The 144,179-nt window shown below is 36.6% G+C and overlaps 1 protein-coding gene across 1 annotated transcript; it reads right to left on the bottom strand.

The window, feature by feature from the left end:
- Positions 1-34,778: 34,778 nt before the first annotated feature.
- Positions 34,779-131,886, bottom strand: LOC131057063 (uncharacterized). Its single transcript, XM_057991258.2, has 6 exons — positions 131,458-131,886; positions 131,287-131,378; positions 117,258-117,357; positions 86,283-87,159; positions 85,767-85,900; positions 34,779-35,980 (listed from the first exon to the last, which is right to left on the bottom strand). Exons 1-6 carry the CDS (start codon positions 131,547-131,549, stop codon positions 35,020-35,022), a joined length of 2,256 nt encoding a protein of 751 aa, XP_057847241.2. The 5' UTR covers positions 131,550-131,886; the 3' UTR covers positions 34,779-35,019.
- Between the last annotated feature and the right edge of the window lie 12,293 nt (positions 131,887-144,179).

Below are 144,179 nucleotides of genomic sequence, written 5' to 3'. Positions count from 1 at the left end.
TGATATTGATCATTTGATTGAAAACAACATTTTGAGCTTTCATTGTACTTTCACTAGTGCAAAGAATTATCATTGAGCATTTTTATTTTGCAAATGTATTGCAGCAAGGTATGTTAAGACTAAGGTGAGGACTATTCCTTTGGCTTGACTCATAATAGTGACCATGGATCACTGCCAGAACATGCAAGGAAGTATCCACAAAGCATGTTTCAATCCTTATGCAAGAAAAACATTAGATGAAATTTGACTTCCACAAGATGTTTTAATTATGCCACATAGAACCCCAACCAAACACAATGAACTTACTTGCCCCAACAATATTATTAAGACAGACCACAAACAACAATCAAATGATAAAAATCGTGATCCATCCTCCCTCCTCTAATCACTTGTGGATATCCTTGAGTAGCATAGAAACATAATTTAAAGACAAATAGAATAAAATAAGACAGACTAGACCAAGTGTGTCAACAACCATTGAGATATTCTTGCAAGAGATATGTTTCTTAATGGGATGATGTTTGATAGGATGCTAGGGTCAATTTATGATTAGGTATATGAAATATCTCATATAAGATGTCGAGTCTCATTTTGATGATGCAATGATCTATTATAGCACAAAGTATAGGTACTTTGTGTATATCGTGTTGATTAGAAAATTTGACCTTATTAATTGTCAGCTAGATAGGTTGTTTGTTTGTTAATGTGTGATTTGTTAATCTCAATGTTGGGTATGATTATTTGTTTGTGTCAAGTCAAATTATCAACCTTTGCAAGTGACATTTTATTATGGATGATGGATTATAATGGGTGAGAGTTTATTATGGTATGTCAAAAGTTTATTATGTAAAATGGATTGTGAGTGTGAAAGTGAAAGTGGAATGTTGTGTATCCTCCAAAGTGATGTCAAAGATCCCACTAAAAAGTAGGTTGAGGATTGCCCCCAATCAAGCATAGGAGGATTTACTATGAAACAAGTCAGGTGGATTGACTTATTATGGAAATGGATGAAAGGGTTTTGATGCTAACCATCAATCAGTCCTAGGCCATGACAGGCGTGCCAAGGATTTATTATGGAGGGTGGATGCGAGGAAGTTTTAATACCAAGAAGTGTGTATTAAAGTTATTATGGATTTTTTTGAAAACTAGATACAGTGACAATAGATGGAAGAGAAATAAACTACTACACATGGCACCTATAATAGATTTTCACCATGGCACTTACCCAAGGTGCCACTGAAGTGGTTTTCACCATAGTGCATATTATTTCTCTTAATTTCTATTTTTTTGGTGTCACACAAGACTCTTATTTGCTAGGTTTTCATTAAGGTAATGATTTTTTTGTGTCTTTTTTAAGGGGACTCCTGAGGGTTATGTATAGAACTTGCGAAGGTACATGCTATTTATCGGCTCTAGAAGTGGTTCACCTTTAGGAGGAGCAATTTGGTAGCGTCGGATCCATATGTTGCTGTGATAATATAGTGAACCAACCAATTTGGTTCAAACTTATCTAGCTTCTCTCTATCTATTAGATTCTTTTGATTTTCTTTTAATACCAAGTCACCAACCTCAAATGTCAAAATTTGACTCTTTTGTTGTAACTATGAGGCATACATTTTTGATATGCTTGCCAATGGTTTAGTGTAGTTTGATGTCTCTCATCTAGTAACTCTGACTCATGTAATCTAGATACTCGATATTGTTCATCATCTATGAAACATAGCATGGAAACCCTCAACTATGGTAATTCGACCTCTATAGGAGAGATGAATTCTAATCCAAAGGTGAGTAAATAAGATGTTGCACATGTGGTATCATGGATATTGGGTCGATAAGCCCATAGGATGGGGTTAAATTGGATGTGCCAATCATTACCAACGTCATGAATAGTCTTTTTGAGCATTCTTAGGATAATTTTGTTAGATGCCTCAACTTAACCATTACTCTAAGGGTAACATGGTGTGGTAAAATGGTGTTAGATGTCAAACTTGTCACAAAGCTTATGAACATGTTGATTTTTAATGGGAGAACCCTTGTCAATGAGAATACATAGGGGAATACCATATTGACATATGAGTTAAGTAAGGATAAACTTTGCAATTTTCTTACCAGTAACATGGGTGATGGGAATGGCTTCAATCCACTTCATGAAATACTCAGTGGTATTAAGGATGAAATTTTGGCCATTGGCAAATATAGGGTGTATCTTTCCTCCAAGGTCAAGTCCCCACTAAGAGAAGGGCCAAGGAGATGTCAAAGGTTAAAATCCCTACACTGGTGTGATAATTAGATCTCCATGAATCTGATGCTAGAAACATTTCTTAACAAATATACATGCATCACATTCCATAATGGGCCATTAGCATCTAGTTCTCATGAGCATTTCAGCTAAGATAGGACCCCTAGAAAGGGCTATACATATACCATAGTGTACCTTGCGTAAAGCCATTTGTTCTTCATTAGTATCAAGACATCTAAGATGCATACTATCCAAACTCTTTCGATATAGGGAATCACTGATGATAACGTAGTGAGAGGTGTTGGAGTACAATGAACACTAAGAGGGGGGGCGAATCAGTGTTCATACACAATTTTAACTTTTAAAATCTTTTCAAACTTTGACAAACTTTGAGCAATGCAAATCAAATAAAATAGACACAAGAATAAGAAAAAGCACACACAAGAATACAACACAATGATATCTCTTGAGTGCAAACCCTCCTGGGAATAAAACCACTCAAAATTGCCTCACTGGATTTTCTAAAACATTCTCTCTTACAATGCCTCACTAGCTATTTTATATGTCTCACTGACAATGCTATCTCACTGATAGACTTTTCAATTCTTCACTGGACTTTAAATGCCTCATTGGCCTTTTATCATTTACACAAACATTTCATTTTTCAAATACAAAGTGTCATCTTTGTTTCATTCAATTACAACCCCTGATCTTGCATCACTTAAGATTCAAAGGGAAAGTTCAAATGAAACATGATAGTATGTATTTTTCAGATACATAATACCACGAGGTATTTATTCAATTGTAGCTTATCACAGAGCATTGAATGTGCTTATAAAATATGAATCAATACAATGCCTCAATCTCAGAAAGATATTTCTTTTATGTATATCACATAAGAGATGGAATACAATGAAGTACATATAGTGTTCTTCTTTTTTAAACTGAAACTTAACTTCCATCTCTAACTTTTTCTTAATAAGTAACAGTTACAACCTGATATTCTTTTGGTTTCTCTTTAACAAATAACAGAAAGATTTGTTCAATGCTTTAACAAAATAATCCTCCATTGTTTTGTCTTAACAATATCATGCTATGTTGTTCACATTATGAGATTTGAATGGTAATTTAATCAATGTTAACAAATCCTTGATAAAAAATTGGGTTCAACAAAACAATGCTTTACAAACCCTTAATACATTTTCATAGTCTGAATAAGGGTAAACAAAACTTAAAACAAACTGAAACAAACTTAATCCCTTTCACAAATGCTCTATGCACAAATGCATAAATATAAACAATCTAATACAAATAACCGTTTTTCTCAGCAAACAAAATTCTTAATAAAAGATAAAGCAAAACTGAACTTGAGACCCATTTAATTCTTTTCATATTTTTCTTTTTCAAGAAACATAAGAACTGAAAATGAAGAACATGTAGTAAGCTTCTTAAAAAAAATTGTCATTGTCGTGTTTGAAACTCACTTTCTCTTGCCACCGAAATCACATATCTTTGTACCAGTATCAAACCTTCAAACATTGTCTCAGGTTGTGCCCTTGTAGTACCTCTTCTCAATCAGGCTCTTTTTGGACTTATGTTTGACTTTAGTTGACTGTTCAGTGGATACATTGTTGTTATATTTGATTCAGACCTTATGCGATGTTATTACATGCTTTAACTGGATTTGTAGTGTATACTTTCATGCAGTATTTCTTTACTTATGTTAAATGAGATTTTTATGGATTACTGACATGGACTAACATTTACTTTATATGTGCGATATGCTATTTACATGTTTCTTGTTTGCAAGTGTATGGGATGCGAGGGGATGATTTTCCTTCACTCACTTTGGTGAGATAGGGAAGGTCACGATTCTCCTTCATCGGTGTACGTGTCGTGTTTGTTTATATATTTGTCTATATGCATGTGTGGTTCATTGATGCAGGACATTGCAGGTACAATAAACTAGGTAGGTACGAGGTATCAACTCCACCAGGTTTCACAAGTCTGAGCGTGCCTTATTTGTCCGATGGGAGTGGAGGAGATAGTTGTTGGACCCTAACTTGACCCGCAGTTACACTCATGTGAGTGTTGTTAGTCGGTCGTCTTTCCCGTTTGATCGGTATGCAATTCATAGGGCTTTGGTATTTTTATTTTGTGAGTCATCGTTTGATCATTCATCGTTTTGCGTGCTTCAAATTATTTGAATAGTTATTAAAATTGAGTGAATGATGTTATTATGCTGGCGTAATTAGATATTTAATATGCTCTTGAGTTTATCAATTGAATTAAATAAATGAAATTGCTAGATTTAAATGGTTAAATTTACTTAATATATTGTGTTATAGTTGTATTAAATTATTAGAAAAAAGAAATAAGTAAATGCTTTTCTATTTAAATTTTAAATGCTAATGTTGAGCTAAAGTCTCATGGGAAAAGAAAATGAAAAATAAAGGCATTTCCTTTTACCCTTTTTATTTAACTTTTAGATTTTATTTTGTTTAAAAAAAGGGATTGTGGCATGAAAAAGAAAATCAGATTTTTTTTACTTTTTAAATAGTTTATTTTTATTGGTTAGAAAAACTTTTTAACCTAAAAGTTTAGGTTGAAATATTTTTGGCTTTATTGCCTGTGAGTTCACGGGAAGAGAGGGAGATTATTTTTTAATGCAAAAATTTGGAAATCCATTTGGAAGGAGGAACCTGGATTTTGAATTTGTATGCAAGGTTGAAGCTCTTCCACAAATTTGCTTCCTGGATTGCTTTGCAGGTTGGGTAGTTTTCTTGTTATGTTTCAATAAAAATTTGAATGTTTGATCTTTCTTCCTATGTGTTTGATTTAAATTGTGAAATCTTGTTGGAGATTCTTGTTGGAAGCTTGTTTTGGAAAATGGAGTAGTCTGCTATTGGATTCAATTAAATTCCATTTCAATATGTTTTGTTGAAGAGATTTTTTTCCAATTTTCTGTTGGTTGTGTTTTCAAGTTCTTGCAAAATTTAGTTGTTTGATTATTTCCTCTATTTGTGTTGTAAGGAATAGATTTTGTTTTCTGTATGATTGCAAGTTTCTATTTGTCCATGATTTGGGGGTTATGCTGGCAAAATTTTGTTAAATTTGCCTCTTTGCTTGATGCAAAACAATTCTTCCCTTGTGTGAAGAAATGGAGAAATAAATCAAATCCCCTCTTAACTCTTCAAATTCTTTGGAGTTTTGCCCAAGATCTTTGTATTTGGGTCTTTTATACTTTACTGGTTTGACGGAATTCATTATTGAAAGATTTCATTTCAAGTTTTGTGTTCACTATATTCTGTTCATTACCAATGGTTTTGTAGGAATGGTTTAAGTTTTGATTAATTTTTTTTTTAAATAATATAATTGTACCCACGTGGCAGGCTAATCCCACCACGTGGGACAGTAGCTGCTACCACCGCGTGACTGCTACCGTGATGTAGCAGCACTACCGACGGTAGTGACTGCAACCGGTTGGTAGTGTCTACTACCTTTCGGTAGAAGCACTACCTGCGGGTAGGCTTAGGCCACCGCCCTTGCTATATTTTCCCTCTTTGGGGTGTTTTAAGAATAGTGTTCGCTATTATAATAGCATGATCAAATTTATAGGTCAGTTTAAATTTTATTTTATTATATATATATATATATATATATATAATTTATTTATTTCATTTTCTTGTCAAATGAAGGCTTTAGTTATGTGATCTAATTGTTAAATTAGATTTAATTTGGAAATAGATAGCATATTTTAATATAATTCATATTTTAATTGTTAAATATTTAATATGGATTTTATTATTTTGTTTGGAATATTGTATTGGAAATAAATAGAATTGAATGACGTTTTAGGATGATGTATTAAATGTAGGGTGTTTTATTTAATTTTCAATTGATGAAATTGCAAGTGTATATGATGTTGTTATTCTCAAAGATTGACTGAGCTCGGACTTAGTAAATTTAGCTTTTCTTGCAAGGGGTTTATTTGGTTGTTAACTTCTCGTCTTTGTTAGTCGTCCTGTAGTGGTGTATTTTGTATCTATTGACCAAGTGATGTATCATGACCTCGTTGTCTTGACCATGTTGTGCCTATTCCTTATGGTTAACCAAGGGTTAGTGAGTCTATGTTTTTGGTCACTTGTATTTTGATAGTGGTGTTATGGCTATCTGTTTCGCCATAGGGTTGTCGTGGAGTGACCTTGTTTGTTTTAGTGTCCTTTGAGAGAGTGGCTTTTGAGTGGGGGCCGCACCCGAAGTGGTTGGCAGGATAACCCCTCGAAAGTTAGATAATAAGTGATAACTTAATAATTGATTAGGGGGTGGGTAGTTTATAACATTATATAAGATATTGTACCTCGTGCATGGTTGAGCGCTCGTATAGGCTCAAGATGTAGTGGGAAGGCCTGGAATGGCAAACCAACCACCTTGTCTTTACGAAGGGTCGGTAGGGTCTGCATGAGACTTAGTTGAAACCGGAGGTTCGGGAAAGGTTATCACGATAACCCGGGATGGGGGTTGGGACCTATGGAGGCCTACCTAGGGTAACCATCATAAGTTATGCAATGACACTCTCTCTTTAGGGTCACTTGTGTATTGTGATGTCAAGTTCACCTGGAGTATTGTGGAGTCGTATTGTACTGTCGTCCATATCTTTCTTTTGCTTGCTTGAGGGTCCTCTACTATCTCCTAGCACAGTGGGGTGATTCTGTTTTGGGATCACATGGTCGGGTGGTAGTGCCACTTCCAATCGGATGTTCTTGTTCATACCTTCATGCGAGGATTGGCTTCACAGGTGTTCCTGTGGTTCGTGACTCATGCATTATCTAATGTTGGAGATTATTGTACTTTTGGAGACCTATGTGGTCATTTGTATCTATGAATTTATGTAACCTTGTAATTGGTAATGATGTAAGTTGTTCATGTATTATTGAGAGCCATGTGTTTGATGGACAATGTAATCTTAAGTTATGGATGTCATTTATCAGTTACCCTTATGCTTAGTGCAAATGCTTTATTGAAGAGAAAATTACGTTGTTATCCTTTCAATCTTTAAATGGTGTAATTTGTTTATGTATATGGTTTATTATGCTCAATGAGTAAATTCAGATGGATAATTGGATTAATCATAATAATGGAATTTAACCTTTCGTTTAATTCTTCGTTGGTAACCGTTTGGGAACTCTTGTGTTAGTCTTCCGCTTGTGTTATTTTGTGCAATGTAGTAATTAGTGTGATTAATGTGATTTATACTTTTAAATTTTTTTTATTTCACCCTTAGTTGTTGGTTTTCCTTTGGGGTTCCTAGCGGGGCATTACATTTGGTATTAGAGCCAAGTTTCAACACTGGGTATTTTGGTTTTGTAGTGAGCCCATTCAGCTTGACCTTTTGATTAGGTCTTAGTGTTTGTGTTTTCCTTGTTTGTATCCTTGTCGTAGATCTAAACCTTTTTCTCTTGTGTAGTGTTAGGTCGTGGATAACAAAGCCAAGGGAAGTGTCCATGTCAGTGGCCGCAATAGAGGCAGAGGTGGAGGACGTGGTTGGGGTTTTGACCGCCATAGTCCTTCGCCACCACCCACTCATGTAAGTGTGGATCAGGATCAGTCTATTCATCAGGATGAGCAATACGTAGGAGAGTAGTTTCCCGAAAGGGAAGAGTTGAAGCAGATGTTTCAGGAGGTACTAGCTAGACTAGGCCCTAGACTTGAGGATGATCAGCCCATCCATGCTTAGGTAGGAGAGTCACATCAACAGATTCTGGAGGAGAGAGAGAGATCTCCCAGAAGGAGAGAGGTCCCAGTAGACCAGGACTCAGCTACCATGGGACACGTGAGGGACTTGATGAGGTCCCATCCTCCTTACTTTAACAGTAAAGGTATCGGTCTCGAAGCAGAGACCTAGTTGATTAGTCTAGATCGGTGTTTTGCCATGCATCTGTATGGCAGTAACACTAAGGCAAGATGCACCATCATTTGTCTTGAGAGTTTTGCATCTATCTAGTGGTGGTTAGAGGAGAGGATCGATGTGAGAATTAGCACTGTGTCATGGGAGATCTTTCTGGAGAGATTCAGGGCACGATTTCTATCACCTCAGCGGAGACAGTCGTGAGTAGATGAGTTCTATGCTTTGCGCCAGTTTGGTATGTTATTAGATCAGTTTGAGCATAGGTTTTATGAGCTCAAACAATATGCTGGTATTGGCAACGATGAGGCGATGCTAGTTCAATACTTCTTGAGGGGTCTGAATGACCACATTAGTGGAGGAGTGAGAGTTTTTGAGCCTGCTTCAGTAGAGGTAGTTGTGGTGAAAGCCAGGCTGGTGGAGCAGATACTTAGCCATTCTCATGGTGGTCAGTCTAGAGTGCAAATCGGGAGTGTGCCTTTTAGTGGGTCTAGAGTTAGAGGGAATCAGTCCCAGACTGCTACACCTTTTAGGGGTTCTCAGGCAACCGCTAAGGGTGGGCAGCAACAGCAGCAACAAAGTTTTCAGCCACTGAGGCCGAAACAGTTTCAGGGCCAACAGGGTGGCAACCCTGAGCATAAGAAGAATAGGAACTGGCAGAGGAGTAGGTAGAGTTTCCCAGGGCAGTCCTCTCAAGGTGCATCTTAGGGCCCTAGTAGGGGAAGCTTCCAGCAATCCATTGGGTCATCTGGAGGTAGAGGACTTGGCAGGGGAGCTTGCTTCTCCTATGGTCAATTTGGCCACATAGCCACTCGGTGCCCTCAACATCGTCACCAGACGAGTAGTCAGAGGCTAGCAGCATCAGAGCCAATAGTGGGGGATGCAAGTAGATCCCATATAGTTTTTTCAGCGGTTGATGACCACCAGGCTGAGCACCAGGGTACAGTGATCGAGACTGTAGGTGTGTTGGGTGGTATTCCTATCTCTATACTTTTTGACTCCGATGCTTTTGATTCTTTCATTTCTTCATCCATTGTGGAGCGGTGCGGGCTCATTTCTGGTAAGCAAGCAGATATGTGGCAGGTAGAGTTGGCTATTGATGTGCGTGTGTCCGTAGATGCCTTCATTCCCAGTTGTGAGTTGGACCTAGGACCCTTTGTTACTTCAGTTTACCTTCGAGTCACTCCTTTGGGGTCTTATGGTGTTGTGTTGGGGATGGATTGGCTATCATCTCACAACACTCATGTAGATTCTCGTCAGAAGACATTAGAGTGTTTAGATGATTATGGAAGGAAAGTGGAAATCATTGGAGTTCAGAGGTTGATATCCTTACGTATGATTTCTACTATGCAACTTAAGCGGTGTATGCGTCGAGGGTGTTGTCTTTTTGTAGTTTCCTCTTGAGGATGTGTATGAGGAAGAGAGTCGAGAAATCACTCTTGATGATCACCCTATTCTTCGAGAGTGTGCTGATGTGTTTCCTTTGGATATTCCTAGTATGCCTCTGAAGCGAGACATAGACTTTTGCATTGTCTTGGTTCCCAATGCAGAACCTATTTCGAGAGATCCATATCGGATGACTACTCAGGATTTGAGTGATTTGAAGTTGCATATGGAGAAATTGTTGGCCAAGGGGTTCATTCATCCTAGAGTTTCTCCTTGGGGTGCGCCTGTTATCTTCGTTAAGAAGAAGGATGGTTCTCTTCGGTTATGCATTGATTACCAACAACTAAATAAGGTAACCATCAGGAATCGATATACATTGTCTTGTATAGATGATCTTTTTTATCAAGTAAAGGGAGCCAAGGTGTTCTATAAGATTGATATGAAATCTGGGTATCATCAGTTGTGCATTCATGATGTAGACATTCATAGAACGATGTTTCGTACTCATTAAGGTCACTATGAGTTCACAGTGGTGCCATTTGGGTTGACAAACGCGCCTTCAGTTTTGATGAGCCTCATGAATGGGGTTTTCCGCACCTACCTTGATCATTTTTTCCTTATGTTCTTGGATGACATATTGATTTATTCTACATCTATGGAAGAGCAGGAGGGCCACTTGCGACAGGTATTGGAGTGCTCGAGGGAGAATCAACTTTATGCCAACTTGGTGAAGTGTGATTTCTTCCAGTCAGAGGTGAACTATCTTGGTCATATAGTTTCGAGAGAAGGTGTATCCGTGGATCCTTCTAAGATCCAAGAGACATTGTAGATTGGCTAGTGCCGACCAATGTTTCAGATGTTCGAATTTTTATGGGTTTGGCAGGATATTATTGTCGCTTTGTTGAGAATATTTCCCAGATAGGTCACCTGATCACTTCTGTTCAGAGGAAAGGGAAGAATTTTGTTTGGTCAGAGCAGTGTGAGTCATCTTTTCATACCTTGAAGGAACTCCTTGTTATTGCTTTGATTTTGGCAGTTCTTGATCCATCCAAAGATTTTATGGTATGCACAGATGCCTCTTTAGAAGGCATAGGAGTAGTGCTTATGCAGGATGGTTGTTTGGTTGCCTATGAGTCTCGCAAACTCAAGGACCATGAGCTGAACTATCCACTTCATGACTTGGAGTTGGCAGCTATAGTGCATGCGTTGGTTAGATGGCGACATTTTTTGTTGGGGCGTCGGTTTGAGCTACATAGTGATCACCGTAGTTTGTAGTATATTTTCACGCAGCCGAACTTGGATGCTCAACATCGAAGATGGATGGAATTCCTCTATGAGTATGATTTTGAGGTTCGATATATTCAGGGGAAAGAGAATGTAGTGGCATATGCTTTGAGTCGTAGGCAGCACGAGGTTGCAGCATTGTCCCTTGGAGTGGACTTGAGAGAGATAATTCTTGGATTTCTTCCTTAGGACACCTAGTATCGGGATGTTAGAGCCATGATGGATTCTGAAAGGCCATTAGAGGGTATATATTCTTGATATAATCTTGAGGCAGATGGTCTTCTTCGACATCTTGGACGGATCTATGTACCTCCTTTGGAGGGTCTTCACATTTTGATCATGATCGAGGCCCATTGTGCACCTTATTCAACACACCCTGGTGTCAAGAAGATGCACATAGATCTTAGATAGATATATCATTGGGTTGATATAAAACGTGACATTGCTGATTTTGTATCGAAGTGTTTATAATGTCAGCGGGCGAAGGCGAAGAATCACCACCCTGCAGGGCTTTTACAACCTAATTTGGTACCAGATTGGAAATGGGACATCATTTCCATGGATTTCATAGTGGGGTTGCCTTTTTCTTCGCATCGTCATGATGCCATCATGGTTATTGTTGATAGATTGACCAAAATTGGTCATTTTGTTCCTATTCGATCTTCTTATACAACAACAGTGGTGGCACGAGTTTTCTTGGAAGATGTGGTGAGGTTGCATGGGATTCCTAGGCAGATCATTTCTGATAGAGATCTTGTCTTTACTTCAGCATTGTGGACCTCACTTCAGCATGCTTTCGGGACCCAGTTGAACTTCAGTTCATCTTATCACCTAGAGACCGACGGTCAGACTGAGCATGTGAATTAGGTCTTGGAGGACATGCTTCGCATGTATGTTATGGACCAATAGTCGCGCTAGGAGGAATATCTCTGCCTTGTGGAGTTTGCTTATAACAATGGATATCACAACTCCATAGGCATGTCCCCCTTCCAGGCGTTGTATGGTCATCCTTGCCGTACTCCTTTGAGTTGGGATCGGTTAGAGGATAGGGTGCGTTTAGGACCGGATATGCTTCGAGAGATGGAGCAGCAGGTTGAGAAGATTTGTGGGCATTTAGTTACTGCTCAGGATAGGCAAAAGAAGTATGTCGATGCTCATAGAGTGGATCGTCAGTTTTTAGTTGGCGACCGTGTGTTCTTGAGAGTGCGTCCGTGAAAGAGTCTGATCCGTTATGGAAAGGGTTCTAAGTTGGCGCCTCATTTTGTTGGCCCTTTTGAGATCCTTGAGAGGATAGGACCTGTTGCCTACTGTCTTGCCTTGCCACCGAGTCTATCCTGCATCCATGAAGTCTTTCATGTTTCAGTTCTTCGACCTTATCATCCTGATGTGAATCATGTTCTTAATTGGAACGCTTTGTAGGTTGGAGACAAGCAGGTTTCCATGGAGTCACTGCGCATTCTTTAGCGTTGGGATTTGACCCTCAGGGGTCGTACCATCAACCAGGTAAGGGTCCTATGGGACCCAAATGATGAGACCTCAGCGACATGGGAGGATGCAACGAAGATGAGAGAGCTTTATTCTTATCTATTTTAGGCTTCCAGGAGTAAGCCTAGTTTTGGGGGGGAGAATGTAGTACCCCTTCTCGATCAAACTCTTTTTGGACTTATGTTTGACTTCAGTTGACTGTTCAGTGGATACATTGTTATATTTGATTCAGACCTTATACGATGCTATTAAATGCTTTAACTGGATTTGTAGTGTATGCTTTCATGTAGTATTTCATTACTTATGTTAAATGAGATTTTTATGGATTACTAACATGGACTGACATTTACTTTATATGTGCGATGCATTATTTATATGTTTCATGTTTGCAAGTGTATGGGATGCGAGGGGATGATTTTCTTTCACTCACTCTAGTGAGACAGGAAACGTCACAATTCTCCTTCATCGGTGTGCATGTTGTATCTGTTTATATATTTGTCTATATGCACGTGTGGTTCGTTGATGTAGGACATTGCAAGTACAAGTATCAGGTAGGTACGAGGTATCAACTCCACCTAGTTTCACAAGTCTGAGTGTGCCTTATTTGTCCGATGGGAGTGGAGGAGATAGTTGTTGGACCCTAATTTGACCTGCAGTTACACTCATGTGAGTGTTGTCAGTCGATTGTCTTTCCCGTTTGATCGGTATGCAATTCATAGGGCTTTGGTATTTTCATTTTGTGAGTCATCGTTTGATCATTCATCATTTTGCGTGCTTCAGATTATTTGAATAGTTATTAAAATTGAGTGAATGATGTTATTATGCTAGCGTAATTAGTTATTTAATATGCTCTTGAGTTTATCAATTTAATTAAATAAATGAAATTGCTAGAATTAAATGGTTAAATTTACTTAATATATTGTGTTATAGTTGTATTAAATTATTAGAAAAAGAAATAAGTAAATGCTTTGCTATTTAAATTTTAAATGCTAATGTTGAGTTAAAGTCTCATGGGAAAAGAAAATGAAAAATAAATAAAGGCATTCCCTTTTACCCTTTTTATTTAACTTTTAGATTTTATTTTGTTTAAAAAAAGGGATTGTGGCATGAAAAAGAAAATCAGATACATGAAAAGGGGGTTGTGGCATTTCAGCTAAGATAGGACCCCTAGAAAGGGCTATACATATACCATAGTGTACCTTGCGTAAAGCCATTTGTGCTTCATTAGTATCAAGACATCTAAGATGCAAACTCTTTCGATATAGGGAATCACTGATGATAACATAGTGAGAGGTGTTGGAGTACAATGAACACTGAGAGGGGGGGCGAATCAGTGTTCATACACAATTTTAACTTTTAAAATCTTTTTAAACTTTGACAAACTTTGAGCAATGCAAATCAAATAAAATAGACACAAGAATAAGAAAAACCATACACAAGAATACGACACAATGATATCTCTTGAGTGGAAACCCTCCTGGGAATAAAACCACTCAAAATTGCCTCACTGGCTTATCTGAAACATTCTCTCTTACAATGCCTCACTAGCTATTTTATATGTCTCACTGACAATGCTATCTCACTAATAGACTTTTCAATTCCTCACTGGACTTTAAATGCCTCATTGGCCTTTTATCATTTACACAAACATTTCATTTTTCAAATACAAAGTATCATCTCTGTTTCATTCAATTACAACCCCTGATCTTGCATCACTTAAGATTCAAAGGAAAAGTTCAAATGCAACATGATAGTATGTATTTTTCAGATACATAATACCACGAGGTATTTATACAATTGTAGATTATCACACAGCATTGAATGTGCTTATAAAATATGAATCAATACAATGCCTCAATCTCAGAAAGATATTTCATTTATGTATATCACATAAGAGATGGAATAGAATGAAGTACATATAGTGTTCTTCTTTTTTAAACTAAAACTTAACTTCCATCTCTAACTTTTTCTTAATAAGTAACAGTTACAACCTGATATTCTTTTGGTTTCTCTTTAACAAATAACAGAAAGATTTGTTCAATGCTTTAACAAAAAAATCCTCCATTGTTCTGTCTTAAAAATATCATGCTATGTTGCTCACATTATGAGATTTGAATGGTAATTTAATCAATGTTAACAAACCCTTTATAAAAAATTAGGTTCAACAAAACAATGCTTTACAAACCCTTAATACATTTTCATAGTCCGAATAAGGGTAAACAAAACTTAAAACAAACTTAAACAAACTTAATCCCTTTCACAAATGCTCGATGTACAAATGCATAAATATAAACAATCTAATACAAGTAACCGTTTTGCTCAGCAAACAAAATTCTTAACAAAAGATAAAGCAAAACTGAACTTGAAACCCATTTAATTCTTTTCATATTTTCTTTTTCAAGAAACATAAGAACTGAAAATGAAGAACATGTAGTAAGCTTATTAAAAAACACTGTCATTGTTGTGTTTGAAACTCACTTTCTCTTGCCATCGAAATCACATATCTTTGTAACAGTCTCAAACCTTCAAACATTGTCTCAGGTTGTGCCCTTGTAGTACCTCTTCTCAATCAGGCTCTTTTTGGACTTATGTTTGACTTTAGTTGACTGTTCAGTGGATACATTGTTGTTATATTTGATTCAGACTTTATGCGATGTTATTACATGCTTTAACTGGATTTGTAGTGTATGCTTTCATGCAGTATTTCTTTACTTATGTTAAATGAGATTTTTATGGATTACTGACATGGACTAACATTTACTTTATATGTGTGATACGCTATTTATATGTTTCTTGTTTGCAAGTGTATGGGATGCGAGGGGATAATTTTCCTTTACTCACTCCGGTGAGACAGGGAAGGTCACGATTCTCCTTCATCGGTGTGTGTGTGTGTTTGTCGTGTTTGTTTATATATTTGTCTATATTCATGTGTGGTTCGTTGATGCAGGGCATTGTAGGTACAAGTACCAGGTTTCACAAGTCTGAGCGTGCCTTATTTGTCCGATGGGAGTGGAGGAGATAGTTGTTGGACCCTAACTTGACCCACAGTTACACTCATGTGAGTGTTGTCAGTAGGTCATCTTTCCCGTTTGATCAGTATGTGATTCATAGAGCTTTGGTATTTTCATTTTGTGAGTCGTCGTTTGATCATTCATCGTTTTGCATGCTTCAGATTATTTGAATAGTTATTAAAATTGAGTGAATGATGTTATTATGCTGGCATAATTAGTTATTTAATATGCTCTTGAGTTTATCAATTTAATTAAATAAATGAAATTGCTAGATTTAAATGGTTAAATTTACTTAATATATTTTGTTATAGTTGTATTAAATTATTAGAATAATATATTGTGTTATAGTTCTATTAAATTATTAGAAAAAGAAATAAGTAAATGCTTTTCTATTTAAATTTTAAATGCTAATGTTGAGTTAAAGTCTCACGGGAAAAGAAAATTAAAAATAAATAAAGGCATTTTCTTTTACCCTTTTTATTTAACTTTTGGATTTTATTTTGTTTAAAAAAAGGGATTGTGACATGAAAAAGAAAATCAGATTTCTTTTACTTTTTAAATAGTTTATTTTTATTGGTTAGAAAAACTTTTTAACCTAAAAGTTTAGGTTGAAATATTTTTGGCTTTATTGCTTACGAGTTCACGGGAAGAGAGGGGGATTATTTTTTAATGCAAAAATTTGGAAATCCATTTGGAAGGAGGAACCTAGATTTTGAATTTGTATGCAAGGTTGAAGCTCTTCCACAAATTTGCTTCCTGGATTGCTTTGCAGGTTGGGTAGTTTTTTTCTTATGTTTCAATAAAAATTTGAATGTTTGATCTTTCTTCCTGTGTGTTTGATTTAAATTGTGAAATCTTGTTGGAGATTCTTGTTGGAAGCTTGTTTTGGAAAATGGAATAGTTTGCTATTGGATTCAATCAAATTCCATTTCAATATGTTTTGTTGAAGAGTTTTTTTTCCAATTTTCAGTTGGCTATGTGTTTTCAAGTTCTTGCAAAATTTAGTTGTTTGATTATTTCCTCTATTTGTGTTGTAAGGAATAGATTTTATTTTCTATATGATTGCAAGTTTCTATTTGTCCATGATTTGGGGGTTATGCTGGCAAAATTTTGTTAAATTTGCTTCTTTGCTTGATGCAAAAAAATTCTTCCCTTGTGTGAAGAAATGGAGAAATAAATCAAATCCCCTCTTGCCTCTTCAAATTCTTTGGAGTTTTGCCCAAGATCTTTGTATTTGGGTCTTTTATACTTTACCGGTTTGACAGAATTCATTATTGAAAGATTTCATTTCAAGTTTGTTGTTCATTGTATTATGTTCATTACCAGTGGTTTTGTAGGAATGGTTTAAGTTTTAATTAAATTTTAAAAAAATAAAAAAATATATAATTGTACCCACGTGGCAGGCTAATCCCACTACGTGGGACGGTAGCAGCACTACCGGTCAGTAGCAGCACTACCGGTCGGTAGCAGCACTACCGGTTGGTAGTGTCTGCTACCTTTCGGTAGCAGCACTACCCGCATGTAGGCTTAGGCCACCGCCCTTGCTATATTTTTCCTCTTCGTAGTGTTTTAAGAATAGTGTTCGCTATTATAATAGCGTGATCGAATTTATATTTTAGTTTAAATTTTCTTTGTATATATATATATATATATCATTTTCTTGTCAAATCAAGGCTTTAGTTATGTGATCTAATTGTTAAATTAGATTTAATTTGGAAATAGATAGCATATTTTAATTGTTAAATATTTAATATGGATTTTATTGTTTTGTTTGGAATATTTTATTGGAAATAAATAGAATTGAATGACGTTTTAGAATGATGTATTAAATGTAGGGTGTTTTATTTAATTTTCAATTGATGAAATTGCAAATGTATATGATGATGTTATTCTCAAAGATTGACTGAGCTCAGACTTAGTAAATTTAGCTTTTCTTGCAAGGGGTTTATTTGGTTGTTAACTTCTCGTCTTTGTTAGTCGTCATGTTGTGGTGTATTTTGCATCTATTGACCAAGTGATGTATCATGACCTCGTTGTCTTGACCATGTTGTACCTATTCCTTATGGTTAACGAAGGGTTAGCGAGTCTGTGTTTTTGGTCACTTGTATTTTGATAGTGGTGTTATGGCTGTTTGTTTCACCATAGGGTTGTCGTGGAGTGACCTTGTTTGTTTTAGTGTCATTTGAAAGAGTGGCTTTCGAGTGGGGGTCGCACCCGAAGTGGTTGGCAGGATAACCCCTCAAAATTTAGATAATAAGTGATAACCTAATAATTGATTAGGGGTGGGTAGTTTATAACATTATATAAGATATTGTACCTCGTGCATGGTTGAGTGCTCGTATAGGCTCAAGATGTAGTGGGAAGGCCTGGAATGGAAAACCAACCACCTTGTCTTCATGAAGGGTTGGTAGGGTTTGCATGAGACTTAGTTGGAACCAGAGGTTCGGGAAAGGTTACTGGGATAACCCAGGATGGGGGCCGAGACCTATGAAGGCCTACCTAGGGTAACCATCATAAGCTATGCGATGACACTCTCTCTTTAGGTTCACTTGTGTATTGTGATGTCGAGTTCACCTGGAGTATTGTGGAGTCATATTGTACTGTCGTCCATATCTTGTTTTTGATTGCTTGAGGGTCCTCTGCTATCTCCTAGCATGGTGGGGTGATTTCATTTTGGGATCACATGGTCGGGTGGTAGTGCCACTTCCAATCGGATGTTCTTGTTCGTACCTTCATGCGAGGATTGGCTTCGTAGGTGTTCCTGTGGTTCGTGACTCATGCATTATCTCATGTTGGAGATTATTGTCCTTTTGGAGACCTATGTGGTTATTTGTATCTATGAATTTATGTAACCTTGTAATTGGTAATGATGTAAGTTGTTCATGTATTATCGAGAGCCATGTATTTGATGGACAATGTAATCTTAAGTTTTGGATGTTATTTCTTAGTTACCCTTATGCTTAGTGCAAATGCTTTATTGAAGAGAAAATTACGTTGTTATCCTTTCAATATTTAAATGGTGTAATTTGTTTATGTATATGGTTTATTATGCTCAATGAGTAAATGATGGATAATTGGATTAATTGTAATTATGGAATTTAACCTTTCGTTTAATTCTTTGTTGGTAACCCTTTAGGAACTCTTGTCTTAGTCTTTCGCTTGTGTTATTCTGTGAAATGTAGTAATTAGTGCACTTAATGTGATTTGTACTTTTAAAAAAAAAAAATTTCACCCTTAGTAGTTGATTTTCCTTTGGGGTTCCTGGCGGAGCATTACAAAATGAAATATGAATTGGCTTCAAGAAGCCTTTTTCATCTTTTATCCCTTTATTCACCTTAGAACATGTCAATGGGAATAAAGTCCCAACCTTTTAGTTTTAGCTTTTACAAAATAATGCCATGGGGAACAAAAGATGTACACCTCCTTGTATTTGCATTAGAACTTTCTCAAAACAATTTTTTCAACCAATGCAACCAATATGACCATGGGGTGAAATAAACATATTCATCTTTACCCTTGCATAGAGTTATTTTTGAAAGATCAAACATGATAGTGCCAATGTATATCAAAGCATGACAACAATGTCAATATTCCCAAATGTCAAAGTAATATCAATGTTCTCACAAGTATATGAACCAATCTGAATATGTTAATCATTTCATGACAAAACACATATTGTCCCAAAATGAGAATTATATAAATATAATGTGATCAAGATGAATGCAACTTGATATGCAAGAAATATTGTTTAAGAATAAGATCACATGGGAAACATAATCATATATGCATTTCATCTATGCCAAGGAGAATTATCAAACATTGTCAAACATTTGAAATTAATGCCAAAAATGCCTTAGGGGTTCAACAAATTACCCCTTTGGCATTGATGTCAAGTCTAAAAGGATGAGATCAATATAACCAATGTAAATTGAAGACAATATACCTATTTTGCACATATCACTACTTTCAGCATATACTCATGTCTTGTCACCTCAAAGAAGAAATGTCAGATACCAAAATGACATACAATCAATCCAACTAAAAGCCGTAAGGGATCAAGATTTCACACCAAACATAAATGAACCTGAAAGATGAATGTTGTCATCACAAAAAACCTGTTAATGCTCAACAAAATGCAGTCAAATCACTGAAACTGTTGAAAAGCTCAAATCACATTTCTCCCCCTTTTGACAACAATGCCAAAGGAGAGGTTTTTCTAAGAGATTGCAAGAAACATAAAAGGGTGCATAAGAATACAAGGTATAATCATGCATTATAGATTTCCTTTATGGAACCAATAATGCCAACAAATACCTTAAGGGGTAATAATAGACATGAGATGCTCCCCTTAACTCCTTGAATTGAAGTAAGATATTGATTATTAAAGGTATGAAATGTCTCAATGAAACCCATGAACATCATAAAAGATTGGAAGATAGTTCAATTTGTAATTGAATAGACATGTTCATATATTGCTTGCACTATCTTATATCTTGTATGACTAATAAGACATGAGTATTATACCAATCATCACTACCAAGTTATTGGCAATAAGATGCAACATAACCAAAAAGAATACACACATACCAAATGTTGAATGTTACTCTAATCATTTTAACAACTGCAGTATCCCTGATGGTGCCATCTAAATGTTCTATTCAGATGTTATTAAGCTTCAAGGTATCACCAAATAATATATGGGTGGCTGCAAGAAGTTGAGTCCCACTTTTGGGCAAAAAGTGGAAGTGTTTTATCTGTTTTTCAAATTTTCTGTTGATTGATGTCAAAATTTGATGCACTTAGAGATTGGATCTCAAAAAAATTTAGTAATATAAAATGTAGTGCTCGGAGTCTACTTTTCAAATATGTAATTTATTTTAATACTCACATGCTAGAAATCTTTTTTTAGTAGGCATGTTTAAAAACCAGTTTTTCAAAATGCTTGTTTTAGGACCATACTGCACATGTGTACGAGCACCCTTTTTTGATGCAAATAAATTAATTTTTGCAAATCCTTCTGGGAAATGATACCTAAGACACCAAATATTGATGAGAATATTTTTACTTATTTTTTTATTAATTTTAAACTGATAATAAAGTATATTTTCAAAACATCGAGTGTAAAACCACCATAATTTGATGAAAATTTCATATTTTTTAGAAAAAAAAATTAATATTCAAAAGAATTGTATGTAGATCGATGTCATATAAATTTTTTTTCTAAAATCCTAAAAACAAAAAAGTTATTAAAGTTTTAGTGAACCTTGGTATTTTAGGTTTAGGTTCCACTTTTGATTAATAAATAATACAAAAATAGTAAAAATAATCTTATCACTATGAAATTTACATTTCTGAAATCAAGACGCTAAAAACTCTAATGGGTTTTCATTTCATCAAAAAATTCAATCAGAAAGGCCCTCAAAAAATTAGGCCAAGGTAGAAATCTGATGTCGTTTTACCTTGGTCATTTTTTTGGAGGTCCAAGCATAGGCTTGGTGGGACCAAGCCTATCCCGAAGAAAAAAACAATGCTAAGGGTTGTTTCCCGCCCCTAATTTTAACAAACGAGCGCTCATTTTTTAAATTCAAAAAATGGGCGCCCGTTTTTAAAAACAAAACGGGCACCCATTTAATTAAATAATGGGTGCCTATTTCTGAAAAGATCCGTTGGGCCATAATCTGGCCCACAAGCACAAATCCCAATGATTTAATGATTTTTCAATCATTGCCTGACAAGTACGATCTACAAAGAGAATCTTTTGATTAATCATTCTCTTTTTTTGTCTTATTGTCGTTTTGGTAAGGAGATCGATTCGAATTCAAAATTTGGTGTAGCCATGAGATCAAATCAACGTAGGAAGAGGCAAAGGAAGGTTTTGACAACTGAGGAGATTGCAGCAAATAGGGAGAAGGAGGCAATACATCAACGAGAGAGAAGATCAAGAATGAGACAAGGAGCTTCAAGTTTCACAATCGTTTCAGAAGAGGAGAACATCAATGAGACTATAAATGCTGACGAAAGAAACACAATAGAACCATTTAATTCAGGTGCATCTTCTAATCCATTATTGGATATACATGTATGTTTTCACAGCCCTATGTTTTTTCTCATGAAGAAATTGGTGATTTAGTAGAAGCAGGTTACTTATTAAATCAAACGCCAATCGAAAATCAAACCCCAAATGAAATTAGAACTCAGGTTGAAACTAAAATTGAAATCCAAATTGAAACCCCAAATGAAACTAGATCTCAACTTGAAACTGAAATTGAAACCGAATTTGAAACTCCAAATGAAATTGAAAATCCACCTACAACTAAAACTAATAATGTGTATGTAGACATGGAAACACCAATTGAAAATGAAACATGTTTGAATGATAATCAAACGAATGAAAATTTGAAATTAAAAGTGATGTACTAGACAACCTTCCTGGCTTGGTTTCATGGAGACAGATTAGGACACATGCAAATAGATTGTTTAGACATTTTTTTATAATAAGAAATTTGGGTTTCAATGTCAATTAATGGTACAACTAATTAAAATGACTAAAATATGAAAAGTGATGAAGAAGTTAGGCTTTTATGTCAAACCCAAGAAGGACGAGTCTTTATAACAAGTTGTATCGACTGTTGCTAGTGCCTTTGATACAATCGGAAAGAAAAGTCGTTCTAAAGATAAAAATGCGGCACAACGGGCAATAACAATAGCTTTAGTAAGCCAAACAACTTCTAATAAAAGAATGATGAGTAACATAAGTGGATATCTTAATATTCATCGTAAAACTTTGTCAAGAGCTGTAAAAAGAAGAGTTAATTTTTGAAAGTGATCCGACAAACAAATTGTGGACTTTTAGTGGTAGACTACCAAGGTCTGATATGAAACTTACTGGTGAAGTCAAAAATTTGATCAAAAAATTCTGGCACGATAATACGAGAGTATCACCTAATGTTAGAGATGTTCTTAAATTAAGAGTTGGGTCAAAAATTCGTGATCCACATCCAAAACACCTATTGGACATTACTCAAACTAAATTGTACAAAAAAAATTTGGATGATAAGGTGTTGACTATTAGAATTTGTCAAAGGTCTTTTGAAAAGTGTAAACCTTGGTATGTTCGAATTAACAAGGAAAGAGTCACATGTTGTTGCAAAACTCATGTTCAATGCATGTGTTTCCAGTGTATGTGATATATGTGGCAATCTTGCATTGTTGGATGAATGTTTGCATGAAAATCTTTCAAATGATTTTGGACAACAATTAGTTGATGTTAAAAGATTTAAATATGTTGAGTATCCACTGAAGGATGGAAAGGTTGGAAGACGATGCGATCTAATCACTGAAAAAGTTAGTGTTCATGCATTTATGAATGAATTTAAGAGTAACATCGTACCTAAATATGTTAAACACACTCAAAATGCTAGATGGCTCGATGGTCAATTTCGAATATGTAAGGATACATTTCCTGTTGGTAGTATACTTTCGGTTGTTGACTTTGCAGAGAACTACATGCTTGCACCACAAGATAAGGTCCAATCACAATACTACAATTTAGTGCAAGTATCGATTTTTATCCATATTGTCTATAGGCATGCACCAGATAGTACAAAAGAGGATCACAAAATTTTGAGAGAGTACCATTTCTATATGAGTGATAATAAATTACACTCATCTGAGTTTGTCCAATATTGCTTCAAGACCTTTTTTTCAGAATTTGGGGAAGGGAGAAATTCAGATGTCACAACATCTAATATGGTTTGATAATTGCATAGGGCAATTCAAGAATGCTAGAATGTTTTATTGGTTGAGTAGGATTCATAAGAAAACTAATATCGAACACGTGGAGTTTTTTTTAGGCTGAACATAGGAAAGGAGAACATGACGGTGCCGGTGCATGTGTTAAGAGAGCCCTTTGCAAAGAGCAACTCAAATTTGAGGGAAAAGCTAAATTTAAAAATGCAAGTGCAATTGTGGATTGGTGTAGTGCAACTTTATCCACAGGATCAAGTTAGAACTCTACAATTAGGCGTTTCTTTTGGCTAGTTAAAGAGGAAACTATCCTTCCAAGATATGATTGTGATACAATCAATGGGTCAGCTAGATGTCATTCATTTAAGAGTTCTAATTCTAACAATTGGACTATATGGACTAGAGAGCTTACATGTTTTTGTCAATTTTGTGTTGCAAGTGAATGGGAAGAATGCGAGAATACGGAATGGGTTGAAGAATGGCAACACAAATCCTTAACACCTAGTGAGACACAATATCAAGATGTTAGAAGAAATGAAGACCCAGATCTTGCATTTGCATCAGAAGATTATGATCGTGTTTCAGACCTCATACAACCTGGTAATTTAATTCAATTTCTTGTTTATAACTTTAAATTATATATTTTTATGTATTGTCATATAATTTATGATTGTATTTGAATTATAAATTCTAACAAGTTTTTTTTTTTTTTAATGGTAAGAGCTATCTTTAAAGGGGATAGCGCCCTTATATTAACTATCATAAATTCTAACAAGTTTTATTTCTACATGTACTTAAATTTGTTTTCTAGGACATGTGTATGTTGTTGTTGCACCTGAGGATAATGATGAGCAGGTTGAGTATTGGCTAGCTAGATGTGTAGAACCTAAAATAAATTTGATATGTGATCAAGTAGATGATGATGGTTTTCAGTATCCAGTTGGGTCTGTTGTGGTGGTTGGCACATGGCTACACAAATACTTAACAAGAAGGAATGGCTTACCAGCTTATGAAGACTACCAATCAGAAAAGAAGATTATACACTATTCTCATTTGGTGGTGGCAACAAACATCAAATTAGAAAGATACAAAGGTAGACCTGCTAATAAGGTATTGTGGACACTTTAAGTGGAAGAGCATGAGGCAATCATAGATGCATTGCAGAAGAGAGAGGATGCAGATGGTACATTAGGTTGAATCAAATTTATATGCATGTAAGTTTGTGTTACTTGTGTGAACTCTTTTATATTTAATCATGATAATTGTTTTTCTTTGTCCCTTTAACATTGTATTTGTCTACATTTGATACAATTTTGGTTTCATAAACAACATTGTATTAGGTATCTTTTTCTTAATGTTATTTTGTGCACATTGTAATTGTGTTACAATCATTCTATTTTTTTATGATATATATATATTTTATCGTAATCTCTTCATAGATTAATTGTAAGTTCTTGATTTTAATATTATTTTAAGAATAGGATGTTATTGTAAATTGGGATAATTATTTTATTGAATTATAAACTGTTGCACTATAAGATGATCAATCACAATGTTAAAATATAAAGTCATAAATAGATCATATATAATCACTAGAGGGCACCAAATCACAAAACAACATCACATATATATAATCACTAGAGGGCACGAAATCACACAACCAGACCTGATATCATAATAGCAATGAAATGACATAATAATAAGTCCTATATATAATCACATAACAATTCCTGATGACATAATAACAAGGCTTGAAAAAATAATAATAAGGAAATAACATTAAAACAAGTCCAAATAACATAATAACAAAACAACATCACATATATAATCACTAGAGTGCGCCAAATCACATAACACGACCCAATATCATAATAGCAACAAAATGACATAATAAAAAGTCCTATATATAATCACATAACAACAAGTCCTATATATAATCACATAATAACAAGTCCCAGGATAACATAACAAGTGTCATCATAAAAAGTCCATAATACAATAACATGACATGATCTAAAATATATAATCTAAGAACTCGCGTGCATCTCATCTGCAGTCCTCTTCACTCCACGTGAAGGTGGTTGAGATGAGTCACCCTGCTGCACGTGGTCCTGAGATGCACCATCCTGTGTGTGTGCAATATCAGTGTCTCCACCCTCCTGTACATTATTAAAAGATTTTACATGAGAAGAAGATTTAACATGAGAAGAAGTTACTTGCATAATTCACTTATAAAGTAATTAAATACTAAAAATTTAAAATAAACTACCATACGACCGTGCTCTACAATGCCCTCACTGGTACGTGGAGGTCCACTATCATGAACAAGAAAAGTAGTTGTAGTCAAGTCCTACAAAAAAAAACATTGTACATCAATTTTGATAATCCCTATAAAAGCCAAGTACACAGTATAAACAAATTAGAAATTATTTTTCTAATCATCACCGCAAATGACATTGTCAACGGTTGCATCTGGCTCAATCCCATAGCCATACCAATACTGGTAGTGGTATTGACCTGAACAACATATATAAAGCATGAATCAAACTTGTATATATACATAAATTATAAAGTATATATATATATAGACTACAAGTTTATCGCAGAAAAGCATACATGTGATGTAGGCAAAGTAACTGATGGGCGAAGGTGTACATGTGATGCACCATCAAACAATCCAAAAGCCTACAATTGCAAAAAATAACGAACATGAATCAAAGTTGTACATAAATTAGTAAGCATATAAACACTTAAAATTAATGGATGAAAAACATACTAGTGGTATATGAGGCTGAGCCTCAGCGATCCACGAGTCATGTGAAGAACTACCCACCTCGGTGCTACACGAAGCACCCTACAAAATTGAAAAAACATATCATACACATCATTACATTAAAAAATTTATTGTTTATTTTAAATGTACATATGAATACAATGCATCTAGATGAAAGTGCATACCATAAATGGGCACCGACATCTCTAGGTGTCGAGGTAACATGATGTCGGTTCTTCAATGACGTGGTATGATCCATCCTCTATTCAGAAAAAATTGACTCATGTTATGGTTCATATGTGTATATATAAAGAATTTAATGTTGCACTGTAAATTATATAAATAAATTTGTACCTCTGTAGGCTGATCATCGTCTGCCCATAGGAGATCAACATATGAAGAGATGGCATCAGCATGTGCAGCCTCCTCGGCATCATCATAACCACCATGGGCAACATTAGCATCATCAAAATCACCATCTCCTCTAAGGGCAACCTCACTCTGTGGACCCGTACATACATCCCCACAACTCGCGCAAACATGTGCTAAGTTGGGGGTAGCCCTCACCTCGCGCAACTGTTGTACCAAATTGCCCGATAGGGCACTCAATGACCCAAGAGAAGAATCCACTGCTCGATGATGGGCAGGTGTTGGAACAACTGGTGATGGAAGAGGAACCAATGGATCATTGTGCACACGGTTTCTAACCCTGTTGCTCAATTTGGCTCCCGACCTATCCTGGGGCATGCCTCTCCTGACACCCTGAAATGATCTAATATCAAAGTAATTGGGCTTTTTACCCAATTCAAATTCGGCCCACAATTTCTTCAAAAAATACATCGAGACCTCATGATTGGAGTGTGGTCAATGGTCAAAGGCCATCCACCACCGCTCCCAAAAGTGTCTAGCTATGCCTGGGTGCCTACACCATTGAATTGAGATCTGTGGCTTCTTCGGATCTATCTCTTCACCTGTCTTAAGGTTCACAAAATATTGTTTCAAATCCATTTTTTTAATTTTTAATTTATTGACTTGTTTGTATGTTAGGCCATCAGCGTAAAATGTACGCAATCCCTCCCGCCAACTATGATAGCTATCCAGCTCACTATCTAAAGCATGTACAGACTGTACAATCCCTTGCATACTATCTGCAAGGCATAACAACTGCGGAGGTGGATGAGGCTCACGTCTGATGGTATGGATATCTCTAATCAAAGAATCAATATTCGTCCTAATGGTCTGCCTCAACTGATCGGGTGGAGGTGGAGGTGGAGGTGGCGCTAGACCTAATAGCTCATCTATCTCAAACTCATCCATTATGTGAAAATAATCTACATATATATACAAACATGAAAATTTACAATTACTTTTTAATTTACATTTCACCTTCCAAAAAAACTTATAATTAAATATAATTTACCAACTTAAATATAAAAAAAGGAAACTCACGTAGATCTATAATATTATTAATAGGTGGGTCTATTTTAATAATAAGCATCATTTAAGAAATATTATCCACTTAAATCAAAGTATAAGAAATATTCTACAAAATAAAACATCATAATGCCCATGCAACTCAAACAATACTTTTTAACATCTAAAGATGCATTAGTATAAGTTCCATCAAAATCATAAAAATAATCATGTGAGAGAGAGAGAGAGAAAGAATAGATAATGAATAAAATGACTCCACTGATTTAGATAATGAAGAATCATCTCCTCTAGACTCCACTGAGGGCTCATTCTCGATTAAATTTTTTTTTTAATTGGCATTTTGGGCCATCATGGTGCATTTGTATGTTCGTTATAGAGAGATGGATGATTACAATACCTATGATAGTTGTACTTTGGGACCCATAATAGTTGACCATCTTGTCATGAGAGGCTTCTAATCATAGTTTAATGGTAGCGTTGTGTAGTTCATCTTTTCAAAGAAGGTAACTTCCATGGAATTACAATTTAGTACCCTTGCAATATTTAACCATTATCGTCAATTAGGCTACCACTTTATATTTTCAACTTGATAGGATTCAATTCAACTACTCTCTTTTGGTTTTAACTAAATTCATTAAAGTCATAAGTTGTATCTATGAACTTGTCAATACATGTACTACTTTGTTGTGTTCTTTGCTAGAATCATGGGATGATTTAGTGATCGCAACTAGTAGTACTACACTAAGTTGAAGCTTGAATAAATAGTAGGTTCTCTACTCTTGGAGGAGTTAAAACAAAAACAAAAAACTATTTTTTTTAATATTCAATTTTATATTGGTATTTTCTTGTTCAAAGTCGCAACTCACAAAATGTGATTCCAATATTGATCTATATTTAATTCTTATTTTTATTAAATCTGCCAGTAGTGTGATTTATTGTCCTCTTAACTTAAATCAAGCTATGTAAATTTCAAGCCTCGTAACTTTTGATAGAGAGCATATTTTTTCATGCTTCATGTGGCATTGAAAAGGTGGTTCATACATTTTCATAGATCACACAATTATTTTCGAGAATTTTCCCTCGTATTTTATATTTTATTTTTTGTAATTTCACATTCTAGTCATTTACTTGGACATCTTGGTACTTGAAAATGACCGTCTTACATGAGATGAATTTATTTGATATGTTTTATATGTATTGATTTTATTGATCTTTTAATTTTTTATTTGAGGAGGTATCATAGGTTTCTCTATTCATCCTTTTGTGGTAAAATTAGAAAGGGATAACTATGATTCTTTTGTAAAATGATATCTTGATAAGTTTTAGGTGGTGTAATCATTTTCCTTTTATGTATGGACTCATACCTAAACTAGAAACATTAGAAATTATATAATCTTGGTGTAATATCATTGACCATGTAGGAGTGATTTGATCTAGTATCAAGATCATGGTTCTATGTGTATTGCATTGGATATTGATTTCCCCCACACACTTTGGAATAGACTTTAGGAGATCCATGGAGACCCTCATATCTCTCCATTCCTAGAGGATCCTATTGTAGATTGTTTCATTCCCTTTGTAGATGAAGATCACATACCCTTCGATGGTGATACTTAAGAGGAAATTTATTACATCATAGGTCTTGCATGTTTTGACAATTTAGAGACTTGTCTCATTCTTCAAGTACTCATCCTATCAAGACCTAATATCCATCTTAAATGTTTTTAATTATTTTAGGTTATTTCACCAATTCCATAAACCCAATTGATTTAGTATAGCATGGCATTAATCACCTTCTAAACATGACCACTTGGGATTCATATCTTTTGAATATATTATCCTTGTTTGAGGAGTTTAGAATTACATATGTTAAATATTATTTTAAGGATATTGATATCCTCTTTCATGATAGCTATGCCATCATTGGCAACCCATCATATTATCTTTGGCGTTCATTCTACTTCGATCCTCACAAGATTCTTTGTCATCATTTTGTTCCAACATGTGAATATTTGCGAAGCTTTTAGTGACACGAGTCTATTTAGATTTGAATTTTGTATTTACCCAACTTATTATAATGACATTTCCAATCACCAATGTATTTATTTCTTCCTAAAGGAAAAAAAAATGTTGTTTGCAAGTAATGGATCATGTTTTTCTTCAATCTTTCATCATTAGCACGTGACCTACTTCTTTATGGGGAGTTTTGTATTCTCATTTTATCTCTCTTATTAGGGGAGTATTTACTATAAAAAGGAGGCATTGGTTATTAGAGGAAGATAAAAGGATAAAGCAAAGAGAAAAAATAAGAAAAAGGACATGTTATCATGATTGTAAATATATAGTATATCTTTAGAGATTGGGCTAAGATAGGAAGTAGTGAGGATTAATAGTGATAGTTAGAGTATTATCAAATTTAAGAACCCTATTTTTCACACACAAAAAAAAACACGTTCATATTCATTATCACTTTAAAGTTCAATTTAAACATAAAGTAAACATCTAACTTTTACAAAAGAATCCTATAATTAAATACAACATTTAGAAATATAAATTTAAACATTCAAACTTTTACGCATGATTAAAATAGAGAGAGAGAGAGAGAGAGGGAGAGTAGGTAATTTGAGATACAACTAGTTAGAGAGAGAATAGATAATTTGAGAGATCGAGAGTAGGTAATGATAGAGAGAGGGTAATGTGTGAAAGAGAGAGAGGGGGGTAATGTGTGTGTGTGAGAGAGAGAGGGGGGGGTAATGTGTGTGTGTGTGTGTGTGAGAGAGAGAGAGAGAGAGAGGGGATAATGAGATATTGAGAGAGAGAGAGAGAGAGAGAGAGAGAGAGAGAGAGAGAGAGAGTAATGACAGAGATGGTAACGTGTACGTGTGTGTCAGAGAGAGAAGGGGGGTTTATTGTTGATTTTCATCTAGGGTTTATTGTTTGTTAATTTTTTAGGGTTTGTTGTTAGTTTATTTTCTAGGGTTTATTGTTCATTTTTTTTCTATCTTGGGTTTAGTGTTCGTTTTTTTGTTCAGGATTTATTGTCTGTTTTTTGTGTCTAATGTTTATTATTCATTTACGTTTTTGTTTTTTGTTTTTTTCCTACGGTTTTTACTATTCATGTTTTTTGCAATATTTAAAAACTAAAAGCTATTTTAAACATGAAATAAAATAAAATAAAAAACATTTTTCAAACTTTAAAACACTAAAATTAAAAAATAACAATAAATTAACATTTTTTTTTATGAAAAATAATAACAAAAAATTAACACTTTTTTATGAAAAATAATAAAACATAATATAAAAAATAAAACTACGTACCTGGAAGGAGGTAAAAAATGGTCTGGGGGGTCAGCTGGGATGAAAAAAATGGGTACCGTTCTCCTCTAAAATGTTTACCCGTATTTGAAATAGTGGAAATGATGAAAAATGGTTTTTAAAAAAAATACATTCCAGAAACGGGCGCCCATTTTTGAATGGCTCGGGCACCCGTTTCTAGCGGGCTCTTTTCCCAACCCACGGACTTCCGCGGGATTGGGACCCAACTTTGTGCATTTACCCATATTAAGTCACAGGAGATCCAATATTTTGCCCAAACAAAACTTGAAAGAGTCTTTGAATGCCAAACTGAGTAATCAACATAAATACTAATAAAAACCCTTCAAAATGTGTTGCAGCAATATACTATTCAAGAATCATTGTGATCATCAACAAGAATGAGAGCTACTCAATTTTGAAGATTCAAAAGAGAAAATTGAAATGCATTTATTTTGTCAAAGTGAATTGTACCAACACAAACTAGTAAGCACACAACTTATTGGGGTTTGTAATGTATAACAATGACTAGTTCTCCCTTTCTTTGTAATATTACTTATGCATTTTGAAATGATCCTCGTGCAATATGCATAGGATTAGAGCCTTCATTGTTACCTCTCCAATCTTTCAAGGATTCCTTAATCAAAGAACCGTTCTGAGATAATTTCTCCAAATGACTTGCCAAACAAACATTGCTACTTTCTTCATAAAGATTGTCAATATTTCCATTTGTCTTGAAACAAACTGAAATAGTGTCATCAGATTTTCTGCCAATCTTGCAACCTTGTGTAGTGAATTTAACATTAAGGCCAATTTCATAGATTTGGCCCACACTAAGAAAATTATGAGATAATCCTTTTATATAATAGACATCATGTACCTGAATGTTATTTTCAAGAAAAATAATACCTTTACCTCTTATTTTGATGCACTGATTATTACCAAGTCTAACAAAACCTCTTGAAAGATCCTCATAGTAAACAAACTTGCTTCTGTCACCAGTCATATGGTGAGAACATCCACTATCAATAATCCAAGAATTATTCCTAACAGATTTCAATGTTGTTTCAACAATCAAAGCTTTTGCCTTTTCATCAAACTTCTCTTTGGTTTTCACACAAACCTGAACTTATTACCTTTGTTTGTCTTGTCTTTTTGTTTTAATGAACTTGACTTGAAGAAAGTTTCTATATGACCCATTTCTTTGCATTTATAACAATTGAGTTTATTCAATAATTTATAAAGATTTTTATTAACAAAGTTAGTTTTTCTTCTAGACATAACTCTGCATTCAGTTGCTTTATGTCCAAATTGATTACAAGAAAAATAATAACCAAAGAAGTGTGAGTTAGATTTTGAAGACTAACCTTCTTTGTCAACAATCTTTCCTTTTCCAACATGACTTGATGATTGTCCATCATGTTCACTATTTGAGGCAAGCTTCTTTCGAAGTCCAACAATATCTTCTTCTAAAGAGAAACATTATTTTTCTTTGAGATTCCATTTTTCTTGAGTCACCCCAAGAATCTTTTTATTTTCTTCATTTTGCAGTTTAAGCTCAGAAATATATTTAATATCCTTTTGATTTTGATCTCTTAGAGTCATATCTTCTTTTCTTGATTTCTTTAAATCTTTGAGAGCAAATTTTAGCTCTCCTTCCTCTAGAGATTCCTTTGAACAACTATCAATCACATTTGCATACAAGTTTTTCTTCTTTTTAAAAACATTTTTCTTTTTAAAGTTTAAATGATTTTTCTTTCCTGATTTACTACTTCCTTCTTCATCACTATCAAAATCATTATTTGAAAATTGAGAGGCATAATGCCCAATTTACCACAATTGAAACATTTAAAGGGTAACTTTCCCTTATATATGTCTGACACTCTTTTTAGTCTGCTTACAAAAACAAACTCATTTTCATCAAGCTTTTTAGATTTAGATTCATTATCCTTTTTTTCAGTTCTAAAAGTTGTTTCTTTACTTGTTGAGACATTTTTCACAAATTCTCTTTTCATAAGCAATTAAGATGTCATGCATCTCATCTATAGTAGGCTTATTCAGATCTCTTTTTTGTAAGGCATATACTTTAGAATCATATTTAGGTGTTAAGGATCTCAACACCTTTTTTACAACTACCTTTTCTTCCAATGTTTCACCAAGTCCTCAGATTGAATTAACAACCTCTGAGACTCTTAGAAAGAAATTAGTTATTTTCTCTTCCTCAATCATCTTGAGACTTTCAAATCTAGCCCTAAAGGTTTGAAGTTTTGCTTCTTTAACTTTGTCATCACCCTCATAAATATTGGAGAGTTTATCCCAAATGGATTTTGCATTCTTACAATTCATTATTTTGACAAGTACATCATTTGCCAAGCCACAACAAATGGCATTTGCAGCCTTTGTATCACTTTCATAAGCTCTTTTCCCATCAGGGGTAGAAGGAGCTTTGGTGGAAGTATATGCAATTTCAACTGTAGCCCAGACTTCATATAGTAGAGAAGTTATATGTTTTTTTTATTTTGAACTTCCAAAAAGCATAGTCAATACCATCAAATAATGGTGCTCTGACAGAGGATAGACCTTCTTGACTTGCCATAAGTACTCCTACTATGAAACCCCTAGTTTGACTTTGAACAACAATTTGACTTCGATACCACTTGTTGGAGTACAATGAACACTGAGAGGGGGGAGTGAATCAATGTTCATACACAATTTTATTTTATTTAAAATCTTTTCAAACTTTGACAAACTTTGAGAAATGCAAAGCAAATAAAATAGACAACACAATAAGAAAAACCATACACAAGAATATGACACAATGATATGTCCTGAGTGGAAACCCTCTTGAAGAATAAAACCACTTGAAATTGCCTCACTGGCTTATCTGAAACATTCTCTCTTACAATGCTTCACTAGCCATTTTGTATGTCTCACTAACAAGGCTATCTCACTGATAGACTTTTCAATGCCTCACTAGCCTTTTATCATTTACAAAAACATTTCATTTTTCAAATACAGAGAATCATCTATTTCATTCAAGTATGGCCCTGATCTTGCATCACTTAGGATTCAAAGGGAAAGTTCAAACACAACATGATAGTATGTATTTTTCATATACATAATACCACGAGGTATTTCTAGAATTGTAGTTTATCATAGAGCACTAAATGTGCTTATAAAATATGAATCAATACAATGCCTCAATCTCAAAAATATATTTCTTTTCTATATATCACATAAGAGATAGAATAGAAGGAAGTACATATAGTGTTCTTCATTTTCAAATTGAAACATAAATTCCATCTCTAATTGTTCCTTGACAAGTAACCATTATAACGTAATATTCTTTTGGTTGCTCTTTAACAAATACAGAAAGATTTGTTCAATGCTTTAACAAAATAATCCTCTGTTGTTTTGTCTTAACAATATCATGCTATGATGTTCACATTATGAGATCTGAATGGTAACTGAATCAATGTTAACAAACCTTTGACAAAAACTCAGGTTCAACACCTCAAGCAAGTAGGCTGCTAGGTAGCTGAAGCAAGCTAGCACACAATCAGCTAGCTCAACCAGACACTTAAGCAGCTCAAGTTGCTCAACTAGGCAGGCAAGAAGGCTGCTCAACCAACATCGAAACACAATCATAGTACAGCCTTTGACATTAATGACAAATAATCCAACAATTATCATTCAAATATATATGTATACTGACCAGAGTTCTTATCATACAAATACATATGCGTGGGTACACTTAAAAATACAACAACAAAATAAATGTCTAATGAGATTAAAAATCGATTCTCTGAAAGAGGCATTGTATTTCAAATGTGTAGAGTGCCCACTCCTTGTTATAGTTAAGAACCATTTTCTTCACAAAAAGAATGCAGAGCTCAACAATCGCTTAAATAAATATTTAAAATGTTTTGTTTTGTTTTTTGTTTTTTTTTTGTTTTTGTTTTTTTAAATTAAAATTAAAACTTCCAGAAACATACAGAAATTTATACTCGGTGTTTTATTCATGATGGAGAATGTGATGAGCCCTTACATAGGTCAGATACCTAGTCAACTTTGATTAATCAAACAAAAATGCTCTAGATAATGCTTTATAAGAAGCAGATTATATTACTGCATCATAAGTTTCAATCCCTAAGCTAATAAAAGTTCAAATAATTCTGCCGTGTATAGATCTCCAGTTAGAAATGTTGAAAAGTTCAAATTTTGATATAAATGAGAAGCAGAAAATCTCCTTCTGACATCTAAAGATAAGGCATGCATCCCCAAATCTAATGAATATCATGACTCTTGAAGTAAGCCCACACCAAAAACAAACATTTTCTTCAACTTGCATCAAAATACCAGGCCATGAAAACATGTTCTTGATGTTACATATACAACTTAGAGCACGTTGAATGCAATTGTGAACAATGTAAATGAACTCAATTTATTTATACAATAGAACATAGGAACAAAGAACCCAACAGGGAATATGAACCAAAAACAAGTAAATGTATGTTGCACTCTGTGAAGCCCATAAAATCTCGGTCCAGTTCCATAAGTCAGCAATGCTGACTTTAGAAAAGTCATCCAAAAGAGCTTTAAGAGTAAGCACGATAACAGGTGGGAAAGCTAATACGATAAATATTATACTTAAAAACATTAACAAGGACTTCCTAACATTGCCTGCTTTTAAAAAATATTTATAAGGAGAAACACTAAGGCACATTGGAACAAGGATGATAGCTCCCAATAATGCAGCTGCACAATTTATAATCGACATTATTCCCAGGCCAATAGTCGTAGCACCAAGTGTAAATGCTTTTAGTGCAACCCAACCTTCCATATGAAATTGATTGACTGCATCATGTTGCACACCAAATCTAGTATAAGGAGAGCCTAAAATACTATTCCCTACAAGTAAGGTTAGGCAAGATAAGACAACCCATATTAACAACTTCATCTCAGAAGCCTGTATTGAGAATCTATATATCAGAAAAGGAAGCATGGCAATGACAGACGCCCACAAGTAAACTAAGAGAACAACTTTTGCAGCAACAAACCATTGCTGCGACTGAAGGTTGAGACCTAATTTCATGTTTAAATCTTGACCTGAAGGGTTGTTTGATGTTGCTGATTGTGAAGCATTTATATCAGTAACCTCTGGTTCATGATGTTTTAGAGGCCCAGACTTATCATCAGACTTTGAAAATGTAGACAGACTATCATGTTTATATGAGCATAATGATGCTGCAAGGATCATAAGGGGGACAACTAGGAGGGCAAAGGGTATCATGTAAACTCCAACAGAAACAAATCTACTAGAAGCAGTTAAAAAGTATAGAAAGAAAGACTGGTGAAACTTCTCGAGCAGGTTATTCACTGAGCGTACTACCCCTTCAAGAAGCCTGCATCAAAATAGCCACAACCAATGCTGTGTGATCAGTATCAGAAAAAAAACAAGTTCTTGTGAAGAAAAATTATAGAAGCCACCAATATGCCGTACCAAAAACTACTACCAGTTAAATGATTACACCACAACATATTGAAACATTCATCAATCATGAAGCTATTTTCTGTCACATGCTCAAACTGACAGAAAAAAATGTAACTCAAAAACTGCACACAAGAAAAATTACCTACAATATACCAATATCAGGAAATCTTTGAGTTCTATGGAGATAACAAACCAGGTAAATTATGAGCATTATGGCCTTATTTTTCTCATTTATGAGCATTGCAAGATTCTGGCTATCCAGGAAAACAAGACGTTGTCGGTGTCGCCGGGGAAAAGAAAGAGGAAGATCGAGGAAGGTGGGCCCAGCAAGGATGAGTTGATATAGAGCAAAAAGGGTAAAAAAGCCACTTTGGAGAAAATTCAAGAGGACATGAGTAAACAAAAGGACACGGAGGTTGATTCTGAGGACATGGGAAAAGATGGAAGCGAGATGGAGACCGATGAGTCTAACGGAGAGGAGAGTTGGAAAGAAGAGGAAGTGGGGGAAGAGGAAGGAGGAGCTGAGGATGTCTGTGATCAGAATAGCCCTACCCACAGCGTGAGTATTGGTAATGTTAACAGCCAACCAATGGAGGAGCAAGACAATCAGATTAATAAGGAGGAAAGGGAAATGGAAACTGAGCAGGAGAAGGATAAGGAGGAAACGAGCAAAGAACAAGATGAAGTTGGAGATGGGATTATTCTGGATAAACTCAAAAACCAGTCTGAGGCTCGAATGGGTTTTGATAAGTGGGTATATGAAAGAATCAAGAATCTGGAAAAAATTGATAAGCAGCAGGAAGAGCAAGGAAAGAAAAATGAGAGCAACCAGGAGCAGTGGAAAAAGGGTATGGAAGAAAAAGTGGAGAAGCTGGAAGCTCAGATTAGTAAACTAGAGGAAGGAAAAACTGTCATGAAAAACTTTTTGGTTATGATTCCGGATATCCTTACCTCTGTGACTAGGAATATAGAGGAAATTGCCAAGTTCCTTGATGGCTCCAGCACTTCCAAACCTGTTGTGGACCTAGATATTGATGAAGATGCTATTGAGGCAGGGACAATGGAAAGTGCTCTTGGTGGTGCGGCAAAAAGGACTAGAGCGAGTATGAAAAAAGTTGCTTTGGCCTCTTCCAAGGAAATCCCTATGCTCGGAGATAATATTAAAAATTTGCAAGGGATTACCGGAAATTTGGCTAATGCCCTTAAAAACATTAAGTAATTTGTTTTTTGTTTTTTTCTGTTATGGCTGGATGTTGCTGGTTTTGTTGGGCTTTTATGCTGGTTTTTGCCAAGAACTGTGCTGTTTTTTTTTGCAAAATGTCTTTTCTTGTTTCTTAATGCTATTATCTTTTAAGGATCTTTTGTAAAGGGTTTTGGGATCCCTTCAAAACCTGTTTTTCCCGTAATCAAAAACAAACCAGGTAAATGGTTTTAAATCTGAGTTACCGGGTTCGCCCTTGGGACGCCCTGGTACGGGTCCGGGTTCGACCGGGTCCGTGGTACGGGTCCGGTTCGACCTAGGTTCGACCAGGGTTTGAAAAACCCAGGGTGGGTTCGACCCTGGTTGAACCCAGTCGAACCCGGGCGGACCCAGTCGAACCCGGGCGGCTGGGCGGCCCATAAAGTTAAAAAACAAAGCAAATTTTTTTTTTTTTTCAATTCCGCCTTGTAAAAAGTGAAAATTATAACCTAAAAAACACTTCTAAAACATTTTATTGACACATTTCACCTCATTTGTGTTGCAAACAAAATTTTTATGAGAGCAGGTTGAAGAAAGGTTGAACAAAATTTGGCTTCCAAGATCAAAGAGGAGGAGTTGAAGACTGATTTCAGAAGCTTCAACAAGTGTTGCAACATCATTTCCATACATTTTTAAGCTTCCATTGGCTGCAAGAGGTAGGTTTTTAAACATTTTTTTCCAACTATTTTTGTTTCACAAATTGTCAAACATGGAACTTGAATTTTTTTTCATTATTTAGTTTTTGTTTTTGAATATGTTTATTTTATTTCTTGCCATAGGAACTAGAATGGCATCTACATCTTCCTCCATTGGCAATGAACAAATAATTGCAAAACAAAGAAATGATCCAAATTCTCCCTTATGGAAATATGTGGACATTATAAAACAACTTCCGGGAGGTAGGGGATTCCGTTGGAAATGCCATGGATGTGATATTAAACATAATAGTTCATATTATCGGGTGGTAGGCCATTTGTGTGGATTAAAAGGAAGAGGCATCAAAAAATGCCCTGGAAAAAATGGTAAACCTATACCAGATGAGATAGTGATGAAATATATTAGGGAGCATGAGGCGGCAGAAGAGAGGGAAACCCGTAGATTGAACCAAACCGCATCAAAGAAAACAAGGGGAATGCAAGGCCCTTCTAATCCCAATATTGTAGTAGAAGACCACCCCTTCTTTGCCACAAATGAACCTCAAAGTGAACCACCCTTGACATGTAAAAGAACAAAGGGGCCTTTAGAAACCGCATTCCAAAATGAGAGTAGAGACAATGCTGATCAAGATATAGTAAGGTGCATTTATGCAAATGGGTTGTCATTCAATGTTGTTCACTCCCCATATTGGAAGCAAATGATAAAAAGTGTTAATGAGGCACCAAGAGGGTATAAGGGCCCCGGTTATGAGAAGGTACGTGGAACATTATTGGAGAAAGAGGTGAAGAGGGTTGAAGATGCATTAAAACCCATAAGGGATTCATGGGTTGAGACACGTGTAACAATTGTTTCAGATGGGTGGAAAGATGCTAAAAACCATCCCTTGATCAATGTCATAGCGGTGTCCCCTAAAGGGGCAAAGTTTTTGAGAGCTGTGGATTGTGAAGGCCAAATAAAAGATGGTCAATTTATTGCAGAAATTCTCATCTCTGCCATTGAGTCTGTGGGACCCCGCAATGTTGTCCAAGTCATAACGGACAATGCAAAAAATTGTAGAGCTGTTGGTTTGTTGGTTGAGCAACGCTATGATCACATCTTTTAGACACCTTGTGCGGTACATTCACTCAATCTTATGCTACAAAGGATTGGGCAAAAAATAAAATGGATCAGAGATGTGTATGCAAAGGCTGAGGACATCTAGATGTTCATCACAAACCACCACATGTCTCAAGGGATTTTTAGAACCTATTCGAATTTGGAGCTATTGAAGGTAAATGAAATAGTAATTTAATTTTACATTTTCTGATTTTTTTGAATTTTCAATGTTAATAATATCATTGTGTAAGCTATATTGTGTATTCTTCTTTAAAGTTTGGCTTTATTTTTTAATCATTTGGCATTAATTTGTGTTATAGGTTGCTGAGACCCGTTTTGCATCAAACACAATCGTCTTAAGACGACTTGTGAAAGTTAGAGTGGCACTATGCAATATGGTGATCAGCACCAATTGGACTATATGGAAGCAAAGTAGCACTGAGAGGGCAGAAAAAATTAGGGATAGAATATTGAATGAGAAATGGTGGGATCTTGTTACATATCTCCTAAGTATCACTGAGCCCATCATGAGCATGATTCGCTATACAGACATGGATAGGCCTTGCATAGGTGAGATTTATGATGGCATTGATTCAATGCTTGAAAAAATAAAGGTCACTATAAATGAAAAAGAGAATGATCCTTAGGAGAAATTCTTCAAAGAACTGGAAGTAATTATTGTAGAGAGGTGGAATAAGATGACCACTCCTTTGCACCTTCTTGCCTATGCCTTGACACCTAAGTACTATAGCAATCAATTTCTTGATAAACCAGGAAGGATTCCACCATGGAGAGATCTAGAAGTATCTAATGGGTATAAGGCAGCATTTCTTAGACTATATCCCGATGATGATTTGCGAGATGTTGTTACAAATGAGTTCATAGAATTCACAAATGGGAATGGTCTAAGTGTTGATGCACTTCGTCATAGATCCAAGAAAGATGCTCATAGCAAGTGGTACTTCCATGGCACATGCTTCCAACACCTACAACCCCTCGCTATAAAAGTTTTATCACAAGTAAGTTTAATTAATTAAAATTTTAAATTTACAAGTTTTAGTTTATTTATAGTTTACTTTGTCTTCATAGGTTGCTAGTAATTTTATTTTTATTAATGTATAACTTTAATTGTTTACTTTGTCTTCATAGGTTGCTAGTTCATCTGCTTCAGAAAGAAATTGGAGCACATACTCTTTCATCCACTCAGTAAAGCGCAATAGGCTGCTATCAAAAAGAGCGGAGAATTTAGTATATGTGCATTCCAACCTACGTCTTCTTTCACACAAACAACATGACTACACACAAGGGGAAACAAAGATGTGGGATATAGAGCCACAGCATACTGATTTGGATGCTCCTGCTTCTCAACTTCTTGAATTGACACTTGATGACTCGGAAATTGAGCCAACTTATAGTGCAAGTGCAAGTGGCATTGGCTCATGTAATGTCAATGTCAATGAGGAGGAGGAGGATGAAGAATTAGATGATCCATTTGATGATTAAACTTTAAGTTTATATTGTTGAAAGTTGAAACAATGATACTTGAATATTTTGTCATTTTGATATTAAACTTGATGTATATGATGCTATTATCAATTATGGTATGATCATGATGCTATGATTACAAGTTTATGTTTGTTTTGTTGTTTATATGATGCTATGTGACATGCATATTTTAATTCAAGCTTATAGGCTTCACAAATATAAATATAAATATATATATATATATATATATAATTTACATGTTTTTGTACTAACGAACCCAAACGAACCCAAACCCCTTTTCAAAATTTTGCCGTACCGGCGTACCGGGTTCCTCGAACCCGAACCCGAACCCAAACCGGCAACCTAGTTTTAAATGTGATACACTTTGTGACAAATGCAAAGCATTAACCTTGACTAATGAAATTGAACCAAATCACATTTATCCATTGGAAACAAGATCAATAGCTAATTATGAGCAACTTTAATTTTTCTACAATTTTTTTGTGTTTGTTAAGCCACTTCTCCTAGTGCACTCGGGTGATTTTGTTGGTATTTTGGTATGGTTTTGTCATTGATGTCAACACCTACTAAAACACTAGCACTTTAGAGATCCAATAGCATTCACCGGCAAGCAAGTAACTATTGCACAGTTACTGGTATATGGTTCACCGACAAGATATAATGATCACCAGTACTTGAAATGATATGGAAGACACTTGGCAATATCGAAGACATCGTGTGGACATCTTATTTTAATGAATTAATCATTGGTATATTCATATTTGCATATTTGCTTTTATCGGCAAATAGGTTCAGGGTTACCTAGGGTTACACCGGTAGGTTTATCTTTTCCAGATCAGCATGGCACGCTATGGAATTGATTAATTATTGTTGTAAATGCATTAAGCCGACATGTTCAATCGGTTATTGCATTGGATATTATATTATTTGTAAAATGTTTTTATTGTAATATCTTGTAGAGCTGACTTGCTAAAATTGGTCTTAGGTTATGGTATAAAGGTAAGATCTTATTTGTAAGATCAAGTGTGGAATGCGAAAAAGAATTGTGTGAAGGTATATGCAAGATTAAGCAATGCAATACACGCAGACATCATTTGTGAAGCTAGGTTTTTGTGAAAGCATATCAGCATTACACCGGTACTGAATCTAGCATATGAAGATGCTATTTTGTGCAATACATTCTTATTAAATTTAACCATCCAACTGTAGTCAGTGTGACTCCCATTTTGTGATTGAACAGTGAGCTCTAGGCTGTTGGCCTTTCTGCATGTGCAGACCCCATTTATGTACACTTACTATCTGCAGTAGTATCATTTGATTGTGGGTAAGGTTTCCCACCGTGGTTTTTCCCCTTACAAGGTTTCCACGTACAAATATTGGTGTCATGTGTTGTGGATGACTTTGTATTTATGTTTCATGCATTAATCTTTACCCGTATAGCAATTAACTGTTAAAACTATCTACCGGCATACTTAACTAGTTTACCGGTATTATGCATTAAGTTGTTTTTGGTTTGAATTTATTTGACAACTGATTCACCCCCCCCCCCCCAAGTTGTCTCCGGGACCTAACAATTGGTATCAGAACTTAGTCCTCTTTTGTAGAAGTTTAACAGCTTGAGGAGATCAAATGTTTACTAATTATTTCAGGAAGGAGAGTCCTAAACTTGATGGAACCAACTATGGTATATGGAAAATTAGAATGGAGACACATCTAAATTGCATTGGTAAAGATGTCTGGGAAGTTACAAAGAAAGGTTACACTGCTGTTGTACCTGGTCAACCCAGTCCAACTACCTTGGCTAAAGATGAGGAAAATGATTGCAAAGCAAGAGAAGCACTTTTGAGCGCATTATCAGATCAACAAATCATGGGATTATCAGATAGGTCTACTGCTAAAGCTATTTGGAATCATTTGGAAACACTGAATGAAGGAGATTCCACAGTCAAAATTGCAAAACTTGAAAGCTTTCGGGTCAAGTATGAACATCTGAAAATGGAAGAAGATGAAAGGATTTCTGCTTTTATGGAAAGAGTAAATGAAATTGTTTTGGGTATTAAATGTTGTGGAGGAACCTTAAGTGAGGATGAAATTGTTTCAAAAGTTTTAAGAGGATTGCCACCGGCATATAAAATGAAGGTTACTGCTATAAATGAGTTAAGAACAATGCCTAATACATCAGTAACTAAGGATACATTGATTGGAAAACTTTCAACTTTTGAAATTGAAGAATTTGGTCATGTTGCTACTATTAAGACAGATTTAGCCTTTAAAGCATCAACATCATCTGCTCCATCATTTGACAAATCTGATTGGAAAGCCTTTTATGCAAGAGAACTTGAAGAAAGCAGGAAAGAAAATGAAGAACTTGAAAAACTTGAAGCACTATTTGCAAGGAAAATGCCTAAAGGTCCAATTGGAAGTAAATATGAAGGTAAAGCACCCTTTAAATGTTTTAACTGCAATAAGATTAGTCATATGGCTTCGAGATGCCCTGATAGACATGTTAGACTAAGAGAAGAAGCTAGAAGAACATACAAACCTAATCCTGAATATTAGAGATACAGATTTAAGAAGAACAAAGACAAATCTTGTTACATTGTTGATGAAGGTGTGACTGATGATTCTGATGAGGATCCAACAGACAATGGATGGGTTTTTGTTGCTATAACAGAAAATCAACCGATACCTACTGCTCAACCGGTAGAACAAGCCCTAGCAGCTAAAGTTGAAGTAAAGGATGCATGGATCATTGACTCGGGATGCTCACATCATATGACAGGAGACAAAGGTAAGTTCTTGAACTTTCAAGAATACAATGGAGGTTTAGTAAGATTTGGAGATGACAAAGCCTGTTCAATCAAAGGTAAGGGTACAATATCTCTTGATGGTAAGCATAACACTGACAATGTTTACTATATTGAAGGATTAAAGCATAATCTTTTAAGTGTTGGTCAATTAGTTGAGAAAGGATTTCAGTTACAATTTAAAAATGGAAAATGTAAAATCATGAGTAGCACTGGTTTGGAAATTGCAACCGGTAATCAAACTAGAGGTAATATCTTTCATTTGAATAACAGAGAAAAGACATGCTTAATTGCACATATAGATGAAAGTTGGTTATGGCATAAGAGACTCTGTCATGTAAACTTTGATTGCATGGTAAAGATTAGTACTACTAAGGCAGTTAGAGATCTACCTAAAATTGTCAAACCTTAGAATACAATATGTAAGGAATGTCAATTTGGAAAACAAGTTAGAGCTAGTTTCAAAAGTATTCCAAAAAATCCAATAATGCTCTTGATTTGATTCACACCGATTTATGTGGTCCAACTAGAACTAAAAGCTTACAAGGTGATAGATATTTCATGCTAATCATTGATGACTATTCTAGAATGTGTTGGGTTACTTTTCTCAGAAAAAAATCAGAAGCACTTGGAAAGTTCAAACTATTCAAAGCAATGGTTGAAAATGAAACCAGTAAGAAAATCAAATGCTTAAGATCGGATCAAGGAGGAGAATTCACATCTAAGGACTTTAATACATTCTGTGAAGTGAATGGAATCAGAAGACAGCTATCAGCACCTCGGACACCACAGCAGAATGAAGTTGTTGAAAGGAAAAACAGAACTATCTTGAATGCAGCAAGAAGTATGTTATCAGAAGCAAATTTACCACATGTATTGGAGAGAAGCAGTCAGCACAGTGGTCTATACATTCAACAAAGTTCACATCAAAGGTGAAACCGGTAAAACCCCTCATGAACTATGGTTTGGTAATACTCCTACTCTTAAATATTTCAGAATTTTTGGAAGTAAATGTTATATTAGAAGAAATGAGTATATTGGCAAATTTGATCCTAGAGTGATGAAGGAATATTTCTTGGTTATTCATCTAAGAGCAAGGCATATAGATGTTTTAACAAGAGATTGCAAAAAATTGCTGAGAGTGCAAATGTAAAAATTGATGAACAATTCAGAGGAACTTCAAGGTATATAGACGCTGAACCGGCAACAGAAATTGTGACAAATAAACCTACACTAAATCCACCGGTACAGAATGAAGATCCAGTTACCCCGGTACCATCTGAGGATTCCACAATAATTGAAGAACACAGCAAACAAAGACACCCCGATATGTAAGATTGAATCATTCTGAAGATCAGATAATTGGAAATAAATTTAAAGGAGTTATGACAAGAGGAAGATTGGCAAATGAAGAGGTATGTCTTATTTCTCAAATTGAACCATCATCTGTTAATGAGGCATGTGAAGATAAATTTTGGATTAAAGCTATGGAAGAAGAATTAAAACAAATTGAGAAAAATAACACTTGGACATTAGTTCCCCGGCCTAAAAATAAAAATGTAATTGGAACCAAATGGGTATTCAGAAACAAATTTAATGAAGATGGTAAGGTTGTTAGAAATAAAGCAAGACTAGTGTGTAAGGGATATTTTCAGAAAGAAGGAGTTGATTACAATGAAACCTTTGCACTGGTAGCTAGAATTGAGGCAGTCAGATTATTCTTGGCTTTTGCAGCTCACAAGAACTACAAAGTTTATCAAATGGATATTAAATGTGCATTTTTGAATGGAGATCTTGAAGAGGAAGTATACATTGAACAACCTAATGGATTTTCTTTGACAGATGACAATGATATGGTTTGTAGGTTAAGAAAAGCTCTGTATGGATTAAAACAAGCTCCAAAAGCTTGGTATGCAAGATTGGATAGGTATCTTTTAAAGATTGGTTTTACTAAAGGAAATGCAAACAGCAATTTATATTACAAAATAACTAATGATGACATCTTGATTATAGAAGTATTTGTTGATGATATAATCTTTGGAGGAGAAAATGGTTTATGTAAGGAATTTTCTACTAAAATGCAGCAAGAATTTGAAATGTCTATAATTGGAGAAATAAAATTCTTTTTAGGATTGCAAATTTCACAGACTGATAAAGGTATATTCTTGAGTCAATCCAAATACTTGAAAGAGTTACTAAAGAAATTTGGGATGGAGAACTCTAAACCGATAAGCACACCTATGACTACAAATGACAAATTATCTCAAAGGGATGAATCTACACCTGTTAATCCAACTAGATACAAATCTATGATAGGAGGTTTACTGTATTTGACACAAACCAGACCTGATATTATGAATGCAGTATGTATTGTTTCTAGATTTCAAAGTAATCCTAGAGAAAATCATGAATCAGCAGTAAAAAGGATTTTCCGGTACTTACAAGGCACTATAAATCTTGGATTATGGTATCCTAGAGATGAAAACTTTTAATTATGTGCATGTACAGATGCAAATTGGGCAGGAGATGTGGATGATAGAAAAAGCACCACCGGCGGAGCATTCTTTCTTGGAAACAGACTAGTTTCTTGATTGAGTAAGAAACAGAGTTGTACCTCTTTATCAACAGCAGAATCAGAATATGTTGCAGCAGCAACTAACTGTACACAGGTACTATGGCTTAAGCAAATGTTGAAAGACATAAAGATAAAATGCAAGGAACCTATTACCATATATTGTGATAACACTGCAGCAATTGATATATCTAAGAATCCAGTACTACATTCTAAAACAAAACATGTTTCTATCAAACTGAATTTTCTAAGGGAAAAAGTTGAAGAAAAGGAGATAAAACTGGTTTATGTGAATACTAAAGAACAGCTTGCAAATATCTTTACAAAACCTTTGCCTAAGGAGACTTTTGAATATCTCAGAGATCAGCTTGGAGTCATACCACCACCGGTAGAGACTTAGACAGTTGATGATTGTCATCAACCGGCAGAATTAAAAGACAAATATTTTACTCCGGTCTTTGATGAGGAAGCTACTTCTCAAGGGGAGTAGTTGGTATATTAAATTGATTGGTATTTTGTATATGAACTTGGTTTTATTATAACTTTGGCATTTGATGTCAAAGGGGGAGAGATATATATGGAAAAACACATTATCTTTTGGAGAGATTGGTATGGAAACTTTAGAAACACACGTTGCTCCTAGGGGGAGAGATTGTTGTTTGGGAGAGACTATTACTCTCTGTATTCTGGTTATGATCTTTTTGGAGATTGTTGGTTTTTGGCATTTCTGTTTTGGCACTTTGATGATTTTTCCATCTTGTGTTGCCATCAATGCCAAAGGGGGAGATTGTTGGTATTTTGGTATGGTTTTGTCATTGACGTCAACACCTACTAAAACACTAGCACTTTGGATATCCAGCAGCATTCACCGACAAGCAAGTAACTATTGCACAGTTACTGGTATATGGTTCACCGGCAGGATATAATGATCATCGGTACTTGAAATGATATAGAAGACACTTGGTAATATCGAAGACATCGTGTGGACATCTTATCTTAATGAATTAATCATTGGTATATACATATTTGCATATTTGCTTTTACCAGCAAATAGGTCCAGGGTTACCTAGGGTTACACCGGCAGGTTTATCTTTTTCAGATCAGCATGGCACGCTATGGAATTGATTAATTATTGTTGTAAATGCATTAAGCCGACATGTTCAATCGGTTATTGCATCGGATATTATATTATTTGTAAAATGTTTTTATTGTAATATCTTGTAAAGCCGACCTACTAAAATTGGTCTTAGGTTATGGTATAAAGGTAAGATCTTATTTGTAAGATCAAGTGTGGAATGCGAAAAAGAATTGTGTGAAGGTATATGCGAGATTAAGCAGTGCAATACATGCAGACATCATTTGAAGGTGAAGCTAAGTTTTTGTGAAAGCATATCAGCATTACACCTGTACTGAATCTAGCATATGAAGATGCTATTTTGTGCAGTACATTCTTATTGGATTTAACCATCCAACTGTAGTCAGTGTGACTCCCATTTTGTGATTGAGCAATGAGTTCTAGGCTATTGGCCTTTCTGCATGTGCAGACCCCATTTATGTACACTTACTATCTGCAGTAGTATCATCTGATTGTGGGTAAGGTTTCCCACCGTGGTTTTTCCCCTTACAAGGTTTCCACGTACAAATATTGGTGTCATGTGTTGTGGATGACTTTGTGTTTATGTTTCATGCATTAATCTTTACCGGTATAGCAATTAATTGTTAAAACTGTCTACCAGCATACTTAACTGGTTTACCGGTATTAAGCATTAAGTTGGTTAAGTTGTTTTTGGTTTGAATTTATTTGACAACTGATTCACCGTCCCGCCCCCCCCCCTCTTAGTTGTCTCCGGAACCTAACAGATTTTACAGCACCTCTGCTAAACAAGGAAACCAAAGGTTCACAAAACACAAGAACATAGGAGCTGCTTTAGCTCTTCAAATCATATCAGCAGAAACCACACTGGGAACCAACCCGAGAGGCTAAGATTTGGAAGATAACTAATTTATTGGACTCAAAATCTTTATAAACTATGGCATATACTATAGCTGAGTAAAAACATGTAATGCCACACGAGAGGCTTATGTCTAGACATAAAAGCAAAGAGGACTCGGCAGGAGTTCTAATCAAAGTCAATGTATTAGAGGGCTAAAGAATTTCTATAAATGCACCTGAATAAGGTATTCATTAGACTAAAAAAATAATACTCGCTCATTAAAAGAGTTAGCTTCTTTCCTCTTGAATACACAGTAGCTACTAGTAATGGTCAAATAGCCTCTGATTATACCCAAAGGCAGTATCAGTTTTCTTATTAGAAGTATCTGCCTGAGAAAATGCCATGGGTCCCTCCGATCAAGAATTTACCAAAAAAGTGGAGTGATGAGTCATTTATAAGAAAAATCACATTACACAATGTTTTAAACCCAATGGACATGGGTACAGGGGTTTCTGTATATAAAAACTTTATAAATGTTCATTTCTATTTTCATAAATAATCTCTGCAAATTTCTAAATCTGTATAGATATGGCTGATGCTGATAATTCATCTGTCTGGTTGACACCCAACATCCCATGAAAAAGTTAAGAACTGGTTAGTTTCATAGACAGTTATAAACTGGTTCCATTCATAATACACCTGGTAGTTGATACCTAGGAGTCGTAGAATGGTAATATGTGAGTACTCATCTTAGAAGGTTTGACACCTGCAAGTTGTCCATAACACATATAAGCCATCCTTTTGTGGTGGATCCATGTTAGCTATCCCATTAGTATTCATTCCAAGGTTCACATATACTTACCATCTAGTTGATGATAATTGTAATCTTTCCCTTGAGGATGTCATAAGAATAGGTATCATTTCATGAATGAAATTTATGAGTTTTATGTCATGTGCCAGCATAAATCTTTCTTTGTATGATCATATACCAGTAATCAGCACCTAATTATACTAATCAATAATTGTAAAATTATTATTTAGATGAATTATCAAGAATTAATATTAATATGTGATTAATGGTAATTTTCAGTTGTTTAATGTATATAATTATAAATTGTGTTAATATTGTTTATTAAAATAAGATGAATATGTTACTAATGATAAACTAGTTATTACATGATTACGAATCTTATTATATAGTATATACATAAGAAATATGGGTCGCTTGGCTGGGGAGGACGTGACCCTTGGAGTAGTCACGTCCCTCCCAACCAATGTGGCCCTCACTCCACAATTTAAGGAAGGCTTTATCGTGGAAGTGAAGGAGACACGTAGGAGAAAATAAGACAAAAGGGAAGGCAAAATCAGGCTGACGGAATATTGCTCCAGCATTCAATAAGTAAGCAGGGAATCGAAGTTATCTACAGGGACTGGTACGTATAACCTGTCTTCTTATAATATGGTTCTGAAATATTAATACCAGATGTTCCTTTTCGATTCATGTTGTAATATAAATTAATCATATTCATATTCTGTTAATACCCAGAATGAATATATAAATTAAATTCACAGTAACAGAAACGAACTGTTAATTTCAGTATTCATACGGTGTTTCCAAAGTACAAACCCTCGTCACCCAGGGAATTGTAATAAGAACTACTGCCCATGGATATTGTTTTCTCATACATTATTTTACTTTACACATTATGATTATTATCATATGGATAAGAAACCAGTAAACATTTCTGATGCAATGTTATTAACTACTCACTCCCTCCATGGAGGAGTGGATGAGGAATTTGGGAGAGGATTGATGCTGCCAACTAAGTAGGCCACCTTGCTGGATGCCTAAGTGATGCCCTCAAGGCCAGGAGGGTCAATGTTCCGCTCTTGGGCTTAGTTTGGTTAAGTGGGAATTCCTCTGCATTTTCCTCATACCAATCCCACCATGATGGTTAGCAGCAACTCAGAAGATAAGATACAGATAGGTCTGTAATTGCAGCAACCTGCTGAGTAGGCCACCTTGGTTGGGGCCTAAGATCTGCCACCAAGGCCGAAAGGGTTAATGTGTCGCTTTTGGGCTCAGTAAGGTTGACTGAATTATTCTTATCTGTATCCTATCCCAACCCCTAGAATCAGTTTCATATAGTTACATGTCCTAACAGACAGCAATAATAGTTTATATTTATACATCTATAGGGTTGTGTTTGATATGTGATGATCGCAGGACTTAAAGTCAAGGAAATTAGAAGGACAACTTCACAGGTAAGTCCCTTACTCTCATCCTCTGAATCTTGTATAGTAGGATCTAATTCGAGATACTTGAAATGAGGAACATTATAATTATAAATTGAATAATTAATTTGACATTATAGCAATGTTTGGTTCAGACTACACAGTGTTGGGTTTAAATTAAGTTGTTTCCTAAATTAACCAAATAGCTTGTGTATTATGAGCATATTGAGTTGGATTACTATTGTTAATCAGGTTAACAACTAGTAGGGGACCCCACATTTTATTGAACGGTTAGAAAACATGTTAAAGTCCTCAATTAGTTATACATTCAAAACCTCAAACTTCAAGGGACAACTTTCTTTGAATGGGATTTGACGGTTGTCCTCATCCATACCAAATTCCTTGAGATTTTGGTTACTGATAATGTGTAGTTTATGTCCAGGTACTGTCATTAATCAATATTTATATTCATGTCCTGTGAAGGTATCCAGCTGGATTGATCAGTAACACACCATGTTAATATTTGGCTGCAAAATGAAAATGAGTGGTGAATTACACAACAAATGGATAAACCGCTCAATGAATACCTTTTTTAACTCTAAATTTGATAAGCAATAGTGTTCATTCAATAGGGAGATCAGAAAACTCTACAAGGTAAAATTGTTTTTTTCCAACTAATGACAGATATCTAAATCTGTAATAATTAACTCATAAGCCAAACTCTTAGAGCCAGTCATTAAAAATTTAATTGTGAGAAAGATCACAACAAGCCTCACCATGCTTCTTCAATGGTACTTCAGACTTAAAAACTTGAGAAAATAGATGAAGACAAGAACTTACAACTTTCTAAATCATTAGATAATTCTTCCCATGCTTGACATGCTAAATTTCACCATACTTTTGTAAGAAGAATTAAAGACAACTTGAAGACATCTGGCATTCAACACATCTTAATTTAATAAAATTGAATCTCATCAGTGGAGATATATCGTAAATGATAATGTTTTTCTAATGAGTCATTCCTACTGAAACTTTGATAGCCACCAAGGAACACCCTATCCTTTTATGAGGGGGCCTACAAAGTCCTGAACATACAAAATTATTATTTCACATCCAAAAACCCTGAGCCCCCATTCATTTTATGTTTTCATCTGTCACTTGCATCGTCACAATTTACTTTTGCAAACAAAAAAAGGAAAGAAAACTGAAAAGAGAGGAAGAGGAAGAAGGAGATGGTTTGTGAATGACTCGGTCCATCAATTTCGGATTTTCTTTGTTATTTTTATTTGCAACAATTTACTTTCTTTTTCTTTTCTTTCTTCTTTTCTGTTTTGTTTAATTTACATGTTCAAATACTTGCAAAAATGGCTATAAGTTAAATGGACGTCCCAATGTGTTTAACTTGTTTTTTATCTTTAATGTTTATTTATTTTTAAATTTTTCCAGTTGTGATTGTACAATGAATATGCTGCAATTGTTTTTCCCTCTACAGGGAATTGTAAGCATCAATCTTTAAACTTATTAAATGCTTCTATGTTCTAAATTTTTTTTATTTTTTACAATTCAAAGAATCAAAACACTGCTTTTTTTCAATTTTTTGCACTCCTTACAATGCATACAAACCCTGTTCATTTCTAATAGCTTATTACACAGCAATGTGTAAGAAGTTCATTGTTTCTAATTCATATTGTTATTTTTTGTTTCTATTCTTTTTGTATTTCTTTTCAAGTTTGAGTTACTTCAGTGGCAATGACAATCTTGATTTTGGTGATAAATTGAGAACAATGTGGGGGAATCAGGTGAGGCCAGCCAAATCCCTTACATAGACAATTCAATTGGGAGTGCATTACAAACAGACTTCTCTTCCACGTTGTCTGCACCATATGCCAAGGGTCTGTTTAACCAAAAAAAAACCATTTGCACCAATTTGTAGTGTCGCCTAGCACTAACAAGAAAACTAATTTGGGTGGTAGTAGGCATTGGATATACAACATTTGCATAGACAACTAGAAGGAAGCATAATGAGCATTAGTGCACACTTCTTACATATCCTTGGTAAAAGGGTTGGCCCTTGTAGTAAACTCACACTCAAAGAGAGAATTGAGATGACCAGATTATACCAGGGAAATATCACTGATTATCTACTACTTCCTCCAAGGTTTCTACAAAGGGAGCTAGATCACCTACAGTTCCAACATTTGAGAGCCACAGAGGAATGGGAAATGGAGGGACATGGATTCAAAATCAATGAACCTGATTACAGACTTGTTAAATATGTAAGCAAGAGGTTAGGCAAATGAGGCCATTGGTATATTCTTTTTAGGTAATGTTATTACTTTCCATATTGCGCTATCTCTTTATTACATGGAAGTTATGACCCAAGGTAGGCAAAGTCAGTAGTAGTTGTGAGTCCAAATTGAGGACCAAAAATCTTGGGAAAAACTTATTCCAAGATTAAGCTTTGATGGAGGAGATAAAGGCTGTACGGATATTACATGACTGCAGTATGATCATGGATAGGTTGACAAACTTTAAATGGCAAGCATTCGTCGACATTATAATTACATGTAAAGAAGAGTCTTACTTCCTCGGGGTAATTGATAGCTTTAGTAAACATAAGGACATTAAGTTTCAGTTTTAGATCTTAAGAGATGCCATTGAGGTTGGTCTTCAAAAATAGTATAGATAAATATTGATGCAGCATATGTGTGCAAGGCAATACATAGAAATATCGGTCCACCTACAAGCACATCTACTGGAAACAATATTGTGTACATAACTATTGAACAATGCACTCAAGGACATTGGAAAAATAGGAAGTCAAAAAGGTTGGGGATACAAGGGAGGTGTAGTTGTTTTTTTGTGACCACCACACCTCATTTGCATTGTTTCAAAAAGTTTCCAAGGAAAACCAGTTATTAACTAGTTTGCTTTAATGCTTGATTTGCAGGAGCCCTTGTGACTTATGGTTATGACATAGCATTTGGCTATTGTGGGGGAATCCACTACAAAGCAGTGAAAGAAGATGGTGACTGTGGTTAGTGATACTTTTTTGGTCAAATGTGAGATGCATCACATCTTTTGTATTTTTGTTTTCAATGTAATCAAACTTGGTAATTTTGAAACTCCTAGCCTTGGGGAGACTATGAGTGCATTGATAGCATGCTTGTCAACATAATGGTTGCCATTCATTAAAGAGACCCCGCTCTACAGTTCTACAATTAATTTATTCATCCCATCATCTAGAAAAGGTGGGAGAAGCTGAACACCCCTCTATACATAGCTGCATATGCATTGAAGCGAAAGTGATATGTGGACAAACTTTTGTTCCCATTGATGACCATGAGGTGAAGAATGGCCACATTAAGGCCCTTAAGTAAGTGTATAGTCCAAAGCAAACTTCATTTATCAGAGCTCAATGGATAAGATTTACTAAACTCAATAGCTACAAGACTTAAACAAAAATTGGCACAAGACAAGCCAGTTAGTTGATGGCAACAATATGGACCTTCAAGATTCTTGTGCACAAGTGTCATTTGTCTTTTCTTACAGCTTTTCTAGTTCCTCTGAATCTGAAAAGGCTAATCCACATATAAATGTATCCAATCTTTTACGAGAAATAGACTTACCAAGTTACCTCTAAGAGAGCAAAAAAATTGAGTTACATGGTACTGTAGACACTAAAATTATTCTCCTGCTCATTGAACCCTAAATTATTGTCATTTTATCATCATTTCAGAAATGATTAATCGTTTTTTAATCATATCATTTACCATTAATTCATCATTTATAATTTACCATTTATTAATCCATTTATCCATTAAATTATAATATTTTATTATTTAATTAAATGAGAGCTAACTATCCACTTTCAGTTAAAGTTTCCATTTTTGTCTTACCAATTAACTCCATCTTCCTCATCAATTAACTCTACTTGATTTTAGAAGCCTCTTCTTCATCCAACAGTCAACTTTGTCTTCAAATGGAAATGTATTCCTCACATATATCCATCAATTCAATAAAATTAATCATTATTATCCTCTCATCAATTCAAAATGGTAAATTTCCATTTATCAATTGACTCCACAACCTATTCAGTTAACTTGAGTCTTCATTCTTATCCTCATCTTCCATTTGATTTTTCTAGAAAAGTCTATAAATATGGTCATTCCTTCATTTTCACATATCTCGAGTCTTAATGCAAACCTATTCTATCGAAATACTTCCTCAATCGAATCAAAATGATCTATTGTTGAGTCACAACATTTCAACAAGCAAATCAACTTCAAATTGAGGTTGGCAGTGAGATTGTCGGATAGGAATTAGGTTTTGATTTCCAGTTTTGTATTTTCAAGTCTTTACAATTTCTTGTTTCTCAATTCATTGCATACATTTAGGTGAACTCGACATGAACACTAACCTTTTGCTAATCTTGTTGTCTGTGAGTGTGTCTGGTGTTTGTTATCTTGCAGGTTGTAGGTATTTTCAAGAGCTTTTGGAAATCAACTTTTAATAGGAGTCTCTTGGAGTGAAATGGACATCATGGTTGCATCTAGAAGGGCCAAGAAATGAAAATTGACACGTAACACTTGTTTTTTGCTTGCAAGAAAATGTATTTTTGCATGTTCTAGGTTTGGATAATATAAAATCTTTTACAATCATATGGCCATCCCATACAAAATATACCATATTGTACTATAAGTTTTGCATATTTCAGTTATATACTCATTGTGTATACATTTTAACAATTTCTATTGCAAGATATACACTAAATAAAATCCCTATTTGCAATATATACATGTAATTCATCCCTTTATGTGGTATACACACTAACATATACACACCTCTATGTATATCTCCCTAACCTGCACATGCTCACATTATCCCATGGTATTGTTGACGTGTATTTTGTACACAATCATACACAGAATAAAATACCGACAGGCATCTTATCCTCTCTTGAGAAAATAGTCTCTAACTGCTGAAGATCTGCAAAAAGGATCAGTTAGATAGACTCCAAGGTTCTTTTAGTGGGGTCTCCACGTGTGGACAAGCTTTTTAGTGGTATGATGTGATTTGCTGTTTCCTTCAAGGCGTCTTACGGATTCAATAGTTCGAAGGTTTCACTAATCTAAAAGGAACTTTCAAAAAAAAATGGAAAAAGATAGGGCTTAAGAGGTCTAATCTAGCCTAACCCTATGAACGACTTAGCATGGATGAGATTTGGCAAGACTCAACCAATTTCAATTTCGCCATAAGACAACAACTCAACTGAAATTAGTGCGATCTTCTAAGGTAATAATGATGTTCAATGCATCAAAGACCAAGGACACTACTACGAAGGTACATGTCCTAGATACGAAAATGCTTGAAGGTTAAGGACTCAAGGTGTTTTCCAGTCGACCACACAAGGCGTTCCTACAATCAGCAAGAAGCTAGTGGTTTGGATTGCGAGTCCTACCAAATATCAAATCTCACACTTAGTCTTTCTAATTAACAAACTACTTTGATTGAGCGTGATTCAAGTACATCCAACAACCATGAAGATAACTCAAGAAACTTGCAACAAAACACCATAACTTCAATATTTTATTGATTTCCAAGTCATCATATACAACAATTGCTTGAACTTCTCTCTTCAAGACTCAATCTTGCTACAAAAATAAAAATCGCTTACAACTCTAATTTCTCAACTCTATTCTCTATTTCTCTATTAACTGACTATTACAAATGAAATGAAAATGGGGGTATAAATAGCATCCCCAATTACAATGAAAGGTCCAGATTGAAAGTAAATCAACGGACAAGATCATGACACCTAAACCCTAATTAGGGTTTGTTACAAATGACCTCCTTTTTACTGAACAATATTAAATACATAGCCAAATATTAAATTTGGCACAAAAATCTAGGAGGTATCAACCAATGAGAAATAAGATGTCATGTCATCTGCAACAACCTTTCATCTAGAATCTTATTCCCTTTCCAATTTTCCTTTTTAGCATATGCAATGAATTTTGTCACAATTCCTTCGATTTCTGTGATTGGAATCTCGGGAAGATTCTTGATACTCTCTTCCAAGTGGATAACCTGATCAAATGCATCTAGAAGAGCTGTGTCCCAAGTAGGTTCAAGTTCCTTTGTTCTATCAATCAGGAGCATGGTGGCATACATTTGATCATACTGCTCATCTGTAACATCTGCGTCCTTGCGAAAGATGATAGTGATTCTATCCTCAAACTCTTGTAAATCCACATCTGTCTCGACCTCGATCCTCCTGCCAAGAATGGTACGAAGTACCTCAAATACTCTGTCCTGGATCGGATTGATCACCTCCTCAACTTGACCACATCTAACACTGATGTCCTCAAAGAGAACACTCTTTATATGGAGTAAGGTTGACCACTGAAACAAACTGTGAGAATCACCTTCTAAGATCCTCTCTTGTGCTAAAATTCTTCTAGATGTATGTCTTATAACTTTCAAGACAGGGATGACAACGTCCTTGGTATGGGCAAATGCAGCTACTGTTGCCATCAATCTGTGGATTATCTCAAGAACTTGGATAGCCTGATGGGTGATCTTCGACATCCTTGTAATAAACTCAATGGCCACCGTGTGAGATCTATCCATCCAATTACATGTATGCTGGACCATATTCCTGAATCTTTCCGCTTCATTGATTGATTGAAGGGGCAATGCCTGCAATGGTGATCTAACTGGATCCTGACGTCCCAAAGGTTCATTGATGTGACTGAAATATGTCCTCCATGCACCGACCTCTCTCTCAAGCTTTCTATTCTTTTCTACTTCTTCTCTAAACTTATCCTTCAATGCCTCAAATGTGTCGGTGGCATCATCTAAAGTCTGCTCTGCTGTGGATGGTCCTAACTCAATAGTCTGTATATGATAGTCTTCTGCTAGGATCTCACCCTCATATTTGTCTGCTGCCGGTGTAGCTATCTGCAGTTTTCTAGATCCAGTCTCATCTCGAATCATCTTGGACATCTTTGTAGCCTTCTTCTTCTCTGTTGTCATATGTGAGCGTCCAACAAGGCTCTCTAGATCGATTGCACTGTCCTCGTCCTCAATTACGATCACCTTAGTCAATCTTTCCTTCAACCAATCTGGGATATTTGATCTTGTCTCTTGAACTTGAATTTCTTTGTGTACTACTTCTTCTTGTCTGGGAGGAGATGTTACTTCATTATCATTATCTAGATCATAGTCTTGGAGAGATCCATCGGATGAAACATGCTGTGCCTGTTCTTCCTCCTGTCTGTCATTCTGTACCATCGATTCCATGGATTCTTCCACTCGAACTGTTCTATCTTCTGGCCTGGAAGAAGTACCTGGTGTTTGGTCTTTGTTAGCACCTTGCTTTTTCTTGGAAGGCTCTTTCTTTTCTGATCTTTCCTTTCTCTTTGAACCTCTCGGATGGAGATTGCCCTCACTGGCACATCGAAGGTTACCTTCACCTGAATTCCTAGGATTAGGATTGCCTTCACTAACACTGGCTCCACCTTCGGCTGGCTTTTCTTCCAAAGTAAAAGACATGGCTATGCCTTGTTCTCTCAACTTCTGATGTTGAATGTCTACCCATCTGCGAGTACAAGACAAGACTGGTGCCATCAAATCATCTAAATCCATGGCTTCGGGCTCATTCCAATTCAAACTTATTGCTTTGCTCTCTCTATCATATGAAGATTGGATGTGCCTGCCGTTGTCCTGAGCTTGGTCGGCTACTCTGTAAATCTTACATTTCCTGATGAAATCCAAAGGCAATCTAGAATGTATCTTGCGTTTTACTTCAAGATCATCTAGGAGATTCATCATAAAATCTTCAATTTGGTACTCATGTCTAAATCTTCTACCGACTGTCTCCTCTAAATGTCCATGAGGATCAAAACTATTCCTCCAAGCAAAAGATGAAAAAGGATACAAGGCTAACTCCCTCTCTGCGTCATCCATGGCTGAGACATTGGGACATACCTCAACTGAATTACCCAAAATAATAGGTACCTGAACTCCATTCTGATGTCTATGTCTGAATGCCTTCACATATGCTGCCAACTGCCTTGTTACTTCAAGCAACACAATTCTATCTGTCGGGTACCTCGGCAACATGTATGGAGGTAAAGGACATCCATACACTCTAATGTAAGTGAACTTGGGAAACTGAATGAACCAAGCACCGTACCTCTTGATTAACTCCTGGGCATCCTGAGATAATCTGTTGTGAATCCCTCCTTGCAACGTCCTGGTGATGTTCATCGTGAAAGTATCATTGATTAACTTGTAGTTCTTCCCTGGTGGATGATGCAAGTAGGTATAGGATTCACAAACTCTGACCTCGCCGGGTCCTCTTCCAATCACTCCTCTGTGAGGTAGTCCTGCGTACTCGACGCTCCTGATTAAGGCATAGATGACGTATGAACTCATGTGGAAGGACTTAGTAGCCCTGAGTCTTCTCAATTGTACGTCTAAGCAATGGCTAATTATCCTAGCCCAATGTATTGTACCCTTTCCTTGAACAATCACCTGGATGAAATAAAACATCCATTTCTCAAAATAGAAGGCATGAGGTGCTCCTGTAACTCTGTTGAGCATGGTAATCAAATCTCTGTACTCCTCTTGGAAATCGATCCGGTGTGGTGTGTTCGGTACTTTGCTCAGACGGGGACGACTCTTGAGTAGCCAGTTCTTGTTGATTATGCTTAGACAAGCATCTGGATCATCATCGTACACTGATCTGGCTCCTTCAATGCTCTTGTATATCATGTCCCTGTGCTCTGGAAGATGGAAGGCTTCACTTATGGCCTCCTCTGAAAGGTACGCCAAAGTGTTTCCCTCATTGGACACAATTGTCCTAGACTGTGGATTGTAATGACGGGCACACTCGATCATCAACTCGTTACACTGAATGGCTGGAGGAAAACCGGCCGCCTTAATGATGCCACTCTCTATTATTCTCCGGGCGACAGGTGATGGCTTGCCGATATAAGGGACCTCTCGGAACTTCTTCGTGCTAAAGTTTCCCAAGTTTGTATCTCCAACGTTGCTCCACTTGGACACGATCTTGGTCTCCACCTCTTCAGTCTTCTGATCTTCTTTCATGAGAGCCGAGCGACTGGTGGATGCTCCCGCCTTTGGGGTCGCCATACCTACACAACATTTCATTATAAGAAATAGATTTTGCAATAAATAACGTAGATAAGAGAGATAGATTTTAGGAAACCTCATGATAAGTCCCTAGAGTTATCATTTCCTAAAATACAACGATTGAGCTGAGAGAAATTCAAGAATCAAAATTTCAAAATTTGAAATATGACGATGAATGAATAAAACAATAATAATTAAATCGCCATACCTCGATAGAGAGCTAACTCTAGAATGCAAAAACAAAATTTGCCTAGGCAAAATTGAGATATAAAGATAATCTTCAATATGATCTCCTCAAATTTGACTTCGCCACCTCTGGAGAGAATGTGATCTTCAATTTCGCACAAATAAATCACCAAGTCCTTAGCAAATTCGCCTTAGGCGTGGTCTTGGATGGATCTTCAAATTCGCTCTTGGTGTATCCTCAAGCTCGCACCACCTTTGGTTTGGATAAAGCGCCACCCTTTGGATTGAATTCGCACCCTTTCAAACACACTTCGCACTCCTCACAAGATGATATTAGCGCCACCTTTGGGTCTTCAATGCAATTCGCACCACCTTTGGAGTGTCTTCGCCACCTTTGATTTGAAATCGCACCACCTTTGGAATGTCTAAGCGCGCCACCCTTGGATGAATGAAACTCGCACTATATTCGCCTCTTCTCAATTCGCATGAAGGAAGGTAAAAATAATGATGTAGAAAATGATAATTCTACCCCCCTTATATAGCGCTTGCATCTTTTACCCCTTAGGCCGACTTAATAAAAACAAAACCATTTTTTAAATGATTTGCAATGAAATAACAAGGCCGACCTCCATATATGAGCGCTCAAATCGATTTTTTTATTAATTAATTAATTAATTACTAATGCCTTGCGTTTTTTAATTGCAAATTTCGATTTTTAAATAAGGCAAAAATAATTAATAAATGTTAACGCCACATTAAATGCCAATAAAAATGGATTTTTTAAATTTTAAATTGATTTAGCATTTAAAGTAAATTCGAATTGTTTAATTTAGCGCCAAAAAATATGTAAATAGAGGGACGTACCTCATCGCTCTGGTCCCTTGATGAGGGACAGGAGCGATTTACCATCTTTGGCATGATTCTTGCGTTTTCGACGTTTAATTCCTTCATTTCCACGTCCCAAATCGATCATCTGGTGGTCTTTCGAACTTGAATTTCTTCCTTGTGCGAGCAAGTGCATCTTATGACCATTATCGCCCTGGTCCCTTGGAGAGGGACAGGAGCGATCTCCATGTTTTTATGTTCATCTTGTATCTTTGACCTTCGAAAAATCATTGCTTGTGTCCTTTGCGCTCATTCCCATTCGCTTCATTATGTGTTTGGACGTATTTAAAGGGACCATCGCCCTTGTCCCTTGGAGAGGGACAGGAGCGATCTATGTTTTCTCCTTGACCTTGGCAACTTTACACTTCGATCTCCTTCGCAATGTCCTCCAAATGTCATCCTTCGCATTTCCTATCCTCATGTCGTCTTGATCTTTGAAGGAACGTGAGTGTTTTTAATGATATCGCCCTAGTCCTTGTCCAAAGGACAGAAGCGATGGGAGACTTTTACCTCGATTAGCAATGTTTGGACGTTAAAACTCTTGCAAATTGTCTTCAAACGATGCCTTGGACCATATGCTATCTTAAGACGTCTTGACTTAGCTTGGTCTTGAAGCAAAACAAGGAATCCAAAGCAAATCGCCCTGGTCCCTTGGAGAGGGACAGGAGCGATCTAGTCTCCATGCTCAAAATGATGATCATTTCACGTTCAAAACTCTTGTTTATCATCTTTTTACCATACCATGGACCTTCCAAAACATTGCAATGTCTTGTCCTTACGTAAATTTTGCATGGATTAATCTAATATATCAATATCGCTCTAGTCCCTTCCTGAGGGACAGGAGCGAAGTTCATCATAACATGCTTGTTCTTGTTTGTACCAACTTGCAATTATCTTCATTGCGTGGAATGATGTCCTTTCGACCCTCTTGGTAACTTGAAACTTGTTTGGCTTTTGAAATTTACGCCATTATGTAGATATCGCTCTGGTCCCTTGGAGAGGGACAGGAGCGATCTAGGTCTTTAGAGTGCAAATCCTTCCATGTGATGACCTTTGCAACGTTTCGCTTGATGGAAATGCCTTGAAATGTCCTCGCCACCCTTCGTCCTGGCCTGGATCGGCCTTGAACCTTGGAGGGACGACCTCGAACTCTGGAGGGACGCATCATCACCATTGTATCGCCCTGGTCCCTTGGAGAGGGACAGGAGCGATCCTTCCTTTGTGGCCTTCATCTTACTTTGCCAGGTTCCAAGTTTATATTCAACGTAGTCGTCCTTCTTCACTCTATCCGCCCATGCCTTGACATTGTTTGTAATTTTGCAACAAAGGCAATTATATCAAAAATCGCTCTGGTCCCTGGGAGAGGGACAGGAGCGAACTAGGCATTTAGCACTGGTATGGACGTCCAAAAAATCTTCAAATTATATTCAATGTGCTCATCTCATGTTCTCCTTTGTTTTTGAACGTAAACTTGCCTCGACCCTTGTCTGGATTTTGCAAAATGAAGGAAATCGCTCTGGTCCCTGGGAGAGGGACGAGAGCTACAAGGTACCTCGCCCTGGTCCCTTGGAGAGGGACAGGAGCGATTTAGTCAATATAGGTCATTTTCCTTCGTTTTTTGCATCTCAAATTATATTCATTTGGCAAAGTATCTTCCTTCGGACGTCCTCAAATCATTAAGTTTTCAAAATCTTGCAAGGACAAGGCGAAATTTGAATCGTAGCTCCGGTCCTTCACTGAGGGACAGGAGTGATTTTCCTCCTGGAGGCCTTTCCGCGCTCATGAAAATCTTCAATTTATATTCAAATGAAAGATCTTGTCATTCTCTATCACTTCAAACGTAAAATTTGTCCGGACTCTGCAAGAATGATGAGATATCTGAAAATGAGCTCCCGTCCTTCACTGAGGGACAGGAGCGATTTTGCTCCTACAGGCCAAAATAACAAGATTTTTCACATTTTAACACTTCACGAGGCGAAAACAAATCAATTCCAATGCCCAGGATCAAACTTCAAAAAAGTCAAAATTTGGTCAAAATATTCAGTCAGACAAAAATTCACATTGACAGTCAACACTTAGACAAGTTTAAGCTCTGCATGAACATTCCAATTGAAAATTAGACCATTTTGGCGAAATCATTGCATTCAAAATTTGCATTCTAGAAAAGAAAGCTCAAAAGTTCTCAAAAATGACTGGATTTTGGCTTGAAAAGGCAAGATTTAAAACCCTAAGGCTTAGCCCTAAGTCCAGACAACTAACTGACTAACAAAACCCTAAAAACGAAAGCGAAAACAAGCGAAAAACAAGCAAAAAGAGGGGGTCCCCATTTGCGATGGGGCGATGTGTGAAATGGTCACAACAGGTATATATGTTGTTTTTTATGTAGTTGTGGTCAGAATCCTCAGGCCGACATTGATATCACAAAGGCTGTGATTATATTTATATTATTATTATGAGATAATATAATTATATTATTATGTGATAATATAATTATATTATAATTATAATGTATTATTATTATATTATTATTGTAAGATAATAAAACTATATTGTTATGTAATAATATAATTATTAAATTATTAGGGTCACATGTGAAGTGTGGTGACCCTTGGTGAAAAGTCACCTCTCGCATATATAATGAGATATGTGATCTCATTCAATAAAATCAATATAACAATGATATACAATTGCAGATTGACATACCAGGATGCTTGGGGGAGACAATTGTGAATTGTATATGGTTGGGAGGGCAATTCATTGCCCGTGATTAAACGAGCATTTAAAACTCAACAATATACACATTTTCTACTCTTCTAAGCCCTTGGAAATATATAAATATTTTTCCAAATGTATACCATTGTTATATACACGGTGACCTACCCTATGGCCAATGTATAACCACGTTTTTTCCTACTCATCCCTCATGGCAACATACACAATACCATGCCCAAACATACATTCATTTCCCCACGCATTGAAATCAAGCATATATAAAAGAATACACAATATTCTATTCAATATAAGAGCTAATAGAAAAGAATATTATGCTCCAATGCGCAAACAAGGTTACACCATCCCACCACATCACTAGTCCTATCCCATCCAAATATTTTGTTGACCATGCAATCCTTAATCCCAAACCCCTCACATACCTGTTGACGTGTATTTTGTACACAATCATACACAAAATAAAATACCCAAGGGTACCTTATCCTCTCTTGAATAAAGCCTCTGATTGCTGAAGATGTCGCAAAAAAAGGATCAATCAGGGTGACTCCAATGTTTTTTTATGTAGGGTCTCTACGTGTGGATAAGCACCAGTGGTCGTTGTGAATACTGTTTCATCAAGGGGCCTTACGTCCTCCGAGCTTTAGGAACAAGATTTCTCTAAACTAACAAGTCCTCAAAAAGATCAAAAGGTAGGGTTTGCAAGGGATAAATTCTAATCTAATCCTAAGAATGACCTAATGTAGGCTAGACTTGGCAAGATTCTACCAATTTCAATATTGCCATGAAATAACAACCTAACTGAAATTGATGCGATCTTCTAAGGTAACAAATGATTTTTCAATTCATCAAGGATCATGGACACTACCACAAAGGCACATATCCAAAGCTCAATGACGATTGAAGGTTTAAGTAATTCAAGTCTCTCCAGTTGACCACACAAGGCGTTCCTACAATCAGTAAGAAGCTAGTGGTTTGGAACGTGAATCTCACCAAAATCAAGCCCAACACTTAGTCTTTCGAACTTAAATACTACTTCGACTGAGAATGATTCAAGAAAGTAAACAACCATGAAGATAGCCACAAGAATTGCAATAAAACACCATAACTTCAATATTTTATTGATCTCAAAGCCAAAATAGACAACAATTGCTTGAAATTCTTTCTTCAAAACTCAATTTTGCTACAAAATAACTTTCTTCTCTCCAAAAGCTCTAAACTTCTAACTATTTCTTATTGCTCACTATTTCTAATTATCAAAATGAAAATGAATGAGGGTATATATAGCATCCTCAATTACAATGAACGGCCCAGATCAAAAGAAGATCAACGGCTGAGATTCTGACACCTAAACCCTAATTAGGGTTTTATTACAAAAGTTCCCTTTTTATTGAACAATATTAAATGCATAGCCAAATATTTAATTTGGCACAAAAATCTAGGAAACATAGACCAATGATAATTAAGGTGCCATGTCATCTATAACAACCTCTCTTCTAGAACCTTATTCCCTTTCCAATGCTCCTTTTTAGCATATGCAATGAATCTGGACACGATTCCTTCAATCTCAGCAATAGGAATCTCGGGAAGATTCCTCATTCGTTCCTCCAAGTGAATAATCTGATCAAAGGCCTTGAGAAGAGCTGCGTCCCATTCAGGTTCGAGTTCCTTGATTTTCTTAATCAGGAGCATAGTAGCAAACATTTGATCTCTTTGCTCGTCTGTAATAACATTCTCATCTTTGCAAAAAGATGACCTTGACCCTTTCTTCCAACTCTTGAAGATCCACATCTGTCTCAACTTCGATCCTTCTGCCAAGAATAGTACATAAAACCCCAAACACCTTGTCCTGGATTGGATGGATGACCTCCTCAACTTGATTGCATTTGGTGCTGGTGTCCTTGAAAAGTACTTCCTTCATCTGGAGTAAAGTAGACCACTGGAGTAAATTATGAGCTCCTCCATCCATTATCTTTTCTTGTGCTAAGATCTTCCTTGGTGTTTGCCTGATTACTTGCAGAACAGGAATGATAACATCTCTAGTGTGGGCAAAGGCGGCTACTGTTATCATTAGGTTGTGGATGATCTCAAGGACCTGGATAGCCCGATGAATAGTCTGCATCATTCTTGTTGCAAACTCAACGGCAACTGTATGGGATTTGTCAATCCAAGAGCTCATAAGCTAGACCAAGCTCTTAACTTTCTCTGCCTCACCAACTGATTCAAGGGGAAGTGCTTGCACAGGAGATACTGCTGGATCCTGACGTCCCAAAGGCTGACTGAGGTGGCTAAAGTAGCCTCTCCAAGCACCGACCTCTCTCTCAAGTTTTCTATTCTTTTCCATTTCTTCCTTAAGTTTATCTTTAAGTGCTTCAAATGAATCAGTTGCCTCATCCATTGCCTGCTCGGTGGTGAGTGGACCAAGCTCAACGGTTTCTACATCATATTCTTCTGCAAGGATTTCACCCTCGTACTTGTCCACTGCCGGTGTAGCTATCTGCAACTTCCTGGACCCTGTCTCATCTTTGATCATCTTGGACATTTTGGTGGCCTTCTTCTTTTCGGTTACTCCCTGAGAATTTCCAACAAGGCTATCTAAATCAATCACATTATCTTTGTCTTCGATCACAATCACCCTTGTTAATCTCTCCTTCAACCAATCTGGAATGGCGGACCTTGTCTCTCTAACTTGTATTTCTTTAGGTAGTGGCTCTTCTTTCCGGAGAGGAGATGTCGCTTCATCATCATTCTTGTCTTCATGTAGCTCATTGACCTGGGGAGATTGACTTGATGAACGTTGAGATGCCTGTCCTTCTTCATGTTTATCATTCTGAACCATTGATTCCATAGATTCCTCCACTTCAAGTGTCCTCTTCTCTTGTACTTGACTTGTCCCTTTTTCATGTTGGGAAGATGTGCTAGATGAGTGACCTCGATGGGCCTCTTGCTTCTTCTTGGAAGGTTCCCTTTTCTCAGGTCTTTCTTTCCTCTTCGTGCTTCTAGGATGAGGATTGCCTTCACTTACGCATCTAGGGTGAGGATTGTCTTCACTTGTACTCTTAGGATGAGGATTGCCTTCGCTTGTGCTTGCTCCTCCTTCCCCTGGCCTTTCCTCCAAAGTAAAAGTCATCGATATGTTCTGTTCTCTCAACTTTTGATGTTGTATATCCACCCATCTGCGAGTACAGGACAAAACTGGGGCCATCAAAGCTTTTAAGTCCACAACCTCAGGTTCATTCCAATCTATCTTTACTGCCTTGTCCTCTCTATCATAGGATGACTGGAGGTGTCTGCCACTGTCCTGAGCTTGATCGGCCACTCTGTAAACTTTGCATTTCCTGATGAAATCCAAAGGCAATCTGGAATGCATCTTTCTTTTCACTTCTAAATCATCTGAAAGATTCATCCAAAAGTCCTCTACCTGACATTCATGCTTGTATTTTCTACCAACTGTCTCTTCTATATACCCATAAGGATCAAAATTCTCCCTCAATGAAAAGAATGAAAATGAATATAAGGCCAACTCTCTTTCTGCATCATCTAAGGCTGGAGCATTAGGACATACCTCAACTGAATTTCCAAGTATGATAGGTACAGGAATTCCATTTCCATGCCTATGTCTGAATGCCTTCGCATAAGCTGCCAACTGCCTAGTCACCTCAAGTAATACTATCTTGTCTGTCGGATATCTTGGCAACATATATGGAGGTGAAGGACACCCATGAACTCTAATATATGTAAACTTCTGGAATTGGATAAACCAAGCACCATACCTCTTTACAAGCTCTTGTGCATCTTGAGATATTCGATTGTGAATCTCGCCTTGCAGTGTCCTGGTGATGTTCATTGTGAAGGTATCATTGACTAACTTGTAGTTACTTCCTGGTGGATGATGCAAATGAACATAAGAGTCACAAACTCTGACTTCTCCAGGTCCTCTTCCAATCGCTCCTCTGTGAGGTAGTCCTGCATATTCAAAACTCCTGATCAAGGCATATATGATGTATGAGCTCATGTGGAAGGATTTAGTAGCTTTCAGTCTTCTCAACTGCACGTCCAAGCAATGGCTAATGATTCTAGCCCAATGAATTGTTCCTTTTCCTTGAACTATCACTTGGATGAAGAAGAACATCCACTTCTCAAAATAGAAGGCTTGAGAAGCCCCTGTAACTCGATTGAGTAAAGTTATCAAATCTCTGTACTCTTCCTGGAAGTCGATCCTATGTGGTGTGTTGGGAATCTTGCTCAGGCGAGGACGACTTTTGAGTAACCAATTCTTGTTGATGATGCTCAAGCAAGTGTCTGGATCATCTTCGTACATGGATCTAGCTCCTTCCAAGCTTTTGTAAATCATATTTGTATGTTCTGGTAGATGGAGAGCTTCACTGATAGCCTCCTCTGAAAGATAAGCCAAAGTGTTTCCGTCCTTGGATACGATCGATCTTGACTGTGGGTCATAATGGCGGGCACACTCGATCATCAGCTCATGGCACTGGACTGCTGGAGGGAAGTCGGCCGCCTCGATAATGCCACTTTCAATTATTCTCCTTGCGACAGGTGATGGCTTTCCAATATAAGGGACCTCTCGAAACTTCTTCACACTGAAGTTTCCCAAGTTGGTATCTCTAATGTTGCTCCATTTTGACACGATCTTGGTCTCCATTTCTTCATTCCTTTGATCTTCCTTCATGAGGGCTGGACGACTAGTGGATGCTCCTGTCTTTGGGGTCGCCATCTTGACACCTACACAACATTTCATAATGAGCAATATACCTTGGAACGTAGAAATATAGACTGGATTTAAGTTTTAAATTTAGGAAACTTCATGATAAATCTTTGAATTATCATTTCCTAAATATGACTATGCAATTGGAAATTCAAAATTTCAAAAATTGAACAAGGAAGATCTTGCCATACCTCTCTTTGAGAACTAGCTCTAAAAAACGATGCAAAAATTAAGAAATTCGCTAGGCAAAATGAAGATCGAAGTCTTCTAGCAAATGCGCCTCCTTCATCAACTTCACCACCCTTTGGGTCTTCAACGCCTTGAGAAAAACTCGCTCCACCTCTAACCTCCAACAAAGTTCGCACTCCTTCTTGGATTAAAATTCGCACTTCTTCTTGGATCAAAATTTGCACCTCTATTGCTTCTCCAAATCGCATTTAAATAAATGATTGAATGATGGATTGAAATGCATCAAAATACCTCCCTTATATAGGCGCTTACTATTGCAATTGCCCATAGGCCGACTTGGAAAATAGGCAAAAAATAAATAAAAAATAAATAAAAGAGGAGGCCGACTTTTACAAAAATATTAAAATAATATCCCAAGCGCTCTCTTTTTATTTAATTTAATAATAATTAATTTAAATGCCTTTGCTATTTAAAACTTCGATTTTTTCAAAAGGCCTAAATTAATTATTAAATGCCCATGCGAACTTATTAAATGCCAACTTAATTAAATATTTCACGTTTTTAGCGAATTTGGCATTTTAATGTAATTTGGAAAATATTGGCACCTAAGCATAGGAAGAATAAGGGACATCTATCAACATCGCTCTGGTCCCTGGGAGAGGGACAGGAGCGCCCATGCATTTTGGCCTTGTATTTCTCGCTTTTCACATTCAAAGTCTTATCTTGGACGTCCAAAATGGCCTTTTTGCTTGGAATCTTGAATTTGATTTATTCCATCTTTGGAAGGAGTGTATCTTAAAACATTTTTGCCCTAGTCCCTTGGTGAGGGACAGGAGCGATCCTACCTTTTGCCCTTGGTCCTTGTCTTTTCCAATCGCCAATTCATGTTGCAGGGCAATCAATGATCTTCCTTGTTTGTTCTATGCATGCCTAACTCGCTTCTCCAAGACAAAATGAGCTCTTCCAAGGATATTCGCCCTGGTCCTTCAGTGAAGGACAGGAGCAATTTTTTGCTTTTGAGCTTAAAATTGTTGATTTTGAGGTTAACTCCTTGTTCATTATCTTCCTAAAGACGTTTCTCACTTTGCATAATCTCGCCTTGACGTGGTTTTGGAAAGGAATGATTGATTCTATAGAAATCGCCCTGGTCCTTGAGTGAAGGATAGGAGCGATCTTTAGTCCATGGCACAAATCCTTAATCATATCAATATCTAATTATCTTCAAGGCGTAAAACATTGTTCCTTAATCCATCTTGAGTCTTGCAAACGAAAGTAGCACTCCAAAATGTTAGGCAATCAGGCAAATTTGAAAATTTCGCTCTAGTCCCTTGGTGAGGGACAGGAGCGCCTTAACCAATTTCATCAAGTTTTGTGGGTTTTTCCAACTTCGTTCTTCTTTGAAACATTCCAAATATCATCGCCATCATGTGCATTGGCCTGGATTCGACCAAATTTGGAAGGGAAGACTTGATAATGTATTTTTCGCCCTGGTCCCTGGGTGAGGGACAGGAGCGCCTTGGCCATTATAGGCTCCACTTGTGTTTTGCAATCTTTCAAAATTATCTTCAATGGAGCGATTATGCCTCCCTTTACTCATCTCAAACATAAAACTTGCTTTTCCTTTGCCAAAAACTTGTCTCTTGAGAAAATCGCTCTGGTCCCTGGGTGAGGGACAGGAGCTTCCTTTAAAAATCGCCTTGGTCCCTGAGAGAGGGACAGGAGCGCCTTAGCCAATTTGGATCGATTTTCTCCATTGTGGTCCATTCAAGTTATATTCAATGAGCAAAACATACTTTCCTTGTCCTTCTCAAATCGCGAAATCATTTAAATCTTGCAAGGATAAGGCAAACTTGGAATTCAAGCTCCGGTCCTTCAGTGAGGGACAGGAGCGATTTTGTCATCTTAGCATATTTCCTTGCCTGTCGATTACTCAAATTATATTCAATGGACAAGACATGCCCTCCTTGATCTCTTCCAATCATAAAATTGTCTTGATCCTGCAAGAACAGTGCAACTTTGAAAAACAAGCTCCGGTCCTTCAGTGAGGGACAGGAGCGATTTTGGTCCTTAAGGTCAAATCTTTATAATTTTCATCTCAAATTTCCTTTGCTGGGGAAAATACCATCATTTTGCAAGCTATGAACAAAAGTCCAAATCCAAAAATGTCCAAGAAGGTGTGCTTTGAAGAAAATCGCTCTGGTCCCTGGGTGGGGGACAGGAGCGAATTTGTCCTTTAGACAACGATTTCAACCTTTCACTGCTTTTTGACTAAGTCTGGATATTCAATTACGTTCACTTCATCTTTCATTGCGTCCTTGATGCTTCAGTTTGATCAAATGAGGCCCGAAACGATCTAAGTGAGCCATTTCGCCCTGGTCCTTCAGTGAAGGACAGGAGCGATTTGGTCTTAAACTTCAAAAACTTGTCATTTTGAGTCTTCAAAATCTTCAAAATCTTCAATTACGTCCAATCATATCCCCTGGCGACCCTGCATAAAACAGTTAAAACAAATCAATAACCAAGATGCACAAAATATCACTTTCGCCCTGGTCCTTGAGAGAGGGACAAGAGCGATTTTGCCCTTATAAGCCAAAATACCAAAAATTTAGGTCTTCAAATCACTTCATCACGCAGGGCTAAGTCATCTTCAAGTCCAGGAATCGGTTACCTTGCTTCCAAAATTTGGTTAGAGTTGGCCCAGACAAAATGTATAATTCCATCATTAAAATGCTAACCCTTAGACCTAACTTGAATTTGCCCTTAAAATCTTAACTGGACCCATCCTGAGACATACTCAACTTCCTGACAGACTCATCCTATTTCAAAATTGCAATCTCTATGAGGATGCTTAATAATCTTTCAAAAATAGACTGGACTTCGGCTTGAAAATATCAAAAGGAAACTCCTAAGGCCTAACCCTAGTCCAGACGACTCACTCACTTACTCAAAACCCTAAAAGCAGAGAGAAGAACAGGCAAAACAAAAGCAAAAGAGGGGGTCCCCATTTTAATGGGGCGATGTGTGAAATGGTCACAACAATACCTCAAATCCATTAAGCCCAACATCCATAAGCATAAAAGATTCCCATCCAATCCATGTTCATAACTCAAAGAATCCCTCCACATACAAATTGATAGCATCACGGAATGCCACTCTTCCCTCATATCATCGAAGCAAATTGGTATGTGTCAAGAACTTGGTCAAAAGCATACCCAAATGTGCCCTATCCTAAACCAAGATCATGTCCATGAGCAAGAGATCTTAGATCAAACACCATCATGCACTCCATCCAAAATCTTTGATATCAATGACAATCCAATTTTTGATCAAGATCCCATTATGATCATGACATCCATGATAACCCAATCTTTATCTTATCGTCAATCATGACATCCAAGCTGATCCAATCTTTCATCAAGATCCTACCATTGATCAAGAAATCCAAGATGATCCCCTCAACCATCTTTATCCCATCCATGATAACAAAATTCAAGTTGATCCTATCCATTGTTCAACCACTTCCATTTACCAAGACGAGACACTTGCCTCCCTTGTGCACATAGATAATCAAACAAATGGCATGGATTGCATCACACAAGTTTATAAAGAAACTACTATAGATCACATGGACATTCCAAATGATCAAGAGACAACAAGAACAACTAAAGGAAAGCTATGATGTCCTATCAACTAGGATCATCTATTTCATAGAAGCGAGATTTCTCACAAATGAGAAAATAAGAAACATTAATGGTTCCCAACTACACAAACATGGTTTTAGCATCTTGCATGCAATATCAAGGAAGAGGATCTAGCCTACATGGACACGAAATTTTGGAACCGGTACGGTTTTGTGCAAATCCCAAGTATCAAGGTCTTGGCTATTTATGAGTCAACAAATCTAATGATGTTAGAGATACCTACATGATTCTGGGGACTTCATCTAATGCAAGCATCAAAATAGGGGCCATGTGTAGTCCTTACCATAAGGTTACTACCAGCAATCCTCCCATACACATTGTAAACCTTTATTCCTAATTCCTTGAGCAAACAATTTGGGACCAACAAAAGCAAAATTTTTACAAATGAAAAGATCAAATGTCAAAAATTCATCGAATCCATAAATCTAGTTGGACACATAAAGTCAGGATGGATACTAAAGAAAACTAGATTAAGCAAAGCAAAGAATCCAAATCCCCTAGTCAATCAAAATATGGTGATGCAAGAAAAAAAGCCCCCTACATATAGCAAGTGTCCACCTCCTACAAAATGGTTGATCCCACCATATAAGGCATATAAAAGCATTGGTTCCAAACATAATTACAATGTCTAAATTCCATCATCCACCATCCCAAGTTTGGCAAATAAAAAATACTGCATCTAAAATGCCAAATAATCCATTCACATCTCTACCATTTCGCACCACAATTCAAAGTTCAAAAATCCTAACTCACAAATCCACTGTGTACTATGGACAACACTTTAACATAAGGATTGTCATGGCATTCTATCAGGGTGTGCACATTTGGATAAGGCCAACCCTAGTATCAATAAGGATCCAAATAACATCCATGGGTTGCATACAAGCATCAAGATCCTAACAAGACAAATCCTCCATGCAAGTCATTATTGGTGCATTGTGACACCACCATCTACATCAACACCATAAAATGGACCAAGAAAATTAATGATCATCTAAACATCCATGCCATCCAAAAAATACCAAAAATGAGAAAAATCCAAAAATCCAAAAAAAATAGTAGAAAGAAAAATTTCCCTCTAGTGAAAATCATTTCTATAATGCCTTGGGGCAATCAACATAATGAAAACTTGACAAATAGGTGTCATGTCTAACAATCAAAAAGAGAAAAAAGTAAAGAGAATTGATTCTATCTGTAATGAAAACCATTCTAATGACACTTCAGATAAGTAACATGATGAAAACTTGGAAAACAAACGTCAATGTAAGATCAATTATCTACGTGGACCATTACACTTGGGGGCAAGTTGTCTCATCAATCATACCTTTTGTCATGACATTACCATCTATTCCTCCCATATCATTTCCATTCATCTTCCCTACCCACCTTGATCTTGATAAGAATTGAGGCACAAACTTAGAGTACTTTGGCAAACTCTTGACATGTCCATCCTTCCATCACACACTATCCAATATCATGTCATAAATTACATGTTATTATCCAACCTTGTATCTTGGAAAAATTAAATTATTCCTGTAGATGACATCCTAAATCCTCCATCAAATGATCCTCATGTCTCCGATCTCCCACCTAATCATCCTCTGATCCTTTACCAAAGCAATCTATTACCCTTTCATCCTTATTGCAAGACTTGGTTCTCCCTTGTCATTAGTTCCAAGCTTCCAATCCACCTATCCAAATATCCCTCCATAATCCAGTTAATCCCAAAAGCAATCCATCCAAATGCAATAATCCTAATCCATGTAATCTAGCACATCAACCAAAAGATTCCTTGGTTTTGTTCCCAGCCTTGTTCTAACCTTGATGCTTTTTAGTCACATTATCATCATTGGGATGTCTTTCCCACATCAACAACATTACCATCAACATCATTAATCAATCAATTAGTTTTCAGCTTGACTAGGGGCAAGATCATGTTTGTCTTTGCATCATGCATGCTTGCTTTCTTGCATATATCTTTCATTAATTTGCATTTCTCCATCCCCAACATATCAAATCCATCAATAAATGCAAACAAACACCAAACATCAACATATGTTTTCAAATCTTCAAACAACACACTTGAAACATGCACTTTCAATGCAAAACCATAGAAATCTACATCAACCTCGATAACATACAGTTGTCCCATCCTTTGCCATTGTGAAAATATTTCCTATCAACCATCACTTGTCTTGAATGGGATGTTTCCTTCCCTAAAGTAGATATTTGTCTTAAATGGGATGTTTCCTTAACTAAACCAAACATGATCCAAATCCATGTTTTAATCCTTTCCACACCTTGGCATAAGATATTACCGTTGTGTGTCAATTGACAATTGCTTGTCTTTTTCTTTGGTTTGTATTTTCAATCTTTTGGTCTTTCTTTTGATTTACCTTTTGATCCATACTATGTCTACTCAGGGTCACCATGATTTTTTCATATCATGGTGTGCTTTGCATGGTATACATTAAGACAACGTCTATTGTTTCGACATGTCGTGTTTGATGGTTGTTCTCTCATCAGACTCACCAAGGTCACATACCTTGTGTTATGTGGGGAACTCCTTATGTCTATTGGTTGTCTCATCATAGATCCACCAAGAGTGTTAAATGACTTGTGAGTGTTGGGGCATCCTCTTGTCTGTTGTTTGTTTGAGTCAATCCATGAATTGGATAATTGTCACCTTGGTCTTATATACTTAGTGCATAACATCCATTACTATATTAAATAAAGGTTGCTAAATTCAAAGTCAAGCATAACACAGCATCATCATTCCATCCATCATGTTTCTTCCATATCTTTTCTTCCATCAATATATTTTATTTGACATTTTCTTCACATCTCTTTCTTCAAATCTCACCAACACAACTTATGTATGGGTAAACTCTTTGTTGGTGTAAATAATTATTCATCTTGGATATTATTACACTTTACTTAAGTTTACTTAGGATAATGCATCTCATAGTAGTTTGGGTATGAGAAACTTGGGTGTTTGTGCCACATTGGGATAGTGTGTGTAGGAGAATTTCCACCTTTTATGGTGTTGATCTTATCTTGTTGTTACATTCCACCTCATGTGGAATATTTTATTGTTTCTCCTACCTACCACACCTATTTCCTACCTACTCTTGTTTCTTATTGAGCCACATGTCATGTTTGTGTGCTCACATATCCATAAGCTTTGCCTATATAAGCAGGCTCATCTACATTGTTTGTACGGGCAATCATTGAACATCTTGTAATGATCCAGTTGATCATATTTTGCATCTTGATAGAATACAATTTATTCCTATCATCTATTTTGTTCTCTCTTAGTAGTGCTTTCCATTGCCTCTAGATCTTGGCAAAATCTCACTCTCTTGAAGGGGCATCAATAGTCTCGCTTTTCTAATTTTCCATTTCTTACCCAACTAGGGCATATCATCATCTTCATCTTTTATAATTTTTCATCTTAGCTACGAACATTGCTTCAAAGAGGAGCAAAAATCAATCATCATCTCACATTTCTAATTTGTCATTTCTTACCAGACTAGGGCAAGTCATCATTTTCTTCATCTTCTCTAACTTTTGTTCTTAGCTACTTTTTTTTCTTTAAAACAATGACACTTCGAACATTGTTTCAAAGGGGTAAAATGTAGACACTAAAATTATTAACTTGATCTTCATACCCTAATTATTGTCATTTTATCATCATACCATCAATTTACCATAGAAATGATTAGCCATAAATTAATCATTTCATTTACCATTAATTCATCATTTATTAACTATCATGTATTAATCCATTTATCTATTTAATTAAATAATATTTTACTATTTAATTAAATGAGAGATAATTCTCCATTTTCAGTTAAAATTTCCATTCTTGTCTCATCAATTAACTCCATCTTCCTCATCAATTAACTTCATTTGATTTTAGAAACCTTTTCTTCATCCATTAGTCAACTACCTCTTTGAATGGAAACTCCTCACATTTATCCATCAATTAAATCAAATAACTGATTATTCTCATCACTTCAAAATAGCAATTTTCCAATTATCAATTGAGTTGACTCCACAACTTGTTCAGTTAGCTCAGGTCTTCATTCTTATCTTCCATTTGATTTTTCCAAGAAAGTCTATAAAAATAGTCATGCCTTCATCATTTTCATGCATCTTAAGTCTTAACGCAAATCTATTTTGTCAAAATACTTCCTCAATCAAATCGAAGTGTCATGTTGTTGAGTTGCATTGCATTTCAATAGGTGAATCGACACCAAATTGAGGTTTGTAGTGAAGTTGTTAGATAGGAATTAGGGTTTGACTTCTAGTTTTGTGTTTTCAAGTTTGTACATTTCTTGTTTTTTTAATTTTGTTGCATACAAGTACCTTGCATCTCATCGATAAAAAGAGACCTACATGCAAGCAATGCCTAGCAACACAATAGGATGTAAAGCCTAGGAAGACACAAGATGTTGATGACAAGCAGGATGTGCAGTTGAGATTGGTTGGGCTCCTGATGCAAGACGAGGATATAAATAATTCCACCAGTTCCACTAAGGAGTTTCTAAGATATCTGTTGTGCGTGTCGCACACACACCCCTGTCCCAAACAGGGGACCCCCCTTTCTTAGTTTGCCTGAAGAAGAAAGTGCGATGGGAAGCCAAAATCAACAGAGCATTGAATTTAACCATGACATTGACCAGCGCAGGGGGTTTATCATTTGATATCACTTCTACGTGAATACTGAGAAAATCCCAAAGAAGCATGACGTGATTGCTCTCAGACACCTTCAAATCTCCGAGCAAAAACCTTGATGAGAGCAAGCATGGAATCACGTATTTTCTCCTAAATGCCTAAGTCTCCCGAACCATCTCCAGTGTTGATGTGATCCCAAAGTATAAGTCGTGACTTCCTCTCATTTGCCAAAGTCCCGACTTTGCAAATCGAAGGAAACAAATAAAGTTAAGATCGTGCATTCTATACCAAAGTGTTGAGTTAAGGTTCGCTCAAATTAAGATGAATGGCCGAATTTTGTAACCAGCAGAGGGGCGCTTAAAATCGTTTTCTCACATTTCCCCCCTTATTGGCCGAAAATGAACTTGAGCAAATCCCAAATTTCATTCAAAACAAATTCGCACACTCTCACCAAAATACCCGAAAATGACTGCGCAATCATGGATATTGGAATTGCGGATGGGTTCAATCGTTTTGCACAAACTCGTACATTTCCTCCCCAAATCGCGAATTCATCTGAAGCCAAGAAGGGTGTGAAACAAACCCGACCCTTTTCTCACATTTGCAAGATACAAAGCCAAAATCGCACTTTTTCAAGGAAATGGCCAAAATTTTGTTTAACCAAAAGGGTGTTTTAAGACCGATTTTCAACTAAAAGAGGTGTTAAAATCATGACAGAAGGAAAGGAGGTTCGGCCTTTTCATTCATTCTGAGAGAAACATATTCGCACATTTCATAAACAAAGCCCAAATTTCATTTAAAGGGGGGCACTTTAAATCAAAAGAAACAACGTGAAAATCGCACATTTTAGGTGTAAGGACAGATTTTTGTGAGTCATGTGGAGAGTCGTCCATTCTAGTTAAAATGCCCGAATTTCATAATAAGGCAAAGGCATTTAAAAACAAAGTTCGGAATTTTTTCGGCTTTTGAGAGAAAGTATCCAGGTCTAATGAAATCACACTTTCTGTTGAGAGACCCGAATTTCGCCCTTAGTCGCCCAAGTAATTGCAAGTGAAATTAAAGGGAGGTGTTTAAAAAGTTAAAATTTTGCAAACATAAAAGTTCGTCTAAATTCCATTTAAAGGTGGGCACTTTCAACTTAGGGGTTTAAATCTCGCATTTATTTCGAAGTGGCCGATTTTCGTCACAAGTGAAGGGGGGTGTTTTAACTTAAGGTTTTAAAGTCGCACTTATTTCCAACTAACACCATGAGGGGACACAAGTCAGTTATTTCCAACTACCAGATTGACCTGAATTGATGTCAAACAATTGTAGGTAGTTGAGAAAGTGGTTTGGGGGATAATTGATGAGTTAAATGGGCATGGGTTAAATCTACCAAGTTCTAGAAGGCAGATCAGGACTGTTAGATGTAGTCAATCCTGACCCTTGATTTAAATTGTAAAATCTATAAAAGGCAAGAGCCTTTCTCTTGTAAAGAGTTAGATTCTAGTTAAATTTTTTGGGGTTAGACAGTTAGATTGTAGCTAATTAGATTAAATGGATGCAGTTTTTTCAGATTAGGAATAGAGTAGAACTGCTGCAGAAATTGTTGTAATGACAACCAAAATCAATATATGAACATTGAAGTATGGTGTTTGTTATCTTGGTTTTCTTTTGTTTGCATGGTTTCCTTCAGCAGGTTTAGATAGATTCTTTCTGGTGTGCAGGTATTTGATGGATTCGAGTTCATACCATTGGGGATATGCTAATTGTGTATCCATGTGTATGGTTAGTCTAAGCCTTTAAAATCGTGCTTAGTTCAATTACAAGTGTTCGTCTGAGTGTTTAGGCATGCATCTACAGTCTGAAAATCTTCTCTATCTCCCTTGAAGATTGCACTGTTCTTGTGAGGTTGTGAGTTATTCTGGCCAAGCAGGGATTGGTTATGTCAAATCCGTCTACTCGCACACCAGTCTTGTTAATTTTAGGTCTCTTAACCCTATCCTTTTGTATTTATTTTTCCGGCAACATCTTAGGGTGCAAACCAACTTGTTGTAAACGTAAGGCCCCTTATGATCCCAACAAAACATATCAAACCGTTGAGCTATCCCGCAATCATGAATTGACATTTGCAACCTTGAGGTTGTCCTCTTTGATCAACTAAAACAGCATTAGGGATCCCTAATACAAGAGAGAATAGGATACTTAGCGAGAACATTCTATTCTGCGTTGGCTGGATAGAGTTGTAGCATACGATTTTAGCCACATCAACAATATCTAGTGGATGATGACTTTGACTTTTGAACTTGTTGCACAAACAGAAACCAGCTATGCATATCTTTTTTTGGCATTCCGATTTTGTCATTTTGATGTTTGTCACTTGTAGAGTTGTGATTCTCCACTCATTTGTACTTTCAAACTTTGCAACTTTCAATCTTTCATTGATATAAATAAAATTGAAAAATCATATTATGAATAATCATCATGATCATACTTGCGTTACATTCAAATGGCTTTAACACAGCAAACTGAAAGTGTCAATGAAATTCAATCACATGGGTTTAAATTGGGAAAAACACAGGAAAAATTATAAATTGAACCTTAGACCCTAACCATTAATAAAATGACAATTTGTTGAAAAATGTGAAAAATAGCATGTTCTTTTGAAAAATAGGTTTGACCAGGTCAAAGTCCAACCTGGCCCAAGCACCAAGCACCAAGTGCCAGGTGTTGATTAAACACAATTTAATCACATTTTAATCCTGTTTAATGCTTTTGCGATTATGAATATCAAATGAACTATTAAATCTCTTAGTTTCACTTACTTTGAGCTGTTTCTATATTTTAAATTTAAATATAATATTTTTCTATTTGATTTATGAGCCATCACCTAAATCCACAAAATTTAAGAATTTTTTTGCTGTTTGTGAACTCCTATCGTCACATCCCCACTTCCTAAATATTAGGACAAACACTTGTGTTATTGTAAAAAGGGGATCCTGAGAGCAGAAGGAGGTGATAGCGAATTCCAAAAATATGAGCTAATATTTAGAAGCTTACGAAAGCATGTATTTTTTTTCATTTTTTTGAAAGCATGTATTTTTAACATGTTTCACTAAATAGCTCCACCATGCTGGTAGCAAAGTTAGAATTTTCAATTATACCATCGAAAAAAGCAACTACATGCATTACATGGATTGTACCAAGATTTAGGTAGACATATGAGCAGCTTCTTATTTTTGAAAATCATGAGAGGCACTTAGTTGTAATATCATAAGTCACAAAGGACGCTACAATTAGGATGGGAACTGAGTGACACTTTCTGGGTATAAAGCAAGAGCTATGCATTGATACGTTTAAACGTTATGACATCAAATTTCAATATGTTAATATAAAATTGAGCATAGATGTCATACAGTGGATAAAATGGTCTTGTTGTACGACATTTTTTAAATATGGTACCTTCAAATACAAGAACCACTACAATGATTTTTAGTGTATTACTTTAAAATTACTCCTAGTTCAAAAAATAGGCTCAGCAAACACTTGATACAAAAGAATTTTGACTCAAACTTGGGACTTGGAAAAAAATCAACATATTAAAAATTCAAAAAAAAATCAAATTCATAAAATAAACTTAAATAGTTGCAAAATAGTGTCAAAAAAGCAAAAGTAAAAAATTTAAATTCTTGCACAGCTAGGAAATTAAAAAACTTTCAAACTCGCAGCAGTGAGGAAAAGCTCAGAAAAAAAATTAAATGTTTCTTTTCTAGCTGGAGAATTGTTGGAGAGTGCTTGACAAAACTCAATGGGTTTCTGGGTGAGCAACTTGCCTGAGGCATTTGACTCATGAGTTCTCGCAAGTTGGTGAATAGCTTGCCAAGTTTTTTAATTATGGTGTCACTCAATGGATGGCACTGATATCTGATTACCCTTGTGTTGCCATTAAAATGAGGTGTTGCAAATTTATGCAGGCCCATTATGTACACATCCATGCATTTTTGTATGCACAATGACATGCTTGTTTTTTTGCACAAATGAAATTTTGCTCTGGAAGTCATTCTGGACTGCCACCCTAAACTATAAACACATATACGAGTGATAACAAGCGCTGCGGCACTAAAGTTAGTTATGGTGTTATGACATGGGAGTAGAGTCACCCCCCTAAAAGATAATCATGATAATTAGTTGATGCTGATAGTGAGAGTCTGATCTCTTTTGAAAAAGCTGCATTGGCCATAACATTTTCCATAATTATGGAGGACTGAAAAGGAAGGAAGAATGTACCCTATAAGTTGAATATATTTACAAATTGCACTGACACTTAACTAAAAGGGGACAGTCCACAAAGAAGTATTTGAGATATATAAAGTCTCACTGCAACTAAAAATCTTGTTTATATGCTAAAATATGATGAGAAATTAGTCATCAAGTTCAGTGAACTTAATAATGTTGCATAGGCAACAATAAACATGTGGTTTGAATTTAGATCTAATTTCCTCTCTCTAAGGTTGCTTCCATAAATATGTAAATTTTAATCTACCATTAGAGCTGGTAGGGCGTGGGCTGTGACAGTGCCATCTTGTGATGTGAATGAGCATTTATACACCTCACAAAGAAGCTGACACCAAAAATCAAGTAGATCCCCCTCCGAGTTGAAACATATTGATATTAAAAATAGAAAACAAATATATTCCTTCAGCACACCACAATCCAAGATAACAGACCTACAAAATAACAGAATATGGCCGTGTATGAAAAGTCCATAATTGGAAATCCAAATAATTGTGGCTCACACCTGAAGACTGTAAAAAAAAACCATGTCTTACAACCTAGTGGTATTGCAGAATAAATTTACTAGTTGAAGACTTGAAAGGACTGAAGGTTTAATCAGTTCAAAACTTCAATATTATGTGTATGTTTGTTTTTTTATTTTCATGCGACAAGGTTAGGGTTTTATCCTGACCCCCTATTCCTTATTTATTTGTTTATTTCAATTACTTTCTGCTACTGCTTTTGCCACGTCATTCTCTCAGTTCCATAAATTCCACATATTCTACTTTTATTAGAATAATATTAAAATTTTAAATGATTATTAGAATTTAAGGCTTAGTTTTGTAATAAAGTGTAATGCCCCCATTTCAGACTTACCATAATTTAGTCCTGAGACATCAATTTTAAATTAAAATGAGAATTGTAATATATTAATAAACATAACTTTATTAAAACTGAACACATTTCATTATAATATTGAATTTAAAATTTAAGAATGATTCAGAGAGTAGAACTCATCTTGGTAACTCTCTGATTTACCCAAACAAAATTCTTCAGCATGTTGTTGACTCCTCTTAAACATTGTTGACCCTTTGGTAATGCTGATTGCCAATAATCTACAAATTCCTTGTAAAAACTTAAGTGGGCTGAAGTTAAAAACACAACCAATATCTCCAAGTATTACAAGTGGGTCCCATTCCATTTAGTGGAGCTGCTTCCTAAAAACACAACAACATTGTGAAATCTTCAAAACCTTTTCTGCAAACACTGTTTGAAGATTCTTTTATTATAAGAATCTGAATAATTATTGTGTGGGGCCCACAAAGCACTTTGGCCAGCTTATTCTAATACTAATTAATCTGAATGTCTATTGAAGTACTCTTCCTTTAATTCTGATATCTATGTCAGATCAAGATCCTCCCACGTGGTATAGAGCATTCTTTTGCTCCCTTGCAATTAATAGTGTATCTCTAATTTAAATTTATGTGCTGGCAATTTGTAAGCCAAATGGATCAATGCTCACCAGAGCAGATCCAATTAAGGAAATATAAGTAAATAAGTTCTAAGTTCCATATTCATATCTCTGCTGTCTCTGATATGATCGAAGATAATTATGTGAGGAATGATCTCTGATCTGCAACTATAGTTTGATTGGACGCTGCTGTCTCTGATCTATCTTGAAGACATATGCAAGTTGAGGCGTGCAATCTGCAGAAGTAAAGAGAGTTTTCTGCTCTTTCTGATGTGCCACTGTGGAATATATGCTAGGAATTTCTCCTTACTGATAGCAACAATGCCATGGAAAGTGGTGATTGATTTGGCAATAGTCTTACGCTGATAAACTTCTCCAATCGCCTATGGTGATGGATGATGATTGTTGTCTCAGTCCTAAACTTGGAAGTTATGCAATTTTCTGTCTGATGTAAACTTTTGAAGTATGTAACCTGCTTGAGGCCAAAAGCAAATGCTTTATTGCAGATCCAAATATGGATATAACTGAATAAACCAAGACCATACTCCCCCCCAGTTGCTGGAAAATACACGACCAAAAATACTTTGGCATGTTAAGGGATACACCCTTTTAGACGTTAAGAGATATGTCTTATCCTGGAATGCATCCATTCATCATTTCCGTAGCTAATGGTTATATATGCTTAATTATTAGTTATTCTCCTTGTTCGATCACCATTAGTTATTACCCAAGTCGCGCTTGTTAGAATTACCTTGCCTTAACTAATCCATCTTCTGCTCAACGTATACAGTCACAGCCAACATGGGAGTTACGTTTACAGTGACACTAATCTCTGATCAATACTTTCATATCTTTTGCATTTGCCTGTTAAGTATAATCGTTGTCTATCCACTGATCACTCAATGATTTCTAAGTAGCTGATTATATTATGTGCCCATATGATCATTCGTATTATCCCCATATTACCTTCGTACTTCCATGTAATGTATGGTATTACTATCCATTCGCACTCATTAATTCATTATGATAGGCCATAATAATTGATATTAGTTATATCTCTGCCACCTATCGATATTGAATCATTCTTTAACCAATCAATGTTCTAAGTACTGCTGTTTCCTCCTCTGGATGACGATATGTTTTTATCGCTACCCTAGATCGATTAGTCTATTAGCCAAAGCAACCAAGACACATTAATTATTAATAACTTTGCCACTGTAGAAAATCCATCACGGTCGATCTTGTCGCCTTTCCAGCAGATCACTGTGTTAATGTTCTTAGTCATTGGTAATCATTATTTTATATAGATGGTCCTTGGATGCTTGTAAGTCTTTATGATTTTGGTCTTATTGATCAGGATCATATATCCGTTTTCCCTTATTCTCATCATTTATAAAGATAATACAAGGAGCTTTCTTAATAATAACAATACTGGACAAAGTCTTGTGTGGGGACATCACATAAAGTCACCTCAGTAAAAGTTTACTATTATTAGTTAGATATTTTTAGTGTTTAAGGTGAGTAATGTCATGTTTATCCTTTCGCATGTTTATTTGGTTCATCCTCCAAACTCTATATAAGGAGATCAAACTCATTGTAATCAGTATCCCAATATCTAATAGAATACTGTACCTTTTCATCATTCTTTATTGGATTGGAAAAAGAAACTTGAAATTACAATGAAATATTGGAAGCTAATCCGTGAGTTGAGGTTGTAATTTATTTCTGGGTAAAGACTTGGTACAGAACAGCTTGTTAAATGGACAGATTAAATAAATTAATTTGTCAGATTAAATAAATTAATTTGTCAAAGGTTTTGTTGTTTTTATTTTGGTTTATTGAAGGAATAATATTTTGTCTAGGGCATTAGAAGCTCAAGGAGGAGTGTGTTCCCTAGATAGTAGGTTGGCACTCATTCACCTTGTTAACATTTATCAGTTCTATACTATCTTGCTTTAGTTTACAGGATGTAGACATTTAGTATCTTGAGTAATTTAAGTTTCTGAAGAGTTTGTGTTTAAAGATATGCGCTTTTGATTTGATTTACTTGGTAGAACAAATCTGTTACCTTAAGTAAAGCTAGGGTTTAAAACATGAGATTCTCTATCAGATTTTATTATAAGAGGTGTTTCAGTTTTAAGTTAACAGTTAGATAACCTAGATTAAGGACACATGAGAGTTAGTGCAATTTTTTCTATAAGTAGGTTTCAGTCTCACTTTTTATTATTAGTGAAATCCAGTCACCTGAAATGTTCAATTTTGAGGAGACAGTTGATATATATTAAAAAAAAGATTTAATACAAGGATTTCTAATTTCATGAATTCCTCTAGGATTTGTTGTGTTTTTTAATTCATTTCAATAAGATCTCTATGAGTACATCTGAAAGTTTAAAACAGACATCCATTAAATGCTCAGTGCATCAACCTCAAGGTGCCTATCTCAGACGTTGGGTTTATGTATTACACAATGAAATTAAGATAGATGCCTTAAGATTGATACCTCTCCATATTTAATAGATATTTATATTGAAGAATAACAAGATTAGACTAATAATGATTACAGTTTGAAGACAGGCAACCAAGTGTTAAGGGAGGGCATAAAGTGTGATTTGTTAAGGCAACAAGTAGTTGGGAAAGAAGCAATTAAGTTTTCAAAGAGGAGACACCGCCTTTCATGAGAAAGGTCCACCTCAAACAACACCACCTTTCAGCAATATAAGAAGGGAGGACAAGATGGTGGAGAGGGGATCATCACCAAGGTATATAAGAACACCTATGCAGATATCTGCATCACTCAGCATTAAATATGGTACCAAAGGCAGATCGAATCATCAAGAAATCAGCACTCAATCAGAAAACACATCATCAATCCTGTTCAGTAAATCACCATCAATCAGATCAGATCGGAACGGTTATTAAGTTACAGGCAGTAACATCCTTGTTCTTGGTGGTATGCATGGAAATGTGCTTGATATGTATGCTTAATATATGACACCTGATAATGTTCTTATGCAGAATTTAATAGTAATAATAATATAGACTGCAATATGTATGACAGTCACAGTTAATTACATATTTATTCATAATACATTCAGCCTAGTCCTTGAACTTCTGCTAATACCTATGGAGGATGGGCTAGATTTGTGCTAAGGGAGAGGCGGTTTAAATCCAACCAATTAGGTGGTCCCAAGATGGGGAAGGGCCTGCATCCATAAACCTTGAGGGAGCCTCCTGTTGTTGGGTTTCTCAGCACCCCGGTAACATAATTACCCCTTCCTCCCTTAGGGTTAGGTAGTAACATTCAAAAAAGCATAATAACTTGATAATGCATTCAGTAATGTATGATAATTGTTGAAAAGATGACAGCTTCCAAGTAGGCGGCATCACAGTTATTCATTCTGTAACTCCTCTTCCTCTGTGTCTATTGTGTAACTCTTTAGCATATTCTTTGAATACAGTGTGCAGGGTGATTGTTGTAAATAATTTATAGCTCTAACAATAGCAGCTATGTCCATAAAAAAAAAAAACATGGAGTTCCAAAACTCTAGAGAGGATGTGCACTAAGGAAAGAGAAATTTGAGACAAGTAATATTAGTCGATTTTCATATGAAAAAATTACGAACTGTAAATGCAAGCAAAATAGAGCTAATAAAAACACATGATCACTAACCTGCCAAGCTTTAGGAGAAATGACATCCTGGCAGTTTCATTCTCAAGAAAAAACTGTGGGGACATTTTAAGAGTAATTGCATCCACTTGGTAATCCCGAAAGGCTCCATGAGCACCAGTAGGTATACCCAAGGCCTACAACAATATATGCCTAGATATAAGATATCTGAAAATCAACTGAGTGAATTCCATTGCACTAGCTTCACTAACAAGTATAATGAACCTTGAAAATTAAGAAACAATTCTGAAACAAAACAGATTTAAAGGAGCCATATAAGAAGATTTACCTACAATTGTATTTTCCATAGAATTTAATTGAACAACGTAACAAAAACACCAGCAATTTTTTGACGTTTTAGAAAAAATTCAAGAGAGCAGAGAAACTTTGGAATCCTAATCTCTTCACTAAAATAGATCACAGAAATAAGAGTAAAAAATAATGTACCAGGACTTTAGAAAAAGAATACCAGAACAAAAGATCAGATACAGTACTGAAAGAATACCCAAAGTGGATTACCTGATGATAGATAGAGCTGGCAAGGGTGGCCGCACCATGAAGATATTCAAAAGCAGAGAGACCAAATTTCCAACCAGGATTCAGGCCACCCACTACGTTACCCAGCCATTCCAACATCCTACCTAAACAAGCAAGCCATTCCCAACTAAGCATGTGAGATATTGAATCCACTCTCACCTGTAACCCTTGTCTGTGAACTGCTAAAAAATTCACCACATTAATCAGATCTAAATTTGGCATCTGTCCATTACATCCCTCAGCATAAATATCCAGCCTGTCTTTATCAATTTGGATCCCAGTTTCCTTCACTTGAAAGACCAAACCAGCAGCAATAGTTCCAGCACGCTGAAAGTCACCTGCTTTCTTATAGTTAATCTGTTTGAAAGTAAGTTTTTTTGTCTCTGCAGGATTTTGGCTGTTAATAGGTGAGGAAGACTTCAAAAATTCAGAAGAATAATAAAATACAGGCTCATGGTAGTCTTTAAGCCATGCAGCAACAGCTGCATAAGCCCCATACTTTGAATCTGCAGCCAACCAAACAATATCTTTGGCAAGCCAGATGGTTCTACTAAACATACGGAATAATGAGAATCCAAGCCCTAAAGACAGAGCATCACCTATATCAACATTGTCAGAGCGGAAAGGTGTAACCAATACAATTGCCTCTTTACCATCACCATGTGGTGCTCTTATTATTCCAACTACATTTACGCCTAGGGCAGATGAGTTTATGCTTTTAAACTCTTTTCGCTTGGAGTAGGAAGAATCTATGAAAAAACTTGATGGTTCAAAAGTATTAACTGGAGGTAGAAAGTTATGAAAATACACATCTTCAGCTGTTTCATACATGTGTTGCATTAACAAGCTTTGAATTGCCCTGCATTAAGTAAGGAAATGATTAACGCCTATATTCTGTGAACTAAAAGATCAGTAATTTACTATAAATATCAATTACTAATAATTGAAAAAATAAACATTTACCACAAATGTCAATCATGGGAGATGAGCAAGCACAAAAACAAGGAATATAAATACAATAACCAAACCAAATATGCATTTACAAATAAAAATACAACCAACAAGAACAAAAAAGAAGGGATTGAGATGCAGTTTGAACAAGAGATAGAGAAGTGAAAAGCATTGGGAGCAGTTATAATCCCCAAGCTCATCATATAAAGAACTAGGAAACTAAATCCATTGGATGGGATATCAGACAAGGACATCCCAGTTCTCACCAAAACAGAAAAGGAGCCTAAAAATATGTAAACGAATATTATTAGTCAGCAAGCATGCTGTTTTTATACATATATGATGAATGAACCAAATAAATATGAGAAGGATGGCATCTGATGAGGCAAGCACTGTAATGGGTAAAGTAATGAATGCAAGAAGGTAACAAGTTTCAGGTGATTCTGATAATTAATGATCAGAAAGTCAATAGCACTCCTAAGAATTACCATTTAGGAGAAGTTTACAGTAGGTCCAATATTATTAAAATTGGCAGTGAATATTTCTGTTTTTAGAAGTAAACGATTAAAAGGTGATGGAATGCTTGATTTCAGTGATATTTTGTCTCCTGATTTATAATTCCAAAATGAAAATTAATGTATTTTGTGATGCATTATGATTAAATAGTTTTCCAGTTTTAAATTAAAATGTGCATCATCTGAAAACGAGGAAACTTTTTGCATTTAGAACCATAAAATATTTGATGAGGCAATTACTGCAGATTGTCATGGCATTGATATTCAACTGTGGCCATTTTTTATATAGTTAAAAATGGTAGTTGTAAGGCACATCTAGATGCTTCCATAAATAATACATGGTATGTCTTCCCCCCAGCCCAAATGGCATATCCCTCATAACATAGGTTTTAACCTTGGTACAGTCACTCCAAAAATACTCCCAGATCTGCAAAACACAGTTTTTTCATCAAATTTTTTGTAGTTTAACAACAATGGGGATGCAGAGCATGAAAATTTAACTCTTGAAAATTTCACAGAAACCCATTGTGTTTTACGATTTTTAGAAACTGTACAGTGTGCCATTTTGTGTGGAGTTTAGCCACTTCCTTTAACCTTGTGTGAAATCTATGAAAGGGTTTTTCTTACAGTCAATCTCAGAATGCAAACTAATGCAGAAATCCAAAGCAGCAGAATTACCAATTATAAATGGATCTTAGAGTGTGATAGTGCAGCAGCTTTAAAAGAAATAGTGTGATAGTGCCAAATACTTCTGAGATTGTGGCTCATAAAAGGTGACGCATAATATCTTGTAATGTCCCCATTTTTCCAGTGATCACTCAAGAATCTTAGATTTGCCTGTTAGCCGTATCCGCAGGCAAATGATGGGGTTAGGAGATGTTTGGTTCACCAGGAGGAGCTATACTTAGCCAGTTTTGGAGCTTGGTGAAGAATTATTCAATAAAGTTTATAATAAAAGCTTATAAGAGTTATAAGTTACTTTTTTCTATTATTAGAAAATTTTAATAAAAGTAACTTTATAATGTTGTAACTTTATTTACCCCCTTGGCTCAATTCCCTAGGCAAGTGTTATAACTTAAAAAGTGGCCAAATTTTAATGAGATGCTAACCCTTGAGCAGATCGAACTTATGGGGAGAGGAAAGATTCCATTGGAATCTAAATTTTGATGCTTTTAGGGGTTCAAATTAGGGATTGAAGGCATAAGTGTGGATTTGGAATCATTATCGAGCATGTTTTTGGTGATTATTTTCTTCATTTCTCTCTGCAACAATCTGCCATAGAAGACACGGCAGCTTGGAGGCCCAAATTGAAGACGAAAACCCTTGGTTCAGGCAGGTTGGACGATACCCCAACCAATATTCTTACTTCAGCACTCAGAAAAGACAAGTTTCAGGCCAATTGAGGGTCAACTGGAGCAGATTTGTGAATCAGAATTGCGAGATTAACAAGAAAGATCGAATCTGAGCACTTGGATTGATTTCATCAGCAAGAAATAACACATCTATGCCAGCCGTACTATTCCTAGGCCCAGCCGTACCTCCCATCTTGCCTGGGAGACCATAGAAAATAAATTGGAGGGTTTACATTTGGATTTTTTGTGCAAAATTCATTGTCAGCATTAGGAATAAAGAATAGAATCAATTTTTCAGGCTTATGACAACTTTGGAGAGAGATATGAGCAAATCAGTGGGGAAAATTGACCAATTTCAGTGAAGTCTCCTGGGGGCCTGAAGGAAACAGCAATAGTTCTATCTATTTGTGCAAGATTTGTTTTTGGTAATTATTATTTAGGAGAATAAAACTCTTTGGAGCAGTTAGGACACATTGGAAGCTCCTGTAGCAGCTCCTGTAGTCAATAGTTCTATCTATTTGTGGAAGATTTGTTTTTGGTAATTATTATTTAGGAGAATAAAACTCTTTGGAGCAGTTAGGACACATTGGAAGCTCCTGTAGTCAATAAAGAAACCCTCTAGGCAAGGCGTTGGACACCTGGTAGGCCAATTTTGGCATATCATTGTTGAATCCCATTATTTATTGGCATTTGTTAATTGCTGTTAGAAATTAAGTCAATCTGAAAATTTATTTCCAGTCATTAGTTCATGTTTTATCATTGTTATTCAATTGCATTGTCAAATTCCCAAGGCAAATATATTACAAAAACACAAAAAAAGCATAAAACCTCAAAAACAAACATATAAAACCAAATTCCCCTACCGCTTGCCAAAGAAATCAGAATCAGAAAATTAAATCAGATTTGCTACATTCAGTGCTCGGCATCTTTCATATCTTTAGCAGAATCCTATCAGGACATTACTGTCATGAGTTTCTAAATATAAGTACAAAAATAACTAAACATTGTCATAAACTTGGGAAAGATAATCACCACTAGGATTTGAAACTCTTTGGTCGCAAATTAATGTTGTGCAAGATGTGAAATAAAATAAGTCCCCGATACCAGAATAACAGTATCAGAAATCAATGAATAATTTGAATTTTAAAAATGCTTTCTCTCAGATTTAATGAAAACTATCACATCATTCTGATGATGACTGTCTAATTTGTGAATGACAATAATTTGGAGTTATTCAACAGAAAAATACTTATTATATGAGCTTTCACAAAACTTCTGTAGAACATTTCAATAACTCAATTTGTGGGTAACCAATCCCACCATCACATATTATTATGATGCAACTATTTATCATTCCAGGGAAACTTTCCACTCTCAACGACAAGGAATCAGTTCTCGTATTCTCATCTTGTTCAAGTGAAAATTAAGGTAACCAATACCAAGTACCAAATATAGTGCAAATAGTCTATAAATAAAAACAAATACACAAACATGTAATATCAATTTTTTTAATTTTATAAATCAATAAATGAATTATGATCAGAGCACAAAACTGATTTTAAAAGTAAAGTTTCTATTTCTTCCTATATGAATTTTTGTTATATGCCTAGTTAACTATCATTAATTATCAATTACGGTTTAAGTCAAAAACATTAGCATTTGTATCCAAGATTAGCACGGAAAAATTTAAGAACAAGTTCATCGGTGGCTAAAAATTGGATAAAAAGTGCGATCAAGTTCAATGCAAATAAATCTGCATTTTTTTAATATTTTAATTTAAATAAGAAGATAAAAACAAATATAGTAAAAATTAAATTAATATACTATAAAATTTAAAAAATAAAAATAAAAATCTTTAGTATAGAGTTAAAGTTAATAAACTAAAAAAAAATAAATTTAATAAAAAGTTAGATATTAAATAATTAAAATGATCATTGTTAATTGTCATAAAAACTGAAAGAAAAAGAAATTAAAAAAGCAAAAAGCAGAGGCATCTTCACAATGCCAAAACTTCCGCATCTACCAATTTTTGGCCACACTGAGGATTTGGGGAGTGATCTTCCTGGCTTAGACTCCGTTGTGTTTGGCCTTTCTAGTGTCTCAACTAGCGACATCTCCAATGCTGATATTTGCATTGAAGGTCTCCCATGCGGCTTTGTTGGAGAAATTGATAGGGTGGTTGTGCGCCAAGGATCCTCCTCTGCATAGCCCTCATCTAGCAAGGGTAGGGTTTCTCCTACCCAAATCAATGTGATCAGGTATCATTTGTGTTTGCAACCGATGTAGTACATGTTGCAACTGACGGGCCAAAAATTGCATGCCATCAGTCTCCTTGTCTGGAGTATGTGTTTGCACCTAGCTCTAGTGTGGTATCCCATGATCGGACACAGGGAGAACCCTGCACGGGAAGAACACTGCTAAATTGCGATGCCCACAAATCTGCCTCCAGGGAAGACTTCCAACCCTACTAGGGCTTCGTTCTTGGATGTCGCTAGAATAGGGACTCATTCGCGTTCAATATCGCATCTATCTTTGGTTTGTATAAGTATTGCCAATAGGAGGTTTGTGCATTGTACTGAGAAACCATTAAAGTTGAATTTTGACGCCTCATTAACAAAGGGGTTTAATGAGAATGAGGAACTTTAGTCTAAGAATGGATTGGTTGTAAAGTTTAATGGAAGAGGATTTGCAAATATACCTAAGCGCTAGAAGTTTTTTATTGTTGTTTTTGATAGCACGAAAGAAATACCATTCTAAGGTATGTCTGGATGTGGGGACAAAGTATTTGGATGTTAAAATCTTGGCCCTCACAATTTAATCCGTTGACAAAAACCTTCTCAGTCATGCTGATCTAGGTTCGTCTCCCAAATCTGCCCCTTCACTACTGGTTTGGATCCTGCTTTGCAACAATTGGAAACAACATTGGTAGCTTTGTGTCCACAAATGAAAAATCTATAGATTTCATTCACACAACCTTTGCTCGGATTTTTGTGAAATTGGGCACTGCTAAAGACCTCTTGGCAAAAATAGTTTGGAGTGTGAACATGCAGAGTTGGACACAACCTTTGGACTACGAAGGTTTAACATCCAGATGTAGAATGTGCTATAAGATTGGGCACATTGCAGTAGAATGTCCAAAAGTTAAACTCCCACCTAAGCAAGAGGCATCTTGGTGAAAAGATGCTTCCCCAAAACGTTATATTGTTGCAACTTCTCCCAAAAGGAGATCCTCTTCAATAAATGATACAAGGAAAATGAGGGACAAGCAGAAGTTCCATCTCCAAAACCAAAGGGAGACCAAAAACTGTCTCAGCGTGTCAACTCTGGCAGCTTGGATCAAACAAATTCATATAATTCTTCATCTCAAGAACTATGTCACCCCAAGTTTCCGAGACAGATTTATTTATTTTTTCCTATTTTAGGGGATGAGGGAACAGGTTTTCAGGACAATCCTTAAGTGGCAAAGCACTATGTACAGCCACTAACTTCTCCACTTGTTTAGAGGTAAGCCTACTCCTCTTGATGGAGTGGATAAAGCTATATGTAGACATATTCCTCTCTCAAAATGCCCCAACCTCCTCTATGGCCTCTCTCAAAATGCTGAATTGAAAGTCTGCATCCTTGCGTTTCCCTGAACAATCAATGGCTCTAAATAAATGAGAGCTAGTTGTGCATGTGACTATGATGTTGATGAAAGGCTGGTGTCTAATATTAGTCCACCCATCAAGCACAATAGAACAACCTATCCTCATCCAAGTCCGCATCATGTCCTCCATCACCAAACTCACCTTAGAATATGATTTTTCAAAGAGGGTAGGTAGTGTTATGTTGCAAACATACACGCCCCATTGCAAATAAGGACCCCCCACTTTTCACTTCGTTTAGGTGTTTTGGTTAGTTCGTCTTCAAGTTTGGCTATGGTCACAGTTTTTAACCTTTGCTTGTGAGAGGAGGTTGATTTTGTTGAGGTAAGTTGCTAAATTTGTCATGTTGTCAATGTTGAAAGTTGTCAAGTTGCTAGGGGTGCAAGATGTCATTAGGAGTTGATGATCGAGTAGGAGGTGGTAAGTTTGCTTGTAGTTCCGTTAGGAACAGCAAGACCATATTGTGTAGGACCTAGGTGAGCAAAAGAGTGTGAAAAATTGTCCAAGTATGGAGTCAACCCCCTCCTGGCATGTACAAATTTGTGCAAGGTTAAGGGGGGTAAATTGTGCAATAGTGTTAGGCCCAACCTCATGATCAAGAAATTGACTAAAGGTTAAGCGGGGTGAATTGTGCACTAGTGTTAAGCCCAACCTCATGATCAAGAAATTGACTAAGTGTTAAACCTAGGGGGCAAATCTACGTACAACTTTGTGCAATTGACTCCCTCAAAGCCACCATTATTGTGCTTGATATCAGTTGAAAATGGTGTAAGTGTTGGTTCAAGGGGGGCTTTGTTGTGACATTTTCACACATCGCCCCATTGCAAATGGGGACCTGTTGTGACCATTTCACACATCGCCCCATCGCAAATGGGGACCCCCTCTTTTTGCTTGTTTTTCGCTTGTTTTCGCTTTCGTTTTTAGGGTTTTGTTAGTCAGTTAGTTGTCTGGATTTAGGGCTAAGCCTTAGGGTTTTAAATTTTGCCTTTTCAAGCCAAAATCCAGTCATTTTTGAGAGCTTTTGAGCTTTCTTTTCTAGAATGCAAATTTTGAATGCAATGATTTCGCCAAAATGGTCTAATTTTTTTTCAATTGGAATGTTCATGCAGAGCTTAAACTTGTCTAAGAGTTGACCGTCAATGTGAATTTTTGTCTGATTGAATGTTTTGACCAAATTTTGACTTTTTTGAACATTGATCCTAGGCATTGGAATTGATTTGTTTTCGCCTCGTGAAGTGTTAAAATGTGAAAAATCTTGTTATTTTGGCCTGTAGGAGCAAAATCGCTCCTGTCCCTCAGTGAAGGACGGGAGCTCATTTCCAAATATCTCATTGTCCTTGCAGAGTCCAGACAAAGTTTACGTTTGAAGTGATAGAGAACGACGAGATCTTTCATTTGAATATAAATTGAAGATTTTTATGAGCACAGAAAGGTCTCCAGGAGGAAAATCGCCCCTGTCCCTCAGTGAAGGACCGGAGCTACGATTCAAATTTCGCCTTGTCCTTGCAAGATTTTGAAAACTTAATGATTTGAGGACGTCCGAAGGAAGATACTTTGCCAAATGAATATAATTTGAGATGCAAAAAACGAAGGAAAATGACCTATATTGACTAAATCGCTCCTGTCCCTCTCCAAGGGACCAGGGCGAGGTACCTTGTAGCTCTCGTCCCTCTCCCAGGGACCAGAGCGATTTCCTTCATTTTGCAAAATCCAGACAAGGTTCGAGGCAAGTTTACGTTCAAAAACAAAGGAGAACATGAGATGAGCACATTGAATATAAATTGAAGATTTTTGGGACGTCCATACCAGTGTTAAATGCCTAGTTCGCTCCTGTCCCTCAGGAAGGGACCAGAGCGATTTTTGATATAATTGCCTTTTTTGCAAAATTACAAATGAGGTCAAGGCATGGGCGGATAGAGTAAAGAAGGACGAATCCGTTGAATATAAACTTAGCGCATGGCAAAGTGAGATGAAAGCCACAAGGGAAGGATCGCTCCTGTCCCTCTCCAAGGGACCAGGGCGATACAATGGTGATGATGCGTCCCTCCAAAGTTCAAGGTCGTCCCTCCAAGGTTCAAGGCCGATCCAAGTCAGGACGAAGGGTGGCGAGGACATTTCAAGGCATTTCCATCAAGCGCAACATTGCAAAAGTCATCACATGGAAGGATTTGCACTCTAAAGACCTAGATCGCTCCTGTCCCTCTCCAAGGGACCAGAGCGATATCTACATAATGGCGTAAATTTCAAAAGGCAAACAAGTTTTAAGTTACCAAGAGGGTCGAAAGGACATCATTCCACGCAATGAAGATAATTGCAAGTTGGTACAAGCAAGAACAAGCATGTTATGATGAACTTCGCTCCTGTCCCTCAGGAAGGGACTAGAGCGATATTGATATATTAGATTAATCCATGCAAGATTTACGTAAAGACAAAGATACACAAGGTTACATATGCTCCAGGACATCTTTGAAGATAGTTTGCAAGAGTTTTAAACGTCCAAACATTGCTAATCGAGTTAAAAGTCTCCCATCGCTCCTGTCCTTTGGACAAGGACCAAGGCGATACTATTAAAACACTCCCGTTCCTTCAAAGATCAAGGCGAGGCGAGGTTAGGAAGTGCGAAGGACGACATTTGGAGGACATTGCAAAGAGGATCGAAGTTTAAAAGTCGCCAAGATCAAGGAGAAATAATGGATCGCTCCTGTCCCTCTCCAAGGGACAAGGGCGATGGTCCCTTTAATGTATCAAAACACATGATATTCTTTGAAAATCAAGGACGCACAGGGTTTTAAATGACATTCAAAAGATGATGCAAGGAAAGGATCGTACCAAAATGAAGAATTTCAAGCAAAAACATGGAGATCGCTCCTGTCCCTCTCCAAGGGACCAGGGCGATAATGGTCATGGGATGCATTTGCTCGCACAAGAAAAGAAATCCAAGTTCGAAGGACCACCAGATGATCGATTTGGGACGTGGAAATGAAGGAGTTAAACATTGAAAATGCAAGAATTTAGACCAAAATCATCGATCGCTCCTGTCCCTCTCCAAGGGACCAGAGCGATGAGGTACGTCCCTTTGTTTTCCAGTTTTGGCGCCAAATTAAAACAATTCGAATTTACTTTAAATGCTAAATCAATTTAAAAATTAAAAATCCATTTTTTATTGGCATTTAATGTGGCGTTAAACATTTATTAATTATTTTTGCCTTATTTAAAAATCGAAATTTGCAATTTAAAAAACGCAAGGCATTAATAGTTAATTATTTAATTAATAAAAAATCGATTTGAGCGCTCATATATGGAGGTCGGCCTTGTTATGTCATTGCAAATCATTTAAAAAATGGTTTTATTTTTATTAAGTCGGCCTAAGGGGTAAAGGATGCAAGCGCTATATAAGGGGGGTAGAATTATCATTTTCTACATCATTATTTTACCTTCCTTCATGCGAGTTGACAAGAGGCGAATATAGTGCGAGTTTTATTTATCCAAGGTGGCGAAGACATTCCAAAGGTGGTGCGATTTCAATTGAAGACCAAGGGTGGCGCGCTTAGACATTCCAAAGGTGGTGCGACTTCAAACCATGGTGGCGTAGACATTCCCAAGGTGGTGTGAGGCGTTCGAAGTGTGTTTGAAGAGGTGCGAATTGCATTGAAAATCAAAGGTGGTGCGAATTCGAAGACCACACCAAGAGCGAATTTGAAGATCCATTCAAGACCACGCCTAAGGCGAATTTGCTAAGGACTTGGAGATTTATTTGTGCGAATTTGAAGATCACATTCTCTCCAGAGGTGGCGAAATCAAATTTGAGGGGATCATATTGAAGATTATCTTTATACCTCAATTTTGCCTAGGCAAATTTTGTTTTTGCATTCTAGAGTTAGCTCTCTGTCGAGGTATGGCGATTTTATTGTTATTGCTTTATTCATTCATCGTCATATTTCAAATTTTGAAATTTTGAATTTTAAATCTCTTGGCTCAATCGTTGTATTTTAGGAAATGATAACTCTGGGGACTTATCATGAGGTTTCCTAAAATCTATCTCTCTTATCTACGTTATTTATTGCAAAAATCTATTTCTTACAATGAAATGTTGTGTAGGTATGGCGACCCCAAAGGCGGGAGCATCCACCAGTCGCTCGGCTCTCATGAAAGAAGATCAGAAGACTGAAGAGGTGGAGACCAAGATCGTGTCCAAGTGGAGCAACATTGGAAATACAAACTTGGGAAACTTTAGCACGAAGAAGTTCCGAGAGGTCCCTTACATCGGCAAGCCATCACCTGTCGCCCGGAGAATAATAGAGAGTGGCATTATCAAGGCGGCCGGTTTTCCTCCAGCTATTCAGTGCCACGAGTTGATGATCGAGTGTGCCCGTCATTACAATCCACAGTCCAGGACAATTGTGTCCAATGAGGGAAACACTTTGGCGTACCTTTCAGAGGAGGCCATAAGTGAAGCCTTCCATCTTCCAGAGCACAGGGACATGATATACAAGAGCATTGAAGGAGCCAGATCAGTGTACGATGATGATCCAGATGCTTGCCTAAGCATAATCAACAAGAATTGGCTACTCAAGAGTCGTCCCCGTCTGAGCAAAGTACCGAACACACCACACCGGATTGATTTCCAAGAGGAGTACAGAGATTTGATTACCATGCTCAACAGAGTTACAGGAGCACCTCATGCCTTCTATTTTGAGAAATGGATGTTTTATTTCATCCAGGTGATTGTTCAAGGAAAGGGTACAATACATTGGGCTAGGATAATTAGCCATTGCTTAGACGTACAGTTGAGAAGACTCAGGGCTACTAAGTCCTTCCACATGAGCTCATACGTCATCTATGCCTTAATCAGGAGCGTTGAGTACGCAGGACTACCTCACAGAGGAGTGATTGGAAGAGGACCCGGCGAGGTCAGAGTTTGTGAATCCTATACCTACTTGCATCATCCACCAGGGAAGAACTACAAGTTAATCAATGATACTTTCACGATGAACATCACCAGGACGTTGCAAGGAGGGATTCACAACAGATTATCTCAGGATGCCCAGGAGTTAATCAAGAGGTACGGTGCTTGGTTCATTCAGTTTCCCAAGTTCACTTACATTAGAGTGTATGGATGTCCTTTACCTCCATACATGTTGCCGAGGTACCCTACAGATAGAATTGTGTTACTTGAAGTAACAAGGCAGTTGGCAGCATATGTGAAGGCATTCAGACACAGACATCAGAATGGAGTTCAGGTACCTATTATTTTGGGTAATTCAGTTGAGGTATGTCCCAATGTCTCAGCCATGGATGACGCAGAGAGGGAGTTAGCCTTGTATCCTTTTTCATCTTTTGCTTGGAGGAATAGTTTTGATCCTCATGGACATTTAGAGGAGACGGTCGGCAGAAGATTTAGACATGAGTACCAGATTGAAGATTTTATGATGAACCTCCTAGATGATCTCGAAGTAAAACGAAAGATACATTCTAGATTGCCTTTGGATTTCATCAGGAAATGTAAGATTTACAGAGTGGCCGACCAAGCTCAGGACAACGGCAGGCACATCCAATCTTCATATGATAGGGAGAGCAAAACAATAAGTTTGAATTGGAATGAGCCCGAAGCCGTGGATTTAGATGATTTGATGGCACCAGTCTTGTCTTGTACTCGCAGATGGGTAGACATTCAACATCAGAAGTTGAGAGAACAAGGCATAGCCATGTCTTTTACTTTGGAAGAAAAGCCAGCCGAAGGTGGAGCCAGTGTTAGTGAAGGCAATCCTAATCCTAGGAATTCAGGTGAAGGTAACCTTCGATGTGCCAGTGAGGGCAATCTCCATCCGAGAGGTTCAAAGAGAAAGGAAAGATCAGAAAAGAAAGAGCCTTCCAAGAAAAAGCAAGGTGCTAACAAAGATCAAACACCAGGTACTTCTTCCAGGCCAGAAGGTAGAACAGTTCGAGTAGAAGAATCCATGGAATCGATGGTACAGAATGACAGACAGGAGGAAGAACAGGCACAGCATGTTTCATCCGATGGATCTCTCCAAGACTATGATTTAGATAACGATAATGAAGTAACATCTCCTCCCAGACAGGAAGAAGTAGTACACAAAGAGATTCAAGTTCAAGAGACAAGATCAAATATCCCAGATTGGTTGAAGGAAAGATTGACTAAGGTGATCGTAATTGAGGACGAGGACAGTGCAATCGATTTAGAGAGCCTTGTTGGACGCTCACATATGACAACAGAGAAGAAGAAGGCTACAAAGATGTCCAAGATGATTCGAGATGAGACTGGATCTAGAATACTGCAGATAGCTACACCGGCAGCAGACAAATATGAGGGTGAGATCCTAGCAGAAGACTATCATATACAGACTATTGAGTTAGGACCATCCACAGCAGAGCAGACTTTAGATGATGCCACCGACACATTTGAGGCATTGAAGGATAAGTTTAGAGAAGAAGTAGAAAAGAATAGAAAGCTTGAGAGAGAGGTCGGTGCATGGAGGACATATTTCAGTCACATCAATGAACCTTTGGGACGTCAGGATCCAGTTAGATCACCATTGCAGGCATTGCCCCTTCAATCAATTAATGAAGCAGAAAGATTCAGGAATATGGTCCAGCGTACATGTAATTGGATGGATAGATCTCACACGGTGGCCATTGAGTTTATTACAAGGATGTCGAAGATCACCCATCAGGCTATCCAAGTTCTTGAGATAATCCACAGATTGATGGCAACAGTAGCTGCATTTGCCCATACCAAGGACGTTGTCATCCCTGTCTTGAAAGTTATAAGACATACATCCAGAAGAATTTTAGCACAAGAGAGGATCTTAGAAGGTGATTCTCACAGTTTGTTTCAGTGGTCAACCTTACTCCATATAAAGAGTGTTCTCTTCGAGGACATCAGTGTCAGATGTGGTCAAGTTGAGGAGGTGATCAATCCGATCCAGGACAGAGTATTTGAGGTACTTCGTACCATTCTTGGCAGAAGGATCGAGGTCGAGACAGATGTGGATTTACAAGAGTTTGAGGATAGAATCACTATCATCTTTCGCAAGGACGCAGATGTTACAGATGAGCAGTATGATCAAATGTATGCCACCATGCTCCTGATTGATAGAACAAAGGAACTTGAACCTACTTGGGACACAGCTCTTCTAGATGCATTTGATCAGGTTATCCACTTAGAAGAGAGTATCAAGAATCTTCCCGAGATTCCAATCACAGAAATCGAAGGAATCGTGACAAAGTTCATTGCATATGCTAAAAAGGAAAATTGGAAAGGGAATAAGATTCTAGATGAAAGGTTGTTACAGATGACATGACATCTTATTTCTCATTGGTTGATACCTCCTAGATTTTTGTGCCAAATTTAATATTTGGCTATGTATTTAATATTGTTCAGTAAAAAGGAGGTCATTTGCAACAAACCCTAATTAGGGTTTAGGTGTCATGATCTTGTCCATTGATTTACTTTCAATCTGGACCTTTCATTGTAACTGGGGATGCTATTTATACCCCCATTTTCCATTTCATTTGTAGTAGTCAGTTAATAGAGAATAGAGTTAAGAGTGAAATAGAGAGATTAGAATTGTAAGCAATTTTTATTTTGTAGCAAGATTGAGTCTTGAAGAGAGAAGTTCAAGCAATTGTTGTATATGATGACTTGGAAATCAATAAAATATTGAAGTTATGGTGTTTTGTTGCAAGTTTCTTGAGTTATCTTCATGGTTGTTGGATGTACTTGAATCACGCTCAATCAAAGTAGTTTGTTAATTAGAAAGACTAAGTGTGAGATTTGATATTTGGTAGGATTCGCAATCCAAACCACTAGCTTCTTGCTGATTGTAGGAACGCCTTGCGTGGTCGACTGGAAAACACTTTGAGTCCTTAACCTTCAAGCATTTTCGCATCTAGGATATGTACCTTCGTAGTAGTGTCCTTGGTCTTTGATGCATTGAACACCATTATTACCTTAGAAGATCGCACTAATTTCAGTTGAGTTGTTACCTTATGGCAAAATTGAAATTGGTTGAGTCTTGCCAAATCTCATTCATGCTAAGTCATTCCTAGGGTTAGGCTAGATTAGATTTACTTAAACCCTATCCTTTTTCCATTTTTTTTGAAAGTTCTTTTTTAGATTAGTGAAATCTTCGAACCATTGAATCCGTAAGAAGCCTTGAAGGAAACAGCAAATCACATCATACCACTAAAAGCTTGTCCACACGTGGAGACCCCACTAAAAGAACCTTGGAGTCCATCTAACTGATCCTTTTTGCAGATCTTCAGCAGTTAGAGACTATTTTCTCAAGAGAGGATAAGATGCCTGTCGGTATTTTATTCTGTGTATGATTGTGTACAAAATACACGTCAACAGGACCCCCACTTTTTTTTTTTTCTGGGATAATGGTAGAGTCTTTTGCTATTAGCCTTTGCATTGAATAAGTATAGTTGGTCAAGAGTTGATCAAGTCAAGTCTCTCTCTCTTGATGAAGTGAAATCAGTCAGTTGTCAAGACTTAGGAAATGAATGACTCATCTTTTGCTTGCAAAACTAGGGATGAATGCTAAATTTGGCTAAGGCATGAAAATTTCCTTTGATCGCCTGGATCAGCAACTGAGGCATTGACAGCACTTCTTTTGCCCAGCCGAGGCATGATCCCTTCCACTTCTCCCAGCACTGTCAGTGGGTGCCTGTTGTGACGTATTCACACATCGCCCCATTGCAAATGGGGACCCCTACTTTCTGCTTTCTAGGGTTTGTTTTTTTAGGTCTTTTAGGTTCTTGTCTATTAGCCTTTGCACTTTGAGAGTTGTGAGAGGGATCATTAAGATAGCAGGCTCTGCTTGACCTAGGGTGAGTCAGTAGATGGTCCAGGTCAGGGTTTCTTTGAAAGCCTTCCCCAGGTCAAGTTTTGCTCTTATTTCTAGGTGTGACTAGCCTGAGTTTGAAGAGGTCAGTGAAGTTTTGTGAGTGAGTGTCATCTTTGAGAGTTTAAGATTGGTCCAATAGGTGAAAGATGAAGCCCTAGGCATGATTTGGTGTGAAGATGACTTATTTATCCTCTAGGAATGCCTTGTGCAAGTCCAGACTTGGTGAGATAAGTGAGAAAGGTCAAGAAACTTGAGCTAATCATGAAATTCGCTCCTGACCCTTCCAAGGGTCCAGAGCGAAATTTCACAATGGACCTAAGATTTGACCTAAGTCAGTGAGTGGTTGAGCAAATTTGCAAAGATATAAAAGGAAATGCATCAAAGGGTTGAGTCTAGGGCGAAGTCAAGTCAAATTCAAGGTAAATTGAGCCAAGAATAGGAATTTCGCTACTGACCCTTCCAAAGTGTCCAAAGCGAATTCCTCTATAAGACACTCCACCTTGACCCAAACTAGGAACTAGCTCATTCCCAGGCATTAGTAAAGGCAAAACACTTGTTTGGATAAGAAAATATGGGAAATGAAGTCAAGATTTGAGCACAAGGAGGAATTTCGCTCCTGACCCTTCCAAAGGGGGTCCAGAGCGAATTCATATAAGACCCTATTTCTTCACAAAATCTTGAAGTGAATGCCAATTTGAATTGGATGATGATAGGGGGAGGCCTAACAAGTTATATCCAAGCCAAGGAAAGGAGAAAGGAAGTGAAAAATGAGCCTAAAATGAAAATTTCGCTCCTGACCCTTCCAAAGGGTCCAAAGCAAAATTTCCATATCCTCTATTTTTCTCTTTGATATGACCAAATTTGTGACTCCTAAGGCATGGTTTGAGAGGCTTTGATGTGTTCTATCCTTTGAAAGGAGGTTTGAGGCAATGAAATGGTGAAAATCAACCCAAAATAGGAATTTCGCTCCTGACCCTTCCGAAGGGTCCAGAGCGAAATCCTCAATTTGACCCTCTATTTTGCCTAAAACATTGAAAAGTGAGGATTTTGAGATAAGTGGATGGCAAATAGACTTGATTGTGGTGAGGAGAGGTGAGTTTGATCAAGTTTGAAGGTTGATCGAATGAAAGAAGTGTGAAATCAACCTAGAATGTGAATTTCGCTCCTGACCCTTCCAAAGGGTCCAGAGCGAAATTCTCCATAAACCTCATTTTCTTCCTTGTTTTAGGCCAATATTTTAGTTCCTTGGGCATATTTGGAAGTGGATTAGCATGTTTTTGCCTTAGGAAGTGATTAAAAGTGAAGGAGTGAAGAATTGTGTCCTAAATCTTGAATTTCGCTCCTGACCCTTCCAAAGGGTCCAGAGCGAAATTCTTGAAAACACCTATTTTCCCTTTAAACGAGGTCAAATCCTTGGTTTCTATGGTGTGGTTGAAGGTGGATTGGTTTATATTGGCTTTGCAATGGAGATTGGAGTTCAAGAAATGAGAGATCAAGCCTAGAATGTGAATTTCGCTCCTGAGCCTTCCAAAGGGTCAAGAGCGAAATTCTCAAAATCTCTTTTCTCTTCAAATTTTGTGTCAAGACAAACGTTGATCAAGGTGAATTGAGCTTCAAGATACCCCTAGGCATGACTTTGAATAGCTTGTGACCACCAAATGTGAAGGAATTGAGCTAAAACTCAAATTTCGCTCTTGACCCTTCCAAAGGGTCCAGAGCGAAATTCTCTATAGGTCCTGTCCTTGGCCATGATTTGGAGTGAATTTCTCCTTTCAGGCCTTCTTAGGGGTCAAACAAGTGTTCCCTTCATGAGAGAGGGATCCAAAGATAAGAGTCCGGGTAAAAGAAAGTGAGAAGGATAGAGCTAAGTGAGAGAAATCAAGCAAATCAAGAATTTCGCTCCTGACCCTTCCAAAGGGTCCAGAGCGAAATTCTCAAAATCACCTAGTTTGCTCATGATTGAGATCAAGAGATGGATTCCTAGGCCTTGGTGGAGAGAAGACTAGTGTATGCTTGACTTGGGAGGCATTTTGGAGTAGAGAAATGATGGAATTTGGACTTAATCATAAAAATCGCTCCTGACCCTTCCAAAGGGTCCAGAGCGAAATTCTTAAAACCTCTATTTTGCTCCCAATTTTGCATCAAGCCTTGCATTGATTGAGATTAAAAAAATCCTTAGGCATGCATTTGAGTAAGTTGTGGTCGCAAAATGTGAAGAATTTGTCCTAAAATGCAAATTTTGCTCCTGACCCCTCCAAAGAGACCAGAGCAAAATTCCTAGGAGGTCTAATATTTTGCCTAGGTCCTTGAGCAAAACCTATTCCTAGGCAATTTTGGAGGCGAATGACTTGATCTTGGTAAGGTAATGTTGAAAATGAGGTCTGATTGAGCAACTCTGTCAAATTTCGCTCCTGACCCTTCCAAAGGGTCCTGAGCGAATTTTATTATAAGGCATGTCCCTGGAGAGGATCTTGAGCAAATTTCATTCTAATGCCTTCTTGTTGATGATTTAAGGTAGGAAATGCTATGTTAGAATGAATTTATTATGTGTACTTAATCACCTTTTGGTTTGTTTTGCAGATGGAAGAAAATCAGGCCAGGACAAGGACGACCTATTCTAAGCCCATCATTATCAAAGACACTTCAAAGGCATGGAGGAGGACTCAAGGTGCTTCTAAAACGTTGGAAGACTTCAAGTATTCGAGGAGTTCCAGGCTATCCTCAAAAGACTCCATTCTACCACACAAAAGACCCACATGATGACAAAGAAGAATGACCTTACCAACACTTCAAGGTGAGAAATGCTACTAGAGAAAGAACACTTGACAGTGAGGAAGCCTCATCAAGCACATGGAAGTCAAGGAGGTACATCATTCTTCGCATCAAGGACAAAGGAGGATCAACCAAGATACAAACATTAGACAAGGTGGCATCCCAGTCACTTTTCCTCCAGTCGGATTGGTCCACCTCAGCATGTCCAGATTCAATGTACCTCATTTATCAGGGACGGCACAAACTTCGGTGTACCTACCCCTACTTCCTATTGGTCCTCATTCCTTGAATGTAATTTTCTCATTGGCTAAGGAAGTTTGTTATAACAAACCCTAATTAGGGTTTTGTTGTGACATTTTCACACATCACCCCATTACAAATGGGGACCCCCTTCTTTTTAGGCCCTCCCGGTTTTTTGGCTTGCATTTTTGTGGTCTTTTCGCAGCAGTCTTGTCAATCTCTCTGCTTTGCAAGTGTTTGGGGGTCATATTGGTCAAGTCTGCCTTTCGTTTGAGCAAATTCGGCTAAGTCTGGGACTCGTTTTGTGAATTTTAGGGTTTCTTGCCTTCTGTCCTAGACTTTAGGGGTTTCTGTTAGGGTTTCGAAAAAGTTGAACATACAACTGGAATCAGGACCCTTCAAGGAACCTCCCAGCAAAATTTGAGCCCAAACGGAGTAACTTTCTATTTTTAGAAAGTCCCTATTTTTTTGGGATTTTTTCGAGTCCCAGAATGTCGCCATTTTGCCAAAAATCAAACTTACTATTTTTAGTAATTTCTATTTTTAGTAAGTCATCATGCGCCCTGTCTTGGGCTTTAACTCTGACATTTTGGAAAGTTTCTATTTCAGGTGTCTATTTGTGGCAAGATCAGGCTAGCAGACAACGGAGAGTCAACATGCACAATCACTTCTAAATCTGGAAAGTTGAAAGCAGACAGGCAGGGGTCTAAAATGGCTAAATCTGAAGAATCATCCCTGAAGTGGAAGGTCAAAATATTCTAAGTCTGGAAGTCATTCACAAGCAGGAAATTCTGCCTCTCCATAGACATGGCCAAAATGCACCCAGGTCAGGTCTGGGGCGCCAAAACCAAGGATGAATTCACAAGTACAATTTTCCACCTCTCCATGGACATATGCAAAATGCGCCTAGGTCAGGTCTGGGGCACTGAAATCAAGAAGACATTCACAAGTGGAATTTTCCACCTCTCCATGGACATATGCAAAATGTGCCCAGGTCAGGTCTGGGGCGCTGAAATCAAGAAGACATTCACAAGTGGAATTTTCCACCTCTCCATGGACATATGCAAAATGCGCCCAGGTCAGGTCTGGGGCGCTGAAATCAAGAAGACATTCACAAGTGGAATTTTCCACCTCTCCATGGACATATGCAAAATGCACCCAAGTCAAGACTGGGGCGCTGAAATCAAGAGGACATTCACAAGTGGAATTTTCCACCTCTCCATGGACATGTGCAAAATGCGCCCAGGTCAGGTCTGGGGCACTGAAACCAAGGATGAATTCACAAGTGCAATATTCCGCCTCTCCATGGACAGAGCCAAAACGCGCCCAGGTCTAGTCTGGGGCGTTGAATCCATGAAGGCATTCACAAGTGGAAAATTCATGAATCCTTGGCATGGCAAAATTTCACCCAAGCAGAAAAATTGAAATTTCACCTAAGGCACGGAATCCAAGAAGTCAAGAAGAAAAAAAAAATCCCCCTCGGGCAAATTTTTGAATTTGCTATTTTTAGACACCAAATCTCGACAGAGTGGAGAAAATTTCATAGATTCGGAATCGTGGCAAAATTCTCCATCCAATGAACTGACTCCTAAATTTTTGGAGGATCCCTAAAAATAGGGATGTTGAAAAGGAGATATGGACAATTCACAAAGTAATGGAAATTCCTTCCTTCAGGACATAATTCCAGGAAAGATGAAAAATTGACTAAGTGTTGGAAATTCCTTCCTTCATGACAGAGTTCCTGAAAAAGGTGAAAATTTGGCTAAGTGTTGGAAATTCCTTCCTTCACGACGGAATTCTTGGAAATGTGAAAATTTGGCTAAGTGTTGGAAATTCCTTCCTTCACGACGGAATTCTTGGAAATGTGAAAATTTGGCTTAGTGTTGGAAATTCCTTCCTTCAGGACAGAATTCCAGGAAAGATGAAAATTTCGCTAAGTGTTGGAAATTCCTTCCTTCAGGACAGAATTCCAGGAAAGATGAAAATTTGGAAAATTTGGCTAAGTATTGGAAATTCCTTCCTTTGGGACAAAATTCCAAGCAAGGAAGAAATACACCCAAGGATGAATTGAACATAAAATTTCTAAGGCAAGGAAGGAATCAAGGATGAACTGAACAAGAAATTTCCCCTCCAGGGAAAAATTTGAAAAATCCATTCTCGGGCATCAAATCACATCCAAATTTCAAAAGTTTTACAGATTTGGATTCGTAGGAGAATTTTCTCTCTCCTGGACCGTGGAACCCTAATTTGGAAATTTTCCTAAAATATAGGAAATGTGCAGAATTGATGAAAAACCTTCTTCAAGCAAGGAAAGTTGAGGAGACTTCAAGAAAATTCTTCCTGAATCGAATTTTCCCTCTCCAACAATTCCAGATGTGCACGAGCGGATATACGACAACAGAGTCCATTTGCATGGCGAGGATCTATTGAACGCATGGCAGTATGGTGGCGCATTCATTGCCGGAATATTTGACCAAATGGCAACCCGGTCATTGCATGTTGAATTTATGGCAGATTCCTTTTGCATGCAGCCGCCGCATGTGGAAATGATGGAGCATTTATGGCATAATGGGGTGATTTTTGCATGGATGAATGTTCAACGCATGTTGGGCGAATTTGAAGGAGGTGGTGCATTTAATGCGCAGTGGATGCTATTTTGGGTACTTTTGAATTAATTGTATATGGGCATGATAGGTTATTAATTGGAGATTCCCACCTTGTTGCATCTTGAGTGGAGAATCTTTTAGGGAAAACCCTAATTAGGGTTTGCATGTAGCCAGGGCTTGAAGCCTATATAAAGGGGTGACCCCCCTCATTTGCAAAAGGAGGGAGCTTTGTATGAAATTGTTGCGATAAGTTTTTGAGAAAATAATAGTGAAACATTGTTCTCTGATGGTGTCCACTTGAGTTATTTTTTCAAAACTTGCATGGTTTCACCTTCCTCACTTAGATTAGAAGTAGTAAAGTGCTTTGATTTCAATGGAGAATGTAATGGTGTCTGATGAATTTCCATGGTTCATACTTTTTGTATCTTGCTAATTGTAAGTTGCAGTGTAAAGTTAGCCTAAGCCACTAAACTTGTGCTAAGTTCGGTTGTGGACGGTCGTTTGGATTGCGCCGTTTTGGGTATTCAAATGCACTTTCTCGATTTGAAAATCCTTCAATATCCTCAGAAGATTGCACCGGTTCTTGCGGAGTTGTAGTTTATCTTGGCGAAGCAGAGCTTGGTTTATTTGAAATTTGTCCACCAGAGCACTATTCATTGTTATCACTGCCCTTAGGAGTAGATTTAGATCCTTCTTAACCCTTTCCCTTTTCTTTCAGTTCATTTTAGTCCATTCGAAGCAATAGCATCGCAGAATTGCCATATCCGATGATGGAGTTCCAGCCACAGCAAAGAAGTGAAAGAACGCTGCACACGTAAGGCCCCTTGGATTACCAGCAATCACATCAGCCAACTGAGTCACGTCCACGCATTGAAGGAACCTTGGAGTCGATTGTTTGAACTTCTTGCAATCTTAGCATGCAATCGTACTTTGATCAAGAGAGAGTGAAGTGACCGTTAGGCAACTTTATTCTGTGTTAGACGCAGTCATAAAAAACACGTCAACAGGTTTCTATCCTGTAATCCTAGCCATTAATTCTAAGTCAATCAGAACCATCAATTTGTAAAGGGCTCTCTATATAAAGCCCCGGCTCTTCATTTGTAAAGGTTAATAGTCAGAGAATAGATAAGAGTTAGGAGTTAGTAGCTAGAATAGTGAATAAATTACCAATTAGAGTAGATTAGGAGGACAAGGCAAGAAATTGTTGCCCTTGATTGTAAATAAACTCCATTTTCATTGAATTCATGGTGAAATGTGTCGTTTCTTTACAATTGCATGGTCTCTTGTTGAATCTTCGTATGAGATGGTAAATAATTAGATTGAATGGAGAAAATTATTGAATGTACTTTCGTGGAATCCGCCTAGTCCAAACCACTAGCCTCTTGCTGACTGTAAGTGCGCCTTGCGTGGTCAACTGGCATAGAACGAGCTTAACCTCGAGTCGTTACACGTCCATTGCTCATGCATTATCTTGAATGATGACCAATGTCTGATGGTGTACAATTTGAACATATTTGAAGCATCCCTTAGAAGATCGCACTGAGTTGGTGTCGGATTGTTCAATCTGATGGTGAGACCCAACCCAATATGACTCCACCTAGTCGTTCATCCATCTTCTTGCATTCTAGGTCTTAGATTAGATTCTCCAAACCCTGCATCTTTTGATATTTCTTTATCTCCCAGTTAGTAGATAGGACTTGTGATTCCAGCAAATCAGACGCTCAGGTCATCAAATGTAAGTCCCCTTGTGATCCCAGCAAATCACATCATACCGCAAGAGCTTATCCACAAGTAGAGAGCCTACATACAAGAACCTTGGAGTTGCCTCAATTGATCCTTCGGCGAAATCTTCAACATTCGGGGAAACTTTGTTCAAGAGAGGATAAGTTACCTTGGTATTTTATTCTATGTTCGCATGTGCATGAAAAACACATTAACAGTGCCCAAGCTCGATCACTCCCATTTCCATTCCTCACCATTTCACCTTTCTATTCCCTTCCATCTATCCATCTTACTCCTTCATCCCATAGCCCTTCCATCTTCACCCTCTCCTTCCACTTCCTACCCCATCCTCACCTTCACCACATTCTCCTATCCTCCACCTCCCCTTTCATTTCCATCTCCCTTAACTTCCACCTCCTCCTATTTCTTTCCATTTACCCTTCCCTCACCTACCTTCCTTCTTTTCTTCCCTTCCATCTCCCACCATTTCCACTTCCCCTCACTTCCTTCCATTTCACCCCATATCCTTTACCCACCTACCTTCCTATCCACCATCTACCTCTCCACTCCCCCTTCCTACCTTTACCTTTACCCCCACTACCACTTCCATCTCCACTTCCTCTACCTTCCTACATCCCTTATCCCTCCATCTTCTTTCATCAAAGGAAAAGAAATGTTTTTTTTCAGCTTTATGTTGTTTTTTTTCAAAACGTGGTATGTCCGGGGACGTCCCCGGCCAACCTGAGGACGATTGGCCATCCCCCGTGGACATGCCAAGCATTTACAAGCACCTAAGACATTTCTGGCAGAAAATGAAATTCTGGGGACGGCTTAGGGATGTTTCCCACCATCCCTCCATCCCCCAAATGTCCCCTTTTCCAAAACATGGCCAAAACAGGGTGAAATGCGTCCCCGGGTTACTCTGCCTTTTTCCAAAAAACAAAGAGACTAATATATTTATGCTCAAGTATATCAAGTAGAAATGCTGGCATGGCTGGAAATAAATATATTGAACCCTCACAATGCTAATAATCAACAATTATAAAACCCCGGGGTATCAAATTCACCTAAATCTAAACCAAATTCCACTTGAAAACCTGATTATATTTAATTTGCAATAGCTAGAACATTTATATTGACTGATATGCAAACTAGAAACACAATTTCAAACTTACAACAATTATTTCTAGACTCGCAATAAGCATTGTTAATCCAAGTCTATATCTAATTTGCTTGGCTGAAAATGATAGTAGTACAGCTACCACACACCAAATGAACCCTGTGAACAGCAAGAATAGTGGCTAGGTATGACTGAAATAAAGTTGTTAACTGCAGTAATAGTCCTCCCACAAAGTAGATTACCCAATATGACAAGGTGACTCGCTGGTATTATTTCTAGACTCGCAATAAGCATTGTTAATCCAAGTCTATATCTAATTTGCTTGGCTGAAAATGATAGTAGTACAGCTACCACACACCAAATGAACCCTGTGAACAGCAAGAATAGTGGCTAGGTATGACTGAAATAAAGTTGTTAACTGCAGTAATAGTCCTCCCACAAAGTAGATTACCCAATATGACAAGGTGACTCGCTGGTATAGGGCAACAGATGACCTGCAAAAGATGATTTTTAAGGCTGTAAACAATTGGAACAGCAAATAATGTTTGCTAATTTGACCTCCCCAAAGATGGCAATCAAAATACATGACTGAAAATGTTAATTGCAACAACAAATGTTGCTCAAAATCGCCCTGGAACTCCCGACGAGGATGGTGCAAGCCCTAAATTGGGGCAGTCAGCCTTAAACAGTGGCAATTATGATCAGCAAACAAGCCTCCTTTTATGGCTGGCACAGTAGTTTCAGCAGCAAATAAGGGAAAATATCATGCAAAATGTAATGGCCACCCTAGAATTTATTTTCCAAAACCCACAAATACTTCTGCTTCCTACTGTGCAAGCATTTTGTCTAACACTTTGAGTTTGATTGGAGTTCAATGTATTCTCAATGTGTTTTTGGTATGGGATCATTCAAAGTGCAATTTGTGAGAATATTGGTTCAACAAGTAAATCCACAATGCATAAAAATATCATACATTTCAAAAAAAACTTTGCATGCATAAATATTCAACAACAATTTGCTCTGCTGTCATAAGAATGAGGTTACAATATAGAGAGCAAATCAATCTAACTTGGAAGTCCTCATTGGATGTATAATAGAGAGACTACAGTTGTATATCAAAATATTGCTTCAAAATGACGTAACTTCTACAACAGTGACTGCTGTCATACAAAAAACTCAGTTGTAGCATGCCAAAGTTCAACCTGTAGCTAATTATACTCAGAAAATCTACCTGAGGTCCACACCAAACTGTTTGAAAACTGCCCCTAACAGTAAAGCTTACTGCTGTGGCTTCAGCTCTTTTTCCAACATTAAGTACTTGGCATTTATAGTGCTGCGTAACACCCAAAAGACACCCTTACAGCCGTGTTCCACCTTTTTTATCCTCAGCAATCTCAATGTTGCAAATCCAATCTGCTCTTGACCCCCATGTGAGTCTCGTATACCACCAGCTTCATACCTTTCAACAACAAAGCATTCAAACAAGCTATCGATCTTCCTTTAGTCAAAACATGACTCTACTTAGAAGTGCAATTTGCTTCAGCATTCAAACAAACTTAAGTTTATCATTTACCTTATGGCTCCCATTTCCAATCAAGCACAAATCAACAATCTAAACACACTTCTGAATCTTCTTCCAATCTGCACTAGCAAATATAATATTTGGCACAAATCTCATTGTATTTGTTTCAGCTATGGCAAGGAAATTTTACCATCAAACTGTCTAACCAGCAACATTCAGCACACAAGCAATCTCTGAATGAAGTTTTTAATTAATCCAAACCTTCAGCATTCAGCGCAAGCATAGATTCTGAAGTAAATCTACCAACAAATCTTTCATGTCTAGTCTGTGACTTTGAATGAATCACATCGAATTAGCCAAGGAGGATTTTTCACCACAGTGATTAATCTTCTTCGAGAGGGTTTCCGTCCTCCAGAAGGGTGAAATGAACCAAGTTCAATCCCATAGAACCAGAAGGGCTTCACCAAAAGAAATAAAATAATCCGCATAATACAAATGAGCTCCATAAATTGCCTTATATACTTTTCCCGCCAAACTTTCCAGAGAGCACAATTAAAAATTCACACTTTTTTTTAAAACACCATTTTAGCTCCAAAAGACCCTTCTATTAGGATAATGATAATTTTTTATTCGCGAGGTCCATGTTTTATGTGTCCATAATCTTAAACTTTTCATCTTCTTTTCAACGACCTCTAACAATAAGGTGCTTTTTAAATTATTTTGATTAAATTAAGCAACCTTAGTTAAATAATTAAATTATAGCCACTAATACACCCAAGTTGTGGAAACTATTGAATAGCATTGAAATCGAAATGACTACACTAGAGTGATACCAATGATGAATAATGAGAATCTGACAATGACTTACTACAAATAGACACTTCTCCAAGAATCTTAGAGAACATACCAGAAGTTGGAATTCATTTTGAAAAGTGGTATAAGTGACCTCAAGACTAACTAAGCTCACTGGCAACATCAAATAACACCTCAAACAAGACTGACACACATTGACAAGGTCAGAGCCAATTGCAATGCTAAAGAACACAAAAGTGGGGACATTACACAAAATGTTTAACCAAACCCTTAACAACAATAAAATTGACTATGGCGACATCTTCCACGGGTCGCACTCAAGATCTAGCATGGATTGATGATGAAACAAATACAAATAAATTTTAAAAATTGGTAATGAAGCCCTCCAAAATTATGAACAAGATTCGCTTGCAACTTTTCAAGAATCAATCGCTCCAAATTTTAAAAAACCCATCTCGAATGAGCATGAATGATCCACTTAGCACTCATTGCATCTAGGTGATGCTCACAAGGGTAAAGCACTAAGACATTCCAAGTAGTCACTCATCCTAATTCTACTCCAGCTAAAGCTCACGTAACCATAGAGTTATACCTATGTTGCAAGGTTCAATAGAACCCCCCACCCCTACCCCCCCACCCCCTACCTCATTACCCATATGGATCCAATACAAGGCCAAGACAACTTGAGGTTTGCCCAAGGTCTACTCTAGGTTTTTGTGGATCCTTCACAACCTATGTTGCAGGGCTCATCAAACCCCTGCTGCCCCACTACCTAAACCCAAGTAGACCATGGGCCACCCAAAAGAAAAGGCATGAAAAAAGCTAACATTTTTAAAAACAAAAAAGTGCTTAAATACCTAATTTCGCCCTACAGTGGGGGCTCTTAACTTCTTTTACTTTATTTCACAAACAACAAGTGGGTAAAACAACTTTTTTCCCTCCAAACTATCATTCCATTGTTGGTTTTTGAAGGTTGCTACACTTTTCTTCAAATGTGAAGATTATGGATGAGAGATACCTACACCAATAGGACGGAAAGAGCTATGAAAGGAAGATTTATCTATCAAAGGTGAGTGAATTTTATAATTTCTTTAAAGTGCTTTTTTTAATATTTTTTAACCTTTTAATCATTTGTACATAATATAGGGGTTATCATGCAGATTTTTTTTAGTTAAGTGATAGTATTGTACTTTTGCTAAGTTACCGGTTCGGGTTCGGGCACCGGTTCGGGTTCAAAGAACCCGGTACGCCGGAACGGCAAAATTTTGAAAAGGGGTTTGGGTTCGTTTGAGTTCGTTAGTACAAAAACATGTAAATTCTTTATATATATATATATATATATTGATATTTCTGAAGCCTATAAGCATGAATTAAAAATTTGCAAGTCAAATAGCATCATATAAACAACAAAACAAACATCAATCTTCAACTCCTCTTTGATCTTGGAAGCCAAATTTTGTTCACCCTTTCTTCAACCTGCTCTCATGAAACATATGTTTGCAACACAAATGAGGTGAAATGAGTGAATATAATGTTTTAGAAGACACTTTTAGGATATAAGTTTCGCTTTTTAGTAGGCGGAATTCAAAAAAAAATTAAATTTTGCATATAATTTGCTTTTTTGGGCCGCCCAGCCACTTGGGTTCGACCTGGGTCCGCCTGGGTTCGACTGGGTTCGACCTGGGTTCGACTGGGTTCGACCCGAGTTCGACTGGGTTCGATCAGGGACGAACCACCTTTGGGTTTTTCGAACCCAGTCCGAACCGGACCCGAACCAGGAACCCGTTTGAACCAAGAACGGTACCAGGGGGATCCAAGGGCGAACCCGGTAACTAAATGGCTGGTAGTTCTAATTCAGTTATCACACATGTAGAAAGATAGTTTAAATTTGACAAAGTGTCATGGCTTTGGCAACAAACAGCCATGATTGAACAACTCCTAAGTATAAGAGCTTGAATAGTCAAGTGAAAGATCACCTATGCACTATTCTCAGCATAGGAAAAACTTGTCCAAAGTCGAATAAAAAAGAGTTGTCAAAGCAACAAATAATGGGATATACCAAAGAACAAGAGGGCACTAACATGATAATTAATAAATCAAAGAAAAAAGTACATCCTCTTTCCAAGATAGAGTCGCAAAAACCTCCTATTGGATTAACACAACTGGCTGGCCCCCTTTCTTTCCCATAAATGAGGCCCACTGGAAAAAGCCTTCAAGAATGAGGCAAGGGTCGTTACAATTGAGAAAACTGCTCATTGCATTTATTGCAATGGCCTCCCTTTTCTTGCCTCATTTTTACACTTGGGAGAAGAAAAATAAAGGCATGTGAAGACTTGAGGTTTTTAGTGTAGGGTCAAGGCTAGGGTATTCTAACTTTTTAACTTTAACTTTTAATAGTTTAATTTTTGAGTTAAAATATTAAACATTCATTAGAGTTTTTTTCATTATATCTTGATGAGGGTTTAGTATAAAAACTTGGGTTGCCCCTAAGATAGTAGGTTGTGTTCCATGATGATAACACTTCTCTACTAATTTAGGGCCAAACATATATTTTTTGCATAAACCCTCTTAGGTAAAAGTACAATAATTGTTTTTTAAAATCCTATTTGTTTTCTTTATAATTGGATTTTTTTTGTGATATATTTATTTCTAGTCTTTATGCACTCTATATGACATGAAATCTCCCTTTCTTGCCTCATTTTTACACTTGGGAGAAGAAAAATAAAATCATGTGAAGACTCGAGGTTTATAGTTAAGGGTTAAGGCTAGGGTATTCTAACTTTTTAACTTTGACTTTGCATAGTTTAATTTTTGAGTTAAAATATTAAACATTCATTAGGGTTTGTTTTTTCATTATATCCTAATGAGGGTTTAGTAAAAAAAATTGGGTTGCCCCTAAGATAGTAGGTTGTTTTCCATGATGATAACACTTCTCTACTATTTTAGGGCCAATCATATATTTTTTACATAAACCCTCTTAGGTAAAACTACAATAATTGTTTTTTAAATCCTATTTGTTTTCTTTATAATTGGGTTTTTTTTTTGTGATATATTCATTTCTAATCTGCATGCACTCTATTTGACATGAAATAACAAAATCAAAATTTTATTTTTACAAATATAATATTCATTTTATAACTACCTAAGATTTTGCCGAGTTTAACCCTTTTCAAACCCAGATAACTGAATTCCATTTACACTTGTGCCACACCATGTCCATGTCAATGTCATGTAAATAGAAAGCTACTAGGGTTCAAATAGCTGCACATCCATTCCTCTCAATTCTTCATTTATTTTCATTTCTATTGGCAATCTTAAATTTCACTAATCTTTCATAGGGATTCCTTGGTTGCACCTCTGTGAATGTTCTCTCCATTTTTAATCAAGAAGTTAAAGAGTTGATTCGTTGCTTGCTCACTTTAATGATTCATTTCTATGCACATTTGATCTTTTTTGTTCTTTGGTCATCTTATACATATCTACTTAGTGTTAATGGAAGGTACCAGTCTGAAGTGTATCAAAAGTCTTTTTTGTCTTTCCATTTGATGAACAGTGAACTGCAAAATTTACATCTGTTGTAAAGAACAATATTGGACCTTTAAGCCAAATAAGCTAATATTGGTTAGCAGGATATCTGCACCTTGGTCTAATATTTAATTAGACCAGAAGCAAGAAAATTCCATAATCTCTTCAACAATCTCACAGTCACTAACAACCTCGGCTTAATTCTTACAGATTGCTGATCTTTTGAGCTAAGAAAGTCCACTCTCAAAGCCATCCTTATCCATCTCACCATCAAGACAGATGTCCAGCACAAAACATAAAAATGAACATGCATAACATGAGCATTCGACCCTCTCACCTCATGTCCACCATTTCAGTGAAGGAAAAGAATATTTAGTATTTATGTTTTTCAAGCCATGTTCCCCAGAACATTATGTAGCTAATAAAAGGTTATGAAACATTTTTGTAACCATCCAAAGCTCTTGGAAAAGGAAATTAAAGGAATTTTATCATTGGCATAAATGGTAAAAACGTTTTTTTGATCTAAAGAACAGGACATAAATTTTGTTGCATGAAATTCTGCATTCTATAAATTTAATTTCCCTATAATGACACAGCATCTTTGTGAAACAAACTTTCTTTGCTTAAAGGAAAACAGTTCAATTTACTTGGCATTTGAAATTGAACTAGTGTTCTCGGGGATAAATCATTGTTCACAATCCCTCCTGAGCAACACATCATTCAAGCCCACACTCCAATCAAGATACCACGGTATGTCAACAGTCATATAGCCATAATTTGTAATTACCAAAACATTCAGTTGCCTTTTCCATTACTTAGTAAATAAAGAAATAGAAATATGTAATCTGATGGCTTGTATTCAATTTAGAAAAACAGGAAGCTCGTGAACAAGATGCTTGGTCATTATAGAGAATTTTCAGAAAGAGTGTGGGTAACCCCTGTTAGAAACTAAAGACAACTTAATTGATAAATCTTGAAGCTTTATTCATTTCAAAGACCATACTGTTTGGCAAATCTGTTATATAATGTCATGAATATTCAAGAAAGTATCATTCAACATTCTTTTTTTAAGAAATTGCAGGAGATCATTTCAGTGCAAGACCAGTTGTATGCTTTCTTTTAGGATCTGAAATTGAATATATAGCATTGGATATTTAGTTTTACAAGGAAAGAATGTTTCAGACAAAATATTTTATGTTCCCTATAAACTATATACAAGAAAGTTTTGTAGGTCAAATTCAGTGGCTATTCAAAAGAATGTTTAAGGTGAAGTTCAATATTATTAATGAGTAAAGAAATACATACACAGGATTTTGCATTGAGGAAAGCTTCAAGGCTAGAATCTCTTTGGCCAAGTCATTTGCCTCCTTTGCCTCCTGATTTGAATACCGGGCATTCGAAGAACCTGAAGAATATGAATTGGTTAAGACAGAAGCCTGAAGCAAAAAAATTTGGTAGTTGCAGCAGCATGATAGATATACACAATATATTACAGCACTTCCAGAAATGTCTGGAACATCATTCATAATAAAATTTAGAACACGGTTGCTAGACATCTATGAATGCTGTTCATGGAATTGAAGAAACGCAGTTACCATGAGGAGCAAACTTTAACTAGATCTTAAATATCCTAATGCAAATATTCACCCACTTGATCATTAATATCTAATATAACCCACCTCACAATCACCATAATATTTGTAAAGGTCCCACCTTTAATGTCAGACTTCGGTGATTTTGGCTGGAAAATTGCAAAAATGCATAAATATATTAGAGGGACACATTTTAAGTTACTATCATCGATGAGAAAACAGGACAATTCTTTACCAAATTGTTGCTCTAGAATTTGCCTCCCATTGTCTAAAGTTTAAACAATATAAATGATAGATTAATATGTCACCAAATTCCATCAATGAATTGGCTGTATTGTTATAACTTATATCCTATGAAGCTAGGTACACCCAATATCCTGGGCAAACTTGGGCCAGCTATTGACCCTGGTAAAACAAACAGTTTTTGCAAGTTTCTTTTACTTAATTTTTCAAGTTCCACAAGAGCTTTGCAAAAAAAAAGTTTATTATTAATTTTTAATCTCTTGTTCAATTTCTAACAAGTAATGATAGCCTAGGGTTATCATATAGTTTTCCCCAATATCCGTTTGTTTCAAAATGTGTAGGTAAGGGTATAGTCTACAATCACTATGAATTCTAGCTCTGTAGGTAAAGTATAGCTAGGGCTTTAAAATTATGTCAGTTTCCCCTGCTTTGGCGACATGTGACAATATTTGAGCAGCTTGCCAAAGGCAAGGTTGTTTTTGACATTGTAATGAGTGCTAGAACAAATATTGGAGCTCTTACAGTCAAGTGGAAGCCCTCATGTGGTTGTCAAATTCTACTAAAGAAATAATTTATAGTTCAAGTCTCATGGAGAGTGCATCTGCAACCCTATTGTTCTTTATCTTGACATACTCAATGTCAGAATCATAGGTCTGCAATTGGCTCACCCATTTTTTATGCATATCATTGAGGTCATGTTGCACAAAAACATCTCAAGCTATTGTGATCCATATGAACTACAAATCATCCACGAACTAGATATTGTCTAAATTTAGCTAGTGCATACATGATGGCAAGCATTTTTACCATACATAGAGAAATTACACTCTCAGTTTTTTACTCTCAAATGATATGCATTGTCCTTTTTGCATAAGAATAACCCCTAGAACTTCCCCTAAAGAATCACATTCCACCACAAAAGATAATGAAAAATCAATTACTGTAAAAATGAACCAATGCACATTACCTTCTTTAAATTAAACTACCACCTGTGCAATTGTGTACCCATGGAAGGCACCTTTCTTGGTCAACTTCATAAATGTGATGCTAGCTATGGCAATCCCCTAATGAATCCCAGTTAGTAGCTATAAAGGCCCAAAAGTCCTCACAATTGTATCAATTTCCTTGGAGTAGGCCATTCCTAGATGACCTGAACTTTGGTTCAATCCATTTCTACACCTAGACTCTTGATTATGTGTCCGACAACAAAAATTTCTACATCCCAAACTATTCTTTTCTTTTCTTGGTAAAGGAAGGTGTGTTGCAACAAAAAAGCCAACACTATGTCTAGGTGTTAGATGCATCCATCCCATGTCTTATTATAAATCAATATGTCATTAAAGAACACCCATACAAATTTCCTCAGTTACACTTAGAAAATTTCATTCATCAGGCAAGCAGTTCGTGGTCTTTTAATTTTATCATCTATGATAATTTATAATAAGAATCAGACCTATAATTCTATTATTATGATGGATGAACTCAACTTGATATATATATATATTTGTGAGATAATATCACCAATGCATATATCATATATGTATAGAGAATACGGCCCACGTACATGCATATATACTTATATATGCATTAACAATAATAATAGTCATCAAATTCAAGAATTCAAATGAATGATTAAGCAACAGTCTCAAAAGCCAAGCTACCATATTGGAACATTAATAAACCTTTGAACCTATGAAGAGAAGGGAAGCATTACCTCCATCTTATGCATTTTGGCAGTTATCGTCAAGAACAAATTAAATTTGCATCACAAAAATTATGGGTGAGAACAGGGCAGAGGGAACAGAGAGCTTGTGTGTTTCTCTGGAAGAAATATCAAATAAAAACTTTCAAATTGGGGAGACATGGCAGGCTAGATTAAATGTTGCAGTCCCGGAAGAAAGGAAATAATAAAAGATATTTGGAAACAATCAAAGGGAAAAGCTCAGAGGAGCTCAAAGCGCTACAATACAACTTATTGCGCCCATTCTAGGCAAGAGCATAGCCTTTCAATTGTATAATCATTCTTAATGCATTCTTTTTCAGAAACCTGAAATATAAGATAGTTGTTTGTCTTAATAAGCATGAAGATTCAAATCAAATGCATTGATTCAGTCCATTATAAATAATAACGCTCAAAAAGCTTAATCATTCATAGTCAGTGGTAATATGCTGTTCCAGAACAGTAACTATTATAATTACTTAGATACATAATCTGAAACAGAGAAGCTATCTGTCTCTCGATGGCATAAAATTGTAGATGCCAATACTAGAACTGTCAATAGACTATGAACATGCATAAAGTGAGATGTAGCTTTAAATGCTGATCCAGGAATAATGATACATTAATTGCTTGCAAGTTAATACCAGTAGTGAAGGATTAACGTGCAGAATAGAACCTTGCATATAAGGGTATTGTTGACTTGTTTTTTATGACTATGTCGAACACAGAATAAAGTTACCAACGGTCACCTTACTCTCTCTTGAACAAAATTAGTCCGTATGCTAAGATTGCACGAAAAGTTCAAACGGCTAACTCCAAGGTTCCTTCTATGCGTGGACGTGACTCAGTTGATTGAAGGGTTTGCTGTTAACCCAAGGGGCCTTACGTATTCACCTGAAGAGGATAACGAACTTATGTGATTTCAAGGATTTCTATGTGAATGATTTGCAATGAAAGCCCTATTTTTTGGATTTTTGGATTTAAGAGATGAGGAAAAGTAAATGAGGAAAGGTTTAGAGGACTAAGCTAAGGCTAATCTAATCCTATGAACACGGAGAATGGATTACTTATGCAAAATCCAAGCACGCTTCGCTTCGCCAGCAATGCACAACTACACGAAAGCGGTGCAATCTTCAAAGGGTGTGTAAAAGATTTTCAAATCATCAATAGAAACCATCAAATCGAACAATCTCTATTGATAATCAAAGTTAAACATACACAAATAACAGAGGCTCGGACTAACTTTGCACAGTATGCAACAATCAGCTGCACACCAAAAGTATAAGCACGAATTCTACAACAAGCAATCATATCAAATCCAATTCATCTAACAACATAAAGCAAAATCTATTCTAATTAAAGAGAGCAAGACCATGCGGATTGCTAAAATAGAACAAGAATACACCATCAAAATCGAACAATGTATTAAGTTGGCTACTTCAACAATCTTGATGCAACAATCTCAGACAATAATCTCTCCCCCTTTACAAATGAGGGGGGTCACCCCTTTATATAGGCTCCTGGCATTGACTGCATGCAAACCCTAAAGATTCCCCACTCAAGATGCAACAAGGTGGGAATCGGCCATTAATAACCCATCATGCCCATATACAATTAATTTTGCGTGCCCAAAATGGCATCCATTGTGCATTAAATGCACCACTTCCTTCAAATTCGCCCAATGTGTAATAAATGCTCCATCATCTCCTGAATACGATAGTTACATGCGAAAGATGCTCCACCACTGTATTAAGCACGACGACTACCATGCAATGAATTAGCCGTCACCATGGTCAAATATTCCAACAATGAATGTGCCACTATGCCTTCATGCAACGGCTGCATGCAAAAAGATGCTCCATTGACTCAACATGTGTTGACCCAACTGCCACTTGGCGAGAAACCCCTGGAGAGAGAAAAATTCAGGAGAGAAGAATTTGATCCATGAAGAATTTTTTTGAAGTTATTTCAAACTTTCCTTGCTCTGGAGGAGATTTTTGATGATTTTCCACCATCTCCTATTTTTTAGGGATCTTCCACAAAATTAGGGTTTTGGTCAAGGAGAAAGAAAATTCTCCTACAAATCCAAATCTGCAAAAATTTTGAAATTTAGACGAGATTTGGTATCTAGAAATGGAAATTTCAGAATTTTTTCCCAAGGGAATTTTTGCTTTTCATTCCTCCTTGACCCCTGGATTTTCATGCCTTAGACAATTTTTTGAGTTTTCCAACTTAGGCGTGGAATTCATTCTGCCATGGAATTTCTTCATTCCTTTGATTTTCTTTGGCAGTCGTTTCGTCATCTTTTCCTTGGCCAGGGCGCATTCTTCAATTGGAGGAGGAATTTTATCAAGTGTTCATTTTCCCTGCAACCCCCACTTTGGTGCCCTTCATCATCTTTAGGCGATATTTCTTCATGAAGGAGGAATTCATCATTATTTGGCTTCTCCATGACTTCTCTGCCCTAGCGCTCTTCCATCCTGCCTAGGCGCAAATCTCCTTAAGACAAGGATTTTACTTTTTTGATGCTTTCCATGGACACCCTTGTTTGGCGCCATTCACCTGGCATGGGCGCAATTTCTTTATGAGGGAGGAATTCACTATTTTCCATGAATTCCATGGCTCCTATTTGGCACCCTGTGTACTCCTTGGGCACTATTTTTACTAAGGCAAGGAAATCTTGATTTTCCACGTTCTCCATGACCTCTTGACTTTGGTGCCCTTCCAACTCCTAGGGCAGAATTTTGTACTGGAGGAGGAATTTCACACTTTGGAGTTCTTCCTTGACTCCCTTGTTTTGGCGCCCTTTCCTATGCATGGGCGGATTTTTGACTAAGGCGTGGAATTCATAATTTTGGTTTTCTCCATGGCATGGACACTTTGGCGCCCTTTCCTATCTTAGGGTGGAATTTTGACTTGATTGTGGAATTTCATGCCTTGTTCATTTTCCTTGAGGCCCTTAGTTTGGCGCCATGACTTCTTCTTGGGCGCTAATTCTTCATGAAGGAAGAATTCACAATTTTCCTTGAATTCCATGGTGTGAGCATTTTGGCGCCTTCATCCTTAGTTGGGCGTTGGATTGCCTAAGGGAAGGAAATTCATCATTTCTTCCTTCCTTGATGCCAGACTCCTTCACTTGGATGTTAAATTGATTTGCTGAAGGATTTTCACGTTGCTTTCCAGACTTGGATGATTCTTTGAGCTTTCCACTTTAGGACTTGATGCCAACACTTAGCCATTTTTACAGATTCTATCTACTTTTCAAACCTTCTGGATTTAGAAGTAGTTGCAAATGCTTGATCTTCAATGCTTGCTTGAAGGGTCCTGTTAGAAATAAACTTTCCAAAAATAGAAACTTCCAGAACGCCAACGTTATACCCCAAAACAGGACACAAGAATGACTTACTATAAATAGAAACTTACTAAAAATAAAAATTACTAAAAATAGTAAGTTTGATTTTTGCAAAATGACGAAATTCCGGGACTCAGTAAAATCCCTAAAAAAAATAGGAACTTTCTAAAAATAGAAAGCTGCTCCATTTTCACTCAAATTTTACTGGGAGGTTCCTTGAGGGGTCTTGATTCCAGTGATATGTTTAGTTTTTCCAAAACCCTAACAAAAACCCCTAAAATCTAGGACTAAAGGCAGAAACCCTAAAATTGACAAAACAGGCCCTAGACTTCATCAAATCCACTCAAACAAAAAGCAGACTTAATCAATTCAATCCCCCAAACACCTGCAAAGCAGTGAGACTAGAGAGACTGCTACGAAAAGACCCCAAAAACAAAAGCCAAAAGACCGGGAGGGCCTAAAAAGTAGGGGGTCCTCATTTGCAATGGGGTGATGTGTGAAAACGTCACAACAGGTATGAAATTGAATTATCAATCTGTTTTTTTTATCCAATCGAGAGGTTAAATTTATGTGTCCTATGCCTATAGGAATTACCTTTGTGAATCTCATTTATAGTCACTTAATCTGAAAGAAAGAATGGAAGTGAATAGTTTATGTGAAAGATATCCATACTTGCATGTATGCATGTAGATGCAGAGATTCACATTTACATGCACACATGCAATGCATCTATAGCATTGACTGTACACATGAATAGTAATTTGATGGACTAAGAGACATGATTCATCAGTTGTCTATGCTTACAAGTATAAGCCTTTGAAGGGGAGGGAGGTAGGAAATCCATGTTCAGCTGAAAGGTATACCTTCCAATTAACCAGAATAACCATAATAACAGAATCCATAATGGGTTGTTGTGAACATCTCCTAGAGGGTTGTTAAAGACCATTATTGTAAGCAGACAGAAAGCAGTTGGCTTGTCAAGTTGATTAGTTAATCAGTGAGTCATTCAAAGCTTTTGTAATCATAACCAAGTTGAGTAGGGTGGTGAACACTAACAACAAGTAAAACATGCTTGCAACTTATAAAACCTTGGTCAAGGTGGCATAGTGCTATGCATGCAAACGTTAGTTCACATGAATCAAATTACACCTCCTAGTCAGATAGTCATACGATTTAGGGGGTACCTATAGTGTGTGACCAACTAGAGTCGTGTAGATTCTAAACACCAAGACTCAGATGGCAAATAGAACTAGACATTTGTCTAGACCTTCATGAAGGGTAGGGCCACTTCTGAAACGAAGGTGTGTAGGGGACCGCCAAGTCTATGGTTGGAGGTAAAGCATCTTAATGATGCTCCCCCTCTCATGGATAATGTCGAATAAGATTCCATAATGGAAAGCACAAACTTCAATAAACTCTAAGCCTCTTATCTCTTAAATTATGCTAGTAAGAAAGTATAATGTCTATTGCTAATGTAGGGATGAATGATTGTAATTCATTTAATGCTTCAAAGTTAGTTATGCAAGATTTAAATTATTGTATTAGAAATAAATCTGATAGTAAAGTCTTTTACAATAAAGGAAATAATTTATGCATGTTATTCCTGTTAAATTAGTTAGCATTTTACATATCATACCAAAGCTACCGCGTTCAACACTAGACCTAGGAGCTCACCACAATCTCATCTAGAAAAAATTGAAACCAGCTTGTTGGTGTTTCACAAGGATGTAAATTTGTTGAACCCCACGAAAAAAGGTTCGTAACCCAAAAGTCATTCTCCTATGGATGACTAGAACCATGTATGACTATTCTTGTTGTTCACCCACATCTGATAATGAGACTTTAGCAGAAGCTATCCGACGAGTTTGGAAAGAAAGGCGCACATGGCCCCTTCAAACAAGAAAACAATTGAAACTGAGTCACATTCTAAACCTGAAACCACAACTAAGAATGTGTCTAAGGAAAGAAATAAGATAGGAGGTCAAAAAGACCATTGTGTTCCTACCCAAGGATATCATTTCATTCCTTTTGATTTCGATGGGCAAGAAGAGCCCATCACTGATGATGATAGCAACTCTTAGAGAGTATTATTTTTGTAATAACTAGCAAAATAAGAGAAGAAAACTTGAGTATGGACAATTCTAGGAATGATCATAGGGAATATGGGAATCCTAACAACCCCATGACTAAGTTGGATCAACTTCTAAACATGATGAATGAAACCCAAGCTAGGCTTATGAACTTAGAAAGAAGGGTTGTGGGTCAGCATGGAACCAGATAGAAAGAAGATGAATCTCAATCTAGGGAGAGCTTTAATAGACTTGAGGACACCTCACATAGCGAGCACTGAGGAGAACACTTGAATGCTTGAACTCATGTGGAAAAGAGGAATCAATTTGGCAGTTGAATTAACCCAAGACATGAGAAAGATCAAGCCACCTAAATTTGAAGGTTCCTGTTGACAGAAATGGAGAATTACTTTGAGATCCAAAACTACTCTGACAATACCAAAGCAGTATGCGCAATTTATTAGCTGTCTGCAGAGGTGGCATGTAGTGGGAAAACAAGAAGGCTAAACTAGGATTGAAAATAACTGATATAACTCGGGAGCAGTTTGTAGGAATATTTAGACAAAGATGGCTTCCTCAATTGTTCTTTGATCAAAAGTTGATGGATTTCCAAAACCTCAGGCAGGGGGAACTGTCAGTTAACGAATATTGGGAAAAAATTACTTGATTACTCAAGTATGTACCTCAATACCAACAAGATGGGAGGTTTTGAATCAAAGTTTATTATGGGACTCAACAACCACATCGAAGGAGCAGTAGATGTTCTTGCACCTAACACTATGGACGAAGTCTATGAAAAAGCAGTTAGACAAGAGCAGCGACTAAAGAAGGGTGATGCTATCAAGGATAAGGGTTGAAAGAAAATCAACTGGACACAATCGTCACAGTCCATTAAGAAGAAGGGATTTAGAGGGAATAGGCAAGATTCCAAAAAGGATAAGAAAAGATTCAATGATTACAAAAAGCAGGGAAACACTTCTAACAAGGGCGCAGAAAAGAGAGGGCCACCAAGTGGATGTTTTAAATGTGGTAGAGATCATTATGCAAATCAATGCACAACTAAGAATTAAGGCAGGCCATAGCAAAGAAATCCACTAACATCTCAACAAATAGCTTTTTAGCAAAAAATCCATGTAGCTTTAAATAACAAGCAGGCAGAATACCAGATCACATGAATCGAGACAACATGTATACTTTATGGAAACTCCATAACCATTATGATTTACACGGTGCCACAAAATGCTTTATATCACCAAAATTATTGAGTAGATTTCCTAGAAGAACTCGGTTTATGGCCAACTCTTGGACAATAGAGTATGCAAATCAGACGAGCTCAGATAGAGCAATGTTTGTTTGAGGCTAGGATTGAACTTCCAAGATTTGTAACAGAAGTCAATACTAGGAACGAATTGGTTGTGGAAGCACAAGGCCAAGGTTGAATGTTTTTCCAAGACTGTAGAATGTTTGCATGACCTTGGAAATAAGGTGTACCTTTTTCCAAAAGGAAATATAATACTTAGGGCACATTATCTCAGCCAAGGGAATAGTCGTAGAACCGGCAAAAATAAAGGCCATACTAGAATGGCTAGTTCTGACTAATGTTCAAGAGGTGAGAAGTTTCATGGGATTGGCAAGTTATTACAAAAAAATTGTAATGAATTTCTCGTGAATAGTTCATCCTATCACGACCCTTCAAAGAAAAGGAAAAAGTTTTGAATGGACAGAAAAATGTCAGAAGATTTTTGAGTGTTTGAAACAGAAACTAACTATAGCACCATTATAAGTGTTGGATCCGGAAGGAAACTTTGTGGTTGTCACGGATGCTTGCGGAGAAGGATTAGGGGTAGTCCTCATGCCAAACGGGCAGATAATCACGTATGAGTCCAAAAAGTTGAAAAACTATGAGCAAAACTATGCTCCCCATGATCTCGAGCTTGTAGCCATTGTGCATGCTCTCCAAATGTGGCCACACTATTTATTGGGAAAACCCTTTGAACTCAAATCAAATTATCAAGGTCTAAAATATATATTTACCCAGCCAATCTAAATGCTCGTCAAAGAAGATGGATGGAGTTGATTTCAGACTATGATTTTGAAATCAATTACATCAAGGGTAAAGAAAATAGAGTGGTAGATGCCTTCAGTTGTCAAAGACACCTATCTTCCATGGTATCTGTTAACACAGATTTTAAAGCACATGTTTTACAACATTTAGAAGGGGATTTATACTATAATCAAGTCAAAGAAGCCCTTCAAGCTGATCCCCAAGATCCGAGGTATGAAGGATTCAATGTTGAACCAAATGGCCTTTTGAGGTACCACGGTCGAATGTATGTACCAGATTCTGTAGAGTTAAGGAAATTTGTTTAAAAAGAGGTGCATTCAACAACATATTTAGGACACCTAGGTGTTACCAAGTTACTGGAAGATGTCAGACCACTTTATTTCTGGAAATGAATGAAAAAGGATGCCACAAGGTTTGTGGCAAGTTGTTTTGAATGTCAAAGGGTAAAAACAAAACAACACCCGGTAGGGTTACTTCAGCCACATGTCATTCCAAATTGTAAATGGCAAATCATTAGTATGGACTTTGTACAGGGCTTATCAATGTCAAGGAACAAACATAATGCTATATGGGTAGTAGTAGATAGACTCACCAAGGTAGCTCACTTTATACCAGGTAATTTGACAAACAAGGCACCCATTATAGCCCGTAAATATGTCCTACGTTTTTTGCCCAAATAGCTGCTACAAACCCTTCCAATCTACTCTAAACAATCTCTCCTAAATCTGTCCTAAGTTCTTTGAGAATTAAAATGAAGATATCAATCATGAAGTCCAGTTGTGAGTCCTGGATGAAATCACCAAGTAATCTTCCAAATTGGATCTTTCACCAACGCAAAAGATTCTCCTTGCAAGGGTTTTTGTCCTTGCAAAGCCACAAGATAAATAAGTTCAACCAAAAATTTCATTCTCCAAAATCAAACACAAGCATAACAAATGAGCTCCAAAGACTTACTTTATAGCCCTCCAAATCCCATGCCCTACAAAGAAATACCTTTTTTATTTTATTAAATTTTTTGTCTCTCATAAATGGGCGCCTAACCCAATAAAGGCATTTATTTAATATTTGACACTTAGAACTTTTCAAATTTAACTTTGGGCACCATATAGTCAATATTTAAATAAATTAAATAACGATAAAGTTAAATATTTAATTTAACTTAATGATTATTGTTATTTACATTAAATCATTAGAGCATATCAAAAACATCAAGAAATCAACATTAATTGCATCCACCAACAAATCTAAAAATAGTAATACACTGGCTTAGTTGATGCTCGGGCTGACTTACTAAAAATAGTATGTGAAAACTATCCAAAACTACTCTAAAAAAGGGTGTTATGCAAATCTCAACCCCCTGAGCTCAATGAAACACCTATCACTACCAAAAGTTGGATCAATTGTCAATGTGAGTCCCCTAACCCTAACTCATTAACCTATGGGAACCCACTAAATAGGCTAACGATCCATCATGTTGAGTGATTGGGAAGGGGACATTACATCTCCTTGTAAAATCATATTCCAAAAGTGTTAAATAGGAACATAATGAGTGACAGTTAGTCGTGTATTACCCAAATTCCAAGATCAATAATCTTCTATCTAAGCTTCAAGGTGGCAAGCACTTCATTAGGCTCAAGTTGGATTCTAGTTATCACAAAGTTTGCGTGGTGCCATCTGACGTCTAGAATGTTGAAATGGATAGCTAGTTTGGATTATATTTTAATGTTGCCTTGTGGCAATTTAAATTTAATCATATTGTAATAACATGAGCAATTACATGTGCTATTGGGCTGGGCCCAAAATTGAACACATTGTAACTTGTAAGATTTATGTAGGCCCCAAATTGAGCGCTAAAAGGCAAATTGCAAAATTATGTAAAAGGGCAGCAATCTTGCCCAGCCGACTTGGATAAATCATGAGTATGAATCTTGTATATAAACAAGATTCATTTCATACATCAAACATATCATTTTCATCAAGCGAATTTCACATGTGCCTTATGCGAACTAAATCTCTTATCATTCAAGTTGTCATCTTGAGCGTATCTGATCCAGGACAAGGATAATCAGTTTGAGCAAACTTGGGTATCATTGTGTGAAGTTGGTGAGCGATCTAAGCGTCCATTCTGCTGCGACCTGATCTGATTATTGAGCGAACTTGTTAGGCATCTTGCTGGGCGAATTGGTGTCTTCATACTGCTGCGATCTTCCTCTCCAAGTAGCGCCAATATTCTGCCCCTTCTGAGACAGCAATATTGATATTCTGCAACAGCATATACATTGATTTGAGTTGGGCCAAGTCTCTGTGAAACTGCCCTAGGTTGATACCACAATCAGATAAGTAATCTGATATATATTGTTCATGTAATCTGCTTATGAATAAAAGATTTGATCTGGATCTTTGATGCTGGGTTTTTCCTCCAAGAGGGAGGTTTTCCCAGGGTATTTTTGTGTCTTCTGTTTCATAAGTGTTTGCATTTCAAATTAATTTCTAAGTTTACTTAATATTGTTCACTAAAATTAACATAGAAGGCAACTTTCACGACAAAGTTAGAGCTCTAAATGATCTTAGTCATCCCTTTTGACCTTACTAATCCACTTGCCATATTCATGTGCATCAATCATCAATGTTTCAAACCCCATGCTAGCATTTTCTTCTCATCCATTTTAACGACATCTTGATTTAACAAAAAGACTTGGGATTGCCACCCAATCCATGTGTAAACATTCATTGATCTTGCCAAGACGAAATGGCCCTTTCAATAAACCTAGGCCTAACATTTGAGCTTCCTTGTTGATTAGCATGGAAAGCAAGCAAATCCGAATAGAGTCAAAGTTCTTTAGCAAACCACTTAGCCTACATTTCAAATGAGAAGAGTTTTATAAGGTTGTATTCCTAAGTTCACATGTTTGTCCACCCACTTCATTAGATTCTAACCAAAAAGCTCTTATTATCAATCCACATGACACTCATGCCTTTAGTTGTTTGAAGGAGACTCTTTTTTTCTACTCTAGGGCTTGATCCTAAACTTGCGACAACTAGTTGAGCTTAAGACTAACACTTCCCTATATGGCATAGCCTATAGGTATGACACTTGTGCAAAGACGACATCTAGTGGTTCATCATTCAATGTCCTTCTCAAGCTTAATTATAGCACCTACAACAAAGAATTCTATTTGTCCCACATAGTCAATCGATGTATCATTCTCTTTTGGGTAGCAATGTCATTTTGCATGCTAATCAGTAATCAGTAATCTCTTTTATTTTTCAATCCAAGATGTAGAAACATGAAATTTTGAAGTTGGCATCTTGCATTCAATAATTTGGTTAGTGTCAAAGTATCAGAAGGGTGCCACCAACATTTTCCTTCTTGAATGCTTAAAATATTACTAAATCTTTTCACAACCTATGACGAGTAGAAAGGACTCTACTCCATAGATCCCTAATTTGTCCCAATTGTTGATGCTTTGCACCAGCCCACAATGGTCAATCAGACATCATTCCTTGCTACAATAGAGAGACCAATTTAGGGTTCAAACCTTAAAACAATGACCACAAGTGGGACCATTGACAACCCTTTCAGACCAAAAATAGTCCACTAAAGATTTCAACAAGCGGTGATTAACACACAAACACTGAGTTTTATTAATAGAAACAGTAATTGGTAGGTATTTCCAAATGTAATGCGTCTTATATTCTAATAATTTGCAGGGAACAATTTGGAGAGGATACCATGGAACAGTCAGGAAAATTTCCAATGAGTTTGCAAGCAAATTTTTCAGATATTGTAAAAAAATTCTGAACTGGAATTGAGCTTTGAGTAATATATAATGCATTTCAAGAGGTGAACCATCGTCAATGAATGTACACTGCCAAGTCAAAAGCAACCATGGTTCACAAGGACATATAATCTGGCAAGGAAATATAGAAATTCAGCTCATAAATATGAAAATCTAACGAGGTACTTTAAGGGAATATAGAAATTCAGTTCATTAAATATGAAATCTAATTAAATTGCAAGGACAACCTAAACATTAATACCCATTTTCGCTAACCATTTAGCAATAAATCCAGTTATGTTGCAAAGCAACCCGCAAAATACAAGCCCAAATTTTCAGATTTTATCTGAATCTTTTTTAAAGATACGGATAAACGCTAAAAGTGTTTCGAGAAGAGCTAAGTATTGGGTAGTGATAAACTAAATGCTTTAATAACCTTGTGCAACACTGAGTTAAAAAATACTGATGTTAGGTTAAATGAAGTATTGAGTAATAATAAGCAAGCTTTTCTTACCAGGTATGAGTGCATTCTCTGAAATGTAAGTATTCTTGGCAAGAAGAGGCAGAAGAAGAAGAGCAATCAGCCCTGCCAAACAGCTCAAGACGCTGTTTATAGCATTTATTAGCTCGGGGACATCCACACTAGATGTGCAAAAAAAAATATTAGTATAAATTTAAAATTTACCTGAGCGGATGGGCATAGCGGATGAGCAAAGTTGCCAATCGTGCTATTAATCGGCCCCTTTCTGTCGTCTTCTCCTCTGCAAGCACTGCCATTGACACTTCCTTTGCCTTCTTGCTTATTCACCCTGTTCTAAACGACTTAAGATCGGTTCCAGGATCTGGACATTTTGCCAATAAGTGCTGACCAACACGCTATAGACTTTTGATTGTCATTTTGCTGCAAGATCAGTAAGCAACACCATACAAGGGTTCCTCTTTAGGCTCTGATCCATGAAGCGTAGGAGCTAAAATTTCTCAGCCGGAAAAACTCCATAGATTTCCTCAAGTTATTTTATTACGCTTGAAGTTTTCTTAAAAACAAAACTTTTTTTGAAGTTAGGGAAGAGGGGTCAATCGGGATGAATGAAGAATTTTAAGAGTATTGTAAGAGGGGTCAATCGGGATGAATGATGAATTTTAAGAGTATTGTAAGAGGGGTCAATCGGGATGAATGATGAATTTTAAGAGTATTGTAATTTAATTATTAAATAGTTATAATTCTAATTTTAATTAGAATTAGAATAAGAATTAGAATATAGAAATTTAATTTTTTTTTTTTTTCTAATTATGAATGAATTAGGATATGATGTGAACAATTGTTGTTCTTAAAAACTATACAATTAAGCTTATAGGTTTATCATCCCACACGGAAATCTCTTTCTCTACAATGTGGATTTGGGTAACACGCACATCAAATTTTAATGTCTTATCCTGGAATATCCTTGTTATCATGTGGCCCCACTTCTTTTTCTCAAGCTTTCTTTATTTGAGTTTTTTTTGGCAGGTCATTCTCATTCTCAATGGTTGGAGGTGCAATCACGAACCCTTGGTTTGCAAATCCTTGGATGTGTCCTTTTTCGGTTTGTATTTTAAAATTTTCGATGTTTGGTACCCCTTTCCTTATTTCTTTCTTATTTTTAGGTTCTTCGACTTTGTAAGCCCTTTTACTACAATTAGTTTACTTTTAGGGTTTTTCTTAGATATTTTTGTCCTTATCTTGTTTCTCTATATGTTCTTCTTTTTTTCATTTTCCCTTGCCCTTTACTTTCACCCAAGGTTAGAAAAACTCATTGTATGGCCTCTATTTTTGTTGTATTTGTTCTTTTTTAGGTAGCATTCCCTCTCTTGATTATTTTTCTTCTATTTTTTTTACCCATGTTTTTTTTTTATTTTGATAGGCATAGTACTAATGATTCCTTGCATGGATAATATTAATCATATGCAAAAATCTGTAAAATTTCAAATTAAATCACAAAGGTATAGAAATAATATCGAACTCAAGAAAGAATTAATCAAAATTAGAAAAGGGAGATACAAATAAAGATGAAGGGGATAATGAGACACAATTAGAAAGTGGGTGTGATTCGAATCAATCGACCTTAATGATTGATGTAACATAAGAGGTGGAAATAGACATAGACCTTATGGAAAACCTTGTCATTATTGTAGATTTATTGGGATTAGGTCAAATAGAAAAACCATCAAACAATGGATTGGTGATTACTGGAAGACAAAAGTGATCATAAAATTCTTGCCCAAGGGTTTCTTCACTATCATCTTTGCCACAACTGAAGAAAAAGAAAATATTATATAGGCAAGATTGTGGTCTATGAATGGGAAATCGATGTATATGCAACCATGGAGTCACAACTTTGACCCTTCAAACTTGTTCCCTTATGAAAAACCAATCTGGATTCATTTAAACAATCTTACAATAAAGTATTGGGTTGGAGAATGTGTGGAAAATTTTGGCAAAACCATTGGCACCCTAATAGGCATTGGCATGTCATTGAAGGAGATTCTTGCCTATACACTCAACTACTAATTGCAATGATTAGGAGCATCCCACAAAAGATTTCCTTAAAGGTAAATGAAACAATATGGTTCTAATCAGTTGAGATAGAGGAAGAAAAATAATTTTGCTTAAAATGCAGAGGTAGAAAACACAGAGAGTTAGAGTACAAGATGGGTGTTACCAAAAACTCAAGAATCGTATGGAGGAAAAAATAAAGTAACACAAATTCACCCAGTCTAGTAACAACAAACCCAAAAGGAAATGAGAAAAATGAGCCCAAACAAACCCCAAAAAAGGCAGTTCTAGCTAAAAAAGAATAATCTGAGATCAGTAGAATGAATAATACTCCAAATAAGAATCACACTAAATCTTTATCGATAGAGATGTTAAGAAGCACCTAGAATGATGAAGATATCAAGGAATAGTGTCATACTTGTAATGAAAAAGAAGAAATAGACATTGAAGAAGAGGAATTGGATGAAATATTTAAAACTGAGTGTGAAGACAATGGCATAATAGACTAAAGATGCATATCCCAGACTGTTACAAGGCTCTTAGGGAAATCTAAACCCAACAAAGGTAGAGGCAAAAAAATCGCAAGACAAAAATGAGAGGAAGAAGCATTGGAAAAGGGTTGTGCTGGTATCAAGAAATTCATGACAAGTACTAAGGTATTTGAGGACTCCCTTGGGAAACAATGAAGATCGCTGCTTGGAATGTCAGGGGCCTTAACGCCCCTAACAAGAGACACTTAATGAAGCATCATATATAGAAGATAATAATAGAAATCATCTTACTTTAGGAAACTAAGCTAAGGGAAGATGAAGCTAACAAATTTCTAAACTATTGTATGTCATGGTCAAGACTTTTTTAGGATGTTGTTGGCACTATAGATTAATTGGGGGTTATATGGAGAGAGAAATAAGTTTCATTAGATCTGCTAGATCATAAAACAAATTTCATGATTTTCTCTATATAAAATAACAAACTAAACAGTCACTTTCTTCTTATATATGTATATGAACCTACTAAAATGAAGGAGAAAGCATGCACTTGGAATTTCCTAAAGAATTTTTTGGTAAACAAGGGATCCCCTTCTGTAATAATTGGAGGGGAATTCAATGCCATATTGAATCTAAGCAAAAAGAGTGGGGGATAAAGAAGATAAATAAAAGCATTCAGGACTTCAGAGACTTTGTGGAAGATTTAAAACTTGTGGATTGCAATACATCTAATGGGACTTATACATGGACTAACAAAAGAAGAGGATCTACTAGTATCTCCAAGCATCTTGACAGATTTCTCATCTCCCCTAATTGGTTTGATGACTCGTAGTTTATTGATGCATCTATTCTACCTCTATATTTATCGAATGACTTTCCAATCAATTTGGAAATAAAAAAAGATGAACAAAATATCAGAACCACCTTCAAATTTGAAAATATGTGGTGGAGGGATGATAATTTGGTTGGCCTTGTAGAACAATGTTGGAATGAGAATCAAATTAAAGGCACTATCAATTATCAATTCACAAAAAACTACAACATCTTGAGGCAAAACTGGAAGATTGGAATAAGAATGTATTTAAAAATATTTTTCAAGAAAAAATAAGATTGGAACAGGAATTGGAAGAGCTTAATAAGAAAGTTATTGAACATGGGATATTCAAAGAGGACTATGATCAAGAGATATAGCTACATAAAGAGCTTAAAGGAGGCATTAGCAAGGGAAGAAATATATTGGAGGGACAAATAAAGAGAACTCTAGCTAAAATTTGGGGATAACAATTCAAATTTCCTCCATGCTTCAATGAATGCTAGAAGATCATGTAACAAAATCAAAATAATCAATAAGGATAATAGAATAATGACTCAAGGAAGTGTAGAGATTGAAACAATGGGAACTGAACATTTCTAGAACTTATTGGGTACTAAGAATTGGGACAATAATAGGATGGTTGACATAGATTTCATTCCAGAGATAGTAATTGAGGATAATAAGATGTTATGTGATTCCATTACCATTGACGAAGTTAGAGAGGTTGTATTTCATCTCTGCAAGCGGATAAAATGCCTAGTCTAGATGGGTTCCCAGCCAAATTATATCACAAGTGCTAGACTTTTATTAGGACATATGTATGGAAATTGGTGGAAGATTTCAGAAGGAGTAAAAAATATATAAAAGACATTAACAACACTGCAATTGCTTTGATCTTGAGAAGAATGTGTGTGAGACATTTGGCGACTATAGACCAATTTATCTTTGCAGCACTGTATACAAAATTATCTCTAAAGCTTTAGCTAATAGACTTGAGCAAATATTGGATTCTATCATATCAATTGAACAAAATGGTTTTACTCTGGGAAGGGAGATCGTTGATATTATCATAGTGGTCAGTGAGATAGTACATTCCATGATCACAAAAAGAATGAAGGGGATGATGATCAAGCTAGATGAAAGCAAGGCATATGACAAGGTAAAATGGAGCTTTCTACTAGCAATGATGAGAAAATTTGGATTTAACAACCATTGGATTGAGATGTTTCAGTCATGCCTTTCCCCAATAAGGTACTCAATTTCAGTTAATGGAGCTCTTTGTGGTTTCTTCAACTCTTCTAATGGTATTCAGCAAGGGGATCCTATATCCTCATTCTTGTTTGTCATTATGGCAGAGGCTATGGGAAGAGAAATTAAGTGGAGATGAGATAGTGGTCTTTGGAAAGGGATCAAAATATTAAATGACTTAGACACTATTAAAATGCACAATTTGCAGATGACACAATGTTGTTTGGGGAAGCAAGTATCATAGAAGCAAAAATAATAAATGAAGTTTTGGATGAATACATAGAAATGTTAGAATAATTCATGAATAAGGATAAATATGCAATATTTTTTTTCAACACTTGAAAGAACATCCAAAGAGCCATCACTAAAGAGTTGGGCTTTCCTATAGCAACAATGCCTACCAAGCATCTCAAAGCTCCAATCTTTTTGGGGAGTTGTAGATCTCTAACCTAGGAAGAAGTGGTGGAAAAATGTAAAGTAGAATAGTCTCACTAAAAATAAATAGTTGTCTTTCGCTGATAGAATAAGCATGATCGGAACAATCATATCTACTATCCTAATCTACCTAATGTCATGTTATTAGATTACACATAAAATGGAGGCAAAATTTGAAGGTTTGCTCAAGAAATTTTTGTGGGAAGGTGCAAATGAAATAAAAAGGGTTCCATTAATTAGTTGGGACAATGCATGCATGTCAAGAGAGGCTAAGGGTGTAGGCTTACGACAGATGAAATCTCAAAATCTTGCTTTAAGAGTAAAACTAACATGGAGAATGTATACAAAGCCACATAGACTATGGTGTTAAATCTTCCAAAGCAAGTATTTAGACTCTTCAAAACATGAATGGATCCTCGCGATTGGGAATTCAAATAATGGGTTTATTGTTTGGCAATTACTATGGGGCAGTAGACATTTGATAACTGATCATTTGTCTTGGAGAATAAAAAATGGCCAAAGGGCTAATTTTTAGAGTTACTCATGGATTGGTCACAAGCCTATCATTGAGATAATCAACATTACAGATTATGTGGAAGACTTAAAACTATTGAAAGGGTCTAAAGTCTTTTACCTATGTGGAAGAAAGTGTGGAGGTCATGGGCATTTCATATAATTGGTTAGATACCTCTACTTTGCCCATTCCAATTGACCTACAATAAGCACTAAAAGAAGAATTAAAGCATAAAATGATTCAACTTAGTGGATAAATGGATGAAGTCATATGGTGTGCATCTAAAATAGGGGAATATACCACAAAAATATGATATTTTGTTTAGAGTATGACTCAGACAAATAAGAAATGACAACATCCTTTATGTTGGAACCATGTTGCACTACCCAAGTCAGGGGCCTTTTTATAAACAACACTACATAAATGTATCCTAATAGAGGACAGACTATATAAAATTGGTTTGGGTATGTGCAGGATCATGAGGGCCCAAAAAGTGACGATATGAAAAAAAAAGTCTTTTTTATTTGCCCAAAAACGTGAAAAAACCATGTTGAATTTTTCCTTGGCTTGGATGTTAGTACATGTAGCCATAGCAAAAGTTAAAGCATAACAAATATCTAAAAATATTAGATATCCAATATTATTCGATAATATTGGATATGTGATATCATTAAACTTATATATTATATAATATGTAATATATTATTCATATATAATATATAATATATTATATAATATATAATATATTATTCATATATAATATATTATATATGAATAATATATATTACTACATATTAATAATATGTATTATCATATATATATTTTTGATCTATAATATTGGATTTTATTGAAGGAAAGGGAAATTTACAACTTTTAAAAAGAAACAGTTCTCTGTCACGAAACCACCAACAGTCATCAACCACCCAAACCACCCAACAAAGACAAAACCGCCCACCCCAAAACAACTATTCATACCACCACCCCAAAATGTCTACAGTAGCACTTCGCACAATACAATAAATCGGTATAGAACATGAAAACCAAAATTCATAAGTCTGAATAACAGAGAAACGAGAATGAACTCCCAAACAGAGACCAACAACATAGACAATTCACACACTACCTGGAAGGACTGCCAAGGTTTGTCTTTTGCCTGCCATCACCACCTTCGTGCATCTGGACCTTGGCCTTAACCTTCGGCCAATCTCTTCCTCGTCCCATGCTTCCATCTGAGCTTGTCGAATTACCTCCTTCAGCTCCATAATCTATGCGAACATTTTCAACGCCTCCCATCCTCTCCTTGCCACCTCTTTGCACCTAGCCTTCACCTCCTCCCGTCACTTGAGAAAGGGGATATACCTGCCTCTCAATTCTTGATGGATCTCCAACCTTTCAGAGACATAAAAACCTTTGCTCAATATTGCCTTCATGACCTTTCGAACCTGCTCGCAGGAAAAGTCCAACTCAAGACCCCACACCATGATAAGGGAATATAAGTCCGCGCGAGTCCGATATCGATGACCAATAACACCCAAATCTTCCCCCAGGATGAGTTGCACACTCCTAATCAGTAGAGGGTTCTTCAAACAAAACATGTTCTTCAACCTCCACTCTGCAATCGATCCCCAAAAGGCAGTGAGAAGTTTGGATGTCTTCAGTGTAAAATTGGCCTCCATTGCAATTCAGAAAAACCAGGTTGCCAAACTCAAAACTAATCGATGAGAAGCCCCACTCGCAGACCAAAAATATTCTTGAATACGCAAGGACTAACACACACTTCCCCACTCTCTCCATAAATGCATTCCCTTTAGGCTTCACTACCACTGTAGAAATTATCGGCATTAATTGCCAACTTCAAGCGAGCCAGCCTATGCTCTCGGAAAGAGAACTAGGTATCCACATCACACACTTTTCATTAACAAACAAGTACAAAATTGTTCGAACCGATTAAGAATTCCATTGGATGATACCATCATCACCCCCCCACCATCTCATCACACATCTATCCAATTCACATGTCACATTGGATAAAGCATCTACCACCATATCCCCCCCCCCCCCCTCCTAAATATGAGAGATATGAAAATCCTGAAAAAAACATTCAATTTTGAGTAGATAATTGAGATAAATTTATTTAGCCACCAACTCGAAGATACACCTTTCACAATTGCATCCACCACCACTTGAGAGTCCCCTTCAAATTGCACTCTCGGGTTATTCATGTTATTGGCCAATTCCACTGCTAATAAAGCGCCTTGTGCCTCATCACAAGCAACGCACCCGACACTTGAAATGCTCAAGTTACCTCTCGACGCCCCATCAAAGTTGATCTTAATCCATCCCTGCTCCGCCCTAGCCCACACCTCTTCACTTCTCTTGACCACCTTACCTGGAGGATGAACCCTGGAGAACCCATGAACGAGTCGTGTATTATCATATATTAATAATATATTATTATTATATATTAACAGTGCATCTTAGTAATACACAATGGAAAACATGAAAAATTTATCGGATATATCCGATATTATCAGATATCCTATACTTGTGGGTATTTTAAATATATAGACTGTGTCCACCCATGGGTCATTTTTACCCACGGGTTTGACATTTTGGAGCAATATGATATCTGATTTTAGCCGATATCCAATTCCTCAAGCAAATTTTCATCAAATCCAAGCATCAGGTATGAATGTTTTTCAATTTCCTTGTCTTTTTATCATTCATTTGTATTTTTTGATTTTTTACTTATAAATTAGGTTTTTTAAATTTTTTTCGGTGTAAATTATGCCTCATAATTACACTTTACTTAAGTTGCCTTGGGATAATGCATCTCATTGTAGTTTGAATATGAGACTCTTAGGGAAGTGTGCACATAGGGAAGTTGCTTGTAGGAGTAATTCCACCTTTTGTGGTCTTTTCTTGTTATCACATTCCACCTTTAGTGGATGATCCACCTCTTGTGAAAAAATTTATTATTTCTCCTACCTACCCTCACCAACCCTTGTTTCTTATTGAACCACATGTCATGATTTTGTGCTCTCATGACTTGCCTTTATAAGTAGGCTCATTTACATTGTATGGAATCCAATTCAATTGAATCAATCAACTCAGTTAGCTGGGTATTTTGCATTGTTGATGAGTATACATTTTATTCTTGTCGCATATTTTGTTATCTCTTGTTTGCGCTATCAATTGGACTCCATATCTTAGCAAATTCTCACAATTTTAAATACACTATGTTGTTTGAAATTTGTTAATTAAATCTAAATTTTCAACTTCAATTAGGTAAAATGGTTGATAACAATGAGAATCCACAACCACCACAAACACCAAACCCTCTGCTACCAAATCCCCCCTCAATTCATGAGTTAATTGGTCAAAATTTGGACCAATTGAGGGGTATTGTTGATGTTTATATCACAATCCATCATATATCCCCCATGTTAGCCACACTAAAGGCAATAATTTCCAATGTAGAAACCATCACCATTGAGCACAATGCCATTCTTTTGTGGCGAGAGGCCATGAGGGAACAATATGTGGATGGCTTTCCCTATGAGGAGGTGAAGAACCTCGAGATATCTAAAGCTGAAATTGTCACCCTATTTGTTAATCCCCACACCGAACAACCCTTAGATGTCAAAAAACCAAAACTTTCTATCAAATGATGTCAAAATGATGCTATGCAAAATAATTTGGGTATCGTTGGTGGATGGTTTTTGATAGACCACCCAACAACAATCTTAATGTGTCATTTTACTTAATCAAGAAATTATATACATTGAGTTTGTTTTAGGAAAGCATGTCAATTACATTGACATCATGCATTTCCAAGGCATGGGGGGAGGTATGCCCCAGGATAGACCTAGGGTAGTTCGAGTAGTTACCCCTCCTCACATTGCTTGCCCACCTCTAGTACAACCTCTAGATATTATTGTTGAGGCAGTGTCATGAACTATATTGATTATTCACTCTTTGAGTAGCCTTTTGTTTTCTCAGGCCACGACACTGGATCAACCACTAAGGGTGATACTAGCAGTGGATTGGGTGGCACTAAAACATCCTCCTTGCATCCACATATTTTTGTGTCACATACTCAAGCAGTATGTGCCATCACATATTCTTAGGTCCTCTTGGACAACCTCTTGATCATCCCATCGACACCTCTTATTACAAGGTGCATGATATGGCCAGTGAACCAGATGAGATGATAGGGACTGGAGTACACCCTGGGGAGTCTTCACATGCTAGAGATGAGGAGGTACCTTCATCGTACACTGATGATGTAGTGGTAAGACTTAACTTGTAATTTCATAGTGCATTTTATTTTAAATGAATATTTATAAGGGATAGTTTTAAGTACTAATGTTTACATACATGATCTATTTAATAGTTGATGTTTGAGGGGGAGATGTCACAGGTCTAGGATGTCACCCTCTCGGCCATTTCATTTGGCCTTCACAGCTATGTAGTATATATTTTTGCACTTAGTTATTTACATTTTTTATTGTATGCATGCTTGTCATTTAAATTATCATGAGTTAAATTATATATATTAACTTACATGTTTATCTTATTTTACTCTCGTAGGACACACCTAGTGTGAGTGCGATGCCACACAATACAAACTTTGGAAGTGCAATAAGAGACAAGGGAAAGTAATTAAATGCAAATTTGATTGAATTAAGAGTTTAAAGAACTTATAATGATTATACATGTCTACATAGATTGATAGTTTCACATACTTGTCATTTTTATGTAAAGGGAATTGTTGGTTTCACATCCTTGTTGACTATTTCCACAATACCTTAAAGAAGCAAAAGAAGAGATACCTCGGGTATTTGTTTATTTTCTTTTTTTTTTAGTAAATATGTTCCTATCACTGACAATTATATGCTAACTTGTATCAATGTTATGTTTGTGAACATATATAGGTTGTCTACGAAAATCTCGATAACATCCCTTCTCCATCGCAGGCATATTCTAGGACTCCCAACCATCCTAAGAGAAGAAGTAGACTGAGGTAACCATTAATTCAATTTTAGAGTTAAATTATAGTTAAATGTATATTTATTTTGATGTTAACTTTTCAAATGTAAATTATATAATATAACTAATCTCAATTGTGGTTTGAATTTTTCTTGTGCAAGATCCTTTAGATCCAAAGAGTGCTTCGAAGAGGATCAATTTTGATGATCCATCAATAGTTTAGGATGTGATAGAGACATTTTGGGATACATACATGTCTATTTGGTATGTATATTTTGTATATGGGCATACACTTACATATATATATACATACATTTTATTTGAGTTGGTGTTTATGCCATTTTTGTATATGGACATACACTTTTAATTATTCGACAATTTGATATATAGAAGTTGAGTTTCAATATAATTTGTTCCTCATGTGCATGTCTTCATTCTTTGAAACCTAACTCTTGATTTTAATAACGAACAATGGTTAAATAATGAAAAATAACATGTTATTTGTATAATATTGAGTTTCAATATAATTTGTTCTATCTAAATTTTAAGTATTAAATTTGGTTGCCTTGGGCAACTTCACTAGATTTAATGACCATATTGGTATTGCTATTAATCATAACATGGATTCTTAGTAATGACAAATAACAAGTAAACAAAATTAGATTTGATTTCATGTTCTACCTCCTATGCACTTTGACATAATTGAGCCAAAAAAATTAATTGTTTACGTGGATGTAATAAGTATGGTTAATTACGCTTAGTAATGACGAAGGACAAGTACTTACAAAATTTCAAATGCCATTGTGTGTGTGAACCATCAGTTCCAACATGTTTGGTTAGTTTTTTTTATCTTAGGCATGCTCATTTTTTGGTTCCCAACTCAGTCGAACGCTTAGTGTCATACCCTAGGTGTACCCTAGCAACGTCGTCCCTTGAGTGCCCTAAGTGCAAAAAATTATCAAACTTTGACAGGCTATTTCTTGGAATTCATGGCACTTGAAAATAATATGTTTGAACCTATAGGGTCACATGAGGCACCTCTACAATAGCTTGTCTCATATTTTCAATATTTAGAGCGATTTTCCTATGGCAACAATTTTTCTATTGACGCAAAAATTGTCAGAGGCATTCAATGAATTGTTGCAATGGAGCCAAATTCTCATGGGCATGAATCGTTAGTGCCAACATGTCTGTTAGGTAGTTTTACCCTAGGCATGCTCTTATTTTTCCTCCCAACTCAGTCGAACACTCAGTGCCATACCCTAGCAGCGTTGTCCCTTGAGCGCCTTAAGTGCGAAAAATTGTGAAACTTTGACAGGCTATTTCTCAGAATTCATGGCGCTTGTTAATGATCTATCAAAACCTATAGGGTTAGATGAGGGTCCTCTACAATAGCGTGTCTCATATTTTCAAGATTCAGAGCAATTTTCCTAGGGCAACGATTTTTTTGTTGAAGCAAAAATCGTCAGAAGCATTCAATGAAAAATTGCAACAAAGCCAAATTCTTGTTTTGTTCATCATGGGTGCAAACCATTGCTGCCAACATGTTTGGTTAGGCAGTTTTACCCTAGGAATTCTCCTTCTTTGCTTCCCAACTCAGTTGAACGCTTAGTGTCATACCCTAGCAGCGCCCTAAGTGCGAAAAATTGTCAAATTTTGATAAGCTATTTCTTGGAATCCATGGTACTTGCAAATAATTCGTTTGAATGTACAGGGTCATGTGAGACCTCTCTGCAATAGTCTATCTTGGATTTTCAAGATTCAGAGTGGTTTTCCTAGGGCAACAATTTTTTTGTTGACGCAAAAATTGTCAAAGGCATTCAATGAAAAGTTGCAAAAGAGCCAAATTCTCATTTTTTTTGTCATGGGTGCAAAATGTCGATGCCAACACATTTGGTTAGGTATTTTTACTCTAGGCATGCTCGGTGCCATACCTTAGTAGCATTGCCCCTCGAGCGCCCTAAGTGCGAAAAATTATCAAACTTTGACAAGCTATTTCTTGGAATTTGTGGCACTTGCAAATGATCTATCTAGACCTATAGGGTCATGTGAGGCCCCTCTACAATAACTTGTCTCGAATCTTCAAGATTCAAAGTGGTTTTCCTAGGGTAGCAATTTTTCTGTTGACACAAAAATCATTAGAGGCATTTAATGAAAAGTTGCAATGGAGCCAAATTCTCGTTATGTTCATCATGGGCGTGAAATGTTGGTGCCAAAACATCCAGTTAGGTGGTTTTATCCTAGGCATGCTCTTTTTTTGCCTCCCAACTCGGTTGAATGCTCAATTCCATACCCTAGCAATGTTATCCCTTGAGCACCCCAATTGCGAAAAAATTGTCAAACTTTGACAGGCTTTTTCTCAGAATTTGTAGCACTTGTGAAT

This window comes from Cryptomeria japonica, chromosome 8 (genome assembly GCF_030272615.1).
Source record: "Cryptomeria japonica chromosome 8, Sugi_1.0, whole genome shotgun sequence".
NCBI classification, from domain to species: Eukaryota; Viridiplantae; Streptophyta; class Pinopsida; order Cupressales; family Cupressaceae; genus Cryptomeria; species Cryptomeria japonica.
The sequence above is the reverse complement of the archived record's forward strand: the minus strand, read 5'-3'. Positions and strand labels throughout refer to the sequence as shown.

Coding starts and splice junctions, on each gene's coding strand:
- LOC131057063 (XM_057991258.2), bottom strand. CDS start 131,549: ATGGCAGTGCTTGCAGAGGAGAAGACGACAGAAAGGGGCCGATTAATA. Junction 117,358..131,286: donor AGAGAATGCACTCATACCTG/GTAAGAAAAGCT, acceptor CATATTCTTCAG/GTTCTTCGAATGCCCGGTAT. Junction 35,981..85,766: donor TTTCTCCTAAAGCTTGGCAG/GTTAGTGATCAT, acceptor ATTTTGATGCAG/GCTTCTTGAAGGGGTAGTAC.